The following is a 144,179-nucleotide window of genomic DNA, read 5'->3' on the forward strand; positions in this document are numbered from 1 at the left end:
TTACATTATCCCTATGTACCCCTAATCTGCTGCCCTAACACCGCCGACCCCTATATTATATTTATTAACCCCTAACCTGCCCCCCACAACGTCGCCGCCAGCTACTTACAATAATTAACCCCTAATCTGCTGAGCGGACCTGAGCGCTACTATAATAAAGTTATTAACCCCTAATCCGCCTCACTAACCCTATCATAAATAGTATTAACCCCTAATCTGCCCTCCCTAACATCGCCGACACCTAACTTCAATTATTAACCCCTAATCTGACGACCGGAGCTCATCGCTATTCTAATAAATGTATTAACCCCTAAAGCTAAGTCTAACCCTAACACTAACACCCCCCTAAGTTAAATATAATTTACATCTAACGAAATTAATTATCTCTTATTAAATAAATTATTCCTATTTAAAGCTAAATACTTACCTGTAAAATAAACCCTAATATAGCTACAATATAAATTATAATTATATTATAGCTATTTTAGGATTAATATTTATTTTACAGGCAACTTTGTAATTATTTTAACCAGGTACAATAGCTATTAAATAGTTAAGAACTATTTAATAGTTACCTAGTTAAAATAATAACAAAATTACCTGTAAAATAAGTCCTAACCTAAGTTATAATTAAACCTAACACTACCCTATCAATAAATTAATTAAACTACCTACAATTACCTACAATTAACCTAACACTACACTATCAATAAATAAATTAAATACAATTGCTACAAATAACTACAATTACATAAACTAACTAAAGTACAAAAAATAAAAAAGAACTAAGTTACAAAAAATAAAAAAATATTTACCAACATTAGAAAAATATTACAACAATTTTAAACTAATTACACCTACTCTAAGCCCCCTAATAAAATAACAAAGACCCCCAAAATAAAAAATTCCCTACCCTATTCTAAATTAATAAATGTAAAAGCTCTTTTACCTTACCAGCCCTGAACAGGGCCCTTTGCGGGGCATGCCCCAAGAAAATCAGCTCTTTTGCCTGTAAAAAAAAACATACAATACCCCCCCCCCGACATTACAACCCACCACCCACATACCCCTAATCTAACCCAAACCCCCCTTAAATAAACCTAACACTAAGCCCCTGAAGATCTTCCTACCATGTCTTCACCATCCAGGTATCACCGATCCGTCCTGGCATCCGGTGCTGAAGAGGTCCAGAAGAGGGTCCAAAGTCTTCCTCCTATCCGGCAAGAAGAGGACATCCGGACCGGCAAACATCTTCTCCAAGCGGCATCTTCGATCTTCTTCCATCCGGTGCGGAGCGGGTCCATCTTGAAGCAGCCGACCCGGATCCATCCTCTTCTTCCGTTGTCTCCCGACGAATGACGGTTCCTTTAAGGGACGTCATCCAAGATGGCGTCCCTCGAATTCCGATTGGCTGATAGGATTCTATCAGCCAATCGGAATTAAGGTAGGAATATTCTGATTGGCTGATGGAATCAGCCAATCAGAATAAAGTTCAATCCAATTGGCTGATCCAATCAGCCAATCAGATTGAGCTCGCATTCTATTGGCTGTTCCGATCAGCCAATAGAATGCGAGCTCAATCTGATTGGCTGATTGGATCAGCCAATCGGATTGAACTTGATTCTGATTGGCTGATTCCATCAGCCAATCAGAATATTCCTACCTTAATTCCGATTGGCTGATAGAATCCTATCAGCCAATCGGAATTCGAGGGACGCCATCTTGGATGACGTCCCTTAAAGGAACCGTCATTCGTCGGGAGACAACGGAAGAAGAGGATGGATCCGCGTCGGCTGCTTCAAGATGGACCCGCTCCGCACCGGATGGAAGAAGATCGAAGATGCCGCTTGGAGAAGATGTTTGCCGGTCCGGATGTCCTCTTCTTGCCGGATAGGAGGAAGACTTTGGACCCTCTTCTGGACCTCTTCAGCACCGGATGCCAGGACGGATCGGTGATACCTGGATGGTGAAGACAAGGTAGGAAGATCTTCAGGGGCTTAGTGTTAGGTTTATTTAAGTGGGGTTTGGGTTAGATTAGGGGTATGTGGGTGGTGGGTTGTAATGTCGGGGGGGGGGTATTGTATGTTTTTTTTTACAGGCAAAAGAGCTGATTTTCTTGGGGCATGCCCCGCAAAGGGCCCTGTTCAGGGCTGGTAAGGTAAAAGAGCTTTTACATTTATTAATTTAGAATAGGGTAGGGAATTTTTTATTTTGGGGGTCTTTGTTATTTTATTAGGGGGCTTAGAGTAGGTGTAATTAGTTTAAAATTGTTGTAATATTTTTCTAATGTTGGTAAATATTTTTTTATTTTTTGTAACTTAGTTCTTTTTTATTTTTTGTACTTTAGTTAGTTTATGTAATTGTAGTTATTTGTAGCAATTGTATTTAATTTATTTATTGATAGTGTAGTGTTAGGTTAATTGTGGTCGGCAGATTAGGGGTTAATTATTGTAAGTAGCTGGCGGCGACGTTGTGGGGGGCAGGTTAGGGGTTAATAAATGTAATACAGGGGTCGGCGGGGTTAGGGGCAGCAGATTAGGGGTACATAAGTATAACGTAGGTGGCGGTCGGCAGATTAGGGGTTAAAAAATTTTAATCGAGTTGCGGCGATGTGGGGGGACCTCGGTTTAGGGTTACATAGGTAGTTTATGGGTGTTAGTGTACTTTAGGGTACAGTAGTTAAGAGCTTTATGAACCGGCGTTAGCCCAGAAAGCTCTTAACTCCTGCTTTTTTCAGGCGGCTGGAGTTTTGTTAGATGTCTAACGCTCACTTCAGAAACGACTCTAAATACCAGCGTTAGAAAGATCCCATTGAAAAGATAGGATACGCAAATGGCGTAGGGGGATCTGCGGTATGGAAAAGTCGCGGCTGAAAAGTGAGCGTTAGACCCTTTAATCACTGACTCCAAATACCGGCGGTAGCCTAAAACCAGCGTTAGGAGCCTCTAACGCTGGTTTTCACGGCTACCGCCAAACTCTAAATCTAGCCGTTAATGGGGCATCAAGGTTTTAGTGAAAAATTCCCTGTAAAATTAAAATGATCTCTATTTTTATTCTACAGACATTTTACCTTATTTTCATCTAAAAGTAAAAGTAACGTTTTCATTTAATAAGTAATAAATAATTAAATAAATTAAAATTAAAAAATAGATGTTTTACATAAATCATACACAGTGCGGGATCCAGAAAATTCAGCAAAATGTCTCAAATCCATTTCAAATACAATAGTCTAAATAACTGGTTTTACAACCCTGACCTCAGGCCTCCCCAACAGGACAGGTTTTCAGGATTACCTTGGATGAGAGCAGATAAAATAACCATGGTTACTGATCAGCTGATTATCTCACCTGTGCTCTAGTTAAGATATAATGAATATGTGGACTGTCAACGGTCCTGAGGAAAGGAGTTGAGAAACGCTGTTCTAGATCACTGTTTCTCAACTCCAGTCCTCCCGGACAGATTTTCATTTTATCTGAACTAGAGCACAGGTGAAATAATCAGCTGATAGATGAGAGCAGGTTAGTTACCATGGTTATTGATCAGTTGATTATTTATTCTGTGCTCTTGTTAAGATATCATGAAAATCTGGCCTGTTAGGGCACTTGAGTACTGGAGTGGAGAAACACTGGTCTACATCACATTTTTTGGGGACTGGTCTTCTGCTTTTTCTTTTATATTATTTACAACTCAGGATGTGCAAATGTAACCTGGAACCACCCAAACCCTGCAAAGATTACTTAAACTTAACCAAGGGTAGGTTAGACCACTTCTGTGCCACCCAGTCTCAGATCCTAAAAGTTCATCACTGAGTTGCTCAACCCCAGCCCTTGGCTGACAAGACCCAGAACCTAATATTATACCCTTGTATCACTTGGACTTTACTGCATGGCTTACTTGACCCCCAAGAACTTAGGACTAAGCCAACAAGTTGTTAAGGGTCCCCACTTTTTTATTTGTTATGCAGAGCACCCACCACTTTGTTGTTGTTCAGAGCCACTACTGATTTGCTATGTTGTGCAGAGCCACCACTGATTTGCTATGTTGTGCAGAGCCACCACTGATTTGCAATGCTGTGCAGAGCCACCACTGATTTGCAATGCTGTGCAGAGCCACCACTGATTTGCTATGTTGGTCAGAGCCACCACTGATTTGCTATGTTGTGCAGAGCCACCACTGATTTGCTATGTTGTGCAGAGCCACCACTGATTTGCTATGCTAGTCAGAACTACCACTGATTTGCTATGCTGGTCAGAGCCACTACTGATTTGCTATGATGGTCAGAGCCACCATTGATTTGCTATGCTGGTCAGACCCACCATTGATTTGCTATTCTGGTCAGAGCCACCACTGATTTGCTATGTTGTGCAGAGCCACCATTGATTTGCTATGCTGGTCAGAGCCACTGATTTGCTATGTTGTGCAGAGCCACCACTGATTTGCTATGCTAGTCAGAACTACTACTGATTTTCTATGCTAGTCAGAACTACCACTGATTTGCTATGCTGTGCAGAGCCACCACTGATTTGCTATGCTAGTCAGAACTACCACTGATTTGCTATGCTGTGCAGAGCCACCACTGATTTGCTAGAGCCACCAATGATTTGCTATGCTGGTCAGAGCCACCACTGATTTGCTATGCTGGTCAGAGCCACCACTGATTTGCTATGCTGGTCAGAGCCACCACTGATTTGCTATGCTGGTCAGAGCCACCACTGATTTGCTATGCTGGTCAGAGCCACCACTGATTTGCTATGCTGGTCAGAGCCACCACTGATTTGGTATGCTGGTCAGAACTACCACTGATGTGCTATGCTGGTCCTAACTACCACTGATTTGCTATGCTGGTCAGAGCCACCATTGATTTGCTATGCTGGTCAGAGCCACCATTGATTTGCTATTCTGGTCAGAGCCACCACTGATTTGCTATGTTGTGCAGAGCCACCATTGATTTGCTATGCTGGTCAGAACCACTGATTTGCTATGTTGTGCAGAGCCACCACTGATTTGCTATGCTAGTCAGAACTACTACTGATTTTCTATGCTAGTCAGAACTACCACTGATTTGCTATGCTGTGCAGAGCCACCACTGATTTGCTAGAGCCACCACTGATTTGCTATGCTGGTCAGAGCCACCATTGATTTGCTATGCTGGTCAGAGCCACCACTGATTTGCTATGCTGGTCAGAACCACCACTGATTTGCTATGCTGGTCATTGCCACCACTGATTTGCTATGCTGGTCAGAGCCACCACTGATTTGCTATGCTGGTCAGAGCCACCACTGATTTGCTATGCTGGTCAGAGCCACCACTGATTTGCTATGCTGGTCAGAACTACCACTGATTTGCTATGTTAGTCAGAACTACCACTGATTTGCTATGCTGGTCAGAGCCACCACTGATTTGCTATGCTGGTCAGAACTATCACTGATTTGCTATGTTAGTCAGAACTACCACTGATTTGCTATGCTGGTCATAACCACCACTGATTTGCTATGCTGGTCAGAGCCACCACTGATTTGCTATGCTGGTCATAGCCACCACTGATTTGCTATGCTGGTCATAACCACCACTGATTTGCTATGCTGGTCAGAACCACCACTGATTTGCTATGCTGGTCAGAGCCACCACTGATTTGCTATGCTGGTCAGAGCCACCACTGATTTGCTATGCTGGTCAGAGCCACCACTGATTTGCTATGCTGGTCAGAGCCACCACTGATTTGCTATGCTGGTCAGAGCCACCACTGATTTGCTATGTGGGGCAGACATTATTTTTCCAGCCTGGCTACAAACCTCCAAAAATAAACATTATGTGCTTTATTACTATTGCTGTTTTGCCCAGATCATGATGTCGTCGTGGGTGGAGCTTGGCAGCCACTTCAACATGACCAGAAACAATATTCATTTTAAAATACCAGTTTTACTGTTACTGCTGCACGATATAGAAAGGGTGCAGGAGAATATTTGCAGCTTAATCTAAGGTAAGACTTTAAGATGACTAAGGTGTAGACTCTTCCTTTAAGTGTAAGTGCCAGATTACGAGTGAAGCAGTTTATCGTATGGGTGTTTGCGCTCGTCTGGTTTTCAGCTCGTATCACAAGTTGAAAGTAAACGTGATTTCGCTTAAAATTTACGCTAGAATGATTACTGCGCCTGCAGAGCTCTGGTTAACTGTTTAGCATAACAAAAACGGTCACAAAACACATCAAATTAAACACATTACAAAGTATAGTTACACTCATAATAACACCATCTAATACAAGTTATTAAACAATTCTGCAAAAAATGTTATAAGGGCTCAAAGATATAAGGTCTCAGGTGTAGGCATTAACATTGAGATACATACATGTATATATGTGTGTACATATGTATTTATTTATGTATTTATATGTACATACAGTAGGTACACATATATAGACATATATATAAGTGCATTGGAGTCCTTTCAAGTCAAGTAGATAAAAACATGTAAAAACATATTTATACAATATTCATATTTACTAAAGTGTATTTACTCTAAATGTTTCACATTCCAATGTTCTGCACATAGCAGAATATGTTCTTTGTATTTTTACATAGATATTCCTATATATCTGTACATATAACGCTCCACTTGTAAGCTGGCCATTAGTGTATTAAAAATACCCATAAATCACTCAATATGGCACATGATTTTTCTCTCATGGAAATTCTGATGGTTATGAATAGGGATGGGCGAATGTGAAAATTTCCAAATTCGAATGTTAGAACGAATGTTATTACCGAAATTCGAATTACAAATCCGAATGTTGATACATACGAATATTCTTAAAAATTCTATAATCGAATGCTATTTACAGTTTTTGAATGTCACTTTCGAATTCAAATTTTTATAACTAGATCGAATGTCCACATTCGAAATTTCGAATTTAACATTCTACTTAACAAATACTATTCAGAAGTTCAATAGTTCATGTTGTAGGGAATATAGTAAATTGCTACATAATAGATACAAATATATCAATTAGAATGTTTCTATTTCAATCGAATATTGCATAATTCAAATATTACATTTAAAGAAAGCATTAGAAATACTTTTACAAATATATAAATTTGAATTTTTCGAAACTAATATTTTCGAATGTAATCGTAAAAGTCGAAGCCCAACATTTGAAAATCGAATGTTAGAATGTTATTTAAACATTCAAAATTCGATTCGAACGAACAAATGTTTTAAAATTCTTTTCATTTTTCGAATGTTGCGAAACATTAGCCCATCCCTAGTTATGAATATAATCAAAAGAATACTAAGGGAAACCATTGATATTTTGCACACTTGCTTATCTCTAATTATTAGATACATTTTGTTTTCAAAGCAAATTTACTGCATAAAAAATAATTATTTTTGCAACATTTTATGTATTTATTTTGGTTTCAATAATAAATGTTATAGTGATGCACATAGATATAATATCTCTACAGTTCTCATTTTTAGTTATTTCTATTTCTCTGAACATCAAGTTTTGTATAACTGAGCCTGTTGTTATCTGGGGGTTACTGATGGACACATAGATCCAGTGTCTTTACAACTGTACAAATCTACTGGACCGACGTCAGAACCTTTTTACCACTAATATATTCTTTGGTACCTCTATGACTGTAAGCAGGAAGCTTATGTACAAGGTATTCAGTCCCTCTAATGCCCTGAGTTTGTGGCAATGTGTAAATCGTTCAGGTACTATTAGGGGCTAGTTTATCATCCTTATACATTATCCTTATATATTATAGTAGGAAGCAGAAAACTGGCAACAATATATAAGTTCTCTTCACTGAAAATAGAGCTAATTATTTCCATAATTAATATTTATTGTTAATACCTACTTAATTTCATAATCCTCCATTTCTGAGTTTTTGGGGCTAATTGAGGAAGCCATATTTTTCAGGGCCCCTATGTATTGGCTGCACTTTTTGTATCAAGTGTTGAAGACCATTACATTCTGAATTCTCTTTAAGATATCTTCAATGGGTTCATCCAGTTGGATGTGTCCACTCTCACTCCTGGGTGCCTCATTGATTTGGCAGTAACTTGGTATCAGCTGATTGCAGAAACATTTCATAGTGATTACAAGGAGTTGATGAGGAAGGTTCGATTGAGTCCCAGCCATCTAAAGTGAGTCCTTTGGTTGCATAGAACATTAACGTCTTTTGTGACCAGACAGTAGTGCAGGTGTAGGAAGTCTTTAGTTTTCAATCTAAAGGCATCAATGTCCCTTCACTCAATCTCCTTTATTCCGCTCAACTCTGACTGTGTCTGTGGGGATAGAATAAAAATAAACATGTTAATATAACTAAGAAGTCAATACTCCATATCCTAATGGAAGTGTATTTGTGTCTAGTCTATCATAGCCTGGGGCAAGTATTTAAGCAAACAACTGCCTCACAACTGTAACCTGATAGTATATATGCTTGATATAGATTATTTAAATCTGAAAAGTATTGTCTAAACATCTTGCAGCTAGACACACAGAAAGTTATTAACCCCTTCTGTCAGCTGCCAAAGACCAAAGGTTAGCACCTTTTGTCATCTACCTATAGAAGAATGTTAAAATGTTTATGTTAAGCCATAAAGAGGGTAGTGCTAGTTTCTTTCATTCATAAAGTGCAGTGTTTAACCTTGTATAACACATAAAAAACAGTGTTTGACTCCTTCAACAATTCCACGACCTCCTTCAAAAGATCTCTCCAAAAATTTCTGAATACAGTATGTTGGTGCCTCCTAAATAATCAATGACCCCTAGAGGTCAAGTGGAGGATAATATAGTTTCTCAGTGGCTCCACTGGTCTCTGAATCATTTTATTAAATGCTTATTGGGACTTATGTAAACTACTTCAGACATGCATTTCATCTAGGGAGGCTATAATAAAATGCATGTAGGGACCATGAGCCCCAATTATACCACCAGGAACCATGTGCTCATAATCATAGAACAACCATATGCTAAACAAGTGCATACCTCTACCCAGAATCCTTATCTTCATTAAAAAAACATCTGATACATAAGTGCTACCCTACCCAGCATCCTCATAGAAAACACTATATGCTATATCAGTGTATTAACTACCCATAATCCTTATCTGCTTCAAAACACTATGGACCTGATGATCGAAAACTTGTTGGCATGCAGATAACTTTGTTGACTTTTTCTGAGCATTATATTGTAATATATATGTTTCACCTTCACATCCCAAGACCTATATAGTGAGATAATCAGCTCTCAACTTAACATCTGCATTTCTAAGATTCTTCACATAGATCTGAGAACATTTATTAGATAATCTCACCAGGGAGAGAGCTTTAGATGAACTGGCCTTAAGTCCTTACCCAGAATCACTATGAGCATGAAAGCACCATATGCTTGTTAGCTAGGTCTTTCAAACACAAAATCCATAATTATTTTCTGCATTTAAAGTGCTATATAATATATAAGTTTAGGTCACTACAGAGACTTCTCATCTGCATTAAAACCACCATGTACTGATTAACCGTATGTCACTACACAATGCATTATACATATCTGTGCAAACCTCCTCGCTGCCCGTCATGTGTAAGTACCCACCTTCATAACTTTGTAGATCCAGTGTTGATACTGGTCGACCTTGGCATATACTCCTGGTTTATAAGCCAAAGCACACCCTGTGCCCCAGCTCACAATCCCGCAAAGACGCCACCGTGATGTACGTGACAAGTTATCCTCACACACAAAAGGACCACCACTGTCACCCTGCAGAAGATACAGATACTAAATTAGGGACTCTATAATCTGGTAAATTGTTAAAGAAATGTTTTAAAACCATTTGATGCTATCTTTTTATAAGCACAGTTTACACAGATTTGCAAATTAATAGCAGTTCAGGGATACACCCACTGAAAAACATGGCATATTCCTGGTTTCATTTTCAAGAGCCAATGAGGAACACGTTAATGAGATTTTGCTTGATTAAACATTTCACAGGGAGATTAAATGTTGAGTTTCATTTAACTTTAAACAATGTGACAGGTCCCATTTAAATAATAACCCCCACTTAGCAGCGTTTTAAATAATCACCTGGCAGGCATCAATCCCGCCCTCTGCGAATCCTGCGCAGAACATCTTCCCTGTAATTTGATTGGTGTAGTACTCAGGCTGGTTACACAATGAGCTGCTTATTATTGGCACTGAAGCTTCCTGCAGAATGTCAGATTGTTGACCTGGAAAGGTTAGACACAAAAATAGCAGCCAATATAAACCAAGGCAACATCCTGCCTCTCTCATATCGGTCAAATCTCAAGTTCATAAACTAATAAAATCTATTCAAGCCCAAACACAAGTAAACCACAGAGGACACACTCATTGCTAAAAACCCAAACACAGGGCAGTGGGCTTCTGAACCATGGTGAGTACTTAAATGATACCTAGACTAGCAAAGACTTAATCTGGAAATACAAGCAGCACGGCCATTGCATAATGAGCACAGTTTACCTGTAATTAATTATCCTCTTCAAAACATTACACAGAACCCATTACCTGTTGTGGGCAATACACATGAGTGGGACTGACTCATTTATGTTTAATGTTTATTAACCCATTGATGACAGGGTTAATTTGTCTACATTGGAACAAAATTACGATGTAAACTAATTGAAATCCCGAGATCGTGCACACGATCGCAAGATTGCAATGATGGGATCGGGTCAGGGGGCGTCCCTATGAAGCCAGGCATGCCCACCATGACCCGATTCCATATTGGAAGCGCCGTTGGCTTCAGGACAGCCAAACAGCTAGGACGTTTCATAGTTAGGACGGCATGGAACGTCCTAACAGCTTTAAAAGCTTAAGTTCTATTAAAGGACTGCACACAGGGTACGTATGCGTCTATCACTTTTCTATTTGATACTTAAAGTGATAGGAAAGTCAAAAAACGTGCATTATTCAGAAACGCCTAGATTTGGAGTTTTGCGGCCAAGGGGGTGCGTTAGCTACGCATGCTTTTTTCTGGCCGCACCTTTTAAATACCGCTGGTATTTAGAGTTAACAGAATGGCAGGGTTTTCAGTGCGTTAGGCTCCAAAAAGGGAGCGTAGAGCATAATTTAACGCCACTGCAACTCTAGATACCAGCGGTGATTACGGACGCGGCCAGCCTCAAAAACGTGCTCGTGCACGATTCCCCCATAGGAAACAATGGGGCTGTTTGAGCTGAAAAAAAACCTAACACCTGCAAAAAAGCCGCGTTCAGCTCCTAATGCAGCCCCATTGTTTCCTATGGGGAAACACTTCCTAAGTCTGCACCTAACACCCTAACATGTACCCCGAGTCTAAACACCCCTAACCATACACTTATTAACCCCTATTCTGCCGCCCCCGCTATTGCTGACACCTGCATATTTTTTTAACCCCTAATCTGCCGCTCCGTAAACCACTGCTACTTACATTATCCCTACGTACCCCTAATCTGCTGCCCCTAACACCGCCGACCCCTATATTATATTTATTAACCCCTAATCTGCCGCCCCCAACGTCGCCTCCACCTAACTACACTTATTAACCCCTAATCTGCCGACCGGACCTGAGCGCTACTATAATAAATGTATTAACCCCTAATCCGCCTCACTCCCACCTCAATAACCCTATAATAAATAGTATTAACCCCTAATCTGCCCTCCCTAACATTGCCGACACCTAACTTCAAGTATTAACCCATAATCTGCCAATCGGAGCTCACCGCTACTCTAATAAATGTTTTAACCCCTAAAGCTAATTCTAACCCTAACACGCCCCTAAGTTAAATATAATTTTATTCTAACGAAATAAATTAACTCTTATTAAATAAATTATTCCTATTAAAAGCTAAATACTTACCTGTAAAATAAACCCTAATATAGCTACAATATAAATTATAATTACATTGTAGCTATTTTAGGATTAATATTTATTTTACAGGCAACTTTGTAATTATTTAACCAGGTACAATAGATATTAAATAGTTAATAACTATTTAATAGTTACCTAGTTAAAATAATTACAAAATTACCTGTAAAATAAATCCTAACCTAAGTTACAATTAAACCTAACACTACACTATCAATAAATTAATTAAATAAAATACCTACAATTATCTACAATTAAACCTGACACTACACTATCAATAAATTAATTAAATACAATTCCTACAAATAAATACAATTAAATAAACTAACTAAAGTACAAAAAATAAAAAAGAACTAAGTTACAAAAAATAAAAAAATATTTACAAACATTAGAAAAATATTACAACAATTTTAAACTAATTACACCTACTCTAAGCCCCCTAATGAAATTACAAAGCCCCCCAAAATAAAAAAATGCCCTACCCTATTCTAAATTACAAAAGTTCAAAGCTCTTTTACCTTACCAGCCCTGAGCAGGGCCCTTTGCGGGGCATGCCCCAAGAAATTCAGCTCTTTTGCCTGTAAAAAAACACAAACAATACCCCCCCCCCAACATTACAACCCACCACCCACATACCCCTAATCTAACCCAAACCCCCCTTAAATAAACCTAACACTAAGCCCCTGAAGATCTTCCTACCTTATCTTCACCTCACCGGGTATCACCGATCGGTCCTGGCTCCAAAATCTTCATCCAACCCAAGCGGGGGCTGGCGATCCATAATCCTGCGGCTGAAGAGGTCCAGAAGAGGCTCCAAAGTCTTCATCCTATCCGGGAAGAAGAGGCGATCCAGACCGGCAACCATCTTGATCCAAGTGGCATCTTCTATCTTCATCCGATGAGGAACAGCTCCATCGTGAAGACCTCCAGCGCGGATCAATCTTCTTCCGACGACGTCCAACTGAAGAATGATGGTTCCTTTAAGGGACGTCATCCAAGATGGCGTCCCTCGAATTCCGTTTGGCTGATAGGATTCTATCAGCCAATCGGAATTAAGGTAGGAAAATTCTGATTGGCTGATGGAATCAGCCAATCAGAATCAAGTTCAATCCGATTGGCTGATCCGATCAGCCAGTCAGATTGAGCTTGCATTCTATTGGCTGTTCCGATCATGATATCTGATATGGATACTAAAATGAATTGTACTCATATGTACTCCGTGATAGAGTATTGCAACAGTAGCAGTATGGCTAGGTATTAATACCTTGTAAGGTACGTGCAGTTTACACTTATATATACAAATGACTTGTTAGTGTGCCCGTGGGTCACAATTAGAATATTGGTTGCTCCACAGATTAGAGGTGTATCTCCGCCGTCATTTGTACAGCCCAATATCCAAATGGAGCGTGTGTATATAAATGAAACCAGAAGTAAATTGAAAAGTTGTTTACATATTGGATAACAGTCTGGGATTGAACAAATGGTACTGTTGGAACTAGTTTACAAATACAAAAGCATAATTTTTTTTGTACAGGAATTCTCATGGATCAGAATTGTCTGACTCTTCTCAGTCCACTTTCAAAAGTTATATTTTAAAATTTGCTGGAACTGGTTTATTTTATACGTTTTTACAGTGATTCTAAATTATGCGTATTCAATTTCCATAGAAATCAAACATCTAAAAGGCTTAAAATGTTATCCTGTGAAAAACACTGTAGCAAAATGTATCCATTATTAGCTTTTTTATAGGATAGAACATTTTTATACATTTCTTTCACTATTTACACAAGTTAAAGGGACAGTCTACTCCAGAGTTTTTATTGTTTAAAAAGATAGATAATAACTTTATTACCCATTCCCCATTTTTGATTAACCAGCACTGTTATACTTATACCTCTGTGATCACCTTATATCTAAGCCTCTGCAGACTGCCCCCTTATTTCAGTTCTTTTGACAAACTTGCATTTTAGCCAGTCAGTGCTGACTCAAAGAACTCCACGGGAGTGAGCACAATGTTATCTATTAGGCACACATGAACTAGCATTGTCTAGCGGTGCAAAAACTGTCAAAATGCACTGAGATAAGAGGCGGCCTTCAAGGGCTTAGAAATTAGCATATGAGCCTACCTAGGTTTAGCTTTCAACAAACAATACCAAAAGAACAAAGCAAATTTGATGATAAAAGTAAACTGGAAAATTGTTTAAAATTGCATGCCCTATCTGTATCATGAAAGTTTAATTTTGACTAGACCCTTTACTATTTTGCATGATACAAGGTTATGTTAGTGCTGTTTCTTTTCATTTTGAAGATAAGAGGACGTTTGACTGGACCTTAGGGCTTTAATGATCATTGGCCGATTAGCAGAACCCCCACTGCTTTACTGGTGAACAATAAAGAAATATATTTTTCATAAAAAAGCATAAGCCATTATAAAATTGTGCCTTTTGTTTCCTTTTATGATGAGTAGGATAATCATATTCACCATAATACGCTGTGTTTCCCCAGCCAGTCACTGTGCACATTTTCCCTTCAGTAATCACTTGACCCAAAGCCGGAAGGCAAACAGGCTGTATATATTCTGCAGAGACATAAAATCACAAGACAATTGTTTATTGATATTATGATTATCTATAGGGTAATTAGTAAATGATAATCTTCTGTATACCTACTGTGGTGGGTAGCAAGATAGATAAGATATCTCATGCTAAGTAACGGAGGTTGCTTTGAAGCCTTTGCTGTGTAGATTTGCAAGACAAATGTTTCTTATATTCTCCACAACCTTTGAGGTGGTGGAGTTAAATCACCCTTAACTCATTGATTTGGGGTGATTGACAGGTCATGCTCTTATAGGAGAGTATAGGGCAGTGCTCTACAATAAATTCAATGTTCTATAATAAATGAAAGCAGCAGAATCCAGGCCGACAGGTTACACAGATTGGAACCTTGTCTATCCATGAAATCATAAATGAGGTCCTATATCTGCAGTCAGACACTGTCAATAGGTTTTAAAATAGGTAATAAGCCCTAGGAACATACTGCTCGTTGCTTGAAAATCCAAAGCACTCTCTTTTAAATAAACCTTTAGATGACACATGGCCGGCTCAACCATAAGACCAAATGGATCTAATGAAGTCAGGCAGCACTTAACAGGGGGCAGAACTTCAGTGATTGAGTCAGTCACTGTCAGATCACTCCTGTCTTCTGTCTCCGTGGGGGAAGTCACAGGCCCCAGCAGCATAACCTCATCATTCACAAAGACACAGTACTGGTCAGGGACGACATTCAAGGTGGGACAAGTGCACCTCTTCTCTAACTTCCTTCCCACTCGTGCATATGCATTGGTTGCATGCAGGTAGGCAGGCTTAGTAAGGTCAGTGGCCAGGTCTTGTAGGTTGATATGCTAATCAGTGATGTGACTACTGGGGAGAGCGCATTCTCAGATCCAGGCAGCACAATATCTTGAGCTGGCCTTGAGTAATACTAGTAATTACTAACTCTAACCTTCCAGCTCATCTCATTTCATGTATAAACAGCAATGTGCTCTGTATTTTCAACTAAACGCATGTGTTTGATTACAAACCCTTATTGTCTATAAATTTAGCTCACGCAATTTATACAGGGAATAAAAATTTCTTCCACAGGGAGAGATGTTCCTACCTGTAAGTGTAATTGGTGTCAGTAGATGCACAAGTGCTATATCATTGCTGTTTTCTTCACTGTCCATGTAGCGGAAGGGTAAATACCCGGTGTGGTATATTATTCCTTTGACCCCATGCAAATATGCCCGGGTTGATAGTTGTGATACTGCCCCTGCAAACACAAGCCACTGATTCACTACACGATTCCTCCTGTGGGGGACAGAAAAAAAGGGCTAATAATAAACATGCAATGAATATAGGGTTATCGGAATGTTTCACCACATTAAATGGCATTGGACCAAATGGAAGAATGAATCAGTTTTCCAAACCACTAACAAGGATCATAAGACTCACAAAAAAGACCATGCAGACAAATCAACTCCTTGTGCTGCAGGGGCTTGTAACAGGTATCAAACACTGTCTAAAAAACCAGAGAGGAATCATTTTTATAAACTTCTTAAAGGGACACTAAACCCAAATTATCAATTTCTCTTCATTCTCTTGGTATCTTTATTTTAAAAGCAGGAATGTGATGCATAGGAGCCAGCCCATTTTTGGTTGAGTAACTGGGTTATGCTTGCTTATTGGTGGGTAAATGTAAGCCTCCAATAAGCAAGCGCTATCCATGGTGCTGAACCTAAAATGGGCTGGCTGCTAAGATTTACATGCCAGCTTTTAAAATAAAGATAGCAAGAGAGTGAAGAAAAAATGATAATAGGAATAATTTAGAAAGTTGCTTAAAATTTCATGTTCTATCTGATTCATGAAAGACAAAATTTGGGTTCAGTGTCCCTTTAATGTATAAATGTCCTTAAAGGTCCACTAAAGTTAGAATTAAACTTTCAGGATTCAGACAGAGCACAGAACTTTAATTTGTTTTAAACAACTTTCCAATTCAGGTTAATTATCTAAATGTGTACAATCTTTTTATATTCACACTTTCTGAGGTACCAGCGCAGAATATATGCATCTGCATTTTGCAATTGGCTGATAGCTGTCATATGATACAGGGGGGAGGAATATAAAATTAACTTTGAAATTTGTCACAAAAAATCTACTACTTTGAAATTCAGAAGTTATTTTCCATTGTCTTTTTATTATGCATATGTTGATAATGCAATTTATTTAGGGGACTTTTAAAGAACATATAAGTATAATTAAACTTCAGATAGAGCATACCAGTAAAGCAAAAGCTTTTCAGTTTACATATTTCTCTTGGGCTTCTTGGTTAACATGTAACTTATTGCACGCAGATGAGCTTACCTCAGTATGCTCACATTGAAAGGTTATACAAGTAACCTGTAGAGGGAGCTTTAGAGTGCATTAGCCTCAGCCACTCTAAGCTAAATCTCCATGGTAAACTAAGCTGTGTAGCTAGAAGCACTGTTTACTAAAGAAGACTGAACACAAAACTGAGTGTGAACCTTTCTATTATCACATTTGCCTGTTTCCCTTGGTCTCCTTTCTGACAAAATAGATCTTTTTCATGAAAGCATACCTAGGTAGCCTCAGGAGCATACACATGTCTTGAGCACTATACGGCAGCAGAGTTTGAAACAATGTTGGTAACGATTTTATACATAAATATATTGCTCAAGACACAGGCATGCTCCTGATCATACCACAGTCTGCTCTCATGGAACAATCATGGTTTCCACTAAGGATACCAAAAGGAAGATCCATTTTTACATCTTTTTCTGGATCATGAAAGTTTAATTTTTACGTATCAGGCCCTTTCAAAGATTATATAGAGCAAAATAACTGCACCATTATTTCCGAACAAGAGTTCCTATTCCAGTGCAATAAGAAGGCTAAACTGCTTTTAAAGCCCATGACCCATAACATACAATTTGTGTATATTGTAACTACTTACGGAGGAAAGCAGTGTGCAGCGGTCAGAACCCATTCATTTGATATCAAGGACCCTCCGCACAGATGGGAACCCTCATATCTCAGGCTGACCTGCCATGGCCAGCGACCAAGAGCAGCATCTTGTCCTCCCACAATTCTGTCCACAGCCAACTTTCTGCGCCCACAATCTGAGAGGCCATAGAAAAAGAGTCGTCAATGAAAAAAGAGGGGGGGGGGGGAATGCTTAATCTACCTGTTCTGTACTTATAACACAAAATAAAATACAGAATGTAAACACTGTTATATTGAATATACAAACTAATAATAACTATGTAGATAGTGTGAAAACTTTATAAATACTGTATCAGTAGTAAAAACATATATATTAATAAAAAGGGAAATAGGAGTCATTATATATACTTCACCTACAAAGAAATAGCAATAAACTTGGTTGAGTTAAAAATAATATAAGGAATATAGTGTACTTCCTCAGTAATACATGACACCTTTAGGAACCATAGCTTGTCAAACCGTATTATAACTTGAGAAATGTAACTTGGAGATTTTATTGCATTCCAATTGTTCTACGTACTCGGAATGTATTTTTCTTAAAAGGACGTGGATGTCAGAATTAAACTTTTAAAACTCACAGTACCATATTATTAATCATTAGAGTAATAATAGTGATAATAATTATAATAATAATGATAACAATAATAGTAATAATAATAATAGTAATAGTAATTATAATAATAATAGTAGTAATAATAATTATAATAATAATAACTATAATACTAGTAATAATAATTATAATAATAGTAATAATAATAGTAATAATAATTATAATAATAATAATAATAATAGTGATAATAATAGTAATAATAATAATTATAATAGTGATAATAATAATGATAACAATAATAGTAATAATAATTATAAAAGTAAAGCATTTCAGATTACTTCTTTTATCATATATAATTAACTCCCTTAATCTTATTCATGTTTTGATTTCCAACCATTTTTGTTTTATATCCCAGATATTTAATTTTTTCATTATTTACTTTTTATACTCCCTTGTTGTAACATACGTATTTTTATTATTACCGTTAAGAGAAAAAATATATTGTTAACACTCTTCCTCTTGCATTTATTACTAAAAAAATCATTAAACCAAATTCAGAACGTAGTAACTTGTCTGTTTAATAAATAAAACTCTTGTGCTTACAGTTGGGGAAACCTTTCTGACAAGGATCATGTTTAAAGACAGTGATTACCTTGACATTGTACTGTAAGAAAACGACCACTTTGACAATCACTGCAAGAAAATAACAACATGGTTAATTCCAAGACAAAGGGAAAATATTGAAACAATAACATTTTGAAATGTTATTGTACATAGGTAACACACAGTATAGTCTTCAGGTGTTTTTCTTGTTTTTAAGTGTATATATGTGATAATTATTTTTATTTTTTCTAGTTTATGGCACCTAGAGTGTATAGTTTTGTAATACCACTAAGGAGGGATTTACCCGAGTATACAAGAATTGGCATAGAACAGTGCTGCACCAGGTATCAGCTACGGCCAGCACATCCTTACCGTAAGGAAAGCATACAAAACCTTGCCCTCGTGTCATGTGGTTACCAAGGCAACAAAACTAACTTGTTTAAAATTCCCCTATATTTGACCAACTTTTACATATAATTTACCTAACGATACGTAGTGAGTTAAACTACAGTTCGAGTTAGGCTATAACTGCATAGTATGGGGTGGAAATTACTCTAGGAACTAGGTGCTTGTATTGAGTACAACGGTTACTATGGCAACGAAGGAAACCATACCGTTCTTTATTCTTTTCATTTAAATTGTATATTGACACTATGACACAAAATCAGTGCTAGTATAATTTTGACACAGTGTGTTGTTCATAATAATAGTTGGCAGAGTTTATGCAAAAAAACTTTTTGTAATAATTCACGTATATCCGGAAGTGACGTGTTTTCGCCACTTCCGGTTGCACGAGACACTGGAACTCCAACATGCGTTCCAAACACTTAGTTGGCGCCAGAGATTCGATATGGGATTGATATTGTTTGGTGTATTCACTATAAATTGTGTGTTTGTATTCACATTTGACATGCTGATAAAGGGGACAACGTCTCAGAAAACGTTACATTAAAGAGTGATTTTTTTGTGCTAAAAAGACCTGAGAGTGCAATCTTTTCTTGGACTGTAACATTTCATGTTTGCACCCAGGTGGATGTCCACAGGAGGGTCGGACTGAAGACAGGTTTGATATATATATATATATATATACACATATATATATATATATATATATATACACACATACCTATATATGATAAGGTAAAATAATTAATTTGAAACTGGCTAATATAAGTTAAATTCTAAAATCAGAATTTTCAGCTCCAAACCCTCTCTACATTAAAAGCACAGACTACCTGCTGTGTCTAGACACACACTACAGGCCAGGATGTCTCAATTATCCACTTCAAAGGAAGCTTGTATAAAGAGTTTTCCTATCTAAAGGAACAGTTGTTCGGTCTAGAGCTACTCTTTTGAATCCCAAGTGTATGCACAAAAAACAGGTTTTCAGGAGAGGTAACCACTTTGCATGCAAGAGTTAATTACCCCATGCTGAGTTCAAATACACAAAGTTCAGATGGTACGTCTCCATAAAATAGCAGAGAAGCCTACTTTGAAACCTATGTCTTTTTGAAGGCATAAGAATCTGGAGGATTTAAAATTTAAACAAATTATCTATATAGGATCTGAGAGAAAATGCCTAGCAGTGGCATGTTAGATACGTATTTTCTGAATTTAATAAGTAGCTATATAGTCAATTTAAAAATGTTTAACCAATTTGTTTCAAAATAACATTTTCTTTGTTTTTCCAGGAGTCTAATAAACATGACAAGGGAGAACCAGAGGTGAAGATGAGGTTTCTAAAACAAATACTATAAGTTAATATATAAATGCATCATAGATTTTGAGCCCATGTCTTAAACACCGTTGAGATGTATTAATAAATAACTATAAATGCTCGTCTATATATGATATAAAATGGTGACTAGGAAATGAAATGTATATCAAATGAACTGATATACAAAATAAGTCAGATAAACACATATATTTTATTGATTCTTACTACTAGTCCACTCATAAAAATGTAACTTTAAAGGCATCTTCTAAAATATCATAAGTAGTTTATCATGTTTAGTATGAAAATACTCAAGGTAAATAGTATAAAATAATCCCATATATATTAAACATATAATTTATTAATGCTGGAAATACCCTCCCTATCTTCCACCCTCACTCCTATTCTTACCCTATATTTAACCTATCTCTCTCTACCGGCTCATTCCCATCTTCTTTCAAACATGCAAAAGTCACTCCCATACTCAAAAAACCCTCCCTCGGCCCTAATTCTCCTGAAAGCTACCACCCCATATCACTGCTTCCTTTAACATCAAAACTGCTTGAAACACTAGTTTACAATCACCTAAATAACTTCCTGTCCGCCAACTCCTTGCTTGACCCCCTGCAATCTGGATCCCGCCCCAAACACTCAACTGAGACTGCCCTTACCAAGGATACTAATGATCTCTCTGCTAAAAATATTGCCCACTACTCTAAACTCATCTTACTTGACCTCTCAGCTGCCTTCATCACCCCTTTCTTCTACAGACCCTTAGCTCTTTTGGCATCTGAGACACTGCTCTTTCCTGGATTCACTCTTATCTTTCTCACAGGTCTTTTTCTGTGTCATTTGCCAGCGACTCCTCCTCTCAAATGCCTCTGTCTGTTGGAGTAACTCAAGTTACTCTACTCTTCTCCATTTATACTTCTTCACTGGGTAAACTTATCAACAGTTATGGCTTCAAATATCACCTCTATGCTGATGACACCCAGATCTACCTCTCCACCCCTGCTCTCCCCCTGCTCTCTCTCTCTCTGTCCTTTCTCATGTCAGCAACTGCTTATCTGGTATTCCTTCCTGGATGGCCTCTCACCACCTAAAGGTTAACATGTCTAAGACTGAGCTCCTTCTTATCCCCCCTCAAACTCTACGCCAACTTGTGACTTCTCTATCCCTCTTGATGGCATCACCCTTTCCCCATCGCCCTAAGTCCGCTGCCTCGGAGTTACACTTGACTCAAATCTATCCTTTGCCCCCCATATCCAATCACTTTCTACATCCTGCCGCAACCATCTACACAATATTTCCAAGATTCAACCTTTTCTGTGCGCTAACACCACAAAGCAAATAATCCACTTCCTTGTTATTTACCGACTTGACTACTGCAATAACCTAATTCAACATTCTCACCCTTGCATACAAAGAGCTCACCAACACCGCTCCCCTCTACCTATCCTCTCTAATCAACAAGTATACTCCAGCTTGCCCACTAAGATCCAACAATGACCTGCCCCTTGCATCTGCGACTATCACCTCTTCTCATGCTAGACTGCAGGACTTCTGTCGTGCAGCACCTACCCTCTGGAACACTCTCCCTCGTGCTGTCAGGCTTTGCCATAATCTCTCTTCCTTTAAATGCTCTCTGGAGATTTTTCTGTTCAGAGAAGCCTACCACCCAACTCAATAATATTTCTTTTACCCAACAACATTTCCCTCATCTAACTCTGCATTAACATCTTTCTCAATCCTTGCAGTCCTCACCTCCTGTTTCTCAACCTCCTACCATTCTAGATTATAAGTTCCCACAGGAATAGGGCCCTCAATTCCTCCTGTATGTGTTTGTAAATTTTGTCCTGTCTCTTAGAAGTTTTATTTTATTGTTTTTTTTTAAATGAACTGTATCCATGGACAGCACGGCGGAATATGATGGTGCTTCATAAATAAAGTATAATAAAAATAATAATAGGTGTGTTTAATGAACATATTGTAGAATATCTATATTTTCTGTGGCACTTTGATGGTGAAACAGTTTTTCTTTGTCTGCTGCCCCCTAGTGGACTAAAACTGGTATGACAGCAAAACAAATTGACTGTTAAAAGCCATGCATTCCTAGTAAGCCAATGAGAAGTTCAGCTCCGAAGGGCCTATCAGAGACAAGCTTTGGTGGTGCAAATCCAAAAGGTTCACCAATGATTAGAATAAAAAAATGTTGGATTTATCACGTGATATATTCTCTTGCACTGCAATAGAAAGGGTCTTTTGCTGGAATTTTGACTGACTCACAACTGCTGCCTTTGAAACACAGTCTCTACAGAAAGCAACATTGGGCCTAAACCTATTATTCTCTGAATTGCATATACCTCTTCATATGATGGTGAACGGATGTATCTGAAAAAGCTGAACTCTCATCTGGTTATGTGGTGATGTATACAGTTCTATATTTTTAATATTTAAAATCAAGGTATTCTAAAGCTATACTGTAGTTCAATTGAAGCGGGTAATTTAAAGAGGTATTTTGTATTTTAATTCTATGTTCCACAGCCGGGTGTAGTTTAAAATGATCATATTGATGCTAAGCAATTTTATTTGCTAGAAAGGATTTTACATCCCATATTTTTAAGTCAGTTTTACTATTGTGAAATTTCATATAAATTTGTTATTGTAGTTAAATCTCTCTGGTGTGTATTAAGTATTTGTAGCTATTGTGATATATTTTAAAATTTGTTTTCTTGTGGCTAAACAAAAGGTAATTTCAGATTAATTGACATATAAATTGGCTGTTGCATTAACAATACACAATTTCTGGTGGTTTAACTGAAGTTATATAAAACTATTTGTGGGCTAAATAGCTTAATTATACTTCCCTGAAAGTTATCTCAGATTTATTGAGATTTAGTAAGATTTGTGTGAAGTATCTTGTTATATTGTTAAACTAAGCACTGTTAAGTTAGCGGTCCATATTCTGGTATTTTTATTGTGGTATTTTAATGTGATTCATTGTGAGTAAGGTTCATCTTAGAGATATATTTTTTATGATCTGTTGTTTAGAATATTGTAACGAAATAAGCATGCATAATTGATTCATAGAGGCCCATTTATCAAGCTCCGTATGGAGCTTGAAGGGCCGTATTTCTGGCGAGTCTTCAGACTCGCCAGAAACACAAGTTATGGAGCAGCGGTCTAAAGACTGCTGCTCCATAACTCTGTCCGCCTGCTCTAATGAGGTGGACAGGAATCGCCGCAATTCAACCCGATCGAATACGATCAGGTTGATTGACACCTCCCAGGGGGCAGCGTTGCACCAGCAGCTCTTGTGATCTGCTGGTGCAATGCTGAATACGGAGAGCGTATTGCTCTCCGCATTCAGCGATGTCTGTCGCACCTGATCCGCACTGTCGGATCAGGTCCGACAGACATATGATAAATAGGCCTCATATTCTATTTTCTACATAAATATAATTCAAGGTGTCTATAGAGGTAACTAATCAAGAACTAAGGAATAAATATTAATTTTTAATTGTTACGTGTAAACATTTTATTGGTTGACAACTGCTAAAATAATAATAAATAATAATTTTGTAACCTGGTATATACCAAAAATAGATTTAGCATCAAATAAGAAAGATATATCCTGCTGCCCTGGCCGCTGGCAGAATGACTCCCATTAGTTTATACGGGATGATGTACTAATAATAAAATATATACATTCAATATTAGCGCTATTTTAAAAAGAGTGTAATAGTAACTGTAGCTTTATAAACATTCACAATTGCAAAACCTTATATATATATAGTATATATACAGTATCTCACAAAAGTGAGTACACCCCTTAGATTTATGTAAATATTTTATTATAACTTTTCATGTGACAACACTGAAGAAATGACACTTTGCTACAATATAAAGTAGTGAGTGTACAGCCTGTATAACAGTTTCAATTTGCTGTCCCCTCAAAATAACTCAACACACAGCCATTAATGTCTAAACCGTTGGCAACAAAAGTGAGTACACCCCTAAGTGGTAATGTCCAAATTGAGCCCAATTAGCCATTTTCCCTCCCTGGTGTCATGACGTATAAGTGCTGCCAGCGTTGCTGCAGAGGTTTAAGGGGTGGGGGGTCAGCCTGTCAGTGCTCAGACCATACGCTGCACATTGCATCAAATTGGTCAGCATGTGTCAGGGTTTTTTCCCTGTTTTGTTTGCCATGTGCTTCTGGCAGCCATTTTACTCACCTCTCTTGCTGACTATGGTGCATTGTGGGGGATGCTGCTCATTTCCTGCATTTCCTTTTATGGCCAGACTGGTGTGCATCATCCGTGTAAGACAGGATGCAGTCTCAGAATTGTGATGCCATCACTTATTATTTAAAGGGCCTCTGTGCAGTGTGCTTTACCTTTGTGTTGTCTCAGACCTGTTTGTGAGAGTTCCTGTGTATTACCTGGCTGTCTGACGTCCTTCCTGGTTCCTGATCCCTGGCTTGTTCCTGACTCTGCTGTTTTCCTTGTTCCTGATTCCGGCTCATCTGACTACTCGCTTTGACTCCTGATTCAGCTCGTCTGACTATTCACTTTGGCTCCTGACTCGGCTCGTCTGACTACCAGCTCTGGTTTTGACTCCTGGTTTGTTATTTGACTTGTGGACTTTTTATTATTTTTTGCTATTAATAAAGGTGTGATTATTTTTGCACTTCTCGTCACAGTCTGATTCCTGGCACCCTGACCGCATGGCTGTCATCCCAGAAGGAAGGCTTTTCTAAAGATGATGCACAAGAAAGCCTGCAAACAGTTTGCTGAAGACAAGAAGACTAAGGACATGGATTACTGAAACCATGTCCTATGGTCCGATGAGACTAAGATAAACTTTTTTGGTTCAGATGGTGTCAAGCGTGTGTGGCGGCAACTAGGTGAGGCATACAAAGACAAGTGTGTCTTGCCTACAGTCAAGCATGGTGGTGGGAGTGTCATGGTCTGGGTCTGCATGAGTGCTGCCAGCATTGGGGAGCTACAGTTCATTGAGGGAACCATGAATGCCAACATGTACTGTGACATACTGAAGTAGAGCATGATCCCCTCCCTTCGGAGACTGGGCCACAGGGCAGTATTCAAACATGATAATGACCCCAAACACACCTCCAAGATGACCACTGCCTTGCTAAAGAAGCTGAGGGTAAAGGTGATGGACTGGCCAAGCATGTCTCCAGACCTAAAACCTATTGAGCATCTGTTGGGCATCCTCAAACAGAAGGTGGGGGAGCGCAAGGTCTCTAACATCCACCAGCTCGGTGATGTCATCATGGAGGAGTGGAAGAGGACTCCAGTGGCAACCTGTGAAGCTCTGGTGAACTCCATGCCCAAGAGGGTTAAGTCAGTGCTGGAAAATAATGGTGGCCACACAAAATATTGACACTCTGGGCCCAATTTGGACATTTCCACTTAGGGGTGTACTCACTTTTGTTGCCAACGGTTTAGATATTAATGGCTGTGTGTTGAGTTATTTTGAGGGGACAACAAATTTACACTGATATACAGGCTGTTCACTCACTACTTTGCATTGTAGCACAGTGTCATTTCTACAGTGTTATCAAATGAAAAAATATAATAAAATATTTACAAAAATGTGAGGTGTATACTCACTTTTGTGAGATACTTTATATATATTGGGTGATATGGGCAAAAATAAAAATCGCGATTTTGGACCCAAAAAAACACGATTGCGATTTTAATCGCAATTTTCTTATAAAGGACTATAACACCTTAATTTTTCAATATCTTTTTTTATTTAACACTACAGAATCTTAATGTACATGTTTATCAATGTCCAATACACTCTTAGAGCATAAAAATACAAACCACAAAATAGTTAAAATAAAATTAGCTGCCTGTGCTGTGGTTACATAGTAGTCACTAGCCAGTTCTTGGGTCTTCTGACACAACATTGTCATGTTTCTTGGGCAGTCATTTTAAATGTGGTATGATTAACATATGAACTTCCCATACATCAGAAAAAAATATATTTTTCAAAAATGAAGCTTCTTCTTTAAAAGAAAGTCTTGTTGAAGGGTTTAAAAACATTTCAGAATGTGCACCGTGGAAAATAGATCAATGTAAGCAGCTCCCAATCACATATTAGGAAGTATAAGTACTCACCAGACTGACAGTACATCTAACAGCCTCTTAGCGCTGCTTAGTTGAGATTCTTGCACACAATAGTACCCCGATGTGCCGTTTGATCCTGCTGTATCTACAGAGAGCTCACTGTGGAATAATGACCTTCAGACAAAAGAACAGCTGTGTCAATATAACTAAAATGAATCAATTGCACAACATTTATTTGTGTATTTTAGTACAGAAATCGAATGTTAGGTTTTGTTTTTCTCAGATAATTATGCTTCTTTTTTTCCCAACTACTAAATAAATTCAGGCTGCCTTTTTCATTAAATTAACATTATACTCAAAAATGAAAACATGATTAATAGTTGTAAAACAACAAATTTCCAATATATTTGAATTCTTTATCTTGGCTCACCCTGGACAATACTCACCAGAACAGAACAAAGCCCTTTTTTGGGATGGACAGAACTAAACGCCTCCTTCTTACCTATATAAAATGTTTCACCAGAAGCTTTGTATTCTTTGTTCTGTTGATGTACAGATATGACTGGATTTCCATTGCACCAACTGGAAGAACCAGATGCTATAGCTTAGAAATATTGTGCAAAGTCAAAAGTAGCGCATAATTATGCACAAAAGTTGGCAATTACCATCTCAGAAAGCAGTATTCCTTCGTGCAGAGTACACAAAGATCAGCATTTGATTTGTATACAATTTCCAGTCCTTCTCCAAGAGCATTAAGAAAAGGAAAATATATCATTGAGACTCTAGACTCATCTCCTGGGGAGAGACTTCAGTAACACCATTTCTTAAGCATGTTTAAGCCATCCTACCGGTTATCAAAGATAATTCTCTTCCTGCTCATCTAAAGCACTATCTATGTTATTGGATAAATATTTGAAATCCATCAACAGCCTTTCCAGCTGTGCTCCTTTAAACATAGATTTAAGTCCTTCAGACCAGACACAATGTGTCATAAACACTACATTCAGGGTCAGTGGGAGGATACCGTCTCCAGACTTTCCATTCATATATTAGAACTCAGAGCAGTTGTCTTGGTACTTTAACAGGAAGTTGCTTCAATATTTTACTAGCCCGAGAGTCATTTGGCAAATATTAAGGCTGTTCATCTTCCAGGGTTTCAGAATACACAGGCAGATATGATGAGAAGGCACATGGTGTTTGCATGGACTGGCAATTACGCATGAAAGTCTTTCTTCAACTTGTAGACCTGTTGATGTGCCAAAATAGATCTTATGAGTTCAAGCTGCAACATACAAGCTTCCTATTTCTTCAGCTTCTTTCTTTCATCAGGGTCACTAGGTATGGATTTTCTTCTCCAATGATGGGAAATGATATTGGCCTGCATGTCCCATTCACGTCCATTTATTCAGATAACTCATCACAGAACTCAGAACAGAAGGAGTATTTAGCAACAATTTCACTATGACCAATGAGACCTTGGTTTCCTCTTAGAAAATTACCTCCCCTTTTTCCAGGTGTTCTTTATCATGGAATTTTTTCAATACCCCTGTCTTCAGAAAAGTCAAAATTAAACTTCAATGATTCAGATAGAACATACAATTTTAAACAAATTTCCAATTTTCTTCCATTTTCAAATTTGCTTTTATTCCCTTGGTTTTCTTTGTTGATGAATATAGCTAGATAGGCTGAGATGTGCTCGGGAGCGTGCATGTGTCTTTAACTCTCTATGGCATCACTGTTTGCAACATTGCAATAAACATTGTTGTAAACAATCCTGCCAGATGTTAAAGAGATGTGCTTGCTCCTGAGCTCACCTAGGATTGCTCTTTGACAAAGTATACCAAGACAACTTAGAATAATGGAAGGTTGTTTAAGATTTCCATTTAATTTTAATTTTGACTTTACTATCCCTTTAACTTTTTACAAGACATCTCTCTTCCAGACTCCAACCAGCACCAATATGTAAAAGAGAAACCCCAGTCTTGTTAAGGTGCTTAGAAATGTCTTTGGATTTTCTCACAGGCTTCATGATTCCTCAAGATCATAGGAAAAGGGCTGTTCTGGCTGACTACACTAATTGTATTCATCAGTGCATATATGAAGCATAGCATCTAAAGGAGGTCTCTGTTTCATATGGGCTCATGTCTACTCCATCAGTGCAATCTCTTGGGTAGTTGAGCTGGAAGTCACTTCATCAGATTTGTGTAAAGCTGCTATTGGAAAACTCTGCATACCTTCTTACACATTATAGATTGGATTACATCAAGCTGCAAATGCCGGTTTTGGAAATTTAATTTGCTCTATGTTTTGTAATATTTTTTGTAATAAATTATATTTACAGCACATGCGGTTTATTTCCCATACGTATATTTACTGCTTTAGTGGTTAGTAATGGCTAAGGCAACCCAAAATAATGGAGATTAAATATAAATAAAACAAATCTATTTATTCGTAAGCATTTTAGCAAAGGATACTAGGAGAACAAAATAAATTAAGTAATAAAACATAATTGGAAAGTTATTTATAATTACATACTCAGAATCATGATTTTTTTTTTATGTCCCTTTGTTGCAGGTAAGAAGCAGAAGTCAAGTTCTGTTTTAACCCCAAAAGCGGAAAAGTTCTCTTTGTGATGAGAATTTCTGTAATTTACATTCAATATCAGTTATTTTCCTGGTATTTTACCTATGTATTGACTGTAAATATTTCACATTGAAGAAATATGTATTTTTGAATAAATATAATATATTCTGCTATATGAAGAACATTGGAATGTGAAATATTCATATTTTCATGTCGGGTTAGTGCACATGAGTATATGCATTCGGGTTCGTGTGAGAGTTGGGTGCATTTTTCCACTTTTTTTTGTCTCAATTGATTTTAGGAATATGTGAATGTGGACACAATATTCTAACTTCAGCTTTTTGTGCTTGTTGGGTAGACGCGAGAGTGAAAACAGTTTACTTTCAACTGGTAATATGAGTGCAACCTGATGAGCTTAAAAAGCTTAACTTCAAGCGCAGTTAACGCTTGAGTGGGAGCATTAATTAGCGCTCCACTTGTAATCTGGCCCTTAGCATCTTGTTCAATATCATTTGAATCTTAATTCTTGTAGCCTTTAGTATACAGAAATGCTATTTCAAATGTGTTGTTTAAATTGCGTAATGCATTTGGTGTAGTGAATTGTAACATTTGCAAAACGTTACATACATTTTTTAAAACATTTGAATGGTAGACTCAATGTTAAGGTGAACATTTGTTCTCACTTTTGAACATCAATAAATGGCAATGTTCTCTTTTCTTACACTCATCTTAGGGTTGTTGCTACAGCACATAAATCAGCAAAATGATTAGGTATTAGATAAATATGAAAAAGTTTGTCACACTTTATAAGCAGTGACAAAATAGGGCAAGATGCACAGGTAATGGCAGAAAATGAAATCTTATCCGGTACCATACAACTTAGCGTACCTGATGAAGCCCATCTCTTCACAGCTCAGAGCTGCCACATCCTCATTGGAAGAAGTTGAACAGACAAGACGCCATATCTGTTCCTTTTCATCATACACCGTAAGACGATGGTCTGGTGAGTTCACCTGGACTAATAAATTAAACAGATAGATAGAAAACACACTATCAACACTGGGATTTTCTTTCTTCACTGTAAAAAAAAAAAAGATGTCTGAAAATCTAGTATATTATATGTATTTATTTATTTTGTAAAATAGATGTTCATATGTTTCTCTGATATAGTGAAATCTATGTCTCATTTTGCATAAAATGTAATACCCATTGGTTGTAAACAATATTTACATCACCAGCCCAATGAATACAAAGGTGCTATTAAGTTGTATAGAAAAGGGTGCATTCCAGCAATGTCGTGCGTAGATTAATTACCTATATACAGATTGGGATGTTCATTCTTCAAAACATACGTCACTGGAAAGAAAGAAAATAATAAATAAACTTTATGTCCAACTAGATAAAAAATCTTGTGAGATAAATTACTGTATTCCCAGGTTCTCACAATTATAGGTTACAAATAAATGTGCATTGCTAGAAAAAACAAAATGATCATTTATGGTTTACAAAACATATGAAACTGTAGTTTATGGCCAGGCACTCAGAAATAACATCCAACTAAACTGTTCAGACCAACCTAAAGATTTTTTAGCTGATGCATTTTAGCTAGAAAAATTCTATTTTAAAATATGTAGCTTAGAATTTGGAGGAAAACTCAACAAAAATAGCCAATTAGTTTACAGAAGTTGTTAATGCAGTCATCTGCTCATAGTGAGAGTTCATGTGTGTCTGATTAAGTGAGTCTGTTTCTGTGAACTATTTTTTATTATGTAATTATAATTGCTCTGCATATATTGTTGCAGTTTTGAGTTCTTAGTTTCAATCAATAATAATCTGTGGAATTCACATAAAAAATATTGTCACGCATGGTTTGTTTTTTAAACAAATTTTCATTTTTGGGGAAATATAGATCCATATTAAAAGAAATTAAAGCTCAAGAATAAGCAAGGGATTTTGGTTGTGCTCTTACCTAATGCCCAAGCTGTAACCCCTATTCCAGCCAATGAGATCAAGATACAAACAGCCACTCCCAGAATCCTCAGTGGGGTCCAGTGGCAACCTTTAGCAGCTCCTACAGAGGTAGATTTATATTAATGAAAAGCTCTGACAATCTGCCTGTATGAGAGATATAACAAACCCCCAGTGCCCCTAGCATATCTCTAACATATGTCTGCATGGTGCCAAATGCTGCTGTTTCCAATGCTGATCTACCCAATATATATGCAAATGAGCACACACACACATATATATTTATTTATACAGACTAACTATGCACCACACACACACACATAACACATACATACACTAACACACACACTAAAAAACACACACATAGAGACACATACATGTATACACTAACACACACACATATACTAACACACACAATAAAAAACACACACATAGAGACACATACATGCATACACTAACACACACACAGAGACACATACATGCATACACTAACACACACACAGAGACACATACATGTATACACTAACACACACACATATACTAACACACACATATAGACACATACATGCATACACTAATGTTACGGTACCAACAGGATACCAAGGGTTAACACCAGGGAACAATGTCCTGAATATGGGATCAGCAACTCACAACCCAGCCAGTTTTCAGGTTTAAAACAGAATGACATTTATTGAAAGGCTATGCCTAGTATTTATGCAGGTCTGACCCCCCAGATGGGGGGTTGAAAGAATATTGAACATTAGATGGAGCCACAATAGAATCACATTACTTTACTTAGGCAGATAACAACTTAAACACAAGACACATTTAGCTTTTCTTATCACCTAGGCGTCTGCTCTCTGAGGGTGATTAAACAATGGACTGTTTATCACTAACTTTAATGACAGTACACAATAGCTGAGGCTAGTAACCTTGTCGTTCAAGAATAGCTTCTTAAAGCTGAACACAGTTAACTCCTTCAGTACTGAGAGAAGGGTCTGTCACATCTACATAGCACACAATACAGCCTATAGACAACCTTTCTTACATTATAGTCCAGAAGTGGCTAGGTTTGCCACAACTAACACACACATAGACACATATAGACACATACATGCATACACTAACACACACATATAGACACATACATGCATACACTAACACACAAATAGACACATACATGCATACACTAACACACACATATACTAACACACACATATAGACACAAACATGCATACACTAACACACACATATAGACACATACATGCATACACTAACACACACATAGACACATATAGACACATACATGCATACACTAACACAAACATAGACACATATAGACACATACATGCATACACTAACACAAACATAGACACATATAGACACATACATGCATACACTAACACACACATATAGACACATTCATGCATACACTAACACACACATACACTAACACACAAATATAGACACAAACATGCATACACTAACACACACATATAGACACATACATGCATACACTAACACACAAATAGACACATACATGCATACACTAACACATACATATACTAACACACACATATAGACACAAACATGCATACACTAACACACACATATAGACACATACATGCATACACTAACACAAACATAGACACATATAGACACATACATGCATACACTAACACAAACATAGACACATATAGACACATACATGCATACAATAACACACACATATAGACACATTCATGTATACACTAACACACACATACACTAACACACAAATATAGACACAAACATGCATACACTAACACACACATATAGACACATACATGCATACACTAACACACAAATAGACACATACATGCATACACTAACACATACATATACTAACACACGCATATAGACACAAACATGCATACACTAACACACACATATAGACACATACATGCATACACTAACACACACATAGACACATATAGACACATACATGCATACACTAACACACACATATAGACACATTCATGTATACACTAACACACACATACACTAACACACAAATATAGACACAAACATGCATACACTAACACACACATATAGACACATACATGCATACACTAACACACACATATAGACACATAAATGCATACACTAACACACACATAGACACATATAGACACATACATGCATACACTAACACAAACATAGACACATATAGACACATACATGTATACACTAACACACCCATACACTAACACACACATATAGACACATACATGCATACACTAACACAAACATAGACACATATAGACACATACATGTATACACTAACACACCCATACACTAACACACACATATAGACACATACATGCATACACTAACACATACAAATAGACACATACATGCATACACTAACACATACATATAGACACATACATGCATATAGACACATACATGCATACACTAACACACACACAGAAACATACATGCATACACTAACACACACATATAGACACATACATGCATACACTATCACACACACAGAGACACATACATGCATTCACTAACACACACATATAGACACATACATGTATACACTAACACACATATAGACACATACATGCATACACTAACACACACATATAGACACAAATGCATACACTAACATACACATATAGACACATAAATGCATACACTAACACACACATATAGACACATACATGCATACACTAACACACATAGACACATACATGAATACACTAACACACACATATAGACACAAATGCATACACTAACATGCACATATAGACACAAATGCATACACTAACACACACACACATATACACTCCTCATCGTTTTTGCTATAAATGTCTGTTATAAACACTAATTCTCCTTATGCCAGTGCTGTATTGCTCTAGACAGCTTTAGTAAAAAGTACAGTAAGAGATATCACATGAAATGGATGAACACAAGATGACTAGCCATAATAAAGGGATGCGGGGCCCTCCCAGAGACACCTATGTAAAGAGAAGGTGAGAGGAGCTTTCACACTGACGAATGGCAATGCCCTCACATACCTCTCAATAACTACACATATAGGGCTCATTTATCAAGTGCTCAGCAGATCATGTCCGGCAATCGGCCGCTAGCAGGGGGTGTCAATCAGCCCGATCGTATACAATTGGTATCTCTCGTATATGATCAGTATCTCTCTAAGGTATTTGTTTATGTTGCAAGTCAATGACGAGTTGCGCATGCGCTGTATTGTTGCACAGGACAATGCTCTGTGTTGTGCTGGTCCTATGCAGCTGCCTGCTTTGCCTGATGTGATATCTAGTACTGACGCTTTATATGGTATCTAGTGAGCTGAGCTTGTGGGAGATTAACCTGCTACAGCAAACTGTAGATTGAATTACAAGAACAACACAAAGAACAGACTGGGAGCTAAATAACAGAATAGAAATAATGACATAAAATACATAGGTTAAGTTTCAGTTCTGGGAACCCACCCTCCCTGTGCACAATATCATATGCTCCTATACATTCCAGCTGACTCTTTTCTCTCTGTCCTATTAAATACCTACCCCTGGTATAGAAAAAACAGATAAAATGGTGTGGTAAAAGAGCGCTAGTGGATACGCCTTAAAGGGACAATCTAGTAAAAATTAAACTTTAATGATTCAGATAGGCCATGACATTTTTAACAACTTTCCAATTGACTTTTATCATTAAATTTGCTTTGTTTGCTTGGTTGTATTTTTCAAAAGCTAAACCTAGGAAGGCTCAAACTGATTTCTAAACTGTTGAAAACCGCCTCTAAGCTCAGAGCATTTTGAAAGCTTTCCACAGTTAGACAGTGTTAGTTCATGTGTGTCATATAGATAATATTGTGCTCACTGCCGTGGATTTATTTAGGAGTCTGCACTGATTGACTAAACTGCATGTCTGTCAGAAGCACTGAGATAAGGGGGCAGTCTGCAGAGGCTTAGATACAAGGTAATCACAAAGGTAAAACATAAAATAATATAACTGTGTTGGTTATGCAAAACTGGGGAATGGGTAATAAAGGGATTATCTATCTTTTTAAACAATAAAAAATCTGGTGTAGACTGTCCCTTTAAGCTCTCTTCCAAAAGTCCCCTAGTGGAATTAAATGGATACAAAATAGATAGTGGATGGAAGTGAGCGCTACAAGCAGAAAGGCTAAGGTGGATACGATAAAGAATAGCGATAAGGAATTTATTACAATCAGTAATTTATAGTTAAAACACTAATGCTTCCTGCAGGTAGTTTATCCCTTACTGTGTGAAATGTCTCTTTTATAGGCTCAATAAAATGTAAATGAATTGTTTACAGCAAACACCTACTCAGTCAGTAGCATATTTAGGTGCAGTATGAACAGGGCGGGCACGGGGCAATATTTTATAGTAGGGTCCCAGGTGTCCTGTATTCAACAGGACAGTATAGTATGTTATCAGGCTGTCCAGTAAAATCTTCATAAAAGTACTGTCCTGTTTTTTAAAGTTGCTGAGTGTAAGTTAAACATAAGAGCTGAAAGAAGCGAGTGGCAGTCAGGGGGAAGGGGGGTCAAATCACTACTGTTGACATGTTACTGGCAGAGGTAAAATTACTAACTTGAATGTTACTGTCAGCCAAGGGGAACAATGTCTGTTCAGTTGTGAAACGTATACATGGTGGGGTCAAGAGTAGAGGCTTTTGAGGGGATACTGTGTGACCACATCTGCCGTCATGGCCAGTGACCTACAGATTGTACAGTACAGCTGGTGCCCCTACAGAAGGCAATACATATATTTAATGCAGAGCTGATAAACAATATGTATTTACTTTATACTTGCCTTTTAAATTAAAGTACTTTTTAAGTAATGTCAATATCGCCTCAGAGCAGATGAACAGGTTATGGAGCAGTGGTCTTTAGACCGCTGCGTCATAACTTCTGTTTCCGGCGAGCCAAACACAGGGCATCAAGCGCCATATGGAGCTTGATAAATACGCCCCCATGTCTCTGTGCACTTGTTAGCACACGCCCACTTCCTGTACAGACCCTGCCCCTTTACAGGGCCCTTAGCAGCAACTAGGAAGCCTGATACCAAAGAAAAATAAGTAGCTAATAAACTTAATAAAATTGTATCATGCTGTGCAGCTGATGTGCAAATAAACTCACCAAAATGATTGCTGCAACTTTTTTATGTCCCTTTAATTAAGCAAAACAACAACAACAACAACAATAATAATAATAATAATAATAATAATAATTTTGTAAATATCTTACAATAGGCAAACACAATTTTGACTTAAAGGGACTGTGAACATCTTGAGATTGTTATATAAAATGTTTAGGTATGCAAACTGAAAAACGTTGCAATATATTTTAATTGTTTATTTTGTCCCCTTTTCATTTAATTTAGCTCTAAAAATGTAGCCATTTCTAATTCTAAAAACCAGCAAAGTATCTGCTGACCTCATGGATAATGTAATGAATGGGTATCACTGAGCGCCCACCTGAATAAGACCTTAGCTTTGGATTTTGACTCCTAGTAGTCAAAAAAAAAATTGTGTATAAATAGTGAGGGAAACCAAAGCGCCAAAAAAAGGCCAGGTCTAAGTAAGTCCAAAATTGCAGATTGCAGGAACAATTTTAGACTAACAGAGTTTAAGGATCATTGTATGTTGGATTGAACTGTTCACCTCTTTTTTTTTATCATTTGCTTTTTCAGTGGCCACTGTTTTTTTGTATTTGAGATTGATTTTTGAATTTGTGATATATATTTTCACAGCATATTGGATATCTGCTTTATATCTAATTTTGGGATTTCACGTCATGTTGTTAACCACAAGTTATGTCACAGCAATTTGAAGGTTGTTAACTTTCTTATGTTACACTGTCAACCATTATTTATGTCACAGCAATTTGTAGGTTGTTGTTTTTTGTATGTTTAGAAGTTTTTTCTACAGCACATTCACAATATTCTTTTGATACACCTTTTTGAATCACATCATGTCTTTGCACCCAAGTATACACTCAATATACCACTGGGAGGTCACCTCTTCATACATTTTACAGCCCGCACACACAGCTGTAAGAAGTAAAACTATCTTTACCACAACCAACCCCTTTTGGGCTATTTGTATAAGAATCATCTACTTGCAGACATTTTAGGAAACCTTTAATCCCCTAGGGCAGTGGAGTCCTTACTTCACTTCACCACAAGTACTTAAGTTCAGGCGAACTCTTAGGACGTTATTGTGTATTGTCTATTGTTTACTGTGGATCCAGGAATTTTTTTTAGCGATCGCCTACTAGCCAGTGAATCAGGCTAGTGATTTAAGTTTTTATTAGTTTTTATTATTTTGTTTTTAATAAATTATTGTTAGCTGTTAAACATCCGTAACCGGATGTGTATGCAATTAAAGTGTATTCCTGTTTTTATCCAACTCTAACCCCGTTGTGTTTTATCTTGGACTTACTTAGACCTGACCTCATGGATAACCCTGCTACATATATGTCCCTGCTTGGCTTTATCAGATAACAACTTCAAAACAATATCCTTTATGTTGTCTCTGGACTAGCCCAGTTTGGCTCCTTTAAATATGGCAAATGGTGGGCAGTGTGTGGCTATTGATAAACAATTGCTAATTGTTTACTGTCTCTGTAAAGTGGCTCAGTAAGAGGAACACTGTCTTCCAGAGAAACGTACAACACATAAAATAATTTGTTACTGTTCTCTCTGGGAATCAAGGTGTTAACACAACATTTCAACATCAAGGAAATACCATTATTAACATTACAGCTTTGTTGAAAAGCTCTTCGCTCTGTTGAAAGTATTACTTGTTATGCTACTTGTTTATATCAGCTGTACTGAACCTTTTCCAATTAAAGGGCCTTGTTGATTTATTTTATTTTTCTTTTTAAATGAAGAAGTCTGGTATTTTATTTGTTATATGTTTTATATTTTTAGAAACCCTGTTATATACTTTTATATAAACAAATCTCATATGAGCAATGAATAGACATGTGCCCATGCTTATGCCAAACCAGTGCCGTGCCCACATTTGCACAGAGAGCAAGTCACATACTTTGTATCCTTATTTACAATAAAGTTGAGCAACTTCTATCCCAGCCTCCACTGTCTGCTGCTTTTATTTGTAAGGTGGACGGGCGCTCTGTGTGCTGCCTCTGGGTAAAAGTAGAGAAAGGTTGTAGGATCAAACCCAGCAACATCCTGATCCATATTCTGCCCATAAGCACTTTGGCTGTCATGCAGTCAGTGAGAATATGCTGCGAAGTATACGGTTTACAGCCAAACAATAAACATAGCAATAGAATTTTACCGTAGATAAGAACCAAACAGGCCCATCAAGTATACACATATTACATGTTACTGCTTATTAGGATAGCTTTATGCTTGTCTTAGACATTTGTGCATTTTTTACAGTCTTTGTGCTTACCACCTCTATTGGAAGTTTATTCCATGAATCCACCACCCTTTCTGTAAAAAAACCCTGCTTCCTCACATTGCTCCTGAACTTGCTACCCACGCGTTAGCCACAACAAGAGACAATGCAGGAACACATAGGTTTAGATACAGTCACTTGTGTTCACCATCGGTAATGTTTTTGTCTGTGTGTAAAAAAAAATGTGCTCACTGCAGAGCTGCGCTAATTCCATTCCTTTTTCACAGACCCCGGTGTGCGCTAATAGGATGCCTAGTTCATCGGCTATCAGGGCCTGCACTAAAGGACCTTCTTCTATAGTGAGGCACTGGGAGCCGCCATGCTAAGACTATTATTAGCGCAGCTGGGCCTCTGTGAAGAAGACGATGGGATTAGCGCAGCTCTCAGCACGCTAAAGGTAAGTATTTTAGCTAGTTCAAGGAAACAAATGAATACAGACAAATTTGTTATCATTCATTTGTTTTCTTTCATTTTTGTGCGGCATTTGTTCAGATATTTATGTTGTGAAATCCGTGTTTTGTTAACAAATATACTGTACATCCGTAACGTAACAAAACAAATGCACGTGTCAACTAAAAAGCAAATTATGCGACTAAGTTTTTCTTTACAGTGCAGTAAATTGCCCGAGTCAGCTACTGATCTGCAGTAGTTTGAAGAAAACTTAGGTTAGAGAATTTGGGCCTTTCCAGGGAGTTTGGATAAAGCAGATTACACAAAAGAGGCATTTATGTGTTCCTTTAAGTTAACCTTTAGGGGTATATTTACCAAGCAACGGATACTGCTTATTCCGTGCAAACCTTCCTGCTCGCCAGAAACAGAAGTTAAGAAGCAGAGGTCTTAAAACCACTGCTCCTTATCTCGTCCACGGACTGCAATTTTCCGATCAGATACGATCGGGATGATTGACACCCCCTGCTAGCGGCCGATTGGCACCAGAAATGATTGTACAATGATAAATGCTGACAACGTATGCTGTCGGCATTTAGCGATGTTGGGCGAACATGATTCACTACAGCGAATCATGTCCGCCCACCATTTGATAAAATGGCTATATCGTATCATGTCTGCTCGCACTATGATAAATACACCCCACAATATGAATGTCTTGTTACTCAATATAATCTTAAACAGATGGAAATAGGTTTATATCTGAAAAGTTATCACTTCTAGAGTAATTGCATTTAATGTGCATACAGACTGCTGAACGTATGACCATAGGCTGTGTGCATGCGCATTTGCTGTCCATGCGCCAAGATCCTATGTTCACGTCACATTATTATTATTAAAGGGACATGAAACCCAAAACAAATGTATTTTCATGATTGAGATAGATTATACATTTTTAAAGAACTTTCCAAATTTACTTCTCTTATCAATTTTGCTTCATTCTCTGTGTATCTTTTATTGAAGAAGCAGCAATGCTCTCCTGGGAGCTAGCTGAACAGATTTGTAAGCCAATGAAAATGGGCATACATGTTCTGTCACCAATCAGCAGCTTCAAGCTCCTGAGTCTATCTAGATAAGCTTTTAAACAAAGGATACCAAGAGAATGAAACAAATTAGATAATAGAAGTAAATAGATAAGTTGTTTAAGTTGTATGCTCTATCTGAATCATGAAATAAAAAAGTTGGGTTTCATGTTCGTTTAATGCCAATCAAAATATACACAGGGAAGCAGTTTATTCCATTCAGTTGCAAAGTTATCATTCAGATAATGAAAAAGTTTAAAGGGAAATCCATATTTTTTCTCTCTGTTAAATACTCACCCTCCTTTTCTGGCATGTCTAAGGACAGGACATGTGACATCCCAGGCTGTTTTATATTGTGCAGTGTACGGCACTGTAAAAACACACAAATAAGTAGTTATGGATCTGGGGCTATATTCCACTTCCAAGTACATAAAAATGCTTAGAGCAGCAAATGCAAAAAAATGTATGAGATTGTGCGCCCACATTGTCATTAATTTTATAAAAACTGTTTCATGCGGATGACACTAGGCACCAGCAGTACTGTTCCAACATTGTTTTGTGCCTCCTTGGGAAACCATGTAAAGGTTCGCCTCCCTGCACAGAGTTTTAGCTCTTCTTATCTATCTCAGATTTAATGACAAGCCTATAGGGGGATATTTATCAAGCCGTCAACCGCAAATATGACGGAATTCCACAGCGTAATTGTGGCGAGCTTGATCCAACCTAGTTATCAAAGCCTACAGACCTCCAAAAGTTGAAATTTGTGACGTAACATACGATCCGCCGGTCTCAAACAGGTACGCTCGCGGCTATTCCGGCCCAGCGTACCTGGTTTTTAACCCGCCACCCTGGAGGACGCGGAGACCATAGAAATCAATGGGAGTCTGAAAGCAACGAAAGCTTATGTTCGATGCTGCCAGATATCCCATTGATTTCTATGGTAGAAACAAGTAACATTTACACCTAACACCCTAAAATAAGCCCCGAGTTTAAACACCCCTAATCTGCCGCCCCTGACATCGCCGCCACCTACATTATATTATTAACCCCTATTCTGCTGCTACCAGACCCCACCGCAACTAAATAAAGTTTTTAACCCCTATCCCGCCGCTACCGGACCCCGCCGCAACTAAATAAAAGTATTAAGCCCTATCCCTTCGCTCCCGGACCCCATCGCCACTAAATATACATATAAACCCCTAAACCGCCAGCGGCCCATATCGCCATAAACTAAATTAAGTTATTAACCCCTAAACCGCCAGCCCCCCACATCGCTATTAACTAAATTAAGCTATTAACCCCTAAACCAGCGCGGAGCATCCTCTTCTTACGGTCGCTGCTGTAAGCTCAATCCTATTGGCTGATTGCAACAGCCAATAGGATTTTTTCCCCTTTAATACCTATTGGCTGATAGAATTCTATCAGCCAATCGGAATGTAAGGGACTTGGCTGACGTCACTTAAAGGGGAATTTCAGTTTACAGCAAAGACCGTAAGAAGAGGATGCTCCGCGCCGGATGTCTTGAAGATGGACCTGCTCCGCGCCGGTTGGATGAAGCGGCCTCCTGGATGAAGACTTTTTTCCACTTGGATGAAGACTTCGCTGGCTGGATGAGGATGGATGTCCGGACTTCGATAACTGTAAGTGGATCGTTGGAGTTTAGTGTTAGGTTTTTTTAAGGTTTTTTTGGGTGGGTTTTATTTTTAGAGTAGGGTCTGGGCAGTAAAAGAGCTAAATACCCTTTTAAGGACAATGCCCATACAACTACCCTTTTCAGGGCAATGGGGAGCTTAGGTTATTTTAGATAGGGTTTTATTTGGGGGGGTTGGTTGGGTGGTGAGTTTTACTGTTGGGGGGTGTTTGTATTTTTTTTTTTTACAGGTAAAAGAGCTGATTTCTTTGGGGCAATGCCCCACAAAAGGCCCTTTTAAGGGCCATTGGTAGTTTATTGTAGACTAGTTTTTTTTTTTATTTTGATTGGGCTATTAGATTAGTTGTAACATTTTTTTATTCTTGATAATGTGTTTTTTTTGTAATTTAGTGTTTTTTATTTTTTGTAACTTAGCGTATATTTTTTTTGGTAATTTAGTAACTTTTAAAAAAGTTTAATAGTAGATTGAAATAATTTGAGTAGGGTTAGGGTTTTTTAAATATGTAATTTAGTTAATTTATTTGGTAGTTTAATGTAATTGTAGTATAATAGTTAGGGTAGGTTAATTAATAGTTTAAAATTAGTTTATTTTAATTCTACAGGTAAGTTTACATTTATTTGAAGATAGGGAAGTTGTAATTTTAATGTAAACTTAGCGGGTTGTTAGGCTTAGGGGTTAATAGCTTAATTTAGTTTATGGCGATGTGGCGGGCTGGCTGTTTAGGGGTTTTAGGTTTAGTTAATGGTAGTGATGTGGGAGGGCAGAGGTTTAGGGGTTAATACGTTTATTTAGTGGCGGTGGGGAGAGGTGGGATAAGGGTTAATAACTTTATTAAAGTGGCGGTGGGGTCCGGGAGTGGCGGGATAGGGGTTAATAACTTTATTAAAGTAGCGGCGGGGTCCGAGAGCGGCGGGATAGTGGTTAAACATTTAAGTATAATGGCGGCATTTAGTGACAGGGTATAAATAACGTTGGTAAAAAGCCGAATAGACGCAAGATCGATGACTGCTAGTTAACAACAGTCCAATGCTCATCACCCCGTACTTGGTGTGCGTCTTTTTGTCAACTTTTTTTTATAAATATGGAGAGTATTCAGGTCCGCGGCCGCGATGTTAGACGAGCGTATTGGTGCCATTGAATGTAACACAGTTGACGACTTGATAAATATCCCCCATAGAATTATCCTTTACATTTTACTACATATTAACACAGAATGGATAGACAGACAGAAAGAAAGATAGATCGATCGATCGAGATAGATAGATAGATAGATAGATACAAGTAGATGATAGATAGATAATAGATAGATAGATATATAGATAGATAGACAGAAAAATAGATAGATACAGTAGATAGACAGAGATAGATAGATAGATAGATAGATAGATATACACACTAAGGACATTCTAGTGTGAATTATGGTGTGGCTATTTTCTATGTGAATGATTTTTACAAATGCTTCCTTCTATGTTAAATTAACTCAGACTGGCACCTATAACTACTCCCTGGTGCTTACAGCATAGGGAGAAGCTAATCACGGTGTGGCAGTTTCTTTAAAGTAGCATTCAGGTGTAAAAATAAAAATGCTCTAAGTCAAGCATTAAATGGTTTAAAAACAAAAAAGTTAGTGAGCCATAAGAAGCAGGATACATACATATGCACCAAACACTGACCTATCCTTTTCTAGATAAAATTGGAGGTGTTTCAAGAGTACAACTTTGACGACATGTTTAAAATGTTGCTAGAAGTTAAACAAATGGTAAAATATGGGACTTTATTTAAAAACTACAGTACATTAACAAAACAGAATATTTATTCACTAGAAGGTCCCTTGTTATTTCTGTTTCATAAGCAAAACAGAATGTTTGTGTTTAAAGTCCCCATAACCCACAAATAAGAATTTGTTTTAAAAACATCTCAGTGGAAAACCTATGATTAATCTGCGACTAAGTAGCTTCAGTAATATCTTTTGTTGTATGTATTGAATTAAACTATAGTGACTTAATGTCGTACAATACAGATATTATAGAAGCAGAAAAAGAAAACTTCCATTTTAATCTGCAGATTATCTCTAATAAAAGTGAATTACTTATGGCCCTAAGAGTGTTTAGGGCCAGTGCTATAGGGAGCTGGCATGAAATGATATATTGATAAATAACATAAAGGGATCATTGTAAGGCAGACAGGTGTAGAGGGTCCTACTCACCTTAAAAGGTCACTGTCGTCTGGCTAAGGAGCGGAGCACAAGAACAGAGCCCCCCTCAAATCTCAGCCGAGGAGGTCGGGGGTCAGAGGGAACCATTCCACTGAGGAAAAGGGGGGAGATATTACATGGGAGATATAGGTTTACAAGACAAAAGGAAAAGCTACAGGTAAAATAAGAGACAACAGGAACTGGGGAGGGGGGAGCAGTGGGAGAGGAGGGGGTATGAGAAACGAATAAGGAACTGATATAACAGAGAGATAGGCAGAGAAGCTGAAGAAGGAAGATACAAAGTAACGGAAGAGAGAAGGTACTTTGTATCCTGGAGAGATCAGGTGAGGCAGGTATGCAGGTTGGGGAGGAGGGAGATGGGAAGTAGCCGGGAGGAAGGGCGGAGAGAACACAGGGACCTGACAACACCTCATACCCATCCCCCTGCACTCATATGGGGGCAGCCCTCTCAGTGCAGTGATAACAGCTCACAGGGGACCTGGTGATGGTCTTCCCCAGAGTTAAAGAGACAGTAAAGACAAAATGAAACAGACTGGATAGAACATGAGATATTACACAACATTCCAATGTACTTCTGTTATTAATTGCACTTAGTTCTCTTGGTATCCTTTGTTAAAGAGTACCTTTAGGTGAGCTCAGGAGCGTGCACGTGTCTAAAGCCATCAGGCAGCTGTGTTTGCAACAATGCTTATAGCAATGTTATACATACATACAAACACTGCTGCCATAGACTGCACAGTTTGTAACACTGAAGTGCATATCCGTGTATTCTATTAAAGGCATTTCTGCAACATCCTGGCAGCAGGTGAATAAAAGCAGCTATTACCTACAGCTTCCTTCACTAGAAATAAAAATGCTACTCGTCCTAAATTAAATACACTGATATGCATTTACATTTTACTGGAAGATCCCTTTACATTTGTAATATCCCCTGGTAATCATAAACAAATATAGATGTAGTCAGTTATAGATTCACTAACAATAACATCTTATTTGACTCTAAATTCATAAACATAAAGTGCTAATGATGACTGAATCATTTACTGAGGGAAAAATGATTTTATACAGCTGTTAAAATACTTAATACATCTAGTGTGATTATCACCTAATGGTCTTGTGTCATGTTATGACAGAATATCAGGTGTCTGAATGGTTCAGTGGATACAGATGGCAGGGGTCAGAGGGCACCGTTAACTCTTTCACTTCCAACATGTAATCGCACAACATATAACTAAAAAACATGTATATATGGAATTTGTTGAGTATATCAGTGGTGTCTGTCCAGCCATTGGGGGCCATAGAGGGCCAGTAAACAAAATCTACTAATTTATTCTCCAGTAGTTTAAGTAGCAGCTTCTTACAGGTACACAAAAGGTCCTAAATACACATATATCTGAACCAAACAGTAAGGACTATGGGTACAATTATTAAATGTGTGTTTTGTTCTGTGCTATTTAATTGTTGGTGTCAAATCTTGCAATATTTTCCTCTTGCATAACGATCAATGAAGATACTGTAGGTTGTCTCTTGTTATAAAGGCAGTTTGTAAAGTGCTATCACATACCGGTAGGTAAGTTAGAGAATTCTGATTTGTATAGCAGATGTGAGCACATATATTTCTATAATACCTTCCTTTTAAATGGATAAGGTTTCGATGACATGGAAAACACTATGGTCTTTATCACAATCTAGCAGCGGCTGCTTTTTCAGATCTTTTTCATACCAAAAAAGGCTACTTTTCAATTCTGTGCAATCACAATAGTGCGTTTTCGGGTGATTCCTGCACAAACATTTTTTTGGATACTAAATAAAAATCCTATTTGTCTTATGGGGCTGAACAGGTCTTTGAAATTACAATCCATTTTTAATCACTTTTCAACACTTTTTCAAGACCAGTTTTGCCTTTTTCAATTCGACACCTCCAGGGCAGGCACTTAATAAGTCCCCGAAAGGGTATTTTGGACATCTTTAATATTATTTCACACCCTTTTATCTCGCTCACTGAAATGGTCACTGACAGTTTAGAGGTTTATTAACGTGAATGGTATAAATACATTAACGTTCCATTCATATCTCTCTCTCTCACACACGTTTTCTCTCTCTTTCTCTCTATCTCCCTCTCTCTCTCTCTCACTCTCTTACTCTCTCACACACTTTCCCTCTTTTTCTCTCTCTCACACACTTTCTCTCTCTCACACACTTTCTCTCTATCTCTCTCTCTCTTTCTCTCACACTTTCTCTCTCTCTTTCTATTTACAGACTTATATAAAACATAAATACACACACACACACATACAGGGAGTACAGAATTATTAGGCAAATTAGTATTTTGACCACATCATCCTCTTTATGCATGTTGTCTTACTCCAAGCTGTATAGGCTCGAAAGCCTACTACCAATTAAGCATATTAGGTGATGTGCATCTCTGTAATGAGAAGGGGTGTGGTCTAATGACATCAACACCCTATATCAGGTGTGCATAATTATTAGGCAACTTCCTTTCCTTTGGCAAAATGGGTCAAAAGAAGGACTTGACAGGCTCAGAAAAGTCAAAAATAGTGAGATATCTTGCAGAGGGATACAGCACTCTTAAAATTGCAAAGCTTCTGAAGCGTGATCATCGAACAATCAAGCGTTTCATTCAAAATAGTCAACATGGTCGCAAGAAGCGTGTGGAAAAACCAAGGCGCAAAATAACTGCCCATGAACTGAGAAAAGTCAAGCGTGCAGCTGCCAAGATGCCACTTGCCACCAGTTTGGCCATATTTCAGAGATGCAACATCACTGGAGTGCCCAAAAGCACAAGGTGTGCAATACTCAGAGACATGGCCAAGGTAAGAAAGGCTGAAAGACGACCACCACTGAACAAGACACACAAGCTGAAACGTCAAGACTGGGCCAAGAAATATCTCAAGACTGATTTTTCTAAGGTTTTATCGACTGATGAAATGAGAGTGAGTCTTGATGGGCCAGATGGATGGGCCCGTGGCTGGATTGGTAAAAAGCAGAGAGCTCCAGTCCGACTCAGACGCCAGCAAGGTGGAGGTGGAGTACTGGTTTGGGCTGGTATCATCAAAGATGAGCTTGTGGGGCCTTTTCGGGTTGAGGATGGAGTCAAGCTCAACTCCCAGTCCTACTGCCAGTTTCTGGAAGACACCTTCTTCAAGCAGTGGTACAGGAAGAAGTCTGCATCCTTCAAGAAAAACATGATTTTCATGCAGGACAATGCTCCATCACACGCGTCCAAGTACTCCACAGCGTGGCTGGCAAGAAAGGGTATAAAAGAAGAAAATCTAATGACATGGCCTCCTTGTTCAACTGATCTGAACCCCATTGAAAACCTGTGGTCCATCATCAAATGTGAGATTTACAAGGAGGGAAAACAGTACACCTCTCTGAACAGTGTCTGGGAGGCTGTGGTTGCTGCTGCATGCAATGTTGATGGTGAACAGATCAAAACACTGACAGAATCCATGGATGGCAGGCTTTTGAGTGTCCTTGCAAAGAAAGGTGGCTATATTGGTCACTGATTTGTTTTTGTTTTGTTTTTGAATGTCAGAAATGTATATTTGTGAATGTTGAGATGTTATATTGGTTTCACTGGTAAAAATAAATAATTGAAATGGGTATATATTTGTTTTTTGTTAAGTTGCCTAATAATTATGCACAGTAATAGTCACCTGCACACACAGATATCCCCCTAAAATAGCTATAACTAAAAACAAACTAAAAACTACTTCCAAAAATATTCAGCTTTGATATAAATGAGTTTTTTGGGTTCATTGAGAACATGGTTGTTGTTCAATAATAAAATTAATCCTCAAAAATACAACTTGCCTAATAATTCTGCACTCCCTGTATATATATATATATATATATATATATATACGTGCACCTTTGCAGTTAAGTAGATGAAAACATGTTAAAGAATATTTATGCAATATTCATTTTTAATGAAATGTTCTTCACATAGCAGAATATGTTCTATGTATTAATAAATAGATATTCCTATATATATATATATATATATATATATATATATATATATATATATATATATATATATATATTGTATAAAAAAAACCACATCAGATATATGTAAAAATATAAATAAAAAGAGAAGCGCTCAACCTGGGAACGAACAATAGCATAATAGCTTGTTCTATGGCTAGTTACCACCCTAGAAGTAGCCTCTTTTGCTCAATATGTGCCTTTCACAGAGAAGTTTCCGGTAGTATATCAGTCTGATCCAGCCCCGAAATACCAGGCAATCCCTCTCTGTACGAGAGAAACGGCAAAACCCCAGACGATTATTGTCCTCTGTGAAAGGCACATATTGAGCAAAAAGAGGCTGCTTCTAGTGTGGTAATAAAGAAAAAGAGGTGAGATTTTAAAGTGATAGCAATTGATTTTTTAGTCAGGTATCTTACAAGCACAATTTATCTGAAATGAAGGCCAGCATATTTTTAAACCTGAAGTTATATTACTTATTTTTCATACCTTAAACTGTTCATCTGATTATCTCTACTTAGTACCCACTTGTATTATACAATATATGTAAGAACATAAGGTAGTGGATTGTAAAGACGGATTACTTTAACACCCAGGCAGGAGCCGTTCTGAGTTAATGTGCACATAGGCAGCTGTCTGCTTTGCCTGATGATATATAATAGGCTGTGTAGCATGAAACGAGTAACCTCTAGATTACTAAATGTCTATACAACAAAGAACATGCAATGAAAGGATGGGAAATAATACACAGTATTATATAGCTATAATCATACAAAGTATTATATAGCTTTAATCATACAAAGTATTATATAGGTGTAGTCATACAAAGTATTATATAGGTGTAGTCATACAAAGTATTATATAGCTATAATCATACAAAGTATTATATAGCTATAATCATACATAGTATTATATAGGTGTAGTCATACAAAGTATTTTATAGCTATAATCATACAAAGTATTATATAGGTGTAGACATACAAAGTATTATATAGCTATAATCATACAAAGTATTATATAGGTGTAGTCATACAAAGTATTATATAGCTATAATCATACAAAGTATTATATAGGTGTAGTCATACAAAGTATTATATAGCTATAATCATACAAAGTATTATATAGGTGTAGTCATACAAAGTATTATATAAGTGTAGTCATACTAAGTATTATATACAGTAGGTGTAGTCATACAAAGTATTATATAGCTTGATCATACAAAGTATTATATAGGTGAAATCATAAAGAGAATTATATAGGTGTAGTCATAAAGAGTATTATATAGGTGTAGTCATACAAAGTATTATATATGTGTAGTCATACAAAGTATTATATAGCTATAATCATACAAAGTATTATATAGGTGTAGTCATACAAAGTATTATATAGCTATAATCATACAAAGTATTATATAAGTGTAGTCATACTAAGTATTATATACAGTAGGTGTAGTCATACAAAGTATTATATAGCTTTAATCATACAAAGTATTATATAGGTGTAGTCATACAAAGTATTATATAGCTATAATCATACAAAGTATTATATAGGTGTAGTCATACAAAGTATTATATAGCTATAATCATACAAAGTATTATATAAGTGTAGTCATACTAAGTATTATATACAGTAGGTGTAGTCATACAAAGTATTATATAGCTTGATCATACAAAGTATTATATAGGTGAAATCATACAGAGTATTATATAGGTGTAGTCATACAAAGTATTATATATGTGTAGTCATACAACGTATTATATAGGTGTAGTAATACAAAGTATAATATAGCTTGAAATGCTCCAGGTATAATCTGTTTTACAGCACTGCACATTTTCTTTGTCTAACAAATAGGAATGCAGATGTCTTCAGCAGCCAAGGAGTAAAAAATTCCTAGAGACACACTATATAATTACCTGTGTAATCAATATTCTAATACCTATGAATACAACTCAATTATCTTTTCACCTGTAGGAAAACTTAACTTCATGTATTATTTACATTGGATTCACAATGTAATGTTACACCACAGTCACTGAAACGTAGGATTGTTATATTTATATTAGGCTCTTTCACCCAGATTACAAGTATTGCGGTTTGGTGCGCTAAGGCTATACCGCTGAAAAATTGGCAATTGCGCGTGGAATGGCAGGTCTCCCGTATTACAAGTTGCAGCGGTACAGCTATACCGCAAGTGTTTAGCCTGCAATGCAACTCTCCATTCTGCACTCAAAAAACACTAACCCCAGGAAATCTACTCACAGTCCCTGAAGTCCGGACTTCCATCTTCATCCAGGTGGTGAGAAGTCTTCACTCAGGCGACGAAATCTTCATCCATTGCGGGGTCATCTTTTATCTTCATCCCGGTGGCGCAGAGCTATGGCGGGGCAGAGCAGAGCTGTCCAGGAAAGGCAGTGACATCCAGCACAGAACGTCCTCTTCATGCGATCAACCGACGCATACTGAAGCTTGAATGCAAGGTACCCCTTTTATATTGAGGTACCATTGTATTCCTATTGACTAAAAAATTCCAATCAACCAATAGGATGAGAGCTGCTTAAATCCTATTGGCTGTTTAATTCAGCCAATAGTATTTAAGCAGCTCTCATCCTATTGGCTGATTTGAATTTTTCAGCCAATAGGAATGCAATAGTACCCCAATATAAAAGGGGTTCCTTGGATTCCATCTTCAGTGTGCGGCGGTCGATCGCATGAAGAGGACGTTCCGCGATGGATATCGCCGCCGGTTCTGGACAGCTCTGCACCGCCACAGCACCACGCCACCGTGATGAAGATAGAAGAAAACCCCACGATGGATGAAGATGTCGCCGCCTGGATGAAAACTTCTCGCCTCCTGGATGAAAATGGATGTCAGGACTTCAGGAACTGTGAGTAGATTTCCTGGGGTTAGTGTTAGTTTTTTTAACTTATTTGTTGTTTTTTTATTTTTTATTTTTATTTTAATGGGCAAAAGAGCTAAAGGCCCTTTTAAGGGCAATGACATACAAATGCCCCTTTAGGGGCAATGGGTAGCTTAGGTTTTTTTTAGACTTAGGTTTATTTATTTTGGGGGGTTGGTTGGGTGGGTGGGTGGTTTTACTGTTAGGGGGGACTTTGTAATTTTCTAATGTAAAAGAGCTGTTTAACTTGCCCTACAAAAGGCCCTTTTAAAGGTATATTAAACCCTTTTTTTATTTCATGATTCAGATAGAGTTTACAATTTTAAGCAACTTTTTAATTTACTCCTATTATGAATTTTTCTTCATTCACTTGCTATCTTTATTTGAAAAAGCAGGAATGTAAGGTTAGAAGCCGGACCATTTTTGGTTTAGCACCTGACTAGAGCTTTCTGATTGGTTTGCTACATTTAGCACTACCCAGGTGCTGAACCAAAAATGGTCCGTCTGTTAAGCTAACATTTCTGCTTTTTCCAATAAAGATAGCATGAGAATGAAGAAAAATTGCTAATAGGCGTAAATTGGAAAGTTGCTTAAAATTGCATGCTCTATCTGAATCATGAAAGAAAAAAATTGGGTTTAGTATCCCTTTAAGGGCTATTGGTAGTTTATTGTTAGGTTAGGGGGTGTTTTTATTTTGGGGTGGCTTTTTTGCTTTTATAGAGCTATTAGGTTTAATTTTAATTATTTTGGATAATTTTGTTTATTATTTTTTGTAATCTTAGTGTTTTTTTAGTTTTTGTAATTTTAGTGGGGGGTTATTTGTTAATCTTAGATTTTTTTGATTTTTTTCGTAGTGTTAGGTTTTTTTAAATTTGTAATTTAGGTTTTTTTATTTTTTAGCAGGGTTAGGTTTTTTAATCTTGTAATTTAGTTTTTATTTTATTTTATTTTCTTGAAATAGTTATGTTAGGTTTGTTTATAGTTTAATCTTAGTTTTTTTCATTTCACAGGTAAGTTTTTATTTATTTTAAGATAGTTATATTGTAAGTTTAAGTTAAGTATAGGGGATAGTTAGGTTTAGGGGTTAATAGTTTAATTTAGTGATTTGCGATGTGGGGGCCCGGCAGTTTAGGGGTTAATACTTTATTTTAGTGTTGGCGATGTGGGGGGGGTCGATGGCTTAGGGGTTAATATGTTTATTTAGTGTCGGGGGCGGTGGATTAGGGGTTAATATGTTTATTATAGTAGTAGCGATGTGGGGGGCCAGCAGTTTAGGGGTTAATAACTTTATTTAGTGTCAGCAATGTCAGGGGGTGGTGGATTAGGGGTATTTAGACTATGGGTTTATGTTAGGGTGTTAGGTTTTACCATAACTTTCTTTTCCCCATAGACATCAATGGGGATTGCGTTACGGCGCTCTCCATTCCGTGATCGCAGGTGTTAGTTTTTTTTCTAACAATTTCTCCCCATTGATGTCTATTGGGGAAAACGTGCACGAGCACGTCAAGTCAGGCCTTGGGTTTTGTGCGGTATGGAGCTTATCGCACCATTATGCACAACAAAAGAAGGTTTTTCAGTAACTTGTAATGGCAGCGATATGGAGAGTGCGATACCTAATTTATTTGCCGTTATTTACGCACCCAGTTTAGCGCATAACTGTTATCTGGGTCTTTATTCGTAGCCACACATTGATTCTAGGGCTAGACCTTACTGCCCTCTCCTGGTTTAAGAGAATAATGCATCTGACACTACATAGTCACACAACCCTATAATCTTAAAATTTTGAGACACATTTGTAATAATGTCCAGCTCAGCTTTATACTATTAACTAAAACAATTTTACTCCCATAGGAAATAGGAAACGTGTGATGCATATAACTGCACAGCTGCCATCAAGTAAGCAAAGCCCGATACTGGAGTGCTAAGCTGGATTTTTTTTTTTTACTATTTTTTTTTTACTTCCCCCTATATCCCCAAGATGGGTCTTGGGGGTCTGTAGCTACTTTGATATCTGAGATACAGACTACTAAGCAGCATGCCCCCTTTCCCTATCTTGTCCATTGTAATTTTTAAATAAAGTTGTGCGGTGACGTCATCACGTCATTGCGCGTGACGTCACCTCATGTAACGGGAAGCCCCAGCGATGCCTGTTACTATACAGGCCCGATCGCCAGGGTGGGAGTTGATTGGAGCCCCCAGATTGCTCTCAAGGCTTATATTTCACTAACCAGTACTAAGTAGGGATGGACCAAAGTTTTAGCGCAATTTCCTTGCACTAAATGAATTCTGAAAGTTTGTGGAACGTCATTAAAAGAGTAACCAAACATATAGATGCTGCTGCTCAGGGAGAAAATAAATCATAAACACTTTTACACTAATAAAACTCAGTGAAATAAACAGCACAGACAAACACACGCCCTCTATACTGATAATGTCCGTGTTCAAATCTCTTAAAAACACACTCACATATCTCTACGGGTTTGGAGCATAACAGGTTAATTGTACACGTTACCTATTGGAATCACGGCACACTATTATAAGGGACTATTTAGCGTACAGCCCCTTCAGCCCCTAACGTGATCGATAAACCCTCAAACTCGCCATTCTGAGTTTTTTAATACGGCACATTTGGGTTTTGGGTTTTTCAATCTGGAGATTAACAGAACAGATTAGGGTTTGATATTGTTTTTTGGAGGTGAATATATCAAGCTTTAGACATTTTAGCAGCAGAACCATTTTAGTATTGTGATCACTGATAATACAGACTGAGGTTCAGAAATTATTATCTGCTCAAAACAAGCGCAAGCTTCCAATATGTTCAAAAGTTGTTTAAAGGGACATAACACCCAATTTGTTTCTTTCATGATTCAGATAGAGTATTTGATTTTAAACAACGTTCCAGTTTACTTATTTTATCTAATTTGTTTTGTTCTTATGGTATCCTTTGCTGAAAAGATAATAGAAGTCAATTGGAAAATTGTTTAAAATTGTTTTTTCATTGGAATCATGAAAGAAACATTTTGAGTTTTATATCCCTTTAATGTCTCAGTAATGAGATCCCATGATCAGATAAAATGTCCTTTGCAGATCCAGAAGAACTAACTGTGATTATCAGGTCCCGGCTGTGTCCTGTGCAGTTTCATCATTAGAAGTTGCTTAATATTTGTCTACGTATCAATGAAACAAGCTGTTCTCTAACATCAATCTGTCTCCCACTGGTGGTTATAAATTGTTACGTTACAACTAATACGTCACTCTGAGACTGCTAAAAATATCTCATTAAAATGTGAATGATCTATTTGCACTGTCCAGTTAACCATCAGACACAAAAGCATCAATGAGTTTTTGACATACAATAATAAAGTAGTACACATTGGCACCTGGTTTTTGCTGGAGTTGCCAATAAAAATGTTTTGCTGTGCTGTTATCTTCCCTATGAGCTTTAAGAAAAAGTATGCACCAATAAAAGCGTAGATTACAATTGGAGCACAAACATATTAGAGCTATTGTGCGTTAACTTTGCTCAAGTGCAATCAATAGCACTTTTAACTCAGAACATTTTTATTTTTTACATTTCTCTGTAAAGGCTGAATCCTGCAGGCTTCATAAAATGACCCTGCAACATGCTGCATCATGATTCATTGTTCAATACAGGTGCTGATTTATATTTGTCTGGCTACCGCAAAGAAAGGTCAATATATGTGCTTGGAATGCAAAACAATGCAAATTTTGCTAACAAAATTATATTTTTAAATTCCTTTAAACATGTATTTCGTATGCTGACCTTTTGCAATGCAGTGAGTAATTACTCACACGATACTATGATGTTTTAAAACCAAAATAGACCTTTCATGATACAAGCTTTAAACATCACACATTTAAGCCCAGGATACAAAGTTTCAGAATCACCACCATGTATTCAGGTCATCAATCTTTTCTACAATCTGTTTAATGGTTTATACTACTAGTCACCTCTACTCTCCAACTTGTCATCACTCTCTTGCCAAGACCTTGTGACCTTACAGTATAATTCAGCACTGAATTCTACACTTGACAAAGCTGCACCCCCACCGTTTGCCGTATAGAGCTCTGTTACTTCTCATCTGTAATAGGGGACAAGATCTTCACATTCTTATCTTGTTTTCATCTTACAACCTGTCCACTCTGTTCCATCCCTTCACATCTTCTTCCTTCTCTCTCTGCTTCTTTAACTCCTTCCCTCATTTACTTTTGTAACCAGTCTCTCGCTACTGGCGCATTCCCTCATACATTTAAGTGTGCGTTAATCACGCCAGTACTAAAAAGTCCCTCAATTTATCCCATCACCTCTTCTAACTATCATCCGTCTCCCCATACTTCCCTTTTATTAATTGTAATTATTAAAACGATTATTCTATATTTCTCTAACTCAATTTGCTCTCAACTAGCACTTTGCTTGATTCTGTCCAATCTGGTTTCTACTCTAAACACTCAGCAGAAACTGCTCTCACTAAAGTAACAAATTGTCTGCTATCAGCTAAAGCAAAGGGCGCTACTTATTACCGTTTCATTTGGATCTATCTGCTGCTTTCAACACAGGTGACCATCTTCTTACAAATCCTAAATTCTTTTGGCATCTGAGACACAACCATCTCCTGGTTTCCTTCCTATCTCTCAAACCGCTCGTTTACAGTTTCCTTTAGCAGCATATCCTCTGGCCCTTTGCCTCTCGCAGTACGAGTACAACAAGGCTCTGTCTTGGGTCCCTGGCTTTTTTATCTAATATCCTTCCTTCCTTAGACAATGTATATCCTCCTTTGGTTTCCAGTACCACTTACAGGTGAAACTCGAAAAATTAGAATATCGTGCAAAAGTTCATTTATTTCACTAATGCAACTTAAAAGGTGAAACTAATATAGGAGATAGATCCATTACATACAAAGCAAGATAGTTCAAGTCGTGATTTGTCATAATTGTGATGATTATGGTTTACAGCTCATGAAAACCCCAAATCCATAATCTCAGAAAATTAGAATATCACATGCAATCAACAAAACAAGGAGTGTACATAGAACAATATCGGACCTCTGAAAAGTATAAGCATGCATACTGTATGTACTCAGTACTTGGTTTGGGCCCCTTTTGCAGCAATTACTACCTCAATGCGGCGTGGCATGGAAGCCATCAGCCTGTGGCACTGCTGAGGTGTTATGGAAGATCAGGATGCTTCAATAACGGCCTTCAGCTCTTCTGCATTGTTAGGTCTAATGTCTCTCATCTTTCTCTTGGCAATGCCCCATAGATTCTCTATGGGGTTCAGGTCAGGCGAGTTTGCTGGCCAATCAAGCACAGTAATCCCAAGGTCATTGAACCAGGTTTTGGTGCTTTTGGCAGTGTGAGCAGGTGCCAAGTCCTGCTGGAAAATTAAGTCAGCATCCCCATAGAGCTTGTCTGCAGAAGGAAGCATAAAGTGCTCCAAAATTTCCTGGTAGACGGCTGCATTGACCCTGGGCTTAATGAAGCACAGTGGACCAGCACCAGCAAATGACATGGCTCCCCAAATCAACACAGACTGTGGAAACTTCACACTGGACTTCAAGCATATTGCAGTGTGTGCCTCTCCATTCTTCCTCCATACTCTGGGTCCTTGGTTTCCAAATGAGATGCAAAATTTGCTCTCATCAGAAAAGAGGACTTTGGACCACTGAGCAACAGACCAGGTCTGTTTTTCTTTAGCCCAGGTAAGACGCTTCTGACGTTGTTTGTTGTTCAGGAGTGGCTTGACAAGAGGAATACAACATTTGAAGCCCATGTCCAGGATCCGTCTGTGTGTGGTGGCTCTTGATGCACTGACTCCAGCCTCAGTCCATTCCTTGTGAAAGTCCCCAACACTTTTGAGTGGCCTTTTCCTGACAATCCTCTCCAGGCTGCGGTCATCCCTGCTGCTTGTGCACCTTTTTCTTCCACACTTTTCCCTTCCACATAACTTTCTATTAATGTGCTTTGATACAGCACTTTGGGAACATCCAACTTATTTTGCAATTACCTTTTGAGGCTTTCCCTCCTAATGGAGGGTGTCAATGATGGTTTTCTGAACAACTGTCAGGTCAACAGTCTTTCCCATGATTGTGATTCATACTGAACCAGACTGAGAGACCATTAAAAGGCTCAGGAACCCTTTGCAGGTGTTATGGCTTAATTAGCTGATTAGAGTGGGACACTTCAAGCCTAGAATATTGCACCTTTTCACTATATTCTAATTTTCTGAGATTGTGGATTTGGGGTTTTCATGAGCTGTAAGCCATAATCCTCACAATTATGACAAATCACGGCTTGAACTATCTTGCTTTGCATTTAATGAGTCTATCTCATATATTAGTTTCACCTTTTAAGTTGCATTAGTGAAATAAATTAACTTTTGCACGATATTCTAATTTTTCGAGTTTCACCTGTATATGTTGCTTATACCATAATCTACCTTTCCTCTCCTGATATCTCTACCTTTTTACTCAACCAGGTTTCCAACTGTCTCTCTGCAATTTCCTTGTGGATGTCTTCACACTACCTCCAACTCAATCTGTATAAAACTGATCTTCTTATTCCCCCATCTCATAGACACCCCACACCTGACATTTATCTTACTGTAGTACACTCTATTCTCACCACCTCATCTCATCTCCAAATACTACCCGACCCGTCCTCTTCCATCCATTTCTGACCTACGTCTCTCTACTCCTATTATCTCTATGTCATTGTCTCACCCCCAAGACTCCTCACTTGCTGCTCCTGTTCTCTGCAACTATCTACCACACTCCATCAGACTATCACCAACATTGTAGATTCAGGCCCTCTTAAAAACCCACCTATTCAGAGAGGTTTACCATCTCTCCTCTAACTGCTCTTTATTCTAATCAAAATAAATGTTTAACTGCCTTGACTCACTGATGCAGCTACAATCCACTTGACAATCTGCCCCAAACCTTATGTCTCTGCAACTGCCTCATTTGTACTAATAAATGTTAAGCCCCTTTCAGATTTAAGCAGACATCTAGGCACAAATCTTAAGCTACAGTTCTACATAAACCAGCTTTTTATCATTGACGGAAGTACCAAGCAACTATGTTAATATAAGAATAATGAATAACGGTTCCTTGAGAGAAATTTAAAAAATGAGAGCTCCCATCAGCTCCCCACTTATTCCTAACATGTTTCACTCCTTCGCGGCTTCCACAAAGAGACCTAGCGCCACTAGCTCAGTAAATATTTATATTTGATACACAGCACCTGTACCTGAGATCTGAAAAAGATAACTGTCTTCAAGTGCACTAACCCGACACCGCATTAGACCTACATTGCTAAGCCCGAATAGCGATTTGTATATTGAACATTCCAATGTTCTTCACATAGAAATAAATGTAATATATATATATATATATATATATACATATATATTTCCGTATATATCTGAATAATTTTTATTTAATATATATCTAAACCTATATAGCTATATAAATATATACCGGTATAGGTGTGTGTATATATATATATATATATATATATATATATAAAACATATTTTAATGTGAAGAACATTGGAATGTACAATATTAACAGCTTAATTTGTTAAGTTAGTGTGCGAGTATAGGTGATTTGTTTCAGTTTGCAGTCTCCATTGAAGTCCTTGGATAGAATACATTAACACGGTCACGATATCTAAAGTCCAACACTTTTTACTTTCAACTTGTAATATGAACACTACCCATTATGTTAGTGTAAAGTGCATTGTCTTACACTTGTTATCTGCTGAAGCCAATTAGGTGCAAATATGCATCAGGGTTAACCTTGAAAAGTCTGCACTATTAGAAAATTTACAAATTTCAGATCTAAATTATATGAAAAGGGGAAAAATAAACAATAAAAGTTGTTAGGGTTGGGTTGGGGCTAAAGATAGGGCTAGGTTTAGGTTAGGGCTAAGTTTAGGGTTAGGGTAGGGTTAGGGCTAAGGTTAGGGTTAAGCATGGGTTAGGGCTAATTTTAGAATAGGGCTAGAATAGAACTAAGTTCATGGTTAAATAAGAGAATACGGTAGGTCTAGGTTTAGGGTTAAGGCTAAGATTATGGTTATGGATAACTTTAGGACTAAGATTAGGGTTAGGGCTAAAGTTAGGGTTAGAGATGGGTTAGGGCTAAGGTTAAGGTGAGTTGGGTTAGGGCTAGGGTTGGGTTAGGGTTAAGGTAGGGTTAGGGCTAAGGATAGGGCTAGGTTTGGGTTAGGGCCAGGATAGGGTTAGGGCTAAGGTTGGGTTAGGTTTAGGGCTAAGTTTGGGTTAGGGCTAAGGTTAGGGTTAGGGTAGGGTTAGGGCTAAGGTTAGGGGTAGGTTTGGGTTAGGGCTAGGATAGGGTTAGGGCTAAGGTTGGGTTAGGTTTAGGGCTAAGGTTGGGTTAGAGCTAAGGTTAGGGCTAAGGTAGGGTTAGGGCTAAGGATATGGCTAGGTTTGGGTTAGGGCTAAGGGTAGGGCTTGGTTTGGGTTAGGGCTAAGGTTAGGGTAGAGTTAGGGCTAAGGTTAGGGTAGAGTTAGGGCTAAGGTTAGGGTTGGGTTAAGGCTAGGGTTGGGTTAGGGCTAAGGTTAGGGTAGAGTTAGGGCTAAGGTTAGGGTTGGGTTAGGGCTAGGGTTGGGTTAGGGCTAAGGTTAGGGTAGGGTTAGGGCTAAGGTTGGGTTAGGGATAAAGTTATGTTTAGGATAGGGCTAGGGTAGAACTAAGATCATGGTTAAATAAAAGAATATGGTAGGTCTAAGTTTAGGGTTAAGGCTAAGATTATTGTTAGATTTAACTTTAGGACTAAGATTATGATTTGGGTTTAAAGTTAGGGTACTATTTAAATAAATCGTCACCTGGAACCAGAAGGCTTTGATCTCAAATTGAAACAGGTGGAGTCCATGCATTTCTTCTAAATATTCTGTGTCCCTATCATAAAGCTTCCCCTTGTTTTACAGCTATTTAATTTTAGATTAAGGGGTCCTATAAAAGAAAGGTTTTATAATGTTGCTGGCTATATTCTATCCAACCAGATTAAAGGCATCGCTCACTAAAGTGGTGAATGTTGTCATGTACAATAAGCAAGAAATGAAAACACAATATAAAAGTTCAGTGTATCTCTCTATTTTTAGGCCAATAAAATCAATTGTGTATATTTTCAACTTAATCTTTGAATATTTTGCAGTACATAAATAGTTTGTTTATATCAAGATACTAAACCATTTACTTTCTATTTCCAAGGTCTGGTTTTCTAACTTTGTATTCTAGTTCTCTAGTTTGCAAAACAGGAGAACTGACCGTTAGTGATGACAACCTGAGCACTGCTCACAGACACTTTATCATGTCACACTGTGAACTCTGTCTAATTATTAGCTTGGAATGAAATGTCTGCTCATAAGAGGACTTTATCCCTTAAACCGTGGTCAATGTGCCCATATGGATACACAGACACGCTGCCAAACGCTCCACACAAACTGAGAGTAAAATCCTGCCGAGGAAGAATTGTGTCATCTTATGGAGAATACAAAATGGCAGAGAATTTATTGTATGTTGTCATAAAACCTTTCCTATCAGATGCCATCACCTACATATGTAAAGGGACATTGTTAATACTCACTATGATATTATTCTTATACTATCTTTAAAGCTGATCTCTTATTTTAACCATTTAAAGGTAGCAGTTGGGGAAGCTCCACATTTCCATAATGAGAGCCACCATCTTGGAATGCATGTACTCTTGTACCCTGTGACAGATTACAAACATCCAAAGATTAGTGATGTTGCTGTATCATGCACTTCAGGTTAGCACACACACAATACAGAGTGGGAGCATTACGTTTTTATACACAGTTAAAAAGTTAAATAACATAAAAAATTTACATGAATAATATAGGGCAAAGTATGGCACTGTCCCTGCTCTGTATCACACTAACCTGAAGTCCAGAATCAGAGCCGTCTTTATTATTGACTGGACCCTGGGCAAACATTTTCTTGGGCCCCCTACCCCATGCAATTTCGCTCTAAATAGATTTAGGGCAGCCAACAGGAGCAAAGCAAGGTAAAGACTTAGGAGGAACATTTTCTTGGGCCCCCTACCCCATGCAATTTCGCTCTAAATAGATTTAGGGCAGCCAACAGGAGCAAAGCAAGGTAAAGACTTAGGAGGAAGCATGGAGGTGCAGACAAATATAAGTTTACTGACTGGAACAGCAGAACTACTATGGAAAGCTGTAAAATCTGAGACAGAGAGAAAACAAATCTATAAAAATAATCCTTACCTTAATGTGTGAAGTATCAGCATGACACTATACATCAGCCACAGCAGCACATGTCACTTCTTTGCTAGGAACAAGTTCCCTCTCACCCTGCACTAGACAATGCTGCATGGGGAGGGGCATGTGTGCACTCACTTATTCTTCCCACTGACACCTTTCTACAAAGCACTGTTCCCCAAACAAACTTCAGTTAGTTGATTTGAGGGCCACAGCAGAAAGAGCAGGGCTAAGGAGACCAGCAGACTGGATGCTTTCTGTTCAAGACTGCATGGATACATTGTGAGATGAGTCACACAGCCTCAAGACTGAAGAGAGCAGTGTATGCAGCTGCACAGATGCTCAAATCCTCACGTGCCTTCTGCTCCAGCTTTCTGCTGCATGCACCTGCAGTTAGCCCTACCCAGAAACAATCCCCACCACCAGAGCAGTTACCTGGTAACATTGGTAACCCCAGCAGGACCTTTTCTGATGCAGTGGGAATGGCTGGATGCCGAGTTAGGGTTTAGCATTCAGTGCTGCACAGAGCACACCTAAAACAGCACATGGCACTAGCTTGGCATGTCACATGACACGGCACAGTCTGGCATAGTTTCTTATTTTTTTATTTCTAACAAATAAATATAAGCAGAGAACTTTTGACTGTGACAGTATTAGGACTGACTGTGTGTGTTAGGACTGACATCAGCAGTCTAGCCTGAACCCAAAAAAAAATAATTTATTTTTATTTTTTACGACTGTTGGGCCCCACAACAAAGACTCGGCCCCACAACAAAGACTTGGCATCTTTGAGGTCTGGGGTCGCCCCAGTAATGAATGGAATAGAATACACAACACCCCCAGAGCAGACACTGGATAAACTGTTATTGAATACAGTGAGAACACGTCAAACACATATATGCAACACTTTATTCACATTCTCACTGACAACACCCATTTTACAAACAAACAATACAGGACATTTATTTTACAATGTTGTAATAATAAATTCACTACAACTTACAAACTATAAAAAAACAAAAACTAAAATAATTGAAACGTGCATATTATTGGTTAATGAAATGCTGCACTATATTTGTATTAAATTCTTATTTAGAAAGGTAAAGCTACGTGAGCTACAGATCATACAATGGGAAATATATATATATATATATATATATATATATATATATATTTATTTATTTTTCTTCTTTCCAGCTGCTGAGCTCTCAACTCTCACACATTTTTGGGGATGGTTTCAGTTTGGAAATTCTGTCCCTCCCGCACCTCTCCCTTCTCTATTTTACACTCTGATCTTCCCAGACATCATACTGATTCTCTTCAGCTCTGACCCTTGGAACCGTTGACCCACCATTACTCCCACCCTGTATTTGTATCTGTATCACTGAGGCTCCGCCCTTTGGACCACACTAACTCCACCCCCAAGCTTCCCAGTTCCTGATTCTAGCTAGGATCTTTGGAGGTATGTAACTCATGGTCAAAATGTTGACCGCTGACCAGTTTGGAAGTTTAATCCTTTCAGTACTGAGAATTTTAGAGAAAAACTTACCCACAATACCGTAGAATTTTTAGCATTTTTGCTATCATTCAATTTAAATAGAAATAGAGACTTGTTTTTTTTGTTTTTTCCTTTTAAAACTGTAATTTTTTTAGTAGACAAACCAAGATTTTGATCTAGCCCCATTTTGGTATATTTCATGTCACTGTTTCGTCACCAAATGCAATCACATTAAAACAATTGTTAACTTTTTCACAAACTTTGGTATCTCACTGAAGTTATTTATAAACGACCACTGCAGTCATAAGACAAATTGTTGTAGAAGCTTTTTTGGGGGTCCCTTTGTTCAGAAACAGCAGACAAGCCATAATTGCAGCTGCACACCATAATTATGAAATTCCCAGCAGTGAAGGGGTTAATCAGATAGATTGAAAGGTTAATTTTAGCTGTAGTGTAGAGATTTACCCTCCCATCTGACACTTCCCACCCCTTTATCCCTACCAAACACCTGCCATTTGCCCCTATGGATGTGTCAAATATTTGCACATCAAACGCAAACCGCTAACAGTACCGAACAATAATAATTACGAACTAAAATATTTGCGCGGCAGTGTTGTGACAGTAAAGTTGTCACGCTAGACAGAATGAAAATGTCTCTGAGGTTGGCTGTGGGTGTTCTATAGGCTCAGTTGGGATTTCTCACTTACACGTCGGCCCAGCATACGGAATTTATTTGTAAATTATCTCATCTCGCGTCCGTGTCTCGCTATTTCAAAGCTGATGAGATTGTTCATTTTTGCTTGTCTTTTATATTTTTCTTTGAATATTTCCTTTTTTTTTTGCATATTTTTTTTTTAAATTGATTTGTTCTGTAATACTTTGAAGGCATTTTTGTACTTCTGGTATCCGTCACAGTAGAATTTGTTCTATGCGTCAAGAGGGGAGCGATTACAAAATTGATGCATCTCCAATAATAAACCTTAAAATAACACAAACCCCAAAATGTTTCTTTAATGATGCAGACAGAACATGCAATGTGAAGGAAAAAAATTGCTTTAATGTGAACGTGTGAGGAGCAATACATGGCAGCAAACTTTACTTCCACCTAGTGCTCTTGCAAAAGTAAGCCATTGTTAAAATTATTCTTGCAAAACCACTGCCATATAGTGCTCCTGACATGTGCACGCTCCTAAGCATACCGACCTGCATTTTATCAAAGGATACCAAGAAAACAAACGTCTAGATTACGAGTTTTCTCGGTAAAGCTGTGCGGTGCTAACGAGCAGTTTCTGCTCACCGCTCACCTACAAACAATGCTGGTATTACGAGTTTTTACAAACCCAGCGTTAGCCGCAGAAAAGTGAGCATTAAGCAAAATTTAGCTACACATCTCACTGTAATACCAGCGCTGCTTACGGTAGTGGTGAGCTGGCTAAACGTGCTCATGCACGATTTCCCCATAGAAATCAATGGGGGAGAGCCGGCTGAAAAAAAACCTAACACCTGCAAAAAAGCAGCGTTCAGCTCCTAATGCAGCCCCATTGATTCCTATGGGGAAAATACATTTATGTCTACACCTAACACCCTAACATGAACCCCAAGTCTAAACACCCCTAATCTTACACTTATTAACCCCTAATCTGCCGCCCCCGACATCGCCGACACCTGCATTATATTATTAACCCCTAATCTGCCGATCCAGACACCGCCGCCACCTACATTATACATATGAACCCCTAATCTGCTGCCCCTAACATCGCTGACACCTACATTATATTTATTAACCCCTACTCTGCCGCCCCCAATGTCGCCGCCACCTACCTACACTTATTAACCCCTAATCTGCTGCCCCCAACGTCGCCGCCACTATAATAAAGTTATTAACCCCTAAACCTAAGTCTAACCCTAACACCCTGTAACTTAAATATAATTTAAATAAATATAAATAAAATTACTATAATTAAATAAATTATTCCTATTTAAAAATAAATACTTACCTATAAAATAAACCCTAAGCTAGCTACAATATAACTAATAGTTACATTGTACCTATCTTAGGATTTATATTTATTTTACAGGCAACTTTGTATTTATTTTAACTAGGTACAATAGCTATTAAATAGTTATTAACTATTTAATAACTACCTAGTTAAAATAAATACAAAAGTACCTGTAAAATAAAACCTAACCTAAGTTACAATTACACCTAACACTACACTATAAATAAATTAATTACCTAAATTTAATTAATTAAAATAAAATAAACTAAAGTACAAAAAAAAACAAACACTAAATTACAGAAAATAAAATAATTGCAAGTTTTTAAACTAATTACACCTAATCTAATCCCCCTAATAAAAGAAAAAAGCCCCCCAAAATAAAAAAAAACGTAACCTATACTATATTACAAATAGCCATTAAAAGGGCTTTTTGCGGGGCATTGCCCCAAAGTAATCAGCTCTTTTACCTGTAAAAAAAAAGTACAATACCCCCTCAACATTAAAACCCACCACCCACACACCCAACCCTACTCTAAAACCCACCCAATCCCCCCTTAATAAAACCTAACTCTAACCCCTTCACAGGGGCATATTTAGGTTTTGTGCTGCCCTAGGCACTCAAAAGTCTGCTGCCCCACCCCCCCACCCCACCCCATGTTTAAGGCCTTTTTTAGACATAATATTTTTGGGGCAGGGTGTAAAAAATTAAAAAATTATGTCTTTTTAAGTAGATGTTCACCAGGGCTTGCATTCACTCTGGTCACACACACACACACACATATATATATATATATATATATATATATATATATATATATATATATATATATATATATATATTAAGACATTATTTTGCAAGTCAGATGATTGAAGTGTTTATATCAGAAAAAATATATCCTTCACTGTTTGATCAGTTTGTCAGTAGGTAGTTGTTTAACCTTAAACATCTTCTTTGGTGATTGACAGTTATTTAAGCAAAATATCTGCTTGGATAAATATGTCATGAATATACAAACTGGCCTTTAAAAGTACTTAAAAAATACAACAGTAGTTATGATAGGTTTAGGAATTGTATCCTAGGGGATGAAGTCACATGATACAATCATAATAAAGTATATACTTGTATTGTTTCTGAATGTATTAAATGCATACAACATATTTTTAGTTGTGTTTTAAGTCACATGGTTGTATAGATTCAGCAATAAATACTTATTCTTTGCATGTATGACAGATAGACAAACAGTAAATGTACAAGTATTTAGTGACTAATCCGTTTAAGTATTTTAATGCCTAATGAAGATGTATTGAAGGGAGAAAGGCATATGCTGTTTCACAGTGGTCACGGTGTAGTGCACACTGCACTGTGTAGTCTGTGTGAGTCTCAATCACGCGGTGGCACCAGAAAAAGAATACCGCATTCCCTCTCAGTCCAGGCCAGGCTGCGCATGTGAGCTCCGCCTCCACTGTCACCACGTCATGCGCACCCACATACAATCCCATAGGATAGCAATAGCCAGGCCCTGGTTGATTTAGCCACCCGGCCCTGAGTTCAGTAGAGTGGCCCTAGGGACTTAAAATTCTGATGCCCCTTAAAAATCTGCTGCCCTAGGCACCGGCCTTGTTGGTCTATGCCTTAATACACCCCTGCCCCTTGAATATCACCCTACCTTGAGATGTCTTCACCCAACCGGGCCGAAGTCCTCAACAAAGCCGGGCGAAGTGGTCCTCCAGACTGGCAGAAGTCTTCATCCAATCCAGGAAGAAGAGGTCCTCCAGATGGGCAGAAGTCTTCATCCAAGCCGGGAAGAAGAGGTCCTCCAGACAGGCAGAAGTCTTCATCCAGACGGCATCTTCTATCTTCATCCATCCGGCGCGGAGCGGGTCCATCTTCAAGACATCCGACGCAGAGCATCCTCTTCTGTCTTCATCCGACGACTAAATGATGGTACCTTTAAGTGACGTCATCCAAGATGGCGTCCCTTCAATTCCGATTGGCTGATAGAATTCTATCAGCCAATCGGAATTAAGGTAGAAAAAATCCTATTGGCTGATCCAATCAGCCAATAGGATTGACGTTCAGTCCTATTGGCTGATCCAATCAGCCAATAGGATTGAGCTTGCATTCTATTGGCTGATTGGAACAACCAATAGAATGCAAGCTCAATCCTATTGGCTGATTGGATCAGCCAATATGATTTTTTCTACCTTAATTCCGATTGGCTGATAGAATTCTATCAAAGGTACCATCATTTAGTCATCGGATGAAGACAGAAGAGGATGCTCCGTGTCGGATGTCTTGAAGATGGACCCACTCCGCACCGGATGGATGAAGACTTCTGCCCGTCTGGAGGACCTCTTCTTCCCGGCTTGGATGAAGACTTCTGCCTGTCTGGAGGACCACTTCGCCCGGCTTCGTTGAGGACTTCGGCCCGGTTGGGGGAAGACGTCTCAAGGTAGGGTGATCTTCAAGGGGTTAGTGTTAGGTTTTATTAAGGGGGGATTGGGTGGGTTTTAGAGTAGTGTTGGGTGTGTGGGTGGTGGGTTTTAATGTTGGGGGTATTGTATTTTTTTTTTACAGGTTAAAGAGCTGATTACTTTGGGGCAATGCCCCGCAAAAAGCCCTTTTAAGGGCTATTTTTAATTTAGTATAGGGTAGGGATTTTTATTATTTTGGGGGGCTTTTTTATTTTTTTAGGGGGGATTAGATTAGGTGTAATTAGTTTAAAAACCTTGTAATTATTTTATTATTTTCTGTAATTTAGTGGGTTTTTTTCGTACTTTAGATAATTGTATTTAATTGTAGTTAATTTAGGGAATTAATTTAATTATAGTGTAGTGTTAGGTGTAATTGTAACTTAGGTTAGGTTTTATTTTACAGGTAAATGTGTCTTTATTTTAACTAGGTAGCTATTACATAGTTAATAACTATTATACCTAGTTAAAATAAATACAAACTTGCCTGTAAAATAAAAATAAACCCTGAGATAGCTACAATGTAACTATTAGTTATATTGTAGCTAGCTTAGGATTTAATTTATAGGTAAGTATTTAGTTTTAAATAGGAATAATTTATTTAATTGTAGTTATTTTATTTAGATTTATTTAAATAATATTTAAGTTAGGGGGGTGTTAGGGTTAGACTTAGATTTAGGGGTTAATACATTTAATATAGTAGCGGCGACGTTGGGGGCGGCAGATTAGGGGTTAATAAATGTAGGTAGGTGTCGGCGATGTTAGGGACGGAAATTAGGGGTTAATAAAATGTAACTAGTGTTTGCGAGGCAGGAGTGCGGCGGTTTAGGGGTTAATATATTTATTAAAGTGGCAGCAATGTCCGGTTTGGCAGATTAGGGGTTAAAATATTTATTTAACTGTTTGCGATGTGGGGGGGGGCCTCGGTTTAGGGGTTAATAGGTAGTTTATGGGTGTTAGTGTACTTTTTATCACTTTAGTTAAGAGTTTTATACTACGGCGTAAGCCTATAAAACTCTTAACTACTGACTTTCCAATGCGTTAGGGATCTTGGAGGTAGAGGGTGTACCGCTCACTTTGAGGAAGACTCGTAATACCGGCGTTAGGAAAATCCCATTAAAATATAGGATACGTAATTGACGTAAGTGGATTTGCAGGAATTGTCGAGTCGCAAAAAAAAAGTGAGCGGTGCACCTGTACCTGCAAGACTTGTAATAACAGCGGGCATTTAAAAGCAGCGTTGGGACCTCTCAACGCTGCTTTTTAAGGCTACCACAAGACTCGTAATCTAGCCGAAAGTAAATTTGATAAAAGAAGTAAATTAAAAATGTGTTTAGATGTGTACAGTCTATCTGAATCATTAAAGAAACATTTTAGGTTCTTTGTTTCTTTAACTTACAACTTGTGGCTATGACTAGGTGTAGATATAAATCATTATGAATTGCACAATTCTCATGCACTGATGTTGCAAAATATTACGTTCCCAAATGGATTTATTCAGTCTAGGCCAATGGTTCCTTTGCATCTTTTAAGGTTTATTGTTGTAGTAAACATTTTAACAGTGTTTAAAGAGATCTGGTTTATGATCAGGTGCTGGACTTGGAAGGGCTCAAAGGCCTATATGTATGTGTGTTTGTGTATATATATATATATATATATATATATATATATATATATATATCTGTATATATCTGTATGGGTGTTTGTGTATATATATACTGTGTATATATATGTATGTGTGTTTGTGTATATATATATATATATATATATATATATATATATATATATATATATATATATATATATAGGTGTTTATGTGTTTACATATGCATTTATGTATATTTATGTATGTGTGCAGTGTTTGACACTTACAGTATCTCACAAAAGTGAGTACACCCCTCACATTTTTGTAAATATTTTATTATATCTTTTCATGTGACAACACTGAAGAAATGACACTTTGCTACAATGTAAAGTAGTGAGTGTACAGCCTGTATAACAGTGTAAATTTGCTGTCCCCTCAACATAACTCAACACACAGCCATTAATGTTTAAACCTAAGTGGAAATGTCCAAATTGGGCCCAAAGTGTCAATATTCTGTGTGGCCACAATTCTTTTCCAGCACTGCCTTAACCCTCTTGGGCATGGAGTTCACTAGAGCTTCACATGTTGCCACTGGAGTCCTCTTCCACTCCTCCATGATGACGTCACGGAGCTGGTAGATGTTAGAGACTTTGCGCTCTCCCACCTTCCGTTTGAGGATACCCCACAGATGCTCAATAGGGTTTAAGTCTGGAGACATGCTTGACCAGTCCATCACCTTTACCCTCAGCTTCTCCCACCTTCCGTTTGAGGATACCCCACAGATGCTCAATAGGGTTTAAGTCTGGAGACATGCTTGACCAGTCCATCACCTTTACCCTCAGCTTCTTCAGCAAGGCAGTGGTCATCTTGGAGTGTGTTTGGGGTCGTTATGTTGGAATACTGCCCTGCGGCCCAGTCTCTGAAGGGAGGGGATCATGATCTGCTTCAGAATGTCACAGTACATGTTGGCATTCATGGTTCCCTCAATGATCTGTAGCTCCCCAGTGCCGGCAGCACTCATGCAGGCCCAGACCATGACACTCCCACCACCATGCTTTACTGTAGGCAAGACACACTTGTCTTTGTACTCCTCATCTGGTTGCTGCCACACATGCTTGACACCATCTGAAACAAATAAGTTTATCTTGGTCTCATCGGACCACAGGACATAGTTCCAGTAATCCATGTCCTTAGTCTGCTTGTCTTCAGCAAACTGTTTGCGGACTTTCTTATGCATCATTTTAGAAGAGGCTTCCTTCTGGGACGACAACCATGCAGACCAATTTGACAGTGTGCAGCATATGGTCTGAGTGCTGACAGGCTAAAACCCCCACCCCTATAACCTCTGCAGCAATGCTGGCAGCACTCATATGTCTATTTCCCAAAGACAACCACTGGATATGACGCTGAGCACATGCACTCAACTTCTTTGGTTGACCATGGCGAGGCCTGTTCTTAGTAGAACCTGTCCTGTGAAACCACTGTATGGTCTTGCCCACCGTGCTGCAGCTCAGTTTCAGAATCTTGGCAATCTTCTTATAGCCTAGGCCATCTTTATGTAGCGCAACAATTCTTTTTTTTCAGATCCTCAGAGAGTTCTTTGCCGTGAGGTGCCATGTTGAACTTCCAGTGACCAGTATGAGAGAGTGTGAGACCGATAACACCAAATTTAACACACCTGCTCCCCATTCACACCTGAGACCTTGTAACACTAACGAATCACATGACACCGGAAAAGGAAAATGGCTAATTGGGCCCAATTTGGACAATTCCACTTAGGGGTGTACTCACTTTTTTGCCAATGGTTTAGACATTAATGGCTGTGTGTTGAGTTATTTGGAGGGGACAGAAAATTTACACTGTTATACAGACTGTACACTCACTACTTTACATTGTAACAAAGTGACATTTCTTCAGTGTTGTCACATGAAAAGATATAATAAAATATTTACAAAAATGTGAGGGGTGTACTCACTTGTGTGAGATACTGTATATTGCAATATAAAAGCATAGTTTAAATGTAAGTGAAGAACTTGTGCACTTTTTAGCGCTCGAGTGATAGCTGACATGAATGTTCAGCGTACCCCCTATAGAAACTTATTATGAAAGGGATTTTGCACACTAGTGCTATCCGACATCCTGATGTTAGCGCGCCCTAGACTTTGCACAAGTGCTAATATATTGCTTAATATTATTCATTTATTACTTTTTGCTTGTAATAAAAGTGCAAAAACAAAAGCCCAATTAGTTTAACTTGAACGTTGTTTGCACACAATAGTTCTAATATTTTTATGCTCTACTAAAATCTGTTTGATAAAGCATTTGCTTTATTTACAGCAGCCAATCTAGACTTGTTTCTGCAGCAGACAGAGCTAACCAGTTTCATTTTGTTAGCAAAACCTTTTTTGTTTTGTTGTAGCATTTCTTATCATTTTTGCAAAGGTTAATAAAGCACAGCTATGCAGCAGGGTTAGGCTTATTAACTCTGCAGTGTGCACTTCCAGTTCTCAAACCTGGAAAACCCTCAAAAACAATAACAGAAAAAGGAAACCAAAAAACTATTAAAATTACATTGCATGTTTTTACTACACATCACTAAACATTTTATTACAATTTCAAAATATGTACTGTTCCTTTAAAGGGACAGTAAAGTGATAAATTAGACATTCATGATTTAGACAGAACATACAATTTTAAGCAACTTTCCATTTTACTTCTAAAATTCAGGAGCAAGAAAGAACTTAGGTTCTAAATGCTGATTGGTGGCTGCATATATATACACAGAATGTGATTGGCTCACCCATGTGATCAGTTAGGAACCAGTAGTGCATTGCTGCTCCTTCCACAAATGATACCAAGAGAATGAAGCAAATTTGATAATAGAAGTAAACTGGAAAGTTGTTTAAAATTGTACGTTCTATCTAAATAAGGAAATACAAATTTTGGGTTTCATGTCCCTTTAAGTACAGGATTACTTTTTATCCTATGTGTTTCCTATGGTGCACTGCCACTATACATTCCCCAGTAGAGATTATGATCTGCTCTAAATGATAACCATAGAATGTAGGGGTGTATGGTAAAAACCGACAAGCCAGAATGGGCCAATCTAAAAGAGGAGTCCCATAGTCAGCTGCCTGATTACCCAATGAGGTGGATTAAAGATGTCTGCAGTTCTTAGAACACTATGAACTCTTCTTTAAAGGGACATGAAACCCATATTTTTTCATAATGATTCAGATATAACATAACATTTTAACCATTTAACTGCTGATAATGACACATGGATGTAAGTGATGTCACATTGTTTGGGCAAGAAGACGTGACTTCCAGGGTTTCCAGACAGTAACAGCCTCACTAAATATGAGAAGGGAGATTGATATGGGGGGGGGGTGCTTATAAAATCTTTTCAATCTTAGCTCCCTTAACTCCTACAGACCCCCAAGAGAACACACCATTGGAAAGGTTGTTTCTAATGGTGTATGTCTCATACACAATGTCATTTTTAAGAAGGGCGTCTCTATGTGCCTGTAACATGAACAAAAAGGATTGGAGAACCCCATGCCCCTTTGTTTTAAAGCCCATAATACCCTCTTTAAAATTAAGCCCCATATACATTTTTATAGCCAGATTATTGTGTAATAGTGATCACCTAGCTTGAAAACACGTGCATTTATTTGAGCAGAGGCTCATAGGAGCCCTATGTGCAAATTAAAGTTATATAAATATACCAAAGGGCCCTAATTTATACAAGAATAATCGCTTCTCTTCCATAAGAGAGAGTTTTTATGGCGGAAAATACACTTTTTTTAAAAAGTTTGTTTATTAAAAACTTTTTAATGAAAGAGTTTCTACGCATTTATAATAGGCTATCAAAAAGTCTACCAAAACTCCTTGTTTTGAAGCCAATGGGGTAGATATACACAAACACCCATACAGATATATACAGATATATATATATATATATATATATATATATATATATATATATATATCTGTATATATCTGTATGGGTGTTTGTGTATATATATACTGTGTATATATATGTATGTGTGTTTGTGTATATATATATATATATATATATATATATATATATATATATATATATATATATATAGGTGTTTATGTGTTTACATATGCATTTATGTATATTTATGTATGTGTGCAGTGTTTGACACTTACAGTATCTCACAAAAGTGAGTACACCCCTCACATTTTTGTAAATATTTTATTATATCTTTTCATGTGACAACACTGAAGAAATGACACTTTGCTACAATGTAAAGTAGTGAGTGTACAGCCTGTATAACAGTGTAAATTTGCTGTCCCCTCAACATAACTCAACACACAGCCATTAATGTTTAAACCTAAGTGGAAATGTCCAAATTGGGCCCAAAGTGTCAATATTCTGTGTGGCCACAATTCTTTTCCAGCACTGCCTTAACCCTCTTGGGCATGGAGTTCACTAGAGCTTCACATGTTGCCACTGGAGTCCTCTTCCACTCCTCCATGATGACGTCACGGAGCTGGTAGATGTTAGAGACTTTGCGCTCTCCCACCTTCCGTTTGAGGATACCCCACAGATGCTCAATAGGGTTTAAGTCTGGAGACATGCTTGACCAGTCCATCACCTTTACCCTCAGCTTCTCCCACCTTCCGTTTGAGGATACCCCACAGATGCTCAATAGGGTTTAAGTCTGGAGACATGCTTGACCAGTCCATCACCTTTACCCTCAGCTTCTTTAGCAAGGCAGTGGTCATCTTGGAGTGTGTTTGGGGTCGTTATGTTGGAATACTGCCCTGCGGCCCAGTCTCTGAAGGGAGGGGATCATGATCTGCTTCAGAATGTCACAGTACATGTTGGCATTCATGGTTCCCTCAATGATCTGTAGCTCCCCAGTGCCGGCAGCACTCATGCAGGCCCAGACCATGACACTCCCACCACCATGCTTTACTGTAGGCAAGACACACTTGTCTTTGTACTCCTCATCTGGTTGCTGCCACACATGCTTGACACCATCTGAAACAAATAAGTTTATCTTGGTCTCATCGGACCACAGGACATAGTTCCAGTAATCCATGTCCTTAGTCTGCTTGTCTTCAGCAAACTGTTTGCGGACTTTCTTATGCATCATTTTAGAAGAGGCTTCCTTCTGGGACGACAACCATGCAGACCAATTTGACAGTGTGCAGCATATGGTCTGAGTGCTGACAGGCTAAAACCCCCACCCCTATAACCTCTGCAGCAATGCTGGCAGCACTCATATGTCTATTTCCCAAAGACAACCACTGGATATGACGCTGAGCACATGCACTCAACTTCTTTGGTTGACCATGGCGAGGCCTGTTCTTAGTAGAACCTGTCCTGTGAAACCACTGTATGGTCTTGCCCACCGTGCTGCAGCTCAGTTTCAGAATCTTGGCAATCTTCTTATAGCCTAGGCCATCTTTATGTAGCGCAACAATTCTTTTTTTTCAGATCCTCAGAGAGTTCTTTGCCGTGAGGTGCCATGTTGAACTTCCAGTGACCAGTATGAGAGAGTGTGAGACCGATAACACCAAATTTAACACACCTGCTCCCCATTCACACCTGAGACCTTGTAACACTAACGAATCACATGACACCGGAAAAGGAAAATGGCTAATTGGGCCCAATTTGGACAATTCCACTTAGGGGTGTACTCACTTTTTTGCCAATGGTTTAGACATTAATGGCTGTGTGTTGAGTTATTTGGAGGGGACAGAAAATTTACACTGTTATACAGACTGTACACTCACTACTTTACATTGTAACAAAGTGACATTTCTTCAGTGTTGTCACATGAAAAGATATAATAAAATATTTACAAAAATGTGAGGGGTGTACTCACTTGTGTGAGATACTGTATATTGCAATATAAAAGCATAGTTTAAATGTAAGTGAAGAACTTGTGCACTTTTTAGCGCTCGAGTGATAGCTGACATGAATGTTCAGCGTACCCCCTATAGAAACTTATTATGAAAGGGATTTTGCACACTAGTGCTATCCGACATCCTGATGTTAGCGCGCCCTAGACTTTGCACAAGTGCTAATATATTGCTTAATATTATTCATTTATTACTTTTTGCTTGTAATAAAAGTGCAAAAACAAAAGCCCAATTAGTTTAACTTGAACGTTGTTTGCACACAATAGTTCTAATATTTTTATGCTCTACTAAAATCTGTTTGATAAAGCATTTGCTTTATTTACAGCAGCCAATCTAGACTTGTTTCTGCAGCAGACAGAGCTAACCAGTTTCATTTTGTTAGCAAAACCTTTTTTGTTTTGTTGTAGCATTTCTTATCATTTTTGCAAAGGTTAATAAAGCACAGCTATGCAGCAGGGTTAGGCTTATTAACTCTGCAGTGTGCACTTCCAGTTCTCAAACCTGGAAAACCCTCAAAAACAATAACAGAAAAAGGAAACCAAAAAACTATTAAAATTACATTGCATGTTTTTACTACACATCACTAAACATTTTATTACAATTTCAAAATATGTACTGTTCCTTTAAAGGGACAGTAAAGTGATAAATTAGACATTCATGATTTAGACAGAACATACAATTTTAAGCAACTTTCCATTTTACTTCTAAAATTCAGGAGCAAGAAAGAACTTAGGTTCTAAATGCTGATTGGTGGCTGCATATATATACACAGAATGTGATTGGCTCACCCATGTGATCAGTTAGGAACCAGTAGTGCATTGCTGCTCCTTCCACAAATGATACCAAGAGAATGAAGCAAATTTGATAATAGAAGTAAACTGGAAAGTTGTTTAAAATTGTACGTTCTATCTAAATAAGGAAATACAAATTTTGGGTTTCATGTCCCTTTAAGTACAGGATTACTTTTTATCCTATGTGTTTCCTATGGTGCACTGCCACTATACATTCCCCAGTAGAGATTATGATCTGCTCTAAATGATAACCATAGAATGTAGGGGTGTATGGTAAAAACCGACAAGCCAGAATGGGCCAATCTAAAAGAGGAGTCCCATAGTCAGCTGCCTGATTACCCAATGAGGTGGATTAAAGATGTCTGCAGTTCTTAGAACACTATGAACTCTTCTTTAAAGGGACATGAAACCCATAGTTTTTCATAATGATTCAGATATAACATAACATTTTAACCATTTAACTGCTGATAATGACACATGGATGTAAGTGATGTCACATTGTTTGGGCAAGAAGACGTGACTTCCAGGGTTTCCAGACAGTAACAGCCTCACTAAATATGAGAAGGGAGATTGATATGGGGGGGGGGGTGCTTATAAAATCTTTTCAATCTTAGCTCCCTTAACTCCTACAGACCCCCAAGAGAACACACCATTGGAAAGGTTGTTTCTAATGGTGTATGTCTCATACACAATGTCATTTTTAAGAAGGGCGTCTCTATGTGCCTGTAACATGAACAAAAAGGATTGGAGAACCCCATGCCCCTTTGTTTTAAAGCCCATAATACCCTCTTTAAAATTAAGCCCCATATACATTTTTATAGCCAGATTATTGTGTAATAGTGATCACCTAGCTTGAAAACACGTGCATTTATTTGAGCAGAGGCTCATAGGAGCCCTATGTGCAAATTAAAGTTATATAAATATACCAAAGGGCCCTAATTTATACAAGAATAATCGCTTCTCTTCCATAAGAGAGAGTTTTTATGGCGGAAAATACACTTTTTTAAAAAAGTTTGTTTATTAAAAACTTTTTAATGAAAGAGTTTCTACGCATTTATAATAGGCTATCAAAAAGTCTACCAAAACTCCTTGTTTTGAAGCCAATGGGGTAGATTTATCAAGCAGCGGATGCTGCAATCTAACCCTGAAGTTTCCGGCTCAACGGTCATAAGAGGTGGCGGACAGCAATCATTCCGATCAGAAATGATAGGGATGATTGACACCCCTGCTAGCGGCCAATTGGCCGCAAATGTGCAGGGGGTGGCATTGTACAAGCATTTCACCAGAAATGCTTGTGCAATGATAAATGTCGACAGTGTATGCTGTCTGCATTTATCGATGTCTGGTGGACATGATTGCTACAGCGGAAACGACATTTGATAAATCTACCCCCAAAATCCCCTATATAGGTTTTAATAGCCAGGTAATCACTGTAGTAAGAGTGAATACCTGGCGTGAATAAATGGGCTCATAGGGGCCCCTAAATTACATAACTATAAATAAAGGCCCTAATTTACATGAGGATAACCACTCCTTTTTGTTGTACTTTAGTATTTAGAAAAAAAACACATACTATCGTTTGCAACCTTATTTATTACAATTTTCATTCAAATATACATTTTTTCATACATTGTGTTGCAGAATTCTCACATCATGATATATAAATAAAATAATGGTATAGTTTGAATATGCTTGGTCTGATGAAAAAAACAATGTGGTTATCACTGATAAATGACTTACAGTGGCTATTCAATATGAGCAGCACCTAAGAACTCCAAGCAGTTAGGCACAGGGGAAGAAATAGAACAGTAGTTATAGGGTTAAACAACTTTCCAATTTACTTCTATTATCTAATTTGTTTTGTTCTCTTGATATCTTTTGTAGGCTCAGAAGCTGGGAGATAACTGTTGATTGGTGACTCATATATATATATATATATATATATATATATATATATATATATATATATATATATATATATATATATACACATATACATACATACACACACACACACACACACACAGTAAATATACACTTCTTGTCTTTGGCTTACTGATGTGTTCAGCTAGCTCCTAGTAGTGCGTTGATGTCCCTTCAATAAAGGATACCACTAGAATGAACTACAATTGATAATATAAGTAAATTGGAAAGGTATTTAAAATTGCATGTTCCATCACAAAAGGGTTTCATGTCCCTTTAACCCCTTAAGGACCTCACACTTCAGACAAAAACTTCCCCAAAAGACCAGAGCATTTTTAGCATCACTACATTTAAACAGAAATTCTTTTATATTTACCTATCAAAACTATATTTTTTGTTTTAGTAGACAACCCAAAGTATTGATCTAGGTCCATTTTGGTATATTTCATGCCACCATTTCACCACGATCAAATAAAAAAAAAATGTAAAATACTGATTTTTTTCTGTAGTGTAGCTGCACCCCCCCTCAATACCCTCTCCCTCCCAGATCCTTTTCCCTCAACGGATCCCACATAGGATCCTCCTCATTGCCCTCTCTGCATCGGTAACTCTGCAAATCTATTTCTGCAGTGCCCCACTCGTGGGGCATGCAGAAGTAGCGTGATCTTGCTATTTTTAGCGAGATCGCAGCAGAGAGAAGCCCAGGACTGCAGTGACGTATAGGGTACGCCGCTGGTCCTTAGGGGCATAACGACCAACGTAGTACACGGTATGGCGCTGGTCATTAAGGGGTTAAAGGGACAGTCTACATGATAATTTTTATCATTTAAAAAGATAGATAATCCCTTTATTACCCATTCCCTAGTTTTGCACAAACAACACAGTTATATTAATACACTACTTACCTCGGTGATTACCTTGTATCTAAGCCTCTGCAGACTGCCCCCTTATCTAATTTTTTTGACAGACTTGTGTTTTAGCCAATCAGTGCTGACTCATAAATAACTCCACGGGAGTGAGCATAATGTTATATATATATATATATATATATATATAACACACATGACTGCCGGGTCTTAGAAACAGGTAGAGATTTATTGGTTGGAGGTTATAAACTGAATTAATATAACAATGTTGGTTGTGCAAAGCTGGGGAACAATACAAATAAATCAAGTAGACTCTCCTGAAAATACTATGGGTCCCTGAGAAGCTTATTTCCCCTAGGCACTGATAAATCTCTTGCCCCCTTAACACCCATTCCAAAAATTGTAGCTCATTTTTTGCATCATATATTTCTCACAACTGGAGGCCAGAGACACAGTCACCACCACTGGACAACCCGAGATAATGGGGCCTATCTATCAAGCTCCAAAAGACCGCTACTCCATAACCTGTCCGTCTGCTCTGAGCAGGCGGACAGACATCACCGGAAATCAACCCGATCGAGTAAGTTCGGGTTGATTGACACCTCCCTGCTGGCGGCCAATTGGCCACGAGTCTGCAGGGGGCGGCGTTGCACTAGCAGCTCTTGTAAGCTGCTGGTGCAATGCTGAATACGGAGAGCGTTTTGCTCTCCGCATTCAGCGAAGTCTGGCGGACCTGATCAGCACTGTCGGATCAGGTCCGCCAGACTTTGTTAAATAGAGGCCCATAGGTTTGCAATAAGAAATTAATAGATTAAATAAATAAAAAGAATAAATAAAACATCCTAGGAGTGGTAATGCCACAACTCCTAGAACTGCCCATCAAAACGTGCTGCCACTACTAAATCATGCTGCCCTAGGCACAGGCTAAAATGTGCTGCCACTACTAAATCATGCTGCCCTAGGCACAGGCTAAAATGTGCTGCCACTACTAAATCATGCTGCACTAGGCACAGGCACTGGCTAAAATATCCTTCTATGGTCCTGATTTATTTTTAAATATTTTTTATTTTGTTATAACAGGAATCTCTGATCATATACAATACAGTAAACATTTTAGGAATAAGTTTGATAACACTCACAGATAACAGACCCAATATGTCCAGTATATCCCCAGTGCCTCCCATATTTTTTAAAGATACTTCATATTTCCCGGGGGCACAGTGCTGAGGGTACAGGATCCTATAAACTAAATCAAGACTCTTACCCTTTGCTACAGTTGGCTGTGTCTGAGAATACTGTTTCATAGTTATCTTCATTCGTGAACCTCTTAATACAGAAAACCTAGTGATTACCAAAGGGTTCATAATGCTTATAATGATCAGTTAACCCCCAGCCCTCGAGAGAGCGAGGGGGGGGGGGGGGAGGAAAGGAAAGGGAAGGGGACGGAGGGGGACAGACATTATCCCCACTCCCAGCGGACCTCCCGAACTCCCAGAGATGGCGTCTGTTCAGTGTTCAGGACTCCTGTTGAGCCATAATTTCCCTTCTGGGAGTGGACGAGTTACTGATCCAATAATACCATATTTTCAGAAATGAGGCTCTGTTGTTTAAGATGTTCCTTGCGTGTTCATGCATGATGTAAGTGTAAGAGATTTTGTTGTGTATTTCTGACCATGGGGGGGGGCCCACCTTCCAATACTTCGCTATGCAGACCCTTGTTACTGTGCATAGTATTCTGATTAACGTGTTTATGTGTTTATGGAATTTATCTATGTGTTCGTGCAATAGTGCCTGTTGAATCGTAAGAGTAAACTCTTCCTCCAGCAGTTGGCTAAGAAGAGTGGAGAGTCTCCGCCAAATCTTTTGTATCTCCCCACAGTCCCACCACATATGCCTATATGACCCTAGCTCACCACATCCTCTGTAACATAAGTTACTCCCATTCAGCTGCATATGGGCTGTTCTCACTGGAGTAAGATACCATCTGAATATGGTCTTCATAACGTTTTCTTTTAGGTCCATGCTAATTAACCCTTTATCAGCCCCTAGAATTATTTGCTCCCATTCTTGCACACTTTTAAGTATGTTCAAATCCTTCTCCCATGCCCTGATTACCGAGGACTTGGTCCTGTCCGGAGGTGTCTGTAATGTTATATATATCCTCGATATGTTATGCTTTGTCCTAGTCAAGCTTGCTCCACATCTCTCTAGCACCGTAAATTGTTCAGTTTTTGTTTTTTTAAGAAAGGTATGTAGAGATTAGCGCAACTGGAGATAGAGGTACCAGTGGAGTTTTATGGGTGTAAGTTTTTCTTGTATTTGTGTGAAGGGCATCACTTGTCCCCGCTGCACTATATCCGCCACCCTATACAATCCCTTGTTTTCCCATTTGGCCGTTATCTTTCGAGAGTCATCTGTCAAAAGACATCTAATTGGAGTCAGTAAAGAGTACTCAGGAAATAGGTCTGTTCTCCTAAGTGTCTGTCTCCAAATCTTTATGGTCAGGTCTGAGGTGTATACTTGGGTATGTGTTTTAGCTGGTTGATTAGGATGTATGTCCCATAGGATTGAGTCTCTCTCCTCCCATCCTCCCAATCTCATCTCTAAAGACACCCAGGTGGCCTCCTCTGATCTCCTCATAAGGCAAGTGTCCTGTGCTAGTCTAGCGGCCCTATAGTATTCTAGAAGGTCCGGAGCACCCACTCCCTCCGCAGCTCTGCTTCTGCAAATCACCTGTTTCGCAATTCTGGCTGATTTCGGTCCTCTTATGAAAGCCATTAGATCAGTCTGTATGTTAATGATATCTGGTTTGACCAGTTTAATGGGAAGGGCTCTGAAAAGATATAGGATGCGCGGTAGTATGTTCATTTTGACTAATGCTACTCTCCCCATCCACGAGAAACCACATGTTCGCCACTTCATTAGGTCTTTTTTAAACTGGTTGAGTAGTGGGGGGTAATTATATTTGTATAGGTGTTGTATCTGGGTTGGGAGATTAATGGCTAAGTATTTGAGTGTTTTGGAGACCCACCGAAATTCAAAATTGAGTTCGATTATTTTCCTTGTGTGAGGTGGGATGGCCACTGGGAGAAGTTCGCTTTTTTCCATGTTTATTTTATATCCCGATATACGTGAAAACTCGGTTAATGTCTTGTTTAAGTTGGGGAGTGATATAAGCGGTTTAGTAATGGTGAGTAGTATGTCGTCCGCAAATAGAGAGATTTTGTATTCGGATTGGGCTATCCGGATTCCAGATATATCCGGATGAATTCTAATTTTGGCCGCCAGCGGCTCAATACAAAGAGCGAATAGTAGGGGTGACAGAGGACACCCCTGTCTTGTCCCATTAAGTATAGGGAATAGACTAGATTTATATCCTCCCACAGTCACCTGAGCGCGCGGATTTGAGTATATTGCCTGTAGAGCAGTCATAAATGTGTCTGCAAAACCCATTTTTTTCATTACCATAAGCATGTATTGCCAATCTATTCTATCGAACGCCTTCTCCGCATCCAGTGAAAGGATCAGAGAAGGCGCTTGTGTGCTCTCTAAATGATGGATCAAGTTGATTACTCGTCTTATGTTGTCCGGGGCCTCTCTGTTTTGAAAGAACCCCACTTGGTCAGGGTGGACCAAATGTGGCATGATTGGTTTAAGGCGATTAGCCAAGACCTTAGTAAAAATCTTAAGATCCTGGTTAATTAAAGAGATAGGGCGGTAATTTTTGCATTTCTTATGGTCCTTATCTGGTTTGGGGATCACTACTATTTTTGCATCTAATAACTCCTGAGGAATAGGATTGCCCTCCATGACAAAGTTACAAAATTTAGTCAGATGGGGAGTTAGTGTACCTTTGAAAAGTTTATAATATTCCCCCGGGAACCCGTCGGGGCCAGCTGCTTTCCCTGGTTTTAGGTATTTAATGGCTTTTAGAATCTCTGTGGTAGATATTGGTGTATTGAGGGTATCCCTTTGCTCTGCCGTGAGTGAGACCAGTTCACAGTCATCTAAGAATTCCCTTGTTTGAGTTATGGTTTCCGTGTTATGTATCACCTTTTCCCCGTCATATAGCCTACTATAGAAATTTGCAAATGTGTTAACTATTTCTTGGGGATGGGAGGTCAAGTCCCCCTTCTCTGTCTCCACCGAAAGTATGGCTGATGCTCTATATCTCTCCCTGATTTTGTGTGCCATATATCTGTCGGGTTTGTTTGCAAATATGAAGTAATGTGCCTTGAGCCACTGAGTTGCTCTCACTGCTTGTAAGTTTAATATTGCTGCTAAAGAATGTTTTTTGTCTTGGAGGATTTGCAATGTCCCTGGGTTTTTAGTTAGTTTATGTTGTCGCTCTAAGTCTTCAATATGTTTGTGAAGCTGTTCTGTGTGGGCTCTGTATTTTTTATTAGTTTTAGCTTTAAGTTGGATTAACAATCCCCTCATCACTGCCTTATGGGCTGCCCATGAGTATGTTGGGTTTGTGGTTGAGTCAGTGTTGATTGTCCAGAATTCTGTTATGGAGCGCAGTATGTCATTGTGATCTTGGTCGTGTTTTAGCAGGGTGTTATCATATGTCCAAGTTCTACACCTATTGATGTCTCTCAGTCTATGGTCCTGATTTAAAGGGACAGTCTACACCAGACTTTTTATTGTTTTAAAAGATAGATAATCTTTTTATTCCCCATTCCCCAGTTTTGCATAACCAACACAGTTATATTAATATACTTTTAACCTCTGTGATTATCTTGTATCTAAGCCTATGCAAACTGCCCCTTTATTTCAGTTCTTTTGACAGACTTGCAGTCTAGCCAATCAGTGCCTGCTCCCAGATAACTTCACGTGCACTAGCACAGTGTTATCTATATATACGTGAACTAACACCCTCTAGTGGTGAAAAACTGTTAAAATGCATTCTGAAAAGAGGTGGCCTTCAAGGTCTAAGAAATTAGCATATGAACCTCCTAGGTTAAGCTTTCAACTAAGAATACCAAAAGAACAAAACTAAATTGGTGATAAAAGTAAATTGGAAAATTGTTTAAAATTACATGCTCTATCTGAATCATGAAAGTTTATTTTGGCCTAGACTGTCCCTTTAAACTGCTACTAATTGGGAGGGAATTTTCAGTCCCTAACATTCCCCTTTGTTCTCTGATGTGCGCTAGTAAGTTTAGTATCAGTTTGTTCTCATTTTATAATTAATACTTCAACATTTAATTACAAATATTAGAGTGAAAATAAGTTGCAAAACAAACAACTTGTTTTTTATATATATATATATATATATATATATATATATATATATATATATATATATATTCTCTTTAAATATTCAGACAGGAGTACATTTAAGTTGTTTTTCAGTATTTGCATTTGTTATCAAATTTACTTTGCACTACATAGCAGTAGTTTTGCAACAATGTATAACATTGTTAAAAGCATTGTTGCAAAAATGATGCAATTTAGGGCTCTGATAGGTGCACGCTCCTCATTTCAACTAGGTATGCTTTTTCATTTTTAATAAATAAATTCAATAACAGAAGCAAATTAGTGTAGAATATTACTTTAATGTATACTGTGTATAAATACTTTAAAAAGGAAGATAACATACTTTTTTGCTTTAATGTACAAAGCAGCACAGTTCAAATGAAACGGAATAATGCATTTTGACAAACTTTTTCCATTGTTCTCAAGAGCACTTAAAAATATTTTTAGGCATTGAATTTACAGTTTTTTATTGTAAAAAAAAAATGTATGTGTTTGCTCACCTGATTTCTGTGAGTTTTGTGCAGTGTGCTATGTGTGTATTTGTGTGTGTATGTATGTATGTATCTGTATGTGTGCGCTTTGTGCAGTGTGCAATGTGTGTGCAGAGTATGTGCTATGTGTGTATATGTTTGTATCTGTATGTGTGTGTTTGCGTTTTGTGCAGTATGCAATATGTGTGAATGTATGTATGTTTGTTTGTTTGTATCTGTATTTGTGTGTGTGTGAGTGTTTGGGGCAGTTTGCAATATGTGTGAATGTATGTATGTTTATATCTGTATTTGTGTGTGTATGTATATATCTGTATGTGTGCGCTTTGTGCAGTGTGCAATGTGTGTGTAGAGTATGTGCTATGTGTGTATATGTTTGTATCTGTATGTGTGTGTTTGCGTTTTGTGCAGTATGCAATATGTGTGAATGTATGTATGTTTGTTTGTATCTGTATTTGTGTTTGTGTGTGTGAGTGTTTGGTGCAGTTTGCAATATGTGTGAATGTATGTATGTTTGTATCTGTATTTGTGTGTGTGAGTGTTTTGTGCAGTGTGCAGTATGTGTGAATGTATGTATGTATGTATTTTTGTTTCTGTATGTGTGAGTGTTTTGTGCAGTTTGCAATATGTGTGTAGAGTGTGTGCTGTGTGTCTATTTGTGTATGTATCTGTATGTGTGTGTGAGTGTTTTATACTTTTTATGCTATAGCGGTTCATGTCCGCCACACATCGATAAATGCCGACAGCTTGTGAAATGCCGCCCCCTGCAGGGCGTGTCAATCAACCCGATCGTATCCGATCGGGCTGATTACTGTCCTCCGCCTCAGAGGTGGAGGACGAGCTAAGGAGCAGTGGTCTTAAGACTCCCGTTTCCGGCGAGCCCCATGGCACACACAGAAACAGCTGCATAAGGCAGCATACGGGGCTTGATAAATTGACCCCATAGTCTGCAATTAATAACAGGATACCACAGCAAGTATTTATGGTCTACAGCACCATACAGACCAATATCTGGGACTATGATTACCACAATCCTTTGCTGCCAAATGCTGATGCTGCAATTATATGCTTCAGGGGAAAAGCACCCACCATTCAGAAGCACGGGGCCCAGGGTTTGCCAACTCCTACATACAATTCAATTCATAGAAATGGAGTCCAGTCTCGCTTAGAAAAATTAAATTTCTTTATTAATCACAAAACATGGGTAAGAGGACAACGTTTTGGGCCACTTATTGGCCCTTAGTTATGTCAGACTTGCTAAAATAGAAATCCTTTATTAATCCCACAACATGGTAAGGGGACATTATTCCGGGCCACTTATTGGTCCTTAGTTGTCAGCTGACTATACATGACTAAGGGCCAATAAGTGGCCCGAAATGTTGTCCCCTTACCCACGTTGTGGGATTAATAAAGGATTTCTATCTTTCGTTGGATTGAAATGCATGTCTTAAAGGGACACTGAACCCAAAAATTTTATTTTGTGATTCAGATAGAGCATGCAATTTTAAGAAACTTTCTAATTTACTCCTATTATCAATTTTTCTTCGTTCTCTTGCTATCTTTATTTAAAAAAGAAGGCATCTAAGCTTTTTTTTCGTTCAGAACTCTGGACAGCACTTTTTATTAGTGGATGAATTTATCCACTAATCAGCAAGGACAACCCAGGTTGTTCACCAAAAATGGGCCGGCATCTAAACTTTCTTTCTTGCAGTTCAAATAAAAATGCTAAGAGAATGAAGAAAATTTGATAATAGGAGTAAATTAGAAAGTTGCTTAAAATTGCATGCTCTATCTGAATCACGAAAGAAAAAATTTGGGTTCAGTGTCCCTTTAATATACTTTTTAAACCCATCTACCTGAGCAATAACAAAATACAACCTTATAAACACTAAATGATATTCGCCTGCCACATTTCAAAAAGACTAGTGTTTTGTTTGCTTTCAATGTTAAAGGGACATTGAACCAAAATTTTAACCAAAATTTTAAGCAACTTTCTAATTTACTCCTATTATCAATTTTTCTTCATTCTCTTGCTATCTTTATTTGAAAAAAAGGCATCTAAGCTTTTTTTATTCAGAACTCTGGACAGCACTTTTTCATTGGTGGATGAATGTATCCACCAATCAGCAAGGACAACCCAGGTTGTTCACCAAAAATGGGCTGGCATCTAAACTTACATTCTTGCATTTCAAATAAAGATACCAAGAGAATTAAGAAAATTTAATAATAGAAATGATGAAGCTGCGGTCTAAAGACCGCTGTTCCATAACTTGTCCGCCTGCTCTGAGGCCGCGGACAGAAATCAACCCGATCGAATACGATCGGGTTGATTGAAACCCCTTGCTAGTGGCCGATTGGCCGCAAATCTTCAGGGGGTGGCATTGCACCAGCATTTCACAAGAACTGCTGGTGCAATGATAAATGCCGACAGCGTATGCTGTCTGCATTTATCGATGTGCAGCGCACATGATACATTACTTCGTATCATGTCCGCTCGCACATTAATAAATAGGCCTCTTACAATCTTCAAATACTATCAGAATAGAAAACTGCCAAGAATATGTTTGTGCAAACCAAAGTTACTAAAAATATGTTTTAACATTGAACAATCCAATGTAATGATTGTACTGTCTTTTACTCGCATATATGGTCTGCATTGTAGTATAGTATCCTGATAAAAAAACATAACTTCATTATTTAAAAATTCCCCTTATGATTTTATGTGCACAGCAGTAGTTTATTGTAGAAACAAATGTTGCTAGGTTTGCATAGTTTTTAAAGGGACAGTATACAGTAAAATTCTCCTCTGTATAAAGGGACTCAAGTCAAAATGAAACTTTCATTATTAAGATAAACACACAACTTTCCAATTCACTTCCATTAGATAAATGTGCACAGTCTTTTTATATTTACACTTTCTGAGTCACCATCTCCTACTGAGCATGTGCAAGACTCACAGAATATACTATATGGATTTTGTGATTGGCTGATGGCTGTCACATGATGCAGTGGGAGTAAAAAAAGAACTAACATTAAAATGTGTTACAAAGAAATCTACTACTTATATAAAACTCAAACTGGTTGTGTTATTCTACTGTTAAGTAGTCCTTTAAGGCATTTTCTGTGATCCATTTTACCTGCTGGTGTGTATTAAATTCTTTACAAATAGCTCCTTTACCTTAATTTTGTCATTTGAAATAGAGGTTTCTGCCAAGTAAAATAAATAAATATTCTGAAATGTTTCAATACTGCAGTATCGGCAATAGAAAAGTAATAAAAATAAGAGGCAGCAGTAGAAATCGGCCTCCCAGTGGGCTGTAGGGAGATAGAGCCCAAATTCTTTTAAAGGGTGTTGCTGCAGCATCTTTGAATACAATGACATCCTATCAGCTGCATGATTGTGTACACAGTCCCTTCAAATTAACGTAAAAGTAACACAATAATTGTTCATGATTAAGATAAAGCATACAATTAAAGAAAAAAAAACTATTTTTATTTTACTTCAGTTATTTGTTCTCATGGTATCCTTTGTTTAAAGCATATCTAAATATGCTCAAGAGCGTACACGTGTCGTGAGCACTAAATGGCAGCAGTGTAGGAAACAATATTTGTAATTATGCTATACTTATAAACCTATTCACAAAGTATCCTTTTCTGAAGCTTATCTAGGAGAGAGTAATTATTTTGCGTGGGTCTGTTTCATTGTGCAGTGTGTTATGCATAATAGAAATCCCTGGTATGTATTAATTTTATTTTTAAAATATTTTACCTTTTTTCCCCTTTATCTTAACTGTTTTTGAGCAGAGTCCAATCCAATACTTCCTGCCCCAGCACCACAAGGTCCTGTGGTCTCTACTGGAAGACATACATAGCTAGATGTCAAATATTCTAGAGCAACTTGAGCTGACTTTCTCTAGCATTCACTGAACAATAACTGGAAGTCAGTCTCTTGCCCATGCTCAGAAGAGGACAGAATGTAACTTAAGTTTCAGCATGTCAGCTCCCTTATTTCCCTGCCGGAGTGGCTACACTGAGAAGTTGTAAGTGCTCATTGTCAAAGAAAACAAGGTTTTTTTGGTTGTTGTTTTTTTTTTACACAATCTGTATCTTTTAATCTTTACTTTGATTTCACATTTTTTTTTTTTTACAAAAGGAGCATTGTTTCATATCCCTTTAATACTTTTAGCAAAACAAAATGAGATTTCTTATAAGGTAGAAATTCTACAATGTCCCAGTTTCTGTACACAGTTAAAAAGAACAAATATTCAGCACGCTGTCTGTTCTGTCACCCAGACCAAGGGTCAGTAATGTAGAGTATCAAAATCACTGCAAAACACAAGTGTTATGCCTCATAGCATATCCTGTGATACATATAGTCCTCGAGATGGTTACATGCACACTCCTGAGCGTATCTAGATATTCAACAATGGATGCCAAGAGAACAAGATACACTTGATAATAAAAGTAAAATTGGCAAGCTTTTTCTTTACAATTTTACACACTGAATCATGTAAGTTTACTTTTAAATCTCAAGTGTCTAAAGTGACCTTTTATTACATAGGTTTCACTTTATATTTTGTATTTAATAAAATAAATTCATACTATAGTAATGGTTACTAAATGCTTTAATAATAGCAATAACAATTAGAATAGTTGGTAAAAAAAAACAAAAAAAAAATTGTACAGACTTAAATTTAATTTAAGAGATTCAGAGACATTAAGCCAATTAAAAATATTATTTAAATATTTAGTTTGATTATAGTTTCAAAAACAATGTTTAATAACTGAAAAATCATAACCTTACAAAGTATATATTTTTTAACTTTAATGCAAATAGGAGGTTTATTTTGATTTCTACTAAAAAATATTTTAATACAATGTGACACAATAAAACAAAAATAAATATGAATGAGAAGTCCTATAAATATCTGATTATTGTATTGCAATGGGTATAATCTATTCTAGTTGAAAATTATTTACTAAAGCATAAGAGGATTTGTGTAAATAATTCTGTGGTAAGAAACAAATAATAAAATCTGCCCAATTGCCTGGATTTTTTTTTACATTAATATTAAGGAAATAAGTTTATTCCTCATCAGTAACAAAATACTTATGGTTAGACTTATCTACTGTCAAATTATATGTTTAACCCTTTTGTTACTGATGATTAAGCGAACAATAGATGTTATATAATCTGACAGCAATGGTATTTAAATCTCTCTCACAAGATGACTCTAGTTTATAATTATTTAGCATAGGTCTTTCTAATATCACCCAATATAGGTAGATTGGTCAGCAATAATATTCAGTGCTACGTTTTCTGAAATAATTTTGCTACCATTTTTTTTTTTGTGAGCAAACATTTACTGACCTGGTTATGTGGCACAAGCATTGCAGAACTCTGATCCCAGATCTCACTCAGCTCTGGGCCTCAATTCCATGGTTGCCTTCACTTTGCTTCTGGTGTGTGGTAAATCCAAGGCAGGGACACTTACCTCTTTGGTGTTCAGTCTGACAGGGGTCTGGTGAGAGGGAAAGGGCAGGATCTTTTTGGGAATGCGTAGCTGTTCCTTGTCTGCTGTGGGAATTTGGTAACTTTGATGGGATATCAGCACTGACCCTTCAAACGAACTTAGTAAATGATTAATGATACAGACATAGCCAGTGATCCTGTTTCTGAGGAAAGAGATAATTATGAAACACTATAGAGTCATAACTTTTACTGAAATTAGAAACAAAAATTGGGTGATATCAAGGGTGTACGTTATATATAGGCAACTATACCTTTGCCTAGGGCAGCAATAATCATGTTAGGATGTTTACTATTGCATTATTCCCAAAACCATTTTCTCCAATTCTACATTTTTTCTCCTTTTGTGTTACTTGCCTCATACAGTAGGTGGGCAAATTAAACAAAAGGATCCTGAGGAAACAGTAACATTACTAAGAAACGCGTCCCTGTATTTTATCTATGTGTTTAATAAACACTTGTTTTTAAGTTTTCCTAAGTTACTTGCTATTTTTTATCCTACTTTTTTAGTCACAATAACAAACCTTTGTTGTGGTTGTTAACCACACCCTGAACTCTGCAAGCAAGCTGAAAGATACACCATACACCTGGTCATACACCTGGTTTCACTTGATCGTGGAGGAGAGCTTGCCAGACAGCTCAGAGGCTCTGGCCTGCCTAGTCTGCACTACATTACAGTGCTAGACCACAAGTGAGTGTAATTTATCCACCTATTAGCAAAATAGTTTTACTCATACAGTATTATGCTATGAGGGGATTGTCTCTTATATTTATAGAGCACACCTCAGAGTAAAACAGACCCCTTGCAGTTGTTCCTGTCATATATACCTGGAGAGAGTTCACCGGACAACTCAGAGGATCCAATCTGCCTAGTCTGCACTACATTACAGTGCTTGAATACATGTGAGTGTACAATGCCTTGCAAAAGTATTCACCCCCCCTTGGCATTTTTCGTGTTTTGTTGCCTCACAACCTGGAATTAACATGGATTGTTTGAGGATTTGCATCATTTAATTTACAGAACATGCCCACAACTTTGAAGATGTTTTTTATTTTATTGTGAAGCAAACAACAAATAGGATAAAATAACAGAAAAAGTCAATGTGCATAACTATTCACCCCCCTAAAGTTAATACTTTGTAGAGCCACCTTTTGCGGCAATCACACCTCCAAGTCGCTTTGGAAAAATCTCTATGAGCTTGCCACATCTTACCACTGGGATTTTTGCCCTCCTTGCAAAACTGCTCCAGCTCCTTCAAGTTGGATGGTTTGCGCTTGTGAACAGCAATCTTTAAGTCTAACCACAGATATTCTATTAGATTGAGGTCTGGTCTTTGACTAGGCCATTCCAACACATTTACATGTTTCCCCTTAAACCACTCAAGTGTTGCTTTAGCAGTGTGTTTGGGGTCATTGTCCTGCTGGAAGGTGAACCTCCATCCTAGCCTCAAATCATGCACAGAGTGGTACAGGTTTTGCTCAAGAATATCCCTGTATTTAGCACCATCCATCTTTCCCTCAACTCTGACCAGTTTCTCAGTCCCAGCTGCTGAAATGAAAAACATCCCCACAGCATGATGCTGCCACCACCATGTTTCACTGTGGGGATGGTGTTCTTTGGGTGATTTGATGTGTTGTTTTTGCGCCAGACATGGCGTTTTCTTTGTTGGCCAAAAAGTTAAATTTTAGTCTCATCAGACCAGAGCACCTTCCTCCATACATTTTGGGAGTCTCCCACATGCCTTTCGCAAACTCAAAACGTGCCATTTTGTTTTTTGCTGAAAGTAATGGCTTTCTTCTGGCCACTCTGCCATAAAGCCCAACTCTATGGAGCATACGGCCTATTGTCACCCTATGTACAGATACTCCAGTCTCTGCTGTGGAACTCTGCAGCTCCTCCAGGGTTACCCTAGATCTCTGTGCTGCCTCTCTGATTAATGCCCTCCTTGCCTGGTCCGTCAGTTTTGGTGGGCGGCCGTCTCTTGGCAGGTTTGCTGTTGTGCCATGTTCTTTCCATTTAGTTATGATAGATTTGATGGTGCTCCTGGGGATCATCAAAGATTTGGATATTTTTTTATAAGCTAACCCTGACTTGTACTTCTCAACAAAATTGTCCCTTACTTGTTTGTAGAGTTCCTTGTTCTTCATGGCAGTGTTTGTTTAATGGTGCCTCTTGCTTAGGTGTTGCAGCCTCTGGGGCCTTTCAAAAAAGGTGTGTATATGTAATGACAGATCATATGACACTTAGATTGCACACAGGTGGACATCATTTCACTAATTATGTGACTTCTGAAGGTAATTGGTTGCACCAGAGCTTTTTATGGGCTTCATAACAAAGGGGGTGAATACATACGCACATGACAATTTTCTGTTTTCTATTTCTAAAAAATAATTTTATGTATATATTTTTCTCATTTCACTTCACCAACTTAGACTATTGTGTTCTGATTCAGCACATAAAATTCAGATTAATAAAACATTGAACTTAAGGCTGTAATGTAACAAAATATGTAAAAAGTCAAGGGGGATGAATACTTTTGCAAGGCTTTGCATTTGTGTCACACTATACTGTATATCCAGTATTTATTTGCAGAATCGCGCTATGATGGCGCCTTCTCCCTATTCTTCCGATCTGTTCTGAAGTGGACGGCCATTACCCTGAGCAGAGCAGCCTGCTAAACCCTGTGTGTTTTCAAAAACACACATTTCTATTGGATTTTTATTTAACAAATATATATTTCTTTTATAATTTTTGCACCTTGAAGTATATCTATATAGGTTATATTTTATATATGCATTATTGCAATTTGTATTTACACATTACATATCTACATATCACTTATTGCAAATCTGAGTAACAATTTATATCAAATATTTGTTTCCCCAGTCATTGCAGATTGGGGTATCTTAAAGTGAGTATCTATTCACTCCAAGCATCTGAGTCTCTACTTGCACAATTTTAAAGTGATAGCACCCCTATTTACATTGTTTTGTGTATATATGAGTGGGGGAGAAGATAATAAATAGTTTAGGGTCAGTTTATAAAAAAAAAAAAAATAAGCGCCAATTTAAATGCATTTTTAATTTGAATATAAATATTTTGGTATATGTGTACAAACTGTTTCTAGTAGTTATGACAATTTCTAAATCTTACTGTGCATGTGACCCTGTGCATACGGTAGTATTTAACAGGCACACACATCCCTGTCTTGTGGACGCTTTGAGTATATATAAATTGATACCAATAAAATAAAAAAAGAGGAGTTAAGAGGAGTTAAACTTCACTGTTTTAAGTCCTCATCAAGACATATATGTATGTGTATGTGTGTGTGGGTGTGTGTATATATATATATATATATATATATATATATATATATATATATATATATATATATATATATACACACACACACATATAAACAGTATCTCACAAAAGTGAGTACACCCCTCACATTTTTGTAAATATTTCATTAGATCTTTTCATGTGACAACACTGAAGAAATGACTCTTTGCTACAATGTAAAGTAGTGAGTGTACAGCCTGTATAACAGTGTAAATTTGCTGTCCCCTCAAAATAACAACACACAGCCATTAATGTCTAAACCGTTGGCAACAAAAGTGAGTATACCCCTGAGTGCAAATGTCCAAATTGGGCCCACAGTGTCAATATTTCGTGTGGCCACCATTATTTTCAAGCACTGCCTTAACCCTTTTAGGCACGCAGTTCACCAAAGTTTCACAGGTTGCCACTGGAGTCCTCTTCCACTCCTCCATGACGACATCACTGAGCTGGTGGATGTTAGAGATCTTGCGCTTCCCCACCTTCCATTTGAGGATGCCCCACAGATGCTCAATAGGGTCTAGGTCTGGAGACATGCTTGGCCAGTCCATCACCTTTGCCCTCAGCTTCTATAGCAAGGCAGTGGTCGTCTTGGAGGTGTGTTTGGGGTCATTATCATGTTGGAATACTGCCCTGTGGCCCAGTCTCCGAAGGGAGGGGATCATGGTCTGCTTCAGTATGTCGCAGTACATGTTGGCATTAATGGTTCCCTCAATGAACTGTAGCTCCCCAGTGTCTGCAGCACTCATGCAGGCCCAGACCATGACACTTCCACCACCATGCTTGACTGTAGGCAAGACACACTTGTCTTTGTACTCCTCACCTGGTTGCCGCCACACACGCTTGATACCCTCTGAACCACATAAGTTTATCTTGGTCACATCGGACCACAGGACATGGTTCCAGTAATCCATGTCCTTAGTCTGCTTGTCTTCAGCAAACTGTTTGAGGGCTTTCTTGTGCATCATCTTTAGAAGATTATTATTATTATCGGTTATTTGTAGAGCGCCAACAGATTGCGCGGTGCTATAAACAAAGGGGGAGTACAACAAAACAAATACAGGGATCAAATGGGTAGAGGGCCCTGCCAAGAGTAGCACTGTTGTAGTCAGCTCTTAAGAAGGTGATCTACAAACAGCTGGACTCTTAGGATTACATGCTAAGGGGGTTCAGGGGATAGCGATGGAGGAGTGGAACTGGTAAAAAGTAAGGTTAGCATAGGTTGTAAGCATCCCTGAACAGTAGAGTCTTAAGGGAGCGCTTGAAGCTTTCAAAACTAGGGGAGAGTCTTGTGGAGCAAGGCAGAGAGTTCCACAAGATGGGAGCCAGTCTGGAGAAGCCTGTAAACGGGAGTGCGATGAGGTAACCAGAGAGGAGGAGAGTAGGAGGTCATGAGCATAGTGAAGGGGATGGGAGGGAGAGTACCTGGAGACAAGGCCTGAGATATAGGGGGGGAGCAGTGCAGTTGAGGGCTTTGTATGTCAGAGTGAGTATTTTGTGTTTGATCCTAGAGGCAAGAGGAAGCCAGTGAAGGGATTGGCAGAGAGGTGCAGCAGTTGAAGAGCGACGTGTAAAGAAGATGCGTCTGGCAGAGGCATTTATTATGAATTGTAAAGGAGCTAGGCAGCAGGTGGAGAGACCAGAGAGGACAGAGTTGCAGTAATCGAGGCGGGAAACAATGAGAGAGTGGATTAAAATCTTAGTTGTGTCTTGTGTAAGGAAGTGTCTAATTTTGGAGATGTTTTTAAGGTGGAAGCGGCAGGCTTTAGCCAAGGACTGAATGTGAGGAGTGAAAGAAAGATCTGAGTCAAATGTGACCCCAAGACATCGGTCATGCGGGGTAGGGGTAATGATGGAGTTGTCGACAGTTATAGAGAGATTGGGGGTGGATATTTTGGAAGAAGGGGGGAAAATGAGGAGCTCAGTTTTGGAGAGATTTAGCTTGAGGTAGTGAGAGGACATCCAGGAAGAGATGTGAGAAAGACAGTTAGTGACACGGGTTAGCAAGGAAGGAGATAGGTCTGGTGCAGAGAAGAAGATTTGGGTATCATCGGCATACAAATGATATTGGAAACCATGGGACTTTATTAGGGAACCTAGTGATGACGTGTAGATTGAGAAGAGAAGGGAACCGAGGACAGACCCTTGCGGTACTCCGACAGAAAGTGTTGACGGGGCACAGGAGGCCCCAGAGAAGGCTACACTAAAGGTACGGTTTGACAGGTAGGAAGAGAGCCACGAAAGGGATGTGTTACAGATGGCGAAGGATTGGAGGGTTTGGAGCAAAAGAGGGTGGTCAACAGTGTCAAAGGCTGCATACAGATCAAGGAGGATAAGCAGAGAGAAGTGGCCTTTTGATTTTGCTGTAAGTAGGTCGTTGGTAACCTTAACAATAGCTGTCTCTGTGGAGTGATGGGGAAGAAATCCAGATTGCAATGGGTCAAGAAGGGAGTTTAACGTAAGGAAATGGGATAGGCATACATATACTAGTTTTTTGAGAAGCTTTGAGGCAAGAGCGAGGAGGGAAATAGGGCGGTAGTTGGATGGGGAGGTAGGATCAAGGGAAGGTTTTTTGAGAATAGGTGTAACCACTGCATGTTTCAGCGATGAGGGAAATATACCGGTGCTGAGGGAGAGGTTGAAAATGTGTGTAAGTATAGGGGTAAGGGTAGCAGAGAGGGGAGTAGCTGTGAGGGGATAGGGTCAAGGGGACAGGTAGTGAGGTGAGAGCGCAGTATAAGTGCCAAAACTTCTTCCTCAGTAACAGGGGAGAATGAGCTAATTTAAGGTTATGTGGGTTGTGGTTGAGTGACAGCATTTGAGGGGGTGAGAGAATGGAATTATGTTGAGAGCTGATTTCATTTTTGATGGAGTCAATTTTGTTATTGAAGTGGCTGGCAAAGTCCTGAGCTGACAGAGAAGTTGTATTATGAGGTGGGGAGGGCAGAGGAGAGTATTGAAAGTGAAAATAGACGTTTTGATTTTGAAGAAAGATTAGAGATAAGAGTAGAGAAGTAGTGTTGCTTATGGAGATTAAGGGCAGAATAGTAGGAGTTCAAGATGAATTTGTAATGAAGAAAATCAGCTGAACTACAAGATTTTCTCCAGTGCCACTCAGCAGTACGGGAACATCTGCATAGGTACCGTGTCAGAGGAGTATGCCAGGTCTGAGGATGAGTGTGTGATTTCCGAGCTATGGTAAGAGGGGCGAGATTGTCAAGGATGGATATAAGGGTGGAATTATAGTGGCAGATAGATCGTTCAGGGCAGGAAAAGGAGAAGGATGAGAGGAGAGGTTTGAGGGAATTAGCAAGCTGTTGCTGATATAATGACATAATGCTTCTGTGAAGTTTGGTGTGAGGAGAAGGAGGGAAAGTTGTAGGGAGGGATGATATGTTGCAAGTAAGGAGATGGTGGTCAGAGAGAGGAAAGAGGGAGTTTGTGAAGTTTGAGAGAGTGCATCGATAGCTAAAGTTCAGGTCAAGAGAGTGACCGTCTTTGTGAGTGGGAGAATCAGTCCATTGTGACAGACCGAAAGAGGAAGTGAGTTGCAGAAGTTGTTTTGCAGATGAGGCAGTGGGATTGTCAAGAGGGATGTTGACGTCGCCAAGAATGAGGGCAGGGGTGTCTGTGGAAAGGAAATAAGGTAGCCAGGCAGCCAAGTGATCTATAAATTGAGATGAGGAGCCAGTCGGTATATGACTGCAACACGTATAGAGAGAGGGGAGAATAAGCGAATCATGTGGGTTTCGAATGAGGGAAATGTGAGGGAAGAGATGGGATGTATTTGTTGAAAGGTGCAACAAGAGGAAAGTAAAATACCTACACTACCTACTTGTCTATTACAAGACCTAGGAGTGTGGCTGAAGTGGAGACCCCCATGTGACAGAGCAGCAGTGGATGCTGTGTCTAGGGGAGAGAGCAAGGTTTCTGTTAGGGCCAGAAGGTTGAGGGAGCGGGAGATGAAGAGGTCATGTATAGAAGTGAGCTTGTTGCAAATAGAGTGAGTTATTATTATTATCATTTATTTGTATAGCACCGCCAAATTCCGTAGCGCAGGAGTTCCAGAGTGCACAAGTGAAAGGGGTAGTGGCTTTTGATGCACGAGGAATGTGAGCAAGAGAAGAGGCTTCCTTCTGGGATGACAGCCATGCAGACCAATTTGATGCAGTGTGCGGAGTATGGTCTGAGCACAGACAGGCTGACCCCCCCACCCCTTCAACCTCTGCAGCAATGCTGGCAGCACTCATACGTCTATTTCCCAAAGACAACCTCTGGATATGACGCTGAGCACATGCACTCAACTTCTTTGGTCGACCATAGTGAGGTCTGTTCTGAGTGGAACCTGTCCTGTGAAACCGCTGTATGGTCTTGCCCACCATGCTGCAGCTCAGTTTCAGGGTCTTAGCAATCATCATATAGCCTAGGCCATCTTTATGTAGAGCAACAATTCTTTTTTTTCAGATCCTCAGAGTTCTTTGGCATGAGGTGCCATGTTGAACTTCCAGTGACCAGTATGAGAGAGTGTGAGAGTGATAACACCAAATTTAAAACACCTGCTCCCCCATTCACACCTGAGACCTTGTAACACTAACGAGTCACATGACACCGGGGAGGTAAAAATGACTAATTGGGCCCAATGTGGACATTTCAACTTAGGGGTGTACTCACTTTTGTTGCCAACGGTTTAGACATTAATGGCTGTGTGTTGAGTTATTTTGAGGGGACAGCAAATTTACACTGTTATACAGGCTGTACACTCACTACATTACGTTGTAGCAAAGTGTCATTTCTTCAGTGTTGTCACATGAAAAGATATAATAAAATATTTACAAAAATGTGAGGGGTGTACTCACTTTTGTGAGAAAGTGTGTGTGTGCGTATATATATATATATATATATATATATATATATATATATATATATATATATATATATATATATATATATATATATATATATATATATATATATATATATATACACACACACACATACATACATACATACATACATACATACACACACAAATGTTTCTGCACACCTTACAAAATTATTTTATTAAAATTACTTAGGGGGGCAGGCAAACAAACAAATAATTACAGCACTCATACATCTATTTCCCAAAGACAACCTCTGGATTTCACAGGCAAGGTTCCACTCAGAACATGCCTTACTATGGTCGACCAAAGAAGTTGAGTGCACATGCTCAGCGTCATACGCAGAGGTTGTCTTTGGGAAATAGATGTATGAGTGCTGCCAGCATTGCTGCAGAGGTTAAAGGGGTAGGGGGTCAGCCTGTCAGGGCTCAGACCATACGCTGCACACTGCATCAAATTGGTCTGCATGGCTGTCATCCCAGAAGGAAGCCTCTTCTAAAGATGATGCACAGGAAACCCAGCAAACAGTTTGCTGAAGACAAGCAGACTAAGGACATGGATTACTGGAACTGTGGTCCGATAAGGCCAAGATAAACTTATTTGGTTCAGATGGTGTCAAGCGTGTTTGGCGGTAACCAGGTGAGGAGTACAAAGACAAGTGTGTCTTACCTACAGTCAAGCATGGTGGCAGAAGTGTCATGGTCTGGGCCTGCATGAGTGCTGCCGGCACTGGGGAGCTACAGTTCATTGAGGGAACCATGAATAACAACATGTACTGTGACATACATAATATATATATTATTTAAGAGTAATATAACAGAGCTCAGATTGAAATGTCCTCAATATAAAGAATCACTGTTTATTTTATATAAGATGCCAGGCCGAGAGGTAAATGTCAGTCCAGGTATAGGCTAGGTGGCTGAAAAGTGATTATATACACTACTGAACTCGTGACCTCTAAGGTTGAAGAAGTGTAGTTGACCAATCCAGTTAATAATTAGGCTTATTGCGTTGTGGGGGGTTGTCGGTCTAGGGGTTAATACATTTATTATTAGGAGTGAGAGGGGGGATTGCGGATATAGGGGTATACGTGTCGGGCTTATTTTTGGGAGGCAGGTTAGACAGTTACGGGAGATTTAATACTTTAGTTAGTTTTTTTTTTAGGCGCAGGCAGTTTCTAAAGTGCCGTAAGTCACTGGCGACTCCAGAAATTTGTAGGTACGCTCATTTCTGTACATCGCTAATTTGTCCGACTTACGTCACTTTAGCAACTGCCGGCGGGGTATATGTAATACCCCGATGTGCAAGGTGAAACTACGGGCGGCGCGGGTTCCCTCACTTGCGCCAAAAACTATGCCGTATATCGGATTGCTTATCCGATATACGGCACACCGCAATAAACCTATCCTAGTATTAAACCCTAAACCGCCGCTTCCGGAGCCCACCGCCACCTACATTATATGTATTATCCCCTAAACCGCCATAGCCCACACCGCAATAAACCTATCCTAGTATTAACCCTTAAACCGCCGCTCCCGGACCCCGCCTCCACCTACATTACATTTATTAAACCCTAATCTGACCCCCCTACACCACCGCCACCTACATTAAATATATTAACCCCTAATATGACCCCCCTACACCGCCGCCACCTACATTAAATGTATTACCCCCTAAACCTAAGTCTAACCCTAACACCCCCTAACTTAATTATTATTTAAATAAATATAAATAATATTAATATTATTAACTAAATTATTCCTATTTAAAACTAAATACATACCTATAAAATAAACCCTAAGATAGCTGCAATATAATTAATAATTACATTGTAGCTATTTTAGGATTTATATTTATTTTACAGGTAACTTTGTATTTATTTTAGCTAGGTACAATAGCTATTAAATAGTTAATAACTATTTAATAGCTACCTAGTTAAAATAATTACAAAATTACCTGTAAAATAAATCCTAACCTAAGTTACAAATACACCTAACACTACACTATCAATAAATTAATTAAATAAATTAACTACAATTATCTAAAATAAAATACAATTAAATAAACTAAACTATATTACAAAAAAACAAACACTAAATTACAAAAAATAAAAAAATATTACAAGAAGTTTAATCGAATTACACCTAATCTAAGCCCCCTAATAAAATAAAAATGCCCCCCAAAATAATAAAATTCCCTATCCTAAACTAAATTAAAAATAGCCCTTAAAAGGGCCTTTTGTGGGGCATTGCCCCAAAGTAATCAACTCTTTTACCAGCCCTTAAAAGGGCTTTTGCGGGGCATTGCCCCAAAGTAATCAGCTCTTTTACCTGTAAAAAAAAAGAAATACAATACCCCCCCCAACATTACAACCCACCACCCACACACCCCTACTCTAAAACCCACCCAATCCCCCCTTAAAAAAACCTAACACTACCCCATTGAAGATCACCCTACCTTTAGCCGTCTTCACCCAGCTGGGCACCAGTGGTCATCCGATGGGGCAGAAGAGGACATCCGGACCGGCAGACATCTTCATCCAAGCGGCATCTTCTATCTTCATCCATCCGATGAGGAACGGCTCCATCTTGAAGACCTCCAGCGTTGAACATCCTTCTCGGCCAACGGACTAACGACAAATGAATATTCCTTTAAATGACGTCATCCAAGATGGCGTCCCTCGAATTCCGATTGGCTGATAAGATCAGCCAATCGGAATTAAGGTAGGAAAAATCCGATTGGTTGATTTAATCAGCCAATCAGATTGAAGTTCAATCCGATTGGCTGATTGGATCAGCCAATAGAATTGACCTTGCATTCTATTGGCTGATCCAATCAGCCAATTGGATTGAACTTCAATCCGATTGGCTGATTAAACCAACCAATCGGATTTTTCCTACCTTAATTCCGATTGGCTGATAGAATCTTATCAGCCAATCGGAATTCGAGGGACGCCATCTTGGATGACGTCATTTAAAGGAGTATTCATTCGTCGTTAGTCTGTCGGCCGAGAAGGATGTTCCGTGCCGGAGGTCTTCAAGATGGCGCCGTTCCTCGTCGGATGGATGAAGATAGAAGATGCCGCTTGGATGAAGATGTCTGCCGGTCCGGATGTCCTCTTCTGCCCGGATAGGATGAAGACTTCTGCCGGTCCGGATGTCCTCTTCTGCCCCATCGGATGACCACTGGTGCCCGGCTGGGTGAAGACGGCTCAAGGTAGGGTGATCTTTAATGGGGTAGTGTTAGGTTTTTTAAGGGGGGGATCAGGTGGGTTTTAGAGTAGGGGTGTGTGGGTGGTGGGTTGTAATGTTGGAGGGGTATTGTATTTCTTTTTTTTACAGGTAAAAGCTGATTACTTTGGGGCAATGCCCCGCAAAAAGCCCTTTTAAGGGCCGGTAAAAGAGCTGATTACTTTGGGGCAATGCCCCGCAAAAGGCCCTTTTAAGGGCTATTTGTAATTTAGTTTACGATAGGAAATTTTATTATTTTGGGGGGCTTTTTTATTTTATTAGGGGGCTTAGATTAGGTGTAATTAGATTAAACTTCTTGTAATTTTTTTATTTTTTGTAATTTAGTGTTTGTTTTTTTTTGTAATATAGTTTAGTTTATTTAATTGTATTTTATTTTAGATAATTGTAGTTAATTTATTTATTGATAGTGTAGTGTTAGGTGTATTTGTAACTTAGGTTAGGATTTATTTTACAGGTAATTTTGTAATTATTTTAACTAGGTAGCTATTAAATAGTTATTAACTATTTAATAGCTATTGTACCTAGTTAAAATAAATACAAAGTTACCTGTAAAATAAATATAAATCCTAAAATAGCTACAATGTAATTATTAATTATATTGTAGCTATCTTAGGGTTTATTTTATAGGTAAGTATTTAGTTTTAAATAGGAAAAATTTTGTTAATAATATTAATATTATTTATATTCATTTAAATAATAATTAAGTTAGGGGGTGTTAGGGTTAGGCTTAGGTTTAGGGGGTAATATATTTAATGTAGGTGGCGGCGGTGTAGGGGGGTCAGATTAGGGGTTAATAAATTTAATGTAGGTGGCGGCGGTGTAGGGGGGTCAGATTAGGGGTTAATAAATTTAATGTAGGTGGCGGCGGGGTCCGGGCGTGGCGGTTTAGGGGTTAAACACTTTATTTAGTGGCGGCGGGGTCCGGGAGCGGCGGTTTAGGGGTTAAACACTTTTCTCTTGTTAAGTGTATCCAGTCCACGGATCATCCATTACTTATGGAATATATTCTCCTTCCCAACAGGAAGCTGCAAGAGTCCACCCACAGCAAAGCTGCTATATAGCTCCTCCCCTAACTGCCATATTCAGTCATTCTCTTGCAAGCCTCAACATAGATAGGAGGTCGTGAGAGTCTGTGGTGCTTTCTACTTAGTTTATTCTTCAATCAAAAGTTTGTTATTTTTAAATGGCACCGGAGTGTGCTGTTTATCTCAGGCAGTATTTGGAAGAAGAATCTGCCTGCGTTTTTCTATGATCTTAGCAGACGTAACTAAGATCCATTTGCTGTTCTCACACATTCTGAGGAGTGAGGTACTTCAGAGGGGGAATGGCGTGCAGGTTTTCCTGCAGATAAGGTATGTGCAGTAAAATATTTTTCTAGGAATGGAATTGACTAAGAAAATACTGCTGATACCGAAGTAATGTAAGTAAAGCCTTAAATGCAGCGATAGCGACTGGTATCAGGCTTATTAATAGAGATACATACTCTTGTAAAAATGTGTTTTAAAACGTTTGCTGGCATGTTTAATAGTTTTTTAACATATGTTTGGTGATAAAACTTATTGGGGCCTAAGTTTTTTCCACATGGCTGGCTTAAATTTTGCATAGAAACAGTTAACTGAAGCTTCCCACTGTTGGCTGTGGCAGTTTGTTGTGTCTGTTTTTAAAAACGTCTATGTCATTTTTTTGATCTGTTTTTTGCATTAAGGGGTTAATCATCCATTTGCAAGTGGGTGCAATGCTCTGTTACCTTATTACATGTACTGTAAAAATTTCGTTTGTTTTACTGCCTTTTTTTCACTGTTTTTCAAATTTTGACAAAATTTGTTTCTCTTAAAGGCACAGTAACGTTTTATATATTTGCTTGTTAACTTGATTTAAAGTGTTTTCCAAGCTTACTAGTCTCATTATTAGTCTGTTCTAACATGTCTGACATAGAGGAAGCTCTGTGTTCATTATGTTTTAAAGCCATGGTGGAACCCCATCTTAGAATGTGTACCAGATGTACTGATTTCATGTTAAACAATAAAGATCATTTTTTGTTTTTAAAAACATTATCACCAGAGGATTCTGTCGTGGGGGTAGTTATGCCGACTAACTCTCCCCACGTGTCAGACCTTTTGACTCCCGCTTTAGGGACTCACGCTCAAATGGCGCCAAGTACATCAAGGGCACCCATAGCGTTTCTTTTACCAGGGGATTCTGTCGAGGGGAAAGTTATGCCGACTAACTCTCCCCACGTGTCAGACCCTTCGACTCCCGCTTCAGGGACTCACGCTCAAATGGCGCCAAGTACATCAAGGGCGCCCATAGCGTTTATTTTACAAGACATGGCAAAGGTGGTGAATAATATTCTGGCAGCAGTATTAGTCAGACTACCTGAAATTAAAGGAAAGCAGTTAGCTCTGGGGGTAGATACAGAGCATACAGACGCTTTTAGAACCATGTATGATACTACCTCACAATATGCTTAGTCTGTGGGTGATTTTTTTTTTTTGACTCAGGGAAGATGATTTAACCTGATTCTGATATTTCTACGTTTAAAATTTATGCTTGAGAACCTCCACTTGTTGCTCAGGGAGGCTTTGGCTGCTCTGAATGAATGTGTACAATCGCAGGGCCAGAGAAATTGTGTAGACTGGATAAATAATATGCAGTGCCGGTGTGTACTGATGTTTTTCCAATACCTAAAGAGGTTTACTAAAAATTTTTTAATAAGGAATGGGATAGACCAGGTGTGCCGTTCTCTTCCCCTCCTATTTTTTAGAAGAATGTTTTCTAATAGTTACCACCACACGGGACTTCTGGCAGACAGTTCCTAAGGTGGAGAGAAGAGTTTCTACTCTAGCTAACCGTACCACTACCTCTGACGAGGACAGTTGTGCTTTTTAGATCCAATGGATAAAAAATGTTTATTCAACAGGGTTTTATCCTGCAGCCCCTTGCATACATTGCTTCTGTCACTGCTGCTGCGGCGTTCTGGGTTGAGTCTCTTGATGAGGCTTTACAGTTAAGCGACTCCATTGGATGAATATATTTGACAAGCTTATGCTAGCCAATTCCTTTGTTTTCTGATGCCTTGTTCATTTGACTAGACTAACGGGTAAGAATTCTGTTTTTTACTATACTGGCGCGCAGAGCGCTATGGCTTATATCATGGTCAGCTGTCGTGACTTTAATAAATAAGCTACTTAACTTCCCTTCAAGGGGCAGACCCTATTCGGGCCTGGTTTGAAGGAGATTATTGCTTATATCACTGGAGGAAAAGGTCATGCCCTTCCTCAGGATAGGTCCAAATCAAGGGCCAAAAAAAAAAAAAAAAAAAAAAAGTCTAATTTTCGTGCCTTTTAAAAACTTCAGGGCAGGTGTGGCATCCTCTTCCTCTAAGGCAAAACAAGAGGGAATTTTTGCTCAGTCCAAGGCGGGTCTGGAGACAATCGGACCTGGAACAAAGATAAGCAGGCCAAGGAGCCTGCTGCTGCCTCTAAGGCAGCATGAAGGAACGGACCCCTATCCGGTAACGGATCCTATAGGGGGCAGACTTTCATTCTTCGCCCAGGCGTGGGCAAGAGATGCCCAGGATCCCTAGGCATTGGAATTTATATCCCAGAGATATCTTCTGGATTTCAAAGATTCCCCCCCAAAAAAAGGGGAGATTTCGCCTTTCACAATTATCTGCAAACCAGATAAAGAAGGAGGCATTCTTACATTGTGTACGAGATCCATCCAGTTCCAAGAGAGGAACAGGGACAGAGTTTTTACTCAAATCTGTTTGTGGTTCCCAAGGAGAGGGAACCTTCAGACCTATTTTGGATCTAAAGATCTTAAACAAATTCCTCAGAATTCCGTCATTTAAGATGGAAACTATTCGTACCATCTTAACTATGATCCAGGAGAGTCAATAGAGGACTACAATGGATTTGAAGGATGCTTATCCTCACATTGTGATGCATAAAGATCACCATCGTTTTTCAGGTTTGCCTTTCTAGACAGGCATTACCAGTTTGTAGCTCTTTCCTTTGGGATATCTACAGCCCCAAGAATCTTTATGGAGGTTCTGGGGTCGCTTTGGCGGTCGGGGCATAGAAGTGGCCCCTTATTTAGACGACATCCTGATACAGGCGTCAAACATCCAAATTGCCCAGTCTCATACGGACGTAGTACTGGCATTTCTGAGATCACATGGGTGGAAAGTGAACAAGGAAAGAGTTCTCTATCCCCAATCTCAAGGGTTTCCCTCCTAGGGACTCTGATAGATTCTGTAGAAATGAAAATTTACCTGACGGAGTCCAGGTTGTCAAAGTTTCTAAATTTCTGCCGTGTTTTTTTTTTTTTTTTTTTTCATCCCATCCGCGCCCTTCGGTGGCTCAGTACATGAATGAAATCGGCTTAATGGTAGCGGCAAGGGACATAGTACCGTTTGCACGTCTACATTTCAGACCGCTGCAACTATGCATGCTCAGTCAGAGGAACGGGGATTACACAGATTTGTCCCCCTGTTAAACCTGGACCAAGAGACCAGAGATTCTCTTCTCTGGTGACTATGTCGGGTCCATCTGTCCAAGGGTATGACCTTCCGCAGGTCAGATGGGACAATTGTTACAATAGATGCCAGCCTTTTAGGTTGGGATGCAGTCTGGAACTCCCTGAAGGCTCAGGGATAGTGGACTTAGGAGGAGACCCTCCTTCTAATAAATATTCTGGAACTGGGAGTGATATTCCATGCTCTTCAGACTTGGCCTCAGTTAGCAACTCTGAGGTACATCATACTCAGTCGGACAATATACACGACTGTGGCTTACATCAGCCATCAAGGGGGAACAGAAGTTCCCTAGCGATGTTAGAAGTCTTACAATAATTCACTGGACAGAGACTCACTCTTGTCTATCAGCTATCCATATCCCAGGTGTTGAGAACTGGGAGGTGGATTTTCTAAGTCGTCAGACTTTTCTTCCGGGGGAGTGGGATTTCCTCCGGAGGTCAAGACCAAGCAGGAGAGGGCTTTGGTGTTTTTGACAGCGCCTGCGTAGCCACGCAGGACCTGGTATGCAGATCTGGTGGACATGTCATCCTTTCCATCACAGTCTCTGCTTCTGAGACAGGTCCCTCTACCTCAGGGTCCTTTCAACCATCTAAATAGAATCAATCTGAGATGGACTGCCTGGAGACTGAACGCTTGATGTTATCAAAGCATGGCTTCTCCGAGTCAGTCATTGATACCTTAATACAGACATGAAAGCCTGTCTCTAGGAAAATTGAACATAGATATGGTGTAAATATCTGATTGTTATGAATCCAAGGGTTACTCATGGAGTAAAGTCTGGATTCCCAGGATATTATCTTTTCTCCAAGATGTTTTTGAGAAAAGGGGTTGTCAGCTAATTCCTTAAAAGGGGACAGATTTTTACTCTGTCTATTTTTTTGCACAAGCGTCTGGCAGGTATTCTAGACGTTCAGAGCATTTGGTCAGGCTTTGGTTAGATCCAAGCCTGTGTTTAAAACTGTTGCTCCGCCATGGAGCTTAAACCTGATTCTTAAGGTTCTTCAAGAAGTTCCGTTTGAACCTTTTTTGTTCCATAGATATCAATCTTTATCTTGGAAAGTTCCTTTTGGGTGGCTAATTCCTCGACTCGTAGAGTCTCCAAGTTATCTGTGTTACAATGTGATTCTCCTTATCTAGTCCTTCGTACGGATAAGGTAGTCCTGCGTACCAACCTGGGTTTTTTCCTAAGGTGGTATCTAACAAGTACATCACTCAAGAGATAGTTGTTCCATGCTTGTATCCTAATCCTTCCTCAAAGAAGGAACGTCTATTACACAATATTGGACGTGGTTTGTGCTTTAAAGTTTTACTTACAAGCTACTACAGTTTTCATCAAACGTTCACCTTGTTTGTTGTCTATTCTGGACAGAGGAGAGGTCAAAAGACTTCAGCAGCCTCTCTGTCTTTTTGGTTAAAAAGCATAATTCATTTAGCTTATGAGACTGCTGGACAGCAGCCTCCTGAAGGGATTACAGCTCATTCTACTAGAGCTGTGGTTTTCACTTGGGCCTTTTTTAAATGTGGCTTCTGTTGAACAGATTTACAAGACGGAGTCTTGGTCTGCGCTTCATACTTTTCAAATTTAACAAATTTGATACCTTGCTTCTTCGGAGGCTATTTTTGGGAGAAAGGGTTTTTTACAGGCAGTGGTAACTTCCGTTTAAGTACCTGCCTTGTCCCTCCCATCATCCGTGTACTTTAGCTTTGGTATTGGTATTCCATAAGTAATGGATGATCCGTGGACTGGATACACTTAACAAGAGAAAACATAATTTATGCTTACCTGATAAATTTATTTCTCTTGTAGTGTATCCAGTCCACGGCCCGCCCTGTCACTTTAAGGCAGGTAATTTTTTCATTTGAACTACAGTCACCACTGCACCCTATGGTTTTTCCTTTCTCTGCATGTTTTCGGTCGAATGACTGAATATGGCAGTTAGGGGAGGAGCTATATAGCAGCTTTGCTGTGGGTGGACTCTTGCAGCTTCCTGTTGGGAAGGAGAATATATTCCATAAGTAATGGATGATCCGTGGACTGGATACACTACAAGAGAAATAAATTTATCAGGTAAGCATAAATTATGTTTTTTTTTTTTAGGTATTGCGGTGGGGGGATTACGGTTAACAGGTAGATAGACATTGTGCATGCGTTAGCTGTTAGGTTTTTTTTTTGTAGGCATTTTAGGGAGTTACGGTGCTCCCATACTCCCTGCTACGGCTGCTTTTTATGGCGAGGTGAAAATGGAGTAAGTTTTCTCCATTTTCGCCACGTAAGGCCTTGCACTGGATATTGGATACCAAATTGCGTGGGTTTTATATGTTAGTCTATGGGGAAAAAAAACTAAGTATGACGGGTAAAATATACGTGCCGCATTTATATGCGGCACTGTATATAGGATACCAAACCTGCGCAAAAACCGGCGTCGCCGGCTTTTGCGGGCGACGCTGCATATCGGATGGGGCCCCAGAACTAGCCAGGAAACAACAGCATCCCAGTCGCAAATTATGGTCAGAATAGTCATTGGTCAGTTACTGGATCACATAAAACAAGCTAAGATGCAGAAAGAGGGGCGGCCTTACATAAAGCTTAAAAACAAAAAATGTGCAGCAAAGTTATTTATATAGAGAGTTTGCTTATAAACACATTTAACCTTTGTGAATAATTGTGTAACAGCACGTTTTGTACATGATGTAAAACTACTAAATGACCTGTCAATCATCTAAATAGCTCAGGAAATAGAGTTGCTCATCTCTGATGGAATTTAAAAGGCTCAAAGCATTAAATATTTTTAGATTTTTTTTTTTTAATAGTAACATGTTAGATTTCATACAGAAATAATTAAAGGTTAAAAAAAATGCCTTTCAGTCGTTTAGGTAACATAATTAGCTTCTGTGCTGGGGATCAGTAACCTTAGGGGATAATGTGTTTACACTTGTTCTGGCATATAAAACAAATTAGCAGCAATTAAACAGACTGAATATACCTTTAGCCTCAGGTGTATACTTGCAGAACTTCCACAGCACTTTTATACCCTGTGAACACACTGCAATTTATATAGCGATCTAACTAGAGGGGTATCAGAGGTCTCAGTTTAAATAAGAGCCCACAGCTCTAGGGGGCCCATCTGGCCCTGCAATCAGTATTGGATTTGCTAAAGAGGTACCTGGGCTCCACGTGCATCATATCTGGCCTCTCTATTTGCCCCTGCATAGAAAGAACCACAGTGTAAGAAAAGTGTATGGATTTGCCATTACAAATATGGTGACAGGGTTTCCCAAATTGTCTTAACAGTAGAAGGCTGCACAAGGGCATATCTTTATGGTGTGGACTAACCAAGAGGGAAGGGCAACTCACAATAACAGAGAATCAGCTCCTCTTCATCATCTGTGGATGTTGCTCAAATTCTGTTGATTTCAAATAGCCAGAAAAGGCATTGTTGAAATCGGGGTCCCGGTCGCAGCGTTTGCCCTGGGGCCCGGCAAGATATAGTTATGCCCCTGCTTTGCAGTAAGAAAGAAACCATAGACTGGCAGCTCTGATGCAAAAGATAAGGACGTCTGAGCATTGTGGTACTTTATAAAGAAGATTTCTTGGGCAAGGTATATCACGACTGAATAATAACAACACAAGTAGCATTAATTATTTATCTGGAAACTATTGAAAGTTTGCATTTTTTTTCTCAATGTTATTTTTGTTTTGGATGAAATGTACAGCTGTGATTTTACATATTGCAGCTGTAATTTCATCCAAAGCTCATAGAGTGATCACATCATTTTTAAAGTGAATAATAGAAAAAGTTTTTCCAAGTATGTGGTTTATACTGGGAGGTACAGTGTGCAGGAAAAAAAAAGAATAGTTTATAACAGAGCTCTGATAAAAACAAGTCCCCTTTTTTATAATTAAACGATGAATACTTAGATATGTGCCGTTATGTTTGCATGAATGCTGATGTGTGCCAATATGGTGCAATCATGTAGAGTATTTAGTGTGGAAAATGCTGTTGCAACTCCCAGGTCAAGTACGTTGCAGACACAACTGCTCCCCAGCTGCATGAATCTTAACAGTTAAGTGGTTTTCCTGTGACATGAGGATTAAACAAAATACTGTGTGAGTGCGTTTGTGGTCTGTGGTCTGCAGCACTTAGGGGTCTTTATTACTCTCTGCTGCCAATTCTCTGGCCTGGAACATTGACAAACAATTATTAAAATAGGATTAGAGGCCACAGGCTTGGCATTGTCTTCTTTTTCTATTACTCACTTAAAAAATCATGTGGTCACTCAGGGCCAGATTACGAGTGGCGTGCTAACAGTGATGCACAAGCAAAAAGAGGTTTATTGTGGCTGTTTGCGTGCGTCAGTATGAAGGCTGTGACACACTGCAAGCGGAGCGGTGCGCAGCGCGTAGATGCAGCTGTGCGCGCTCAGTGTGTCCTGCCTTTTCATCTCTGAGCACTCTGCTGCGTCAAGTCGCGTAGCTGAGCACTCAGAGATGAAATAATTGAACTTCAGAAGCGATGCGACGCGGTGCGAAGCAGCTGCATCACCTTGCGCCGCATCGCTTGCAGTGTGTCACAGCCTTAAATCAGGAACCAAAGCTGCTAGCTGATTTTAAATGATCATTTGTTTAAAACTCGATTCCAAAACACAGAAAAAGTTTCCCCATGATACATTTAGCCACCAATCAGCAAGTGCAACTCAGGGGCTGAACCAAAAATGGGCTGGCTCCTAAGCTTTACATTCCTCCTCTTCAAATAAAGACGCCAAGAGAATAAAGAAACATTGATAATAGGAGTAAATTAGAAAGTTGATTAAAATTGCTGCTCTGTCTGAATCATGAAAAAAAAAAAATGGGTTTCATATCCCTTTAATTCTGGTCCTTTAAAGGCCATGAAACCCATCATTTTTCTTTCATGATTCAGACAGAGCAGCAATTTTAAACAACTTTCCAATTTACTTCTATTATTTAATTTGTTTCCTTCTCATGGTATGCTTTGTTGAAGAGGCAGCAATGCACTACAGGGAGCTAGCTAAACACCCGATGAGCCAATCAACAGTTCCTTAGACTACCTAGGTATCCTTTTAAACAAAGGACACCAAGAAAACAAAACAAATTATATAATAGAAGTACATTGGAAAAGTGTTTGAACTTATATGTTCTATCTGAATCATGAAAAAACATTTTTTGTGTTTTTTGTCCCTTTAACAACGTGCACAGGAGTAAAAATACAATTTTCAATATGGCCCCTGTTTTAGTGTTGTGTGCGCACCTTGTTCTCTAGAACTTCTTCTCTAAATGGTATTTACAGACATTTGCCCTTTTCCAAAATGGAAACTGCAATACTTTCTGCGCACACTGTTGTAATAGAAACTGAAAATATTTTGAAACTGCTTCCTTATTGCATAAAGAACACTCGTCTGGAACTTTGTATTTGTGGGGGTTTTTTTAATAGGAAATTGACTTTGATTTTATGTCAAGATATTTAGCAAATAGAGATTTATCTTTTTTCACGTTTGGATTCATTTACAGACATTTATGTCTAAGAACTTATCTGGAATTGTTCTCAACAGTTTGACCTTTTTTTGGCCTTCAACCAGGAAGGTTCAGAAGAGGACTTATGGGTACAATATCCAGTGGGGCATAAAACCCACCCTATGATCTGCTTCATGTGTGTCTGAGATGGCTCCTTATGTATTTATCACGAGCAGGTGCCTGGTATTGAGCTGTACAATCTGCTACTTCAGCCTGCGGTAACATTAATGTTATAATACCAAGGACACATAAATCACTGCCTTTCTAGGTGATTGACGGCTCTGCTATGGCACAGCAAGGGGGGGGAGGTTACGGCTTTACAGTTTGCACTTGAACCCTCATTGTCACAACTGACATTTTCCTCTGGCTGTCATGATAGGCAACGCTCCCCCCAACTTCCCACTGCCAATAGGCAGACCACCCGCACAAGGGGCAGCGCACTGGGTGTTGGATAAACAATCACTAACAAAGAGGCGGGAACAGCAAGCCCTGTAACCTAAAGGTAAGGGGGTTAAATGAGTATTGCACACCGCTTGCTTCTGTACAAAATGAATGCTTGTCCCACACTTCCTACAGAGGCCTAAAAGCAACTTCAATTAAAGGGAACGTTTACTCCAAAATTGTTATTTATTAAAAAGATAGATAATCCTCTGTGATTACCTTGTATCTAAGCATCTTCTGACAGTCCCCTGATCACATGTTGTGCTGACTCTTAAATAACTCCACAGGCATGAGCACAATGTTATCTATATGGCCCTCACAAACTAGCAGTCTCCTGTTGTGAAAAGCAAATAAAAAAGCATGTGATTAAGAGGCTGTCTATAGTGGCTTAGAAACAGGCAGAAATTTAGAGGTTTAAATGTTATAAAGTATATTAATATAACTGTGTTGGTTGTGCAAAGCTGGGGGAATGGGTAGTAAAGGCATTATCTATATTTTTAAACAATAACAATTTTAGTGTAGACTGTCCCTTTAATTAAGAAAAAGCAACTTCAGGAACCTAAGTTTTGTTCAAAGTCCTGCAAATCAATTAACAAGTTTAGGTAATTTGCAGCAATTTGAAGATCTTGCTTTGCTTTTTGGACTCTCTAGGGAGCCTGAGATAAGTAAAAAAAAATAACACAGAAATTAATGAACTCTACTTTCTATACAGAAGTTGCTTCTTCTGTCCAACCTGCTCTCTTGTTCTGTGATTCTCCCGTCACAAGGTGTGTGCACGTGCACAGGGTAGCATAATAAAACGGTTGACACATCGGAGATCTGTTGTCTTCAGGGATTGCTACTGCTGTTCTCTTTAGCTCTGGTATTAACATTCTCGCTAGGTTTCCTTCCTCTGTAAGTTCTTCTATAGGGGATTTCCTCAGTATAGGATCATGTGATCACATACAGTCCACCATTTTAGCTTCTACACTTAAAGAGACAGTAATCCAAAATCATATCCACATACAATGTTTAATACATTTATAGTAAGAAGTATCCAATATTTCTTTCATTATTGAGCCCACTTTTCCTATAATTTGCCTCTGTAAACTGTGATTATGTTTCTGCTGCTTCCAGTGAGACTGCAGTGCACAAGCCATACTTAATGCGACATGAAACTTAAAAAATGTCTTTCATGGTTCAGAAAGAAAATAACAAATTTAAAAAAACTTTCCAATGTACTTTTATTATATAATTTTCTCCTTTAGCTTGGTATCCGTTGTTAAAAATCATACCTAGGTATGCAGGGAGCTAGCTGCTGATTGGCAACTGCACATATATGCCTCTAATCATTGGCTTACCGCATTGTTCAGCTACCTCCCAGTAGTGCATTGCTGCTTCTTTAATAAAGGATACCAAGAGAATGCAGCAACATTGATACTAGTAAGTAAATTGGAAAGTTGTTTAAAACTGTTTGCTCTACCTGAATGATGGAAGAAAAAATGTGGGTTTCATGTCCCTTTAAGTCACTGGTTTTCAAACCTGTCCTCTGACCTCCCGAACAGGCCAGGTTTTCTGGATTACCTTGGATGAGAGCAGGTAAAATAACCACTTACTAATTAGCTGATTATTTCACCTGTGCACTAGTTCAGATATCCTCAAAATGGGGCCTGAGGACAGGTTTGAAAACCAGTGCTTTAAGTGATACACTTTCATGACCCTGCTACAAGCTACACATTTGAGGAAATTCTTTCATTCTGGCCCAGGAGTTGATCTTTGCCCCAAAATGATGTGGTGCACAAGAAAAGGTTGTTTGGGGCGTACCACATATTCCTATATAAAAAAAAATTAACCTCCCTTCAGTTATCTCTGTCCTTGCTCTGGACAAAGCACTGGGCAATAAGGCACTAGCTTGCAGATTCAAAGCAACTGGATTTCTTTTAAGTCTGAGGGTGCTATAGAAAAGAAATTAGGTGCATTGCAACAGCCCCTCAGCACTACTATAGATTCTCTACTGCTCTGGACTCAGCAAAGAAAAAAGGTAAACAAAGAGGGAATTCAAATGGAATATCCCTGGGCTGCTCACAAATTGTAAAATCCTGTGTATAATTTGTTGTTCTATTATGAACAAAAAAATCAATTTACTGAGTAGCCTGAAAGCTGTTAAAGGGGCGTTCTACTCTAAAAATCTATTGTATATGAAAAAGCAATAGTTAAAAAGTGATAGTAAATACAGGAAATCTACTTTATACAGATAAATAGTAATGTGTTGCATCTATCACACTGTCATAATTTAATACACAGTATTTACAACAAATACAGACTTTTTCTTTTCCTTTTGAATTCCTTATGTCCATCTCTGTTTTTTACACTTTGACAAATGTGTGGTGCATACAATAAGAGAGGCACAGCTCAGACTATATATTTCTATAGACTCCCTTTCTTGCACCGCTACTATTTAGGTGCTACCATATATCATTGGAACATTTTCTGACTGGTAGTTGTCTAATGTAAACATAGCAGTTTAACAGTCTACATTGAACTGCTATCAGATCACAATTGTAACTGTGGCAGTAAAGGCACAATTTAAGTTTTAATGATTCAGAGAAAACATTACATTTTAATCAACATTCCAATTTAGTTCTATTATCTAATTATCTTCATTCTCTTGGTATTCTTTGTTGAAATGTATACCTAGACGTACCACTAGGTGGTGATAGAACCCCACAAAATAACATGAATGATTTAAACTACTGGTTTTCAAAGTGTGAGACGGGCTCCCAGGGGGCTCTAGAGCAGTGATTTGCAACCTTTTTTTTGCCGTGGCACACTTTTTTACATTAAAAAATCCTGTGGCACACCACCATCCCAAAATTTTACAAAATCACACGTAGCCTAATACAGGATATATATATATATATACAGTGTATGTATATGTATATATATATATATATATATATATATATATATATATGTGTATATATGTGTATATATATATATACATACACACTGTACTGTGCTGTCATGCCATGCCTCCTACAAACTATACATGACATATTGACATTCATTCACAAACACCCCCGCACTGTTGTCAGTCTGCCGCGGCACACCTGAGGATCTCTCATGGCACACTGGTTGAAAAACACTGCTCTAGAGCGTATAAGGGGAAGCGTGGGAGCAACTACACTTTGTACTATCCAAAAGAAACTACAAGCAGCAGCTGACTTAGCAAACATAGCACAGTGTTTAGGAACTGACAATGACACTTGCCTTATCATGGTGGAATAAGGCAAGCGGCAGATGTAGGTAGAAGAAAGGCACTGAGGTTGAAATTGCTCAAAGACTGTTGTGTTTGTTGTCTTGAGCAGTAACTTGCATTTAACACAGGAGTATTAAGGAGCTAATTGAAACGTGAGTGAAGTTCTCTTTTGGTTGAACATAATCAGCTCTTGGGAGGTCTGTGTGTGACCACTCGATCAGATGTTAATTCCCCAAATTAAAACTAAAAAGAAATATTACAGAGAAAAAATAACGTAACATTATGGGAAAACCCCTGATCTAAAGCACTGGTTTTCAAACCTGTCCTCAGACTTCCCTTACACAGGTGAAATAATCAGCTGATTAGTAACCATGGTTTTATAACCTGCTCTCACCCAAGGTAATCCTGAAAATATGACCTGTTAGGGAGACCCAAGGACAAGTTTGTAAAACAGTGCTCTAAGCTATAAAACACCTTAATAAACAACATTAACATTGTTTGAGTGTAGGTGACAGATTTTTTGTTATATTTATAAATTAACAGATCAATAATGGGTGAAAAGTATTTTCCCAAGGTCACACTGAGTCCTACAAGATTAAACCTGGCAAGAAACTCACGGCTAGATTTAGAGTTTTGTCGGTAACGACCCGCGTAGCTAACGCTGGCTTTTTTCTGGCCGCACCTTTAAAATAACTCTGGTATTGAGAGTCCACAGAATGGCTGCGTTAGGCTCCAAAAAAGGAGCGTAGAGCATATTTAACGCAACTTCAACTCTCGATACCAGAGTTGCTTACGGACGCGGCCAGCCTCAAAAACGTGCTCGTGCACGATTCCCCCATAGGAAACAATGGGGCTGTTTGAGCTGAAAAAAAAACTAACACCTGCAAAAAAGCCGCGTTCAGCTCCTAACGCAGCCCCATTGTTGTCTATGGGGAAACACTTCCAACGTCTGCACCTAACACTCTAACATGTACCCCGAGTCTAAACACCCCTAACCTTACACTTATTAACCCCTAATCTGCCGTCCCCGCTATCGCTGACCCCTGCATATTATTATTAACCCCTAATCTGCCGCTCCGTAAACCGCTGCTACTTACATTATCCCTATGTACCCCTAATCTGCTGCCCCTAACACCGCCGACCCCTATATTATATTTATTAACCCCTAATCTGCCCCCCACAACGTCGCCTCCACCTGCCTACACTTATTAACCCCTAATCTGCCGAGCGGACCGCACTGCTATTATAATAAAGTTATTAACCCCTAATCCGCCTCACTAACCCTATAATAAATAGTATTAAACCCTAATCCTGCCCCTCCCTAACATCGCCGACACCTAACTTCAAACATTAACCCCTAATCTGCCGACTGGAGCTCACCGCTATTCTAATAAATGTATTATCCCCTAAAGCTAAGTCTAACCCTAACACTAACACCCCCTAAGTTAAATATAATTTAAATCTAACGAAATTAATTAACTCTTATTAAATAAATTATTCCTATTTAAAGCTAAATACTTACCTGTAAAATAAATCCTAATATATCTACAATATAAATTATAATTATATTATAGCTATTTTAGGATTAATATTTATTTTACAGGTAACTTTGTATTTATTTTAACCAGGTACAATAGCTATTAAATAGGTAGGAAAATTCTGATTGGCTGATGGAATCAGCCAATCAGAATCAAGTTCAATCCGATTGGCTAATCCAATCAGCCAATCAGATTGAGCTCGCATTCTATTGGCTGTTCCGATCAGCCAATAGAATGCGAGCTCAATCTGATTGGCTGATCGGATTAGCCAATCGGATTGAACTTGATTCTGATTGGCTGATTCCATCAGCCAATCAGAATTTTCCTACCTTAATTCCGATTGGCTGATAGAATCCATCTTGGATGACGTCCCTTAAAGGAACCGTCATTCTTCAGTTGGACGTCGGAGGATGAAGATGGGTCCGCGGTGGAGGTCTTCAAGATGGAGCCGGTCCTCATCGGATGAAGATAGAAGATGCTGCTTGGAAGATGATGGTTGCCGGTCCGGATCTACTCTTCTTCCCGGATAGGATGAAGACTTTGGAGCCTCTTCTGGACTTCTTCAGCCGTCGGATGATGGATGTCTAGCCCCCGCTTGGGCTTAGATGAAGATTTTGGAGCCAGGACCGATCGGTGATACCCGGTGAGGTGAAGATAAGGTAGGAAGATCTTCAGGGGCTTAGTGTTAGGTTTATTTAAGGGGGGTTTGGGTTAGATTAGGGGTATGTGGGTGGTGGGTTGTAATGTTGGGGGGGGGGGGTAGTGTATGTTTTTTTTTTTTACAGGCAAAAGAGCTGAATTCTTTGGGGCATGCCCCCGCAAAGGGCCCTGTTCAGGGCTGGTAAGGTAAAAGAGCTTTGAACTTTTGTAATTTAGAATAGGGTAGGGCATTTTTTATTTTGGGGGGCTTTGTTATTTTATTAGGGGGCTTAGAGTAGGTGTAATTAGCTTAAAATTGTTGTAATATTTTTATAATGTTTGTAAATTATTTTTTTTATTTTTTGTAACTTAGTTCTTTTTTTATTTTTTGTACTTTAGTTAGTGTATTTATTTGTATTTATTTGTAGGTATTTGTATTTAATTTATTTATTGATAGTGTAGTGTTAGGTTTAATTGTAACTTAGGTTAGGATTTATTTTACTGGTAATTTTGTACTTTAGTTAGTTTATTTCATTGTAGTTATTTGTAGGTATTGTATTTAATTAATTTATTGATAGTGTAGTGTTAGGTTTAATTGTAGGTAATTGTAGGTATTGTATTTAATTAATTTATTGATAGTGTAGTGTTAGGTTTAATTGTAACTTAGGTTAGGATTTATTTTACAGGTAATTTTGTAATTATTTTAACTATTTTAGCTATTAAATAGTTCTTAACTATTTAATAGCTATTGTACCTGGTTAAAATAAATACAAAGTTACCTGTAAAATAAATATTAATCCTAAAATAGCTATAATATAATTATAATTTATATTGTAGCTATATTAGGATTTATTTTACAGGTAAGTATTTAGCTTTAAATAGGAATAATTTATTTAATAAGAGTTAATTAATTTTGTTAGATTTAAATTATATTTAACTTAGGGGGTGTTAGTGTTAGGGTTAGACTTAGCTTTAGGGGTTAATACATTTATTAGAATAGCGGCGAGATTTGGTCGGCAGATTAGGGGTTAATAATTGAAGTTAGGTGTCGGCGATGTTAGGGAGGGCAGATTAGGGGTTAATAAATATAATATAGGGGTCGGCGGTGTTAGGGGCAGCAGATTAGGGGTACATAGCTATAATGTAGGTGGCGGCTATTTGCGGTCGGCAGATTAGGGGTTAATTATTGTAGGTAGGTGGCGGCGACGTTGTGGGGGGCAGGTTAGGGGTTAATAAATATAATATAGGGGTCGGCGGTGTTAGGGGCAGCAGATTAGGGGTACATAAGGATAACGTAGGTGGCGGTCGGCAGATTAGGGGTTAAAAAAATTTAATCGAGTGTCGGCGATGTGGGGGGACCTCGGTTTAGGGGTACATAGGTAGTTTATGGGTGTTAGTGTACTTTAGGGCACAGTAGTTAAGAGCTTTATGAACCGGCGTTAGCCCAGAAAGCTCTTAACTACTGACTTTTTTCTGCGGCTGGAGTTTTGTCGTTAGATTTCTAACGCTCACTTCAGACACGACTCTAAATACCGGAGTTAGAAAGATCCCATTGAAAAGATAGGATACGCAATTGACGTAAGGGGATCTGCGGTATGGAAAAGTCGCGGCTGAAAAGTGAGCGTTAGACCCTTTTTTGACTGACTCCAAATACCGGCGGTAGCCTAAAACCAGCGTTAGGAGCCTCTAACGCTGGTTTTCACGGCTACCGCCAAACTCCAAATCTAGGCCTTAGTCTGTTAAAGAGACGTACAAATGAAACAGGAAATTAATAAAACTTGCAGTAATTATACATTTATTTGTTGTCACGATAATGTCCTACTGTTACACATGTATCTGTGCACTTGTGACTCTCCAATCATATGTTGCCAGTAGGTTCTATGTACCCACATTCCCCCGTAGCAAGTGCTGGTCATACAGCTTAACCCCTTCCTGTTAGGACATTCCATGCCGTCCTAACCACACTTGGCTTTAGCGCCGCTAGGAACGGCATGAAACGTCTTAGCAGTTCTGCTGTACTGAAGCCATAATGGTTTCCTAACTGGGATCCCGGGCCAGAGGGCGTGCCTAAGCTTCATAGAGCACCGACCCAATCCCATCATTGAGATTTAAATTTTTTACTTATTTGTTGTATCAAATAAGTACCGTCAGGAAGGGGTTAAAAAGGATAATGCTGAAAGTAGCATCCTCATTGCAATCACTTAAAGGGACAGTAAACACGTTATTACATTAATCTTATAGATTATCATGTCAGCAGAGTCTGAATATTATTAGAACAGATTAGCATCTGTTTGTTGCAATTGTTTTTAAATGGTCAAAATGCACCCACCACTTTCTTTATTAGTAGGAGCCTGGGGATGAAAAAAACCTGACGGTCCCTAATTCTGAGCTCGGCCTCTGTCCTTTTGAGACAGCTATAAGTCCTGATTTGCAGAATTTCTCTTAGCCCCGTCCACAGACAATCTAACCACACCCATGGACCGCCCACACATGTGCATGATCCCACCTACCCATGACCCGCCCCTCCTAACAGCCCCGCCAACAAAACAGTAACAGCCCCCTCAACCTATTGAGTTCTACCTAGTCACAAATGTTGGGAGGGCTCAATCTGTTAATAAAAATGTGTTTCAGCAGAAAAGATAAGAAAGTCTAGCCCGGAGGACGCATGGAGAAAGGGCTATTTGACCCCCACTTTATGGGAGCGATGGTAGGCTCCGCTGTGGGGGTGGAGGGTGATAGGAGGAGATAAATACTCCTCCCCTGCTGACAGTTGACAGTTGCAGAGTTGTGAGCAGCACGGAAGGGGGAAGTTTTTACTCACCTGTGACTTACCTGGAGCGGATGGAAGCCCTGCTGTCTGAGTTGCTGAGTTGCTGGCGGTCGCCAGGCAGAACGGCGAAGAATGGATCCGGGAGCGGCTGAGTGGAGGTGCGGCGGCAGTCGGTGTTCCACAGGAGGAGTCGGCGAGGAGCGGGTCCAGAGGACGGCCAGCCAGGAGGTCGCGGCCACCGGAGCGCCTGAGTCCGGAGATTGACGCCGCCAGGTCCAGAAGAGGGAGCGCGGGACCTGGGCGGCTAGCGGATGCAGCGGTGATGCCAGATGGCGGGAGAGGTCGTCGAGGAGGAGGTGGGGCAGTACATTGCTATAATGTAGCTGGCTGCGGCGTGCGGACGGCAGATTAGGGGTTAATAAGTGTAGGGGCTGAGTCGCGGCCTAACACGGCGCCGGTGGCTGACGTCATTGGTGGACGGCGTCAGGAGGAACCGGGCGCTGGAAGAGGCAGACGGAGATCGTTGAGGAGCGGGACCGGCGGCGTGGACGCAGGTGAGTGCCACTGAGTTATCGCAGATTTGGGCGGTAAAATGAAACAAAAAGGCATCGGGGAATGTGGAGGCCATTTTCAGGGAAGGGGGTTAACGGGGGATTTTGGAGGCACATGGGTGAGCATGGAGGGGATAAAACTGGATGGGGGGCATGATTTATGAGGGAAGGGTATGGGTGGGGAGTCGGGATAAGGCTCCGGGGGGGGCTTCAAGGGCGGGGAGGCCGTTAGGGACAGTCAAAGGGATGAGGGCCTGAGTAGAGGGGTTAGATTTGTTTCGGCTCGGTGGGCTATAGTAGCGGAGGGGGGGTGTGGATGTTAGTTAGTTTTGGTCCAATGAGCAGGTGGCGCGGGAGCCGGGATAAGGCTCTAGGTGGGGGGCATAGGGGTGAGGAGTTTAGGGACAATTGTGTTTTCTTGGGGTTGAAGGCGAGGCAGGACGTAGCCTCTGTGGGTTAGGAAAGTTGGGAGAAGGGGTATAGGAGGGGAGATCTAGGATTTATTTTAGTCGTGGGGTATTTTAGGATAACCGAGTGAGAGGGGGTTGCAGGGGGGGGGGGGGGGGTTTGGGCTGGTGATTGGATGTGACGGTTGAGGGGTTAGGTGGGTGGCTTATCAGGGGAAGTAGCGGGGGGGGTGGGTTTTTGAGAGCTCTGGGCATTGTTTTAGGGTGTTGCGGGCTGGGAGCCGGTTTTTGGGTTAGAGGTGAGGGAGCATAGGGGTATCTGAGGAGACGGGGAACTTTATTTACGGGGGCTAGGTGGCGGTATGCGGGGAGTAGGCTCGGTATTAAGCACAGGGGTGGGGTTACTGGGATATGGCTGAGCGGAGGTGGGTAGCAATAAGCTCTAAGGGGGAAGGGAGTGGCGGGGGGTGTGACCAGGAGGGATGAGTATTGTTGCGGCTAACAGGCACTCCGGGGGGGACAGGGAAATGGTAGGTTAGGGTGGGTTGCTCATAGGGTATGGCCGGAGAGAAGGCCCGAAGGTACTGTAGGAATGGGTAGGCGGAGAGGACTTTAGGTTGGTAGGAGTGGGCGGGTCTAATAAAAAAAAAAAAAAAAAAAGTAGGGTAGAGGCAGCGGTAAGGTTTAATATTATGGTAGGAATAGGGAAGGGGTAGGAACAGTTAGATATGTAGGTAAGAAGGGGTTTTTATTGATGGGGAGTGCATGGGGGGGACAGTCTGAGGGGGTTTGCAAGGGATGTTAGCTGGGCAGCTGGGGTGAGTCACGGGAGGTTAAGAGGGGGGGAAGTATAGTGGGGGAATTTTTTGGTAAAGAACAGGGCAGGGTGCAGGGTGATTAACTTTTCTTCTGGTTTCAGGGTCTGCTGCGGGAAGCAGGAGGGGTGTGGAGGCTACGGAAGCCAGGAGGAGTGGCATTGGGGAGCGGCAGGAAGATATCACGGATCCACCACTAGAGTTGGAGGCCAGTGGGAACTTTGAAGAGGAGGACCCATTGGAGGGAACGTCGTCGGGTTCAGTTACGGTTGGCCAGGTAGGGGGTATGTCCACCCTGGTGCAGCTTCTTCAGATGTTGTCTCCCCAACGGAGTACAGTAGGGGCGGGGCAAGGGGAAGGAGGCCGGGGGGCAGAAGGGGGGGAAAGGGGTGTATTGACTATGTCTTCTTCACAGTCTGTAGGTGCAGGTAGGAGGGAGAGGGGCTCATCGCCCGCTGTCAGGATAGGAGTTTCCGGCGGTCGCCGGAGGTCGAGATCGCCGATACGGCGGCCTCAGGGAGGAGGCAGGTCTGGGTCGCCATCCCGAGTGCGGGAGGAAAGAGAGCGAGACAGGAGCAGGCACGGCAGGGGGCGTTCTCCTGCCAGGCGAGACGACGTACGAAGGAGACTGGACATCAGCAGAGGTCCTGAAAGCGAAAGGAGGGAGCAGAGGAGGGAACAAGGGACAGAGTCGGCACAAATCCCAGTGGCGGTGCAGCAGCCTGCAGGTGAGGGTACGGCTGGGGGTGTGCCAGGAGTGACTGTGGTGGAGAGTGGAGAGAGAGGCATGATATTGGCAGGGCTGAAGGGGTTATTGGCAGCATTGGAGAAGCCTAGCAGCGGGGGGGGGTTCCGGTTGCGGCGGCATGGGTGGCCCCTGGTTTGGGGACGCAGGGTGTAGTAGCGCCGGGAGTAGCAGCAGGGACGCAAGGCGTGGTAGCGCCGGTAGTAGCAGCACAGAGTAGTGGCGTTGCGGTAGCAGCTGAGTCACCGGCTGCGGGTAAGGAAGTGGTTAGAGTTCCGGAAGGGGCGCTTAGGAGGCCTTGTTTATGCTCGGTGGGCCCGTTGGGTATTCATCTAACGGCCGAGTTGCGGGAAAAGATAGGGAAGAGGGAATTTGTGGAGATATTCTCCCTGTTGCCCTTGGAGCATGTGTTAGAGGTGAAGGAAGATGAGAAGGAAAAGGGAAAAAAGGAAGAGGAGGAAAGGAAGAAAAGGTGGAGGAAGTTGCCCAAGACATTTGCGAATTGGTCGCGGGCCTTTCGGATTTTAGCTAGTGTTTTTTGCGAAAAGTTCCCCGAGCAAGGGGCTTCCCTTTTTTGCTATTATGAAGAGATAGCTAGTGCCTTTGGGACTTATGGGGGCATGGCCTGGTGGAGATATGATGAGGGATTCAGGCAGCGAATGGCAGTTCGTCCGGAGATGCGATGGGACGATAGGGATATGGGGATATGGTTAGAAATGATGAGCCCGTTGCGGGGGGCTCGTTCCTTTCGGAGTTCGGGACAGTCAGGGAGCATCCCTGGAGCCAGCACAGGAACTGGAACAGCTATCCGTAAAGGGCTGTGCTTCCAGTTTAATGAAGGACAATGTAAGTTTGGATCCTCGTGTAAATACAAACACGAGTGTTCGGTGTGCGGAGGGATCCATTCCGGGGCGAAATGTTTCCGGAAGAGCAGAATGGGTAACAGGCCAGGGGAAGTGGGTGTACCGGGCACGGACGCCGGTGAAAGTAAAAAAGATGGTCCCCTGGCTCGAGGCGTACGCCAATGAGCGGGGGCTTGTGGGGGACGCGGAATTGCTCTTAATGGGATTTAGTTCTGGGTTTTTGATTCCTTTTAAGGAGCAAGAAGGGTCGTCCTTCACGGGGAATTTGAAGTCAGCAAGGGAATTTCCGGAGGTGTTGAGGGAGAAGTTGGGGAAAGAAGTCAAACTGGGGAGGATGGCGGGCCCATTCAGGCTACCTCCTTTCCCGGGACTGAGGGTGTCTCCTTTGGGGGTGGTGCCGAAGAAGACGCCGGGGCAATTCCGGATGATACATCATTTATCTTACCCGCGGGGTATATCAGTGAATGATGGAATTGACCCGGAATTGGTATCAGTGAAGTATGCCTCTTTTGACAAGGCAATCTCGGTCGTGAGGAAGGCGGGCCGGGGCGCGCTGTTGGCAAAGGCGGATGTTGAATCCGCTTTCAGACTATTGCCTGTTCACCCGAGGTCTCATCACCTCTTGGGGTGCAAATTCGAGGATCGGTTTTATGTCGACCTCTGCCTCCCGATGGGCTGTTCAATTTCCTGTTCATATTTTGAAAGGTTCAGCTCGTTTGTGGAGTGGGTGGTGAAAAAGAGGTCGGGGAAGGTCTCAGTAGTGCATTACTTGGACGATTTCCTTTTTGTGGGCCCGGATGGGTCCGGTATATGTGAGCTCCTGGTAGCGGTTTTTGGTGAGGTGGCTCAGGAGTTTGGTATTCCGATTTCGGAGGAAAAATCGGAGGGCCCGGCTACGATCCTGAGTTTTCTGGGATTGAGATTGACTCGGTCAGAATGGAATGCAGACTCCCGGAGGACAAAGTCCGGGATCTGCGGAAGGTGATTGACGGAGTCCTGAGCAAGAAAAAAGTCTTACTTAAGGATCTGCAATCGCTGTTGGGTAAGTTAAATTTTGCTGGTCGGATTATTCCCATTGGTCGGATTTTCTGTCGCAGATTGTCACTGTCTACAGCTGGAGTTTCTAATCCGAAATTTCACATCCGCATATCGTCAGATATGAAGGAGGATTTGAAGATTTGGCAAATCTTTTTAGAAGACTTTAATGGAGCTTTGTTGATCCAGGAGGCCGGTTGGTTGGACGACCAATTGTGTTTGTTTACAGATGCATCGGGTGCTCATGGATTTGGGGCTTTTCTGAATGGTATGTGGTGTGCGGGGGCCTGGCCGGAGGTTTGGGTGGAATGGGGTTTGACAAGGAATCTGACATTTTTGGAGTTGTTCCCATTGGTGGTAGCTTTGAGAATTTGGCCTGAACATCTCAGGGACAAAAGGGTTTGTTTCCACTCTGACAATTTGGGGGTGGTGTGGGCGATTAATCGCTTGACAGCGAATTCTCCGGCTGTGATCCGTTTACTGAGGGCATTTGTGTTGGAATGCTTGAGGTGTAATGTATCATGGAGGGCGGTACATGTCCCTGGACGGCTTAATGTAATTGCTGATTCTTTATCCCGGTTCCAGTGGGATCGATTTCGAGAGGTGGCTCCAGGGGCGGATGCGGAAGGTTGGGAGTGCTCGGAGGATCTGTGGCAGCTTGGCTGCCAGGAACATTGAGTCTGGTACAAGGGGCTTTAGCCCCTAACACATGGAGGGCTTACATCCGAGTGTGGAAGTTGTGGAGGATTAGGATGGAGCTGGATTATCAAGAAGGTACTATGGAGAGGAGATGAGAACTTTGGTGGAGTGGATAAGATGCTGGGGGAGGGAAGGGCTGTCGCCCTCAGAAATACAGAGGAGGATGGCGGCTTTGGCGTTCCTGTTCAAACTGTTGGGACAGGTAGATTTGACAAAAATTTTTGTGGTACGGATGGCGGTGAAGAGTCTGTGTAAGAGGAAGGCGCGGGCAGATGGTAGGCGGCCGCTAACATTTGCCATTTTAGAAGGTGTGATTGGGAGGCTGGGGGGTATTTGTTCCTCAGGTTACGAGGAAAAGTTATTCAAGGTGGCATGCGTGCTGGCTTTTTTCGGAGCATTTAGGGTATCGGAGCTGATGGGGAGGAATCGGGGGGACTTAGGAGGCTTGGCAAGGCAGGATGTGGTGTTGCAGGAAGAGTTGGTGGAGCTTTGGGTGAGAAGGTCCAAGACGGATCAGGAAGGGAGAGGTGCTATGGTAGTGCTGCGTGCGATTGGGGGCCGTTGCTGTCCGGTTGGTTCGGTCCGGGAATTTTTTGAGGTATCAAATAATTCATCGGGTCCACTGTTGGTGCACAATGATGGGATGCCCTTATCTAGGTATCAGTTTGTGGCGGTGGTGCGAAAGGCGTTAGTGGCGATGGGGTTGAGAGGGGAAGACTTCAGTTCACATTCATTTCGAATTGGGGCAGCGACGGAGGCAGCATCCTTAGGTTTGGATGGTGGGGTGATCAGAAAGATTGGCAGATGGAGGTCTGAAAGATTTCAAGGGTACGTGAGGCAGGGGCTGGTGGTACAGCCAGGGGGTTATTGATAAGTGGAATTCTTTGCTTTATTTGACAGGGCCGGTGTCTTGCTGGATCTTAGGGCACTCCTACATATTTTGGGCGAGGAAAGCGGCAGCTGTTAAGGACAATGGGTTGCAATTGGGTTTCTCCAGGGAACAGGTGCATATACGGTGGTTGGGGGTCCGAGGTATGAAGTGGGCCTAAGTGGTCGGGAAGGTATCAGAATATGCCAGGGTGTTTGACCCCCTCAGTTGTTAGTTCTCCATGTGGGAGGGAACGACTTAGGGTGTATGCCTCAGAAAGATTTGTTGTGGGGAATAAAGAGTGGGATAGATAGGTTGTTATCACTGTTCCCGGGTATGATTTTAGTGTGGTCAGAGATTGAGAGCAGGGTGGTATGGCGGTCAGCTTGGGACACCAAGAAATTGGAAGCTTCCAGAAGGAAGGTAAACAGGACGGTCAGTGGGTATGTTAGGAAGCTGGGTGGAGTGAGCCTTAGACATGTGGAATTTGAAGGGGAGTCGGGCAGGTGTTTCTATTTGAAGGATGGGGTCCATTTGAATGAAGTTGGTCTGCACCTGTTTAATTTCACTATTAAGGAGGGGATCGAAAAGGCCTTAGCCCTGTGTGGCGGTACTCGCTGAATGCGAGTGGTGGCGGGGTGCTTGCTGTGATCTGTTGAGGCTTACGCCTGATAGATAGTGGCTGGTACTTCTGTCGGTAATAGAAAGTGGAAAGTGATGGTGGACGCCCCGCCCCTGAAAAGGGGTGGGGGCTTATGGAGAGGTTAAAAGCAAGCACTGGGTGAATTGTTAGATATGAGGTTGTAATGTTTATAAAGTTTAACTTGTGTTGTTGATTTAATAAACAGGCTGCGGCCTTTTTCTTCCCCATAAAGTTTGTGGTGTCTTATTGTGAATGGATGGAGTGGACTCAGAAATGGGGGGTCAAACAAATTGCAAATGACGGAAACATGCGGTTAGGCTTGAGCCTGCCATGATCTCTTTCAGGACTTGAAAATCCAAAGGAAAAAGTGAAAAATAAAGAATAAAAGCAGAATTAAGCATTTTATTTTTTTATATATTTATTTAGATTGAACATTGACATAATATAATATATTTTTACAGCATCTCAGTTTTCCCTCCGATATCTAATATCAAACAATTATAGATAGACATTCATTACAAGCCTTTACACCTAAATAGCAAATCGCAAAAGGAGTTAAAGGGACATTAAACCCAAAAATGTTCTTTCATTGCTCAGAGAATAGTATAAAAAAAGTCTCCAATTTACTTCTATTATCAAACTTGCTTTGTTCTCATGTTATTCTTTGTTGAAGGGATACCTAGGTAGGTAGCGTGCACATGCCTGAAGCACATGACAGGAAATAGTGCTGCCATCTAGTGCTCCTGCTAATGTATAACATTATTGCAAAACTGCTGCCATATAGTGCTGTAGACACGTGCACACTTATGAGCTTACATCCTTGATTTTCAACAAAGGATACCAAGAAAATGAAGAAAAATTGATAACAGAAGTAAATTGGAAAGTTGTATAAAATTGTATGTTTTATCTGAATCATGAAAGGAAAAACATTGGGTTTTATTTCCCTTTACGTTATGTTTTTCTACTCCCCCTTTCTTTGTTCTGTATTTTTACAACGGCTTAAAGGACCACTCAATGCAGTAGAATTGCATAATTAACAAGTGCATAGTAAAAAGACAATTACAATAACACCTTCTCTTAATTTCAAATAAGCAGATTTTTGTCTGACAATCCCCCCCCCTATTTTCCAGCCCCCGGTATCATGTGACAGACATCAGCCAATCACAGACTAGTATACGTATACCCTGTGAGCTTGTGCACATGCTCAGTACGATCTTGTTCCCCAGAAAGTGTGACTATAAAAAGACTATAAAAAAGTTGATAATGAAAGTAAATTGAAAAGTCTCTAAAAACTGCTGCTCTTTCTGATTCATAAAAGTTTATTTTGACTTGAGTGTCCCTTTAATACACTTTTCTGACAGTCAGAGTCTTCAAATAAATCGACCATTTTCCCTGTATATCTCTATTCTATTATTATCCATCAACACATCCAATAATTAAGCATTGTAGATTACAATTTTGTACAAGTTGTACTTTGCCTCACAACGCCCGAAAAGCAAAATCTGTAACATTCCGCAAACTCTCTGATTTGCAGCATTTACAGAATTTACTTTTTGGCTTCTCTAGGAATTATGGCACAAGCACAATTGATACACAAAATCAAGATGCTTTTAATGTATGGTACTCTAATTTTATATTCAGAAAATTATTTACAGTGAAAAACATTAGTGTGATGAGAGTGGGAAGTGAGGTCACGGCATGGGGGCGGGGCTTAGGTCCGTTATTGTCTATGTTGCAGTTACTAAGTGAGATCTATGGTACCAGATGTATACTTCCATGCTCTTCAATAGTGTTGTACCCTCTCTGCTGTGTCCTGCATCTCATGACATGGTGTCAGAAGTTCTTGCCTGCGCTTCTGTTTCCTGATTGATGACGATGTCGAAATTTACCCCACCTGAGCCTTTTGATTTCTTACAGCCTGCAGCTTGGCCCACATGGCGTCAGCAGTTTCAACGCTTCAGGATTGCTTTCAAGCTGGACAAGGAAAGTAGTGAAGTACAAGTTAATTCTCTTTTATACTCTATGGGGAAAGATTTGGAGCCAGTGTTCAATGCCTTTACTTTCCTAGAAGGGGAAGAATTTGACTTTGAAATAGTTATGGACAAACTCAGTGCTCACTTTGTGCCCAAAAGAAATGTGATTCATGAGAGGGCTTGTTTCACAAACGTGCCCAGCGTGTGGGAGAATCTGTGGAGTCATTTGTGCACAGCCTGTATGAACTAGCTGAATTCTGTGAGTTTCGTGTTGCTAAAGAAGAGCAAATCAGAGACAGAATAGAATGGAGTTGGTGAGTTATAAAGGAATGCAGTTTGCTTCCACAGAGTTCAGTTCTTTCAGCAGGGAATATGATTTTGTCCATTCTACGTCAAGTCCACATTACCCGCAGGCCAATGGAATGGCTGAAAGGGCAGTTCAAACAACAAAATTCATTTTGAAGCAATCTGAGCTGTACCTGGCCCTCTTGTCCTATAGGGCGACTCCCATTCAAGCCAAGGGTTTTAGCCCGGCACAGCTGATGCTAGGACATATATATGGGATATGTGGGTGTCTTCCAGCCAACTGGCTCTATTCCTCAGGACGAGGTCCTTAGGAGGGAAGAAGAGGCAAAAAGGGGCTAACGATTCTTCTACGACAGGAGACACTCTGTGAGGCCCTTGCAGGAGCTGAATGCGAGGCAAAGTGTCAGAATTAAACTGGATGATGAGAAGAAATGGAAGACGCCTGCTATGGTAATTGGACCCTCTCCAGAACCAATGTCTTATGTAGTCCTTTCTGATGGAGGGACAGTCACACATCGAAATCGAAAACATCTTCAGCCTGTACCTGAGAGTTTGGAGTTGGATGCCTCCGTACCACCGCCGGTGGGATCCCCTGTTTTGAGAGGGGTGCCTTCCCCTCAGCAAGATCACACCACAGCGGGGATACGTCTTTGCCTCCAGCAGACTCTCAATCACCTTCTTCTGTATCAGAGGACAGTTCATGTAGAGTTACATCAAGTGGAAGAGTGGTGAAACTTCTGGCCCGATATCGGGATTAGCACTAGTTAGAACAGGGACTGGAAGTATGGGCAGAATAATCCCATGGTCACTGTGGACTAGGGTAGTCTACCCCGATGTTCAAGTCAGAATGTAATTTATGTTGTTTATACAGATATTCTCTTTAACCTGTTATTTGTTATATACTATACAAAACTGTTGGTGTATGCTTCTTGTATACCTTGTTATTTGTTGTATTCAAATGAAAAAAACTTTATGCTTTGTCCTTTGAAAAGGGGGAAGATGTGATGAGAGTGGGAAGTGAAGTCACCGGAATTTGGCGGGGCTTAGGTCCGTTATTGTCTATGTCGCAGTTACTAAGTGAGATCTATGGTACCAGATGTATACTTCCATGCTCTTCGATGAAATAGTGTTGTACCCTCTCTGCTGTGTCCTGCATCTCATAACAATTACTATGGGCTGTATCCTATAAAAAGACTCAGTGGTACAAGAATTGTTGATAGGTGTCCAGTATTCAACAAACAATCCAGTATATCGGTAAACTGTCCAGTAAAATCATCTAAAAAATATTAAACACTGAAATGATCAGTATTTTTAAGTCACTGAGCTGAATATAAAAGGCCTCCTATGTCTAAACGCATTACAAATATGAAACAGAAAGAAGTGAGGAGCTGTCAAATGGGTCAAATCACTTCTGTTAACATGTTACTGGCAGCCATAGAGGTAAAATTATTGATTTGTATATTACTGGCAGCCAAGGGGTAAAACGATTAATTTGTATACTACTCGCAGCCAAGGGGTAAAATGACTTCTCAATTAAGAAAAATATACCTTGTGGGGGCTATGGTAGGTCTTTTAGGGGGAATTGTTTGACCTGTGCCCAGTCACCGTCTGATTGTAGAGTATTTTTGCGGACCATAGCTGGCACCCCTAGGTACAAGACTCTTCATAGGATTCTGGAAAGGCACATTTTACTTTAGATCTGTGTATGTCGCTAAGGGGTGTTACCTACAGTTCTATGTGCAAAGGAGAGACTGAGACTCAAACATTACGGTCTAATGCTCAATAAAATTATTAGTTTGAAAATCATATTAAAAGTACAAAATAACAGTTGTAATTAAAGGATAAATTAAATATCATGTTAGTAATACATATTTGTGTTATATGTATGCAGCAATATTGAAAATATAAATTAAGGAAAACAATTCTTATTTAAAGGGGCAGTATACACTAATTTTCATATAACTGCATGTAATAGACACTACTATAAAGAATAAGATGCACAGATACTGCTATAAAAATCCAGTATAAAATGGTTTAAAAACGTACTTAGAAGCTTTCAGTTTAGCTCTGTTGAAAAGGCAGTTGGAAAGCCCACTGCAAGTGGGAAATAAGACACTCCCCCCCTCCCCCTTCTTTTGCATATGAAAAGACCCTTTACACAAACAGGAGCAAGCTGGAGTAGGTATCTGACGGTATTCAAATAAAACTTTAGGGCTTGGTTAGGAGTCTGAAAATCATAGCAATGTTATTTAAAAATAAGCAAAATTATACATTTTTTAAAAAAAACAAACTTTATGTGCTTTATAAATAGATCATCTACAAAACATTTATGCAAAGAAAAAATGAGTGTATAATGTCCCTTTAAAGTTTACAGGAAGAAAATATATTTTTATAGTAAAAATTAGTATGTCATTTCAAAATACGAAAGATATTGGTTTAAAGGGATACTGAACCCAATTTTTTTCTTTTATGATTCAGATAGAGCATGCAACTTTCTAATATATTCCTATTAGCAATTTTTCTTCGTTCTTTTGCTATCTTTATTTGAAAAGGCAGGAATGAAAGCTTTGGAGCCGGCCTATTTTTTGTTCAGTACCCTGGATAGGGCTTGCTGATTGGTGCCTGCATTTAGCCATCCAATCAGCAAGCGCAACCCAGCTTCTCAACCTAATATGGGCCGGCTCCAAAGCTTTTATTCCTGCTTTTTCAAATAAAGATAGCAAGAGAACAAAGAAAAATTTATAATAGAAGTAAATTAGAAAGCTGCTTAAAATTGCATGCTCTATCAAAATCATGAAAGATATTGGGTTTAGTATCCCTTTAACAAACTGGAAAAAACTGTGATCACATGACTCCATTGTTGCTGAATGAATTCTGGGGGACTGCCTACGTTGCAAGGCACATTCCTCCCCCCCCCCCCCCCCCAGTTGGATCTTTAGTTTACTCATCGAGGAGGGGAGCAGGACGCCATCCTAAATGTGTTAAAGCCCAGCAAAGTTAGGATGGCATAGAAAGTCCTAAGGATGTGCAGGGGTTAACCGCATAAAATCTTTAATTGTTGCAATATATATGAATTATTTAGCTTTTTTGTTGTAAAATACATCTGAATATTGTACTTCTTCCACTTTCTACCAGGGAGGTTTGGGTTAATGCTTTTGGCTAATTTGTCTGTGAGGTTTTGTTTATCCCCTCTTACCTCACACAGACCTAGATTTGGAGTTTGGCGTTAGCCGTGAAAACCAGCGTTAGAGGCTCCTAACGCTGGTTTTAGGCTACCGCCGGTATTTAGAGTCGTGTAGGTAAGGGTCTAACGCTCACTTTTCAGCCGCGACTTTTCCATACCGCAGATCCCCCTACGCCATTTGCGTATCCTATCTTTTCAATGGGATCTTCCTAACTCCGGTATTTAGAGTCGTTTCTGCAGTGAGCGTTAGAGCTCTAACGACAAGATTCCAGCCGCAGAAAAAAGTCAGTAGTTAAGAGCTTTCTTGCTAACGCCGGTTTGTAAAGCTCTTAACTACTGTACCCTAAAGTACACTAACACCCATAAACTACCTATGTACCCCTAAACCGAGCTCCCCCCACATCGCCGCCACTCGATTAAAATTTTTAACCCCTAATCTGCCGACCGCCACCTACGTTATACTTATGTACCCCTAATCTGCTGCCCCTAACCCCGCCGACCCCTATATTACATTTATTAACCCCTAACCTGCCCCCCACAACATCGCCGCCAGCTACTTAAAATAATTAACCCCTAATCTTCCGACCGCAAAGCGCCGCCACCTACGTTATCCCTATGTACCCCTAATCTGCTGCCCCTAACCCCGCCGACCCCTATATTATATTTATTAACCCCTAATCTGCCCCCCTCAACGTCGCCGACACCTGCCTACACTTATTAACCCCTAATCTGCCGAGCGGACCTGAGCGCTACTATAATAAAGTTATTAACCCCTAATCCGCCTCACTAACCCTATAATAAATAGTATTAACCCCTAATCTGCCCTCCCTAACATCGCCGACACTTAACTTCAATTATTAACCCCTAATCTTCCGATCGGAGCTCACCGCTATTCTAATAAATGTATTAACCCCTAAAGCTAAGTCTAACCCTAACACTAACACCCCCCTAAGTTAAATATAATTTTAATCTAACGAAATAAATTAACTCTTATTAAATAAATTAATCCTATTTAAAGCTAAATACTTACCTGTAAAATAAACCCTAATATAGCTACAATATAAATTATAATTATATTATAGCTATTTTAGGATTAATATTTATTTTACAGGCAACTTTGTAATTATTTTAACCAGGTACAATAGCTATTAAATAGTTAAGAACTATTTAATAGTTACCTAGTTAAAATATTTTCAAAATTACCTGTAAAATAAATCCTAACCTAAGATATAATTAAACCTAACACTACCCTATCAATAAAATAATTAAATAAACTACCTACAATTACCTACAATTAACCTAACACTACACTATCAATAAATTAAATAAACACAATTGCTACAAATAAATACAATTAAATAAACTAGCTAAAGTACAAAAAATAAAAAAGAACTAAGTTACAGAAAATAAAAAAATATTTACAAACATAAGAAAAATATTACAACAATTTTAAACTAATTACACCTACTCTAAGCCCCCTAATAAAATAACAAAGACCCCCAAAATAAAAAATTCCCTACCCTATTCTAAATTAAAAAAGTTACAAGCTCTTTTACCTTACCAGCCCTGAACAGGGCCCTTTGCGGGGCATGCCCCAAGAAGTTCAGCTCTTTTGCCTGTAAAAAAAAACATACAATACCCCCCCCCCCCAACATTACAACCCACCACCCACATACCCCTAATCTAACCCAAACCCCCCTTAAATAAACCTAACACTAATCCCCTGAAGATCTTCCTACCTTGTCTTCACCATCCAGGTATCACCGATCGGTCCTGGCTCCGATATCTTCATCCAACCCAAGCGGGGGCTAGACATCCACTGAAGAAGTCCAGAAGAGGGTCCAAAGTCTTCCTCCTATCCGGCAAGAAGAGGACATCCGGACCGGCAAACATCTTCTCCAAGCGGCATCTTCTATCTTCTTCCATCCGGAGCGAAGCGGCTGATCTTGAAGACCTCCGGCGCGGATCCATCCTCTTCTTTCGACGTCCAACTGAAGAATGAAGGTTCCTTTAAGGGACGTCATCCAAGATGGCGTCCCTCGAATTCCGATTGGCTGATAGGATTCTATTAGCCAATCGGAATTAAGGTAGGAATTTTCTGATTGGCTGATGGAATCAGCCAATCAGAATCTAGTTCAATCCGATTGGCTGATCCAATCAGCCAATCAGATTGAGCTCGCATTCTATTGGCTGTTCCGATCAGCCAATAGAATGCGAGCTCAATCTGATTGGCTGATTGGATCGGCCAATCGGATTGAACTAGATTCTGATTGGCTGATTCCATCAGCCAATCAGAAAATTCCTACCTTAATTCCGATTGGCTAATAGAATCCTATCAGCCAATCGGAATTCGAGGGACGCCATCTTGGATGACGTCCCTTAAAGGAACCTTCATTCTTCAGTTGGACGTCGAAAGAAGAGGATGGATCCGCGCCGGAGGTCTTCAAGATCAGCCGCTTCGCTCCGGATGGAAGAAGATAGAAGATGCCGCTTGGAGAAGATGTTTGCCGGTCCGGATGTCCTCTTCTTGCCGGATAGGAGGAAGACTTTGGACCCTCTTCTGGACTTCTTCAGTGGATGTCTAGCCCCCGCTTGGGTTGGATGAAGATATCGGAGCCAGGACCGATCGGTGATACCTGGATGGTGAAGACAAGGTAGGAAGATCTTCAGGGGATTAGTGTTAGGTTTATTTAAGGGGGGTTTGGGTTAGATTAGGGGTATGTGGGTGGTGGGTTGTAATGTTGGGGGGGGGGGGTATTGTATGTTTTTTTTTACAGGCAAAAGAGCTGAAATTCTTGGGGCATGCCCCGCAAAGGGCCCTGTTCAGGGCTGGTAAGGTAAAAGAGCTTGTAACTTTTTTAATTTAGAATAGGGTAGGGAATTTTTTATTTTGGGGGGCTTTGTTATTTTATTAGGGGGCTTAGAGTAGGTGTAATTAGTTTAAAATTGTTGTAATATTTTTCTTATGTTTGTAAATATTTTTTTATTTTCTGTAACTTAGTTCTTTTTTATTTTTTGTACTTTAGCTAGTTTATTTAATTGTATTTATTTGTAGCAATTGTGTTTATTTAATTTATTGATAGTGTAGTGTTAGGTTAATTGTAGGTAGTTTATTTAATTATTTTATTGATAGGGTAGTGTTAGGTTTAATTATATCTTAGGTTAGGATTTATTTTACAGGTAATTTTGAAAATATTTTAACTAGGTAACTATTAAATAGTTCTTAACTATTTAATAGCTATTGTACCTGGTTAAAATAATTACAAAGTTGCCTGTAAAATAAATATTAATCCTAAAATAGCTATAATATAATTATAAATTATATTGTAGCTATATTAGGATTTATTTTACAGGTAAGTATTTAGCTTTAAATAGGAATAATTTATTTAATAAGAGTTAATTTATTTCGTTAGATAAAAATTATATTTAACTTAGGGGGGTGTTAGTGTTAGGGTTAGACTTAGCTTTAGGGGTTAATCCATTTATTAGAATAGCGGTGAGCTCCGGTCGTCAGATTAGGGGTTAATAATTGAAGTTAGGTGTCGGCGATGTTAGGGAGGGCAGATTAGGGGTTAATACTATTTATTATAGGGTTAGTGAGGCGGATTAGGGGTTAATAACTTTATTATAGTAGCGCTCAGGTCCGCTCGGCAGATTAGGGGTTAATAAGTGTAGGTAGGTGTCGGCGACGTTGTGGGGGGCAGATTAGGGGTTAATAAATGTAACATAGGGGTCGGCGATGTTAGGGCAGCAGATTAGGGGTACATAGGGATAACGTAGGTGGCGGCGTTTTACGGAGCGGCAGATTAGGGGTTAAAAGTGTAATGCAGGGGTCAGCGATAGCGGGGGCGGCAGATTAGGGGTTAATAAGTGTAAGGTTAGGGGTGTTTAGACTCGGGGTACATGTTAGAGTGTTAGGTGCAGACGTAGGAAGTGTTTCCCCATAGGAAACAATGGGGCTGCGTTAGGAGCTGAACGCGGCTTTTTTGCAGGTGTTAGGTTTTTTTTCAGCTCAAACAGCCCCATTGTTTCCTATGGGAGAATCGTGCACGAGCACGTTTTTGAGGCTGGCCGCGTCCGTAAGCAACTCTGGTATCGAGAGTTGCTTTTGCGGTAAAAATGCTCTACGCTCCTTTTTTGGAGCCTAACGCAGCATTTTTTTGGACTCTCAATACCAGAGTTAATTTTATGGTGCGGCCAGAAAAAAACCCGCGGAGCGTTAACAGCCCTTTTACCGCCAAACTCCAAATCTAGGCCACACTCTGTACTCATCTGCTTTTTGTAAACTGGATTATCAGTTTTGCATGAACAATCATGTCAGGAAACGTTCTTTGCAATAGCAGTGAAGAATAAAAGGTAGTTTAGGGGTTAATATTATTGTGTCTATATAAATATGTATTTATATTTAGCTATTGGATAATGAGTAAAAAGGAATTTATTTAAATATATGTTGTATTCTTTTAAATAATTAACTAAGCTGAATCAGTGCTAAACCACCTTAAGGGAATACAAGTGGGCAGGCTACCCCTGTCTTTAATCCTAAAGGGACAGTCTAGTCATAATTAAACTTTCATGATTCAGATTGGGCATGCAATTAAAAACAATTGCAATGTACTTTTATCATCAAATTTTCTTAGTTCTCCTGGTATTCTTTGTTGAATACTAAACATAGGTAGGCTCATATGCTAAGTTATAAGACCTTGAAGGCTGCCTATTATTTCAGTGCAGACAGTTTTTCACAGCTAGACAGTGCTAGTTCATGTGTGCCATATAGATAACATTGTGCTCACTGTCATGGAGCTATATATGAGTCAGCACTGATTGTCTAAAATGCAAGTCTGACAAAAGAACTGAAATAAGGGGGCAGTCTGCAGAGACTTAGATATAAAGTAATCACAGAGGTAAAAAGTATATTATTATAACTGTGTTGGTTATGCAAAACTGAGGAATGGCCCGGGTAATAAAGGGATTATCTATCTTTTTAAACAATACCAATTCTGCAGTAGACCGTCCCTTTAAATAGACATGTGCAGAGTTCATGCTATATCTGCATATTAATATTAGATATAAAGGTACATTATCATGTAGCTTACAATTTGTATTTATTGTCCCTTTAAAAAGATAAAGGAACAGTAAACTCAAGTTATCATGAATATAAAAGTGCAAGTATTAAATAAGTTAAAATGTTTTGCATATAAAATAAATAACTGCTGATTTACACTGATAATGCTGTATTTATGCTCACTGGCTGTTAATGACACCCCCACCCCACAGCTCTGTCTGGCAAATAAATATAGAACAGAGAGAATCATTGTTTGTTTTATTAGAGTCAGACAGGGAGTGGTGCTAAATGACAGAGCTGTATAGATAGCAAAATGGTATAGATTAAAGGGATATGAAACCCCAAACATTCCCTTTTATTCACACAGAGCACATCATTTAAAAAAAGTTTCCAATTTACTCAAATTTGCTTTGTTCACTTGGTATGACCTATTGAGTCGGCCATTACTGGCCCCCACCATAATCACATAATTTCTTACCTTAACATTTTACAAATAAAAGAGACAGACACGTAAATCGTGGTATAAAATTCTGGCCACAGCCTGTTTATTAATTTAACATAAACTTAAATAACATCATAAATAAAGGAAGTGCAATAATAAACAACAAACCCAACCAACTATCAATGCGCTAGCATCACTTTACATCCCTTTTAACCCACCCCCAGGGTTAAACCATCGTTACCACCAGACCAGGCCGTCTTTTGCTCATCTGGACTTCGCAAGGCGCTAAGTCCGTTCCATCCACCTAATACCAGCTCCAAGGGACCCCGTGCCCAAGAAGCAAATTACCTAGCTCTCCCCACCCCTTGGGAGGCTAACCACCAGCCATTTCCTGCCTTGGTCTGACAATTGATGATGCTAGCACACCGCCCGCCCCTAGGCAGTGACATATCCTACGGCAACTTTAACATTAAAATTGGGGAGGGAGGGAGGGACAATCTTCGGGAGCTGCTACCGCGACCAGGTAAGTTTCTGAACTGCCCAGCCGCGCCCTATTCCAGACACCACTTCCTTTCTAAGGCTCCGCACACCGACCGGGGCCTTTTCCTCCCATCCGGTCAACGGGCCCCTCCCACTACGTCCCTATGTTTCCGGGGCCCCATCATGACCTATTGAGTCGTCCATTACCGGCCCCCACCATAATCGCATCATTTCTTACCTTAACATTTTACAAATAAAAGAGACAGACACGTAAATCGTGGTATAAAATTCTGGCCACAGCCTGTTTATTAATTTAACATAAACTTAAATAACATCATAAATAAACGAAGTGCAATAATAAACAACAAACCCAACTATCAATGCGCTAGCATCACTCTACATCCCTTTTAACCCACCCCCAGGGTTAAACCATCATTACCACCAGACCAGGCCGTCTTTTGCTCATCTGGACTTCGCAAGGCGCTAAGTCCGTTCCATCCACCTAATACCAGCTCCAAGGGATCCCGTGCCCAAGAAGCAAATTACCTAGCTCTCCCCACCCCTTGGGAGGCTAACCACCAGCCATTTCCTGCCTTGGTCTGACAATTGATGATGCTAGCACACCGCCCGCCCCTAGGCAGTGACATATCCTACGGCAACTTTAACATTAAAATTGGGGAGGGAGGGAGGGACAATCTTCGGGAGCTGCTACCGCGACCAGGTAAGTTTCTGAACTGCCCAGCCGCGCCCTATTCCAGACACCACTTCCTTTCTAAGGCTCCGCACACCGACCGGGGCCTTTTCCTCCCATCCGGTCAACGGGCCCCTCCCACTACGTCCCTATGTTTCCGGGGCCCCATCATGACCTATTGAGTCGTCCATTACCGGCCCCCACCATAATCGCCTCATTTCTTACCTTAACATTTTACAAATAAAAGAGACAGACACGTAAATCGTGGTATAAAATTCTGGCCACAGCCTGTTTATTAATTTAACATAAACTTAAATAACATCATAAATAAACGAAGTGCAATAATAAACAACAAACCCAACTATCAATGCGCTAGCATCACTCTACATCCCTTTTAAAGCACCCCCAGGGTTAAACCATCATTACCACCAGACCAGGCCGTCTTTTGCTCATCTGGACTTCGCAAGACGCTAAGTCCGTTCCATCCACCTAATACCAGCTCCAAGGGATCCCGTGCCCAAGAAGCAAATTACCTAGCTCTCCCCACCCCTTGGGAGGCTAACCACCAGCCATTTCCTGCCTTGGTCTGACAATTGATGATGCTAGCACACCGCCAAAAACTGGGAAGACACCTCTTCCCCAGTTCCGCCACCAATCACATCAGCAATTGCAGTTTTTCCCGAATGGCCAGAATGAACAGCCATACTCCAAATTTGTTCAAGTGAACTCCGTCCTGTAGATAAAATTCACCTTTTCCCACATCCTCTAAGTCCTCATGATGGACCACTGCCCCCATTAATCCTCTTCATGAAGGCTGCAATCAATTTGTTCACCTTCCGCCTGCTGTTATCTAACCTACTTTGATCCCATGCCGCTCTCCAATGTAAACGCGGGACCATTGTGGACCACACGATCAACAATCCAGGAAATAAGTCTCGTAATCTTGACAAATCCCTCTTAATCCTCCTGACCAGTTATTTTTGTGGCAGGGAACCCAGATCATTGCCCCTGGCATGAATCACTAGCACATCGGGACGGGGAAATTGTCTTGCATAACCGACGACGGAAAACACGACCTGATCCCATCGCATGCCCCGAATCCCAAACCACCGTAGAACAGCTTTTTCTTTTGGTAAACCTAGCTGCAGGCCGTCTTCCTTGGACCCCGCCGCCCTTCGAGCCCAGTAAATGAAAGAGTGGCCCACCAACCAAACCTGCAGCGGCTCTGAGGAAATAGAGGGGGAGGGTGTGAGAAAAACATGCGATTAAAGCAACAAATGAGGATGGACGTAAGCCCGGAAACAATTGGATGACCACCTCCCCACCCCTTTTACCACCTCCTCCCCCAATCCTAGAGCGGCAGCCTCAGTTGCTACGCCTATTCTAAAAGAATGCGAGCTGAATTCCCTCGGATTGCATCCCACTATGTCCAATGCCCTAGCCAACACTGCCCGAAATTGATATTGCGATAAAGCCCTGCTATCCTTGTGTATCAGCAATGACCCCCCCACATTCGATCTTACCACCAAAAACTCTCGCAATGCCCCACACGGGCACACTTCCACCCCCGTGGGATACAAAATCACCGTTTTGCCCTTCCCTTCTTGATCGGTCTTTGACCGCCTTAAAAATATGGACACATGAGAGTCCGTCACCCCAACATCGTAAATACCCAAGCCACCTTGCGCCCTCCTAGAGCAACTTATCAGTTCCGAAATCCGAAATGCTCCGAAAAAGGCCAAAGCAAAGGCCGTTTGAAAAAGTTTTGTCTCATAATCGGATGTACACATCGCCCTCAGCACTCTCCAAAGGTGCGACAAAAGGGGGAAAGAAATCGGCCGTCTATTATCTGTCCCACTTCCCCGCCTCCTCAAACCCTTCATAATTTGCCAAACACAAAACATTTTGGTGATATCAACTACCCCCAACAACTTAAATCGGAAGGCCAGAGCAGTCAGCCGTTTTTCAATAGCAGAGGGAGACAACCCGCACCCTTTCCACTGCCAGATCCCTCTCAACAAAAGATCCTGACACCCGCGATCACCCTCAGCGATATCCTGCTGAATTAGCAAAGACTCCCATTCTCTCCAAATCTTTGCATAGGCTCTCCAAGAACTCGGAGCCAGTGAAGATCTCACCAAATCGGCCAATCCCCCGAGCCAAGGCTCCATAAGTGTTCCGGAACTTCCTTCCCTAATTTTTCTGCCAATGGAGCTAGCTCCCGAAACCGCTGCCACTGAAAACGAGAGAGTGCGTCAGCGATCGAGTTCTGGACCCCAGGTATATGTTTTGCCTTGACCAGGATATTCAACCTCATACACTGCAGCACAAACACCCTTAACAGCCGGATCACCGGGGGAGAAGATGATGACAAACCGTTAATTGCAGCCACGACACCTATGTTGTCGGTGAACAACAGGAGCGACTTGACCCGTAGTTCATCGCTCCAAACAAACAAGGCTACCAAAATAGGAAAGAATTCTAGAAATACCAAGTTCATTATAACCTCACTCTCAACCCACTCCGCTGGCCAAGCTGCCGCGCACCATTCATTGCCAAAAATTGCACCAAAGCCGTTACTCCCTGCGGCATCCGTCATTAGCCCAAGCTCCTCACCCGATACTCTGGGTGGCTGAATCAAAGCGGACCCATTGAAATTTTCTAGAAAAACTTTCCAAACCTTGAGATCCTTCTTAATGGGCAAAGTTAGCCGTATGAAATGATGAGGCTGTTTAACGCCCGCTGTTGCCAATGATAACCTGCAACAAAAAACCCTACCCACTGGGATGATGCGGCATGCAAAGTTTCATTTGCCGATCAAGGACTGCATCTCCACTAGCTGTACTTTTGAAGCTGACAAGAAACGCAAGATAACTTCAACCAGATCCTGCACCTTATCAACAGGAAGCCTGCATTCCATCAACTCCGAGTCAATAGTAATGCCTAGAAAACTCAGCACCGTTACTGGTCCCTCTGATTTTTCCATCGCAATGGGCACCCCAAAGTCCTCCACCACCCGGTAAAAAACATCTTGCAACACCTCGCAAACTTCAATACCTGAGGGACCCACGAATAGAAAATCGTCTAGGTAGTGTACCACTGACGAAAAACCAGCCTGCACCTTGACAACCCACTCCACAAAGGTGCTAAAACTCTCAAAGAGTGCACACGAGATGGAGCACCCCATGGGTAAACACAGGTCAACAAACACCTTTCCTTCAAAACAACAACCAAGCAACTTGTGCGAAACCGGGTGCACTGGGAGTAACCAAAAAGCCGATTCAATGTCGACTTTTGCCATCAACACGCCACATCCTGCTGACTTGACCATAGCAACCGCCGAGTCAAATGAGGCATATTTTACCGATGCCAGTTCAGGTGGGATCCCATCATTCACCGAACCACCCTTCAGGAAGGATAAGTGATGGATCAGCCTAAATTCTCCAGGATCCTTTTTTGGAACCACTCCTAACAGAGATAGCCGTAATCCTGGCAAAGGCAAGGAGTCAAAAGGCCCCGCCATCCTGCCCAGCCTAACCTCCTTACAAAGTTTTTCCTTAACCACTTGAGGCCACTCCCTAGCCGATTTCAAATTTCCCGCAAAATGATCAGAACCCCCAACCGATGGGATAATGAAACCAAACCTAAAGCTATGCAATAACTTTGCCGCTTTTTCCCTACAGCCCCAGTTACTGGCGTAACGACCTAACCAGGGCTCCATCTTTTCCACCTTAATTGGGGACACCCCCTTCCTTAGGGGGCTCAGTTCATCCCCCAACTTTTCCTTTTCTGAAACACTTCGCGAAGGCATGGGCTCCACCACACCCCAAACACTCGTGCCGGAACTTACAAGAAGCTCCCCACTTACACTGCCCCTCATTGTACGCAAAGCCGAAACCTTTTCTGCCCGTGGATTGCGAAGTGGAAGTAGATGCGGCCGGACTGCCGGCCCCCGACTGAAAGGACTGCACCGCTCTTAGCGGAGTCATGATTTTGAGCCAAAGCCCCATGTCCCGGTCATCCAACCTCATTGTAGGTTTTACTGCAAGCCGCTGACGAAATTGTTCGTCGTACGTCCACCACGCCATACCCCCGTATGTGCGCTGCGCTGCAGCGATTTCATCCAGATAACAGAACATAGGAGCCCCTTGTTCCGGAAACCTCTCTGCCATAACACTAGCGTAAATTACAAAAGCTTGAAACCAGTTGGAAAAGGTTTTTGTCAGCTTCCTATACCTCTTCTTTCTCTCATCTTCTTCCTTTTTAACGCTGTCCTTCTTGGAATCATCAGACACTTCAAAAGACTGCTCCAAAGGGAGTAATGAGAACAATTCTATATATTCCCTGGACCAGATCCTCACCCTAACGTCCTTTGTCAGATGCAAGCCTAAAGGACCAATAGAGCACAGGCATGACCATGCCATGGCCGTATACGCCACTCGAAGCTCCGAGGGTTCAGCCACCGTCTGCTGCCCAACTGAAGGAACAGTCGCCATTACTGACACATCGCCTTCGACCGTGACAGCCGTCTGAGGCCCCACATTGGCCCTAGCCATAACCGCCATAGGCCCTCCTACCCCAGGGGGAACCCAAGCCCTTTTGGGCGGCGTGTGTGGCATTGCTGGAACAGCCAAAGCCTCGACTGAAGGCAATAGCGCCCTCAACCCTTCCACCAACTGCATAGATACCCTATCGCTACTGACACCCGCACCCCTCATTTGCAAAGAAGAGAAGTTCTCACCTGCTATAGCCGACGCTGCCGGCACCTCCGACTGAGGTGGTCCCCCACTCTGTGATCGACCCGCCACTGGGTCCCGCTCTAATGCGCCTCCACTCTCTTGCGAAACCTGTAATATACCAACTGCATGATCCCTGGACAACCATACCGTATTGCTCTTTGGTACCTAAGCACAGCTCTCGCCTCCCTTTCCTTAAAGCAGGCCCTGTTGGCCATACGCCCCCTTTAACCCAGAGATGTTTTACCAAAAACTCTACCCCTGACCACCGCCCCCACCTGGTGTATAACGTGCCCCTCCCCCCTTTGTGTGTCTCCACCTACCAATCTTGTCCCAGAGGGCTGTCCACTATGCGCGTCTTCCCCAGCATCTAGTTGAATAGTGTCCGTCCATGATTCAGTTAGGCGGAAAGGCTCCTCCTCGCCGCCGTCCTGATTCCTTTTACCTTGTAACCTGGACACCATCAAACCTGTTACAGACATATGTTTATTAATACCCTCAGCCGACCTTCCCCCAGCATCATGTCCCACATTAATCTCACCCACATTTTCCCCTTGAAAAACAAGCCCCCCCACATGACCCTGCCTACTTGATCTGCCTCTAATCCCCCTATGGTCCGGTGAAGGTAGGACCGTGTCTTCCCCTTCCGATGAGCTAGGGAATTCTTCTATCAGTACTGGGTCGCGATATACACTAGGGGGACCTTTTCTATTGGAGCCCCTCCCCCCCACGTGACTCTTACAGGACCCTCCCCCCCACGTGACTCTTACAGGACCCGGATGACCTGAGCGACGGCTGACCTTTTGCTGCACCCTTTTTTCTGCCTCTCCCTCTGGCCTTATCACTTCCCCACTGCTCGTGCCCCTTAATCCTATTGGCTTCAACACCCACGTGATAAGGGAATAAAATTGGGCTTTCCCCCCTGCCCATCCCCTCGTCAGAACTGTCCTCATTTAATATGGTTCCGCCCTCCATGTAATCCCTCACATTCCTTTGCACTCCTCCCCCCACAGCAGAATCCCTGGCAGTCGTTGTCACCCTGCACTGCCCCGCCCCAACCGCATTCTCCCCCCGCTGTGTGCAAATTCCCCTAGCCTCCATATTTTTTATCTGCAGGCCCGCCCCTGTGGCCGTCTCCCCCGACAAAGCCCTAATCCCTAATGGTGACCCTGGCCCCGCCGGGCCTTGTGATTGCCTCCTCTGTATACCACCCTCGGACCTGCGGCCTTGT

General features: G+C 39.9%; 2 protein-coding genes across 2 annotated transcripts in view; one reads left to right on the top strand and one right to left on the bottom strand.

Moving 5' to 3' along the window:
• Window positions 1-7,378: 7,378 nt before the first annotated feature.
• On the bottom strand, window positions 7,379-89,351 carry LOC128638277 (serine protease hepsin). Its single transcript, XM_053690144.1, has 14 exons — window positions 89,123-89,351; window positions 43,758-43,857; window positions 40,197-40,269; window positions 30,965-31,066; window positions 30,310-30,351; window positions 29,884-30,013; window positions 26,464-26,586; window positions 18,650-18,690; window positions 17,398-17,563; window positions 15,544-15,734; window positions 14,369-14,464; window positions 10,086-10,228; window positions 9,597-9,761; window positions 7,379-8,290 (listed from the first exon to the last, which is right to left on the bottom strand). Exons 3-14 carry the CDS (start codon window positions 40,234-40,236, stop codon window positions 8,252-8,254), a joined length of 1,278 nt encoding a protein of 425 aa, XP_053546119.1. The 5' UTR covers window positions 40,237-40,269; window positions 43,758-43,857; window positions 89,123-89,351; the 3' UTR covers window positions 7,379-8,251.
• A 21,834-nt stretch (window positions 89,352-111,185) lies between these two features.
• LOC128638278 (uncharacterized) overlaps window positions 111,186-144,179 on the top strand; it is a 332,607-nt gene continuing 299,613 nt past the window's right edge. The window contains exon 1 of the mRNA XM_053690147.1: window positions 111,186-111,324. The gene's annotated coding sequence lies outside the window, so the exon portion shown is untranslated. The remainder of the gene's footprint in view (window positions 111,325-144,179) is intronic.

The sequence above is a fragment of the Bombina bombina genome, chromosome 8 (assembly GCF_027579735.1).
Source record: "Bombina bombina isolate aBomBom1 chromosome 8, aBomBom1.pri, whole genome shotgun sequence".
Classification (NCBI taxonomy): Eukaryota; Metazoa; Chordata; class Amphibia; order Anura; family Bombinatoridae; genus Bombina; species Bombina bombina.

Excerpts from the sequence above, each read along its gene's own strand:
- LOC128638277 (XM_053690144.1), bottom strand. The coding sequence starts at position 40,236 with ATGTCACATGTCCTGTCCTTAGACATGCCAGAAAAGGAGG. Across the intron at positions 26,587-29,883 it reads GAAGAGATGGGCTTCATCAG|GTCATTATTCCACAGTGAGC; the intron begins GTACGCTAAGTT and ends TTTTGTCTGAAG. Across the intron at positions 14,465-15,543 it reads GACACCAATTACACTTACAG|AATATATACAGCCTGTTTGC; the intron begins GTAGGAACATCT and ends ATGTCTCTGCAG.